Source organism: Mastigoproctus giganteus, chromosome 1 (assembly GCF_048544385.1).
Source record: "Mastigoproctus giganteus isolate SK-2022 chromosome 1, ASM4854438v1, whole genome shotgun sequence".
In the NCBI taxonomy this organism is placed as follows: Eukaryota; Metazoa; Arthropoda; class Arachnida; order Uropygi; family Thelyphonidae; genus Mastigoproctus; species Mastigoproctus giganteus.
This window is the reverse complement of record NC_143575.1, coordinates 195436500-195560245: the sequence shown is the minus strand read 5'-3', so window position 1 is coordinate 195560245 and position 123746 is coordinate 195436500. Positions and strand designations below refer to the sequence as shown.

Sequence of the window (123746 nt, the reverse complement as noted above, 5' to 3'; positions counted from 1 at the left end):
AAAATATGTTACTCATTTAACAATTTTCATTATATTAAAACTAATGAATTTTCAAAATTTAAAAATTATGTCCGATTCAGAACTACAATCTTTGTTGTTATTTTGAGTCGAATTGAATTTCAATTCTTATAACTAATGAGAGAAAGAAAAATTATAAATTTTTTCTTACCATGAGGAAAATAAATAGGAATTCACATAAACAACTATAAATATTAAATAACAAAAAAAATAACCCTTGATAAAGAAAATTGCTTTATGTTTTTACTCCATCAAACAGAAATGTCGAGTAGGGACCTAAAACAATTGTGGACCTATATATATATATATATATATATATATAGAAATATGTGAGTGTATGTGTTTTTTTCTTTTTAATGGCGCTTTGACATATAAGTATTATTGTGCTTCTGAATCTGGTAATCAAGTTTGCCCAACTAGGTTAACTTAATCCAGCATGGCCTATATATATTAATTTTATATATGTATATATATATATTATATGAATCATATGAACATAATATATTCACGAATGAGGAGTTATTCAGGGAGGGGAATGCCAGAGGTGTATTTAACTCTGGCAGTAAGCTAGATAATCTTATAATAACCGAGAGTAAATTGGAGGAGAAATTGTTGAGGATAAACATAAGAAAGGCACCTGGGGTGGATGGAATCTATCCAGTTATATTAAAGGAGGCAGCAAAGGAAGCAAGCAAACCCTTATCTATAATTAGGAGAGCTTCCTTGGACTCAGGGGAGGTACCCATGGACTGGAGATGTGGAATTGTGCCCCCAATCCAGAAAGGAGGATCAGGAGAAGACACAGGTAATTACAGAACTATTAGTTTAACTTCTGTTCCAGGGAAATTAATGGAGGCACTGGTTAAAGAAGCACTGCAGGATCATCTAGACAAGACTTTAGTTATAGCTTGGACACAGCATGAGTTTGTTAAGGGGAAGTCTTGTCTGACTAATTTGATTGGATACTATGATGTAGTCACAAAGGAACTTGATGCAAACAATAACTTTGATATCATATATTTGGATCTTAGAAAAGCTTTTGATACTGTTGCACATGGAAGACTGTTGCACAAATTGGAGAAATGTGGCATTGGCGGCAATTTGCGGCTATGGATAAAGGAATGGTTGAGTGGGAGAAGACAGAGAGTGGTAATCAATGGACTCTTCGTGGACTAATGTTATTAGTGTATTCCCCCAGGGTTCAGTGTTGGGTCCATTGTTGTTTTCTGTATTCATCAATGATATTGATGATGGTATATCAGGCTTAATGTCCAAATTTGCAGATGATACAAAGGTCGGCAGGGTTGTTAATGACAGTATGCTGCTGCAACAGAGTCTAGAAAAGTTGAGCAGATGGGCTTGAGAGGTGGCAACTGAAGTTTAACATTGACAAATGTAAAGTGCTACATATGGAAAGCAGTAACCCCAGAGTAACGTATCAACTCTGTGATGCTACACCGACAGTGGTAGAGAGTAAAAAGGACCTGGGGGTAACTGTGCAGGTAGATATGACGTTTTCTGAGCAGTGCAGACGGTCTGCAAGAGTAGCTCATTGTGTCTTGTCAATGATATACAGGAATTTTTCTAGCAGGGATAAAGAGGTGATTATTCCCTTCTATAAAAAGCAAACTTTGTATATATTATCCCCTTGTATAGAAAGCAAACACCTTCCCTTAACACATATGAAGAAATTCCTACATAAATACACTCCGAGCTTTGCGACCTAGTGGTTATATTTTTAGTAATGACCAATCTTATACCACATGAATATTCATGTAGTATAACAGTGGTCATTACTAAAAGTATGATTCTATGGAATATTATCGCGTAACACCCTTCCCCAACTACATTAGCCCTAGTGGTTCTTTTATCTGCAAATTCTTAATGTATGAAGAATTACTGCTGATAATTAGATCTTGATTATTGCTCTCTTTTGTTGCTTCTTTAACATGCTGGTGTAGACAAGTCATCCGATAAATCCGCAAAAGTCTTGCTCGAGAGCCCTGCGTTTTTCAAAACAAGTTGAAAAGCTCGTCAGTTTTAAATAAATCGATTTGTGTTAATTTTTTTTTTTTTTTATTATATTCTACAGATTCAAGGCGAAGTATTTTGACTTACTAGAAGTGATGGTACTATCACTAATTTTAAAATAAATGTTATATTATTTATAAAATAATAACCAGAAGCAAGAGTAGCTGCAAAAATTATTACAACTCATGGGTTTGAAGAGGAAAAGTTTACCGAACTTTAAATTTTGTAGGTGTGGAATTAATTACCCCTAACGGATAAACTGAGTAACAATATTGCAAATATTGTAGCTGGCAACTTCCTGGTTAGAAGCTCACGTGTTATTGAAATTTTTATTCTTGAGACTTTTAAATATGGTTGGTAATTCGCGTAGCTTGACTAACAAGCAACCAGATGAATTGGCTTTATTAGTTGAAAACCAGAAAGATTATGAAGAGAGTATACGTGTAATAAAGAATAAGGTAGGCTTTTGTTTTTATTGTCCTCAAGTTGTATTAGCGAAGTAGGAGAGTTTTCAGTTTTTTAATCGTAGCGATGTAACTTTTCATAATATACTTGAATCTAATTCATAAGTACATAAGCAGTATTTTAATTGTTTTTATAAAGTGCAACAAATTATATAAACTTCGGAACTTAATATGGAATGTAATTTATAGTCCTTTACTTTAGCTTAGTAAATTACCAGAGTTCAATGCAATTGTGATTGCTTCGGCCACAGAGTATCACATACTGGTATCAATTGTCAGCTAAAACTTTTCACGTGTTGCTACTAGGTTCACGGCAAAAAAAAAAAAAAAAAAAACACTAAGAGGCGCCAATAAAAGTGTAAATGTTTGCAGAAAGATCATTGAAATAACCTTGGAATAATTAAACAGAAAATAATTCAAATGTAATTGAAATAATCTTGGAATAATTAAACAAAGGAAAATACCTAACGGTAATCGTGCAATCAGATATATAGTTTTCTGATCAGTACAGATAGGCTACCAGCACAGCTCTGGGGTGTTGACAATGATATACAGGGATTTTTCTAGCAGGGATAAGGAGGTGATTATCCCATTGTATAAGGTAATGGTTAGACCACACCTTGAGTACTGCATATAGGTGTGGAGACCTCATTTTAGGAAGGATGTAGAGCTGTTGGAATGAGTACAGAGAAAGGGACAAAGGGCACCCTTACCAAGAAAGGCTTCAGTTCTGAAAATTGCAGTGTCTGGAGACTTGGCACCTGTGAGGTGATCTGATTGTAGTGTTTAAGGCTTTGAATGGATCGAGCAAGCTCAATGTCAGTGAGATTCTGTCTCTTGCTCAGGGTACACACGAGGGTATGCATAAATTCAAATTGAGAAAGGTTAGTTGCAGAATAGATGTGTGGAATGGATAGGTGAAATGGTATTTTTTTTGGCTGATGCTGTATAAGCTTTCTTTCTGGGAGACAAACGTTGCTACATGTCCATAGGAATAACCTTAAATTGCCCTACACGTGTCTCCCGGGTGGTGCTAAGTGAGCAACTGTGCTGGCTGCTGGACCTCGAGCTCTGCTTTTGGATATCCCAGCCATTAGAGGATACATTATATTAATACTTAGAACATGGAACATTATCCTAATCTAAATGGCTCCTTTCAGAACCAAACAACAACAAAGAACATAGGACACCCTCTGAATATTCTTCAACTTAATATCGAGGGTATAAGCCGATCAAAAAGTGACTACCTTTTAAAAGTGCTTAACGACTACCATGTAGATGTTGTGCTGCTACAGAAACACATTGTGAAGATCAAAACCAACTTTACTCTAGATGTAAATTACCAGGATACAGCCTTGTCGTGGCTACTTTCCATAAAAGCTATGGTACCACTACGCATATCCGAAATAAAATTGACCAAATAGAAATTTTGGACATAAGCTCTAATGACATTTTCACTACCAGGGTTGGGGTGATGGGCCTGGAAATAATAAATATCTATAAACCACCATCTTGACCTTGGTGTAAAGAAGCTATCCAGAATGTGCATCATCCATCAATTATGGGAGATTTCAACAGTAGGAGCACACTCTTTGGGGCTATGCTGACGCTAACGCAGATGGCCTTGGTGTGATGGTGTGGTCTAAAGTCGAGGATGTTTTCTTAATGTATAATGCAAAAGAGAAAGGTTCCTTTCACTCAGGCAGATGGAACAAAGATACCAACCCAGACCTCTGTTTTGTCTCAAGAGATGAGTGCGGAAGACCTTTGCAGTGTAGCAGGAAAGTTTTGAATAATTTTCCTCGTAGTCAGCATAGACCAATTCTTGTAAAAATTTGTACCAAAGTTCCAATAGTAAGATCAAAGCCTGTACCTTGCTGGAACTTTGGGAAAGCTCACTGGGAAGCCTTCACTAATGAGGTGGATCACAATATTCAATGGATCCCATCAAAAACCGACAATTATAAGCGATTTGTTGGTTTAATATGTTCCATAGCAAAGAAACATGTTCCCAGAGGATATAGGAAAGAATACATTCCTGGCTGGAACAGAAGATGTGATGAGCTATATGAAGAATACCAACTTAGCAATAGAACAGAAATTGCTGATGAACTATTGCAATGCTTAGACTCTTCTAGGAAAGAAAAATGGAACATAATGACAGCAGGTATGAATTTCCAACACTCAAGCAGAAAAGCATGGATACTTCTGAGGAAACTCGGAAGTAGTACACCCAAATATATTAATAAGAGCTCAGAAGTATCCCCAGGAAAAGTAGCCAAGAGAATTGTCAACATTTCCAAGAGACCAACCGATACTAACAAAGATGAAGTCAAAAAACTTAAGGAATTAAGAACTAGACTATCCTTGGCTGAACCAACCTCCCAATTCTCAGGAGAATTCACAATTGCAGAGATTTCAACAGCTCTAAAGGAAATAAAACCAGGCAAAGCAGCCGGAGTGGACGGAATATATCCAGAGTTCCTGAAACAGTGTGGTCCACGAGCTCTGAATTGGCTAGTTAAATTTTTTAATGACATCTTGCAGAATGGTAGGTTCCCGTCTTTGTTTAAGAGAACTAAAATAGTTGCCATCCTAAAGCCTGGGAAAAGTGGATCTTGCCCTGAAGATTAACGCCCAATTGCACTTTTAAATATATGTTATAAATTAATTGAAAGAATGGTTTACAATAGAATTTCAACCACAACCTTCCAACACATACCAATTGAACAAGCCGGATTCCGACCAGGCCGAAGCTGCTGCGATCAGGTACTGGCACTTACCAGCCATATCGAGAACGGATTCCAAGATAAGAAGAAGACCATTGCAGTCTTTGTGGACTTGACATCAGCTTATGACACAGTATGGCGACAAGGAATGATTCTGAAATTTTTGAAGATTGTAAGCCCCTCGCGATCCTACTTAACAATATGTTATGCAACAGAGTTTTTGAAGTACACTTAAATGGCAGAGTGAGCAAGCCCTATATATTAAATGATGGTTTACCACAAGGATCAGTTCTAGCCCCATTATTATTTAATATCTATACTGCAGATCTTCCAGCAACTGCTTCTAGGAAATTCATGTAAGCAGATGACATAGCCCTGACTGCCCAGTCTACTGACTTCAGTGCAGCCGAAATTGTACTTACAAAGGATCTTCATAACCTGAATAAATATTTTCACACATGGCGACTTAAACCTAATTTAAATAAAACCGAAGTTAGCTGTTTTCATCTGGATAATCATAGGGCTAACTATATGCCACAAGTGGAATATAAAGGTCAACAACTGAAACACAACCCTTGCCCAAAATATCTGGGAATTATAATGGACCGAACACTGACGTATAAACAACACCTTTGTAATATTGCATCAAAGATAAAAAACTAGGAATAACATCTTGCATAAACTCAGTGGAACAGGCTGGGGAGCAAATACAACGGTGCTACGAACATCAGCCCTTGCCCTAGTCTACTCAGTTGCAGAATATTGTTGCCCCATATGGCTTAATAGTGCACACTCTGTAAAAGTTGATACCCAACTGAATGACACAATGAGGACAATATCAGGCACCATTAAATCGACACCTTTAAAATGGCTACCAGTGTTATCTAACATCTATCCCCCTCATATAAGAAGAGAAATAGCCTTGCTGAAAGAATGGCAGAAATGTCAAAGAAATCCTCAATTGCCCATACATCAGGATTGCAAACCCAGAAGCCGGAGAGATTGAAGTCTAGGAACCCCTCATGGAAGCTAGGTGAGAAACTTATCAAGTCACATTTTAATGCTGACCAGACCTGGCGCGAAGACTGGACTACTTCAAATCCCGACCACCTGGGCTTAGTCAGTGATCCATGCAGAGCTGTTCCAGGTTTCAACTTACCAAGAAAGGAATGGACATCCCTGAACAGAATCCGAACAAATCACAGAAGATGCAAGTTTTGGCTGCATAAGTGGGGAAAAACTGAAAACCCATTCTGCGACTGTGACAACGTGCCCCAGACCATCCATCATGTTATCTCGGAGTGCCCAAAGAGGAGATTTGAAGGCTCCATCTAAGATCTACATAGTGTTACTGATGATGCTATTAAGTGGCTGAATAAACTGGACATTACATTTTAATTCATCAAATGTTACTTATAATTTTTTTCTGTAAATATTGTTTTTAGGCTTATTGTAATTTATTTATTTATTTTTTTGACATTGTTTGTTACAAATGTATCCTCATTTTTGCCATACGAAATAATAATAATAAAGCTTTCTTTCTTGCATCATTTGCTGCTACTAATATAGCTAAACCACTAATGCTAAATAAACAAAAGAAAGTTATTACATAATGTCATTATAATATAATAAAGTTTTTATCATATTAAAAATTATTTTATTAGAAAAGCATTATTCCAAGTCAAAAACTTCCCTATCCATCATTTTTTTGGCTCTAGACATTTCATCTGCAGAGTCTCTAGATGTTTGGTGAACCAATTTTCCTTAAAATGTCATTTGGTGATTTGAAATTGTGACAGCATTGACTGTTTTGTTTTAGCTCATATTTAATTGTTATAACTGCTCCTAAGCTCTTGATGCTTAAGCAGTCGTGTAGTTGAACTTTATAATATGTCTTTGGCTAAAACTTTCTGTATGTCAGTATTTTAATTGAAGTAAAATTAAAACCATTACTGATAGTTGTTATAGATCTTGGAAAGGATTTGCTCTTGTGGCATCCCTACAAGATGCAATTTCAGTTCAAAGGGAAATTGTGTCTGAAAACTGGGTCCACTATAGAGGGTGTCTCGAAAATACACAGCATAACTTCAGGAACGAGTTCCTCGTATGTAGACAATAAAAATATTTTATATCAACATAGTTCTGGAAATGCTTGGTTTCCGAGTTTTGAAGGTCTGTCTATGACACTTAACTGTTCACATCACCTTATAGTAATTGTTCAAAATGTCCACCTTCTGCCTGAATACAGGCCTCACATCGATGTCTCATGGACTCACGAAGACGATGCCAAATTCCTGGCATGTTTTGTATTGTCTCACAACTTGCCACAATTCGATTGCAGAGAGTTTCCACATCAGCTACCGGAGTCGAATATATCAATGACTATAAATGGCCCCACAAGAAGAAATCTAGTGGGTTTAAATCAATGAGCATGCAGGCCAGGCAGTTGTTCCACTGACCAGGAAACCTTTGATTCAGGTAATTACGCTGAAGATGAGCTCCTCTTCGGGTGAGGCCTCTGGCCAAGGCCAATTTGGCCGTAGCGTTAACGTGGCCCTGCAAGGGAATAATCATGTCTTTATACCTGCTAGCAAAATTCTTGTATATCATTGACTGCTGTGGCACCCCATGAGCTGCTGTGCTGTCAGCACTGCTCAGAAAACTTCAAATTTGACTGCAAAATTACCTCAGGTCTTTTTCATTTTCCACTACCCTGAGTTTAATACTGCACAGTTGGTATGTTACTCTGGGGGTTACTGCTCCCCATGTGCAGTACTTTGCATTTGTCAATGTTAAATTTCAGTTTCCACTCCTCAACCCATCTGCCCAACTTTTCTAGATCCTGTTGCAGTAGTATACTGTCATTAACTACCCTGCCAACCTTTGTATCATCTGCAGACTTCGACATTAAGCCTGATATACCTTCATCAATATCATTGATAAATATACAAAACAACAATGGGCCCACACCAAACTCTGGGGGGAGTCCACTAATAACATTAGTCCACGAAGAGCAGTGTGCTTTAATTACCACTCTCTGTCTTCTCCCACTCAACCATCCCTTTATCCATAGCAGCAACTTGCCCTTAATACCATACTGTTCCAATTTGTACAGTAGTCTTCCATGTGCTACAGTATCAAAAGCTTTCCTGAAATCCAAGGATATGATATCAAAATTATTTTTTGCACCCCATTCCTCTGTGACTACACCATAGTATCCAATCAAATTGGTCAGACAAGATTTCCCCTTAACAAACCCATGCTCCATATTAACTATAACTGCATTCTTGTCTAGATGATCCTGCACTGTTTCTTTAACCAGTGACTCCTTTATTTTCCCCGGAACAGAAGTTAAACTAACAGGTCTGTAATTATTTGTCACCCTTGCACATCTCTAGTCTGTGAGGCCTCCCTAAATCCAAGGATGGTCTTGTAATTATGGGTAAGGGTTTGTTGCCTCATTAAAAAAAAAAAAAAAAACTGAAGTGGTTTCATCCACCCCAGTGCCGTTCTTATGTTTAACTTCAACAATTTATTCTCTGCTTTATAGGCATAACAACAAAATTTATGCAGTGTACTCTGATATCTTTCTCTTCAGGTGCAGAAAAATTGCTTTCTGATATATCTTTTTCCAATTCATAACCAAGATATGGCTTAGGATTTATATACTCTTGAACTGGAATCACTTTCATTAAGATTTTTTCCTAGAATAAAAATAAACTGAGTGAATCAAAACGATGCAGTAGCTCATTCAATAACTTAATAGGGTCTTGCATTTCTGCCTCAAATTTAATATATTCAACTGATAAGACTATAAGATTCCATAAATGATTGTGCAATCCAACCCAGGTATAAGCTTTTTCTAACCCCTTTTAAATTTCCTAACTTATATTTCAGCTATTTTCTAAACTGTTCTCTTTATCAACTGTCACCGACTTTGTTTTCATACTTGCATTTGGTACATTATGCTACATTATTTTGAATGAGCTCATCTTCTCAATCAAAGCCAACATGTGCTTGTCAGTAACAACTGCATAGTAACGGCGCCTCCGTAGCCAGGTGGGCAGGAGCAGCAGTGCGTAGCACACGCTTCTTGATTAGACCGGGGTTCGAGCCTGTGACCACCAAATATGGAGGATGCGGAAAGGTCGGGGAATGACGACCGCATATCCCCGGAGCAATATGGCCTTAGTTGCTAATGCTCCTAAAAAACAAATAACAAATAAACAAACAAACAGCAAAATAACAAAACATGTAGCAATGGCAAATTAAAAAATACAATTAGAGTCCCGTGTACATTTGACTCTACAACTTAATATCTTTATCTCATTCTGTGTAATTCATATGTTGCATCTATTGTTCTCCCAACTCTACTAATCACTTGGAACTTTCTGACTTCCTTGCTTTTAAACTATAATTTCTTAAGTCTTACTTTCTTACCTTTGAGCTAATTTTTCTTGGTGATTTTAACATTCACAACAATAGCTGGCTTCAGTTTCTAGTTACATGTACCAGCTGGTTAAGATGTTGAAGGCTTTTGAGATTGCCAATGACACAGCTTGATCATGTACCAATCAGGCTAGCAAACACTCCTAACTACACACCCAACACTGAACTTTTTCTCACCAACCTGTCACATTCAAAGTGCTTGATCAACGTTAGTGGTCCTGTAGGCACCTAATATCACAACTTGGTATTCTCAACCTCGTATCGTTTTTCATTATGAGAATGCAAAATGGAATGATCTACACAATTTCTATTTTTTTTTTTTCTTGGTTAGGTTACTGTTTTAAGTCTTCTGTTCCCAAAATCTGCTTATATCATGTCAGTGAAATTATTTTTATTGGGATTAAATCCTTTATTCTGCATTCCACCCTAAAATCTAATCCTTTATCTAAACCTTGGTTTTCCAAAACGCATGCTAAGGCTGTTCGAGATAAGAAAGTAGAATATTGCAATTGGCTTTTGTCCTAATTTTCTGGTAAAATAGTTATTAAATATTGGGCCAGTAAATCAGAATGTCTTATAACAGGGGATTTGAACTTTCCAGATTTTGACTGGAATTTGTGAGTTGGTCACTCACACACTAGCAAGATTTCTGTAGATTTATTGGATGAGTGTTTTCTACAGCAGCATATTAGAGAGGCAAGAAGAGGAAGCTATACTCTTGATCTGGTTATCAGCATTAATTCTTCATGCATTTAAAATCTGCAGGTAAAAGACCAGCTGGGTCACAGTTACCATTGATCAGAGTGTACTAATGTGGAATTTAAACACAGAACTACTATCAAGGGTAAAGAGAAAGGAGTTTCCTTAGGGTAACTGCAGTGGGACCAACTGACGATGTTACCAACAGCAAATTCTAAAAGGGAAGCAGTCGGGGTAGTAATTATAGATGCTACTAGGCTTTTCATACTAATGAAGAAATACTGTTTAAAGCTTAGATTTAAATGGATGTCAGATGAATTATTAAGACACATGGCAGAGAAGAAAAATGCACGGGATGCATATAAATTATCAGGTGATACAGAAGCCTATGGAAAAATAAATTAGACTGTAATCAAGTCATCAAGTTTCCTGCTGTTCATTGCAAAGAATGCAACGAACAGCAGGAAAGCTTTCTATGCTTATATTAACAGTAGAAGGAAGAGGTTGAATCATATTAGGCCACTTGATGTCATTGGGTTAACTGTTGATAATCCTGCTCAGTTTGTTGATAATCCTGCTCAGTTTGTTGACAAATTGAATAAGTATTTTGCATCTACATTTATGCATAAGGAATTATTTGGGGGAGGGGATACCAGGAGTTTATCAAACTCTAACGAGGAGCTAAATGACTGTGGTAACTGAAAGAAAAGTGGAAGAGAAATTGTTGAAGATGGACATAAAAAAGGCACCTGGGGTGGATGAAATCTGTCTAGTTATATTGAGGGAGGCAGCAAACTAGGTAAGCAAGTTCTTACAGACCTGTTAGCTGCTTAACTTCTGTTCTAGGGAAAATAATGGAGTCACTGGTTGAAGAAGTAATACAGGTCCATCTAGACAGGAATGCAATTATACTGCAGTCACAGCATAGATTTGTTAAGAGGCAGTCTTGTCTAACCAACCTGATTGGATACTATTATGTAGTGACCAAGGAACTGGATGCAAAAAATAATTTTGGTATCATATACTTTGGATTTCAGGAAGGCTTTTGGTTCTTTTATTCATAAAAGGCTCCTGTACATAACGGAGCAATGTGACATTAAGGGCAATTTACTGCTATGGATAAAGGGATGGTTGAGTGGAAGACGGAGTGGTTATCAGTGGGCACTACTCTTCATGGACTAATGTTATCAGTAGAGTCCAACAGGTTCAGTGCTGGGCTCATTATTGTTTTCAATGTTTATTAATGATATTGGTGAAGGTATATCAGGCTTAATATCTAAGTGTGTAGATTATACAAAGGTTGACAGGGTGATTAATGAGCTACTGTAACAGGATGAAGGAAAATTAAGTCAAAGAGCTGAGAAATAGCAGTTTAACATTGAAAATTGTAAGCTGCTGCATTTGGGTACCAGTAATCCCAGAGTAACTTTTCAACTCAGTGATTCTACACTCCTGGTAGTGAATAATTCAAAAGAACATGGGGATAATTGTGCAGTCAGATATGAAATTCTTTGAGCAGTGGAGACAGGCTGCCAGGACAGCTCAAGGGGTTTTGTCAATGATATACAGAAACAAGGCCATGGTTAGGCCACATCTTGAGTATTGTATACAGGTCTGGAGGGCTCACTGTAGGAAGGATGTAGTTCTGCTGGAATGGGTGAGAGAAAAGCAGCCAGATTGGTGAAGGGAACAAAAGGGTGCTCTTACCAAGAAAGGCTTCAGTTCTGCAGATTGCAGCTTTTGGAGACTAAACTCCTGCAAGGAGATCTGATTTATGTGTTTAAGGCCTTGAATGGATTAAGCTACCTAAATGTTGACAGAATTCTTCCTCTTACTGAGACTACACACACATGAGGGGACATAAATTTAAGGATGGTTGCATGATAGATCTGTGGAAGTTTGCTTTCAGCCAGCAGGTGTTTAATTGTTGGAACAGGCTTCTATCTGTTGTTGTGGAAGTGGGTGGTTTGAATAAATTCAAGGAAGAACTAGACAAATCCTTGGAGGGTATGGATTGATAGGTTTTTAAATTTTTTTTTCTCATGCTATATAAGCTTGCTTTCTTGCATCATTTGCCACTGCTACTACTGCTAACTTTGCCAGCAAGCACAAGGAGCTGTTTGATTATCCCATTGTATAAGACAGTGATTGGTCATGAGTACTGCATATAGAGTCTGAAAGCTTCCTTTTAGGACCTGTGTGGATTTCTTAAAATGGGTGTAGTCAGAAGAGCAAGTAAATCAGTTAAGGATACAAATGTTAATTCTTAACAATTCGTGTTAACAAGAAAGATTGAGTTTTGTAAATTGCACCATCTAGAAACTAAGCATCCGCAAGGAGACCTGATTGACATGTGTGGTGCTTTAAGTGTAAAGTGTGTTAGTTGTCTGACGGCACTAGGGGTTTCCCCCATCTCTGTGTTGTGTAGCACAGAACTCTGTGAAGGCCAGATATTTAAAGTGTGTGGGGAGTGGACGGATGTGTAGTGTTGTGTACCATTGTTCTTCTGACCATTTAGCCATTGGGACCCACACCGTTACCGCACTTGGCCCGGGGAGGCAGGTCAGGTACCTAGTAGATTTTTTGTACTCTAGCAGGCCCTGCCACCTAGTTTCCAAAGATTTCAGTGGCAAGGGTCTACATGAAAAAAAAATAAATAAAATAAAATAAATAAAAAAGAAAAGAGGGTTAATGCTAGAATATAAAAGGCCAAGAGAGGTTTACGTAAGCATGGTTTAAATTTGGACGTTATTAATTGATAAGTTGTGTGGGGTGTACACTGCAAGTTATACAGAGTGGGGGGGAGACTGAAGGCTGGGGGGAAAGACAGGTATGGGGATGAAAGAGAAGGCAACCCCAGAAATTCAATGAGGCAGGCCCGTGCCTCACTAGGCGGAAGAAGGGGGTGGCAGGGGGAGGAGACAGGAACCAATCTCCTCCCCCCTACCGTGGAGGAGAGTTGTTGTTGTTATTTGGTTTTTAGGAGCATTAGCAACTAAGGCCATATTGCTCTGGGGATATGCGGTGGTCATTCCATGACCTTTCCGCATCCTCCGTATTTGGTGGTCACAGGCTCGAACCCCGGTCTAATCAAGAAGCGTGTGCTATGCACTGCCACTCCTGCCCACCTGGCTATGGAGGCACCTAGGGGGGAGGAAAGTAAAACAAAACCAGGCTAGAGTGCTCGGTTTGATTGCCGATGTGGCTTGTGGCAGAAAAGTTGCTGGTGTCTCCAGTGTCTGGGATTGGGGTCTTGAGTGAGATCAGGTACCAGTTGATCTTGCCTGCAGATTCAGTTGCAGATATCAGCCTGATACAACTTGGATGAAGGAAGTGAATTTCAGTTCAGTTGAGCTTCAGTGAGGTTGGCGGTTGATGCTATTGGAGAGAGGTGCCCAGAATCTGTCTCAAGTTATTGGTCTTGGTGGTTTAGGCTCCTTAATGTTCTTCGTCTGTTGAAGACATCCTGTGCAAAAGTGAAGTATTTATAATTGTTATGGGTATGAATTAGTATATGTTCTTGGTCCTTTTGGGGCGCCTCCATAGCCAGATGGGCAGGAGCAGCAGTGCGTAGCACACGTTTCTTGATTAGACCGGGGTTTGAGCCCATGACCACCAAATACGGAGGACGCGGAAGGGTCAAGGAATGACCACTGCTTATCCCCGGAGCAAAATGGCCTTAGTTGCTAATGCTCCTAAAAACCAAATAACAACAAATAGAATATAGCAGTATTTTCCCATGCATGTATACCAGTGAGTAATCCAATTACCTTAAGATCACTATAGACATTCCAAGCAAAGTCATGATACTTTATTGTAGTCAGGACCTTGGATGTGCATTGTTTCTTTCAAGCTAACAGCATGAAGTAGAGGAGCCGATGGGAATGCATTTCCATTGTGCAGTAAAGCTGCTTTTAACCTTAATTTTGAGGCAACAATAAATATGCTCCATTCATTCATCAATAAATATATGTCATCAGTGCTCAGTTTGTTCAGAAGACCACTAATATTTTTACAGAAACACATCAACTTTCATAACGAAATATTTTGAAAACACTTTGTAGAGTTTTCAATATGTTGAAATTTTCCCTGTAAGAGGTAACACGTGACTGGTCGTAGAGAAAAGATCAAATGCCACCCTCTTGCAGCTGCATGAGTTGGCACAAATGCATGTGCTCAAAATATCACTTGACAAAACCAAACAAATACTTCTAAAAGGCAATTTGGACATAAGATGATGATCAACAGAACTAAAATATCTTGGAGTAGTCTTTGTTTCAAAATTTAATTTTTACTACCATTTGACCTACTTGGCGAAAAATGAGAAATTAGGCAGATGTGATTGCCAGGAACAGTCGAGCAGATTGAGGGCTCAAAAGCAAGACCCTGGCAATCATATACCGTGCAATGTTTCCTACCTTTTATCACGTATGGAGCCAGTGCGTGGTTCACCAGTTTGGCCATAGTAAGAAACGGGAATAAATTAGAATCAATGCACAAAGGACAATACTTATCACTATTACCAGAGCATGTTGCACAGTTAGCATTAGCATTAGTACAGGCATTTGATGCAAGAAAGCAAGCTTATGCAGCATCAGCAAAAAAAAAAAAAAACCACTTCCTCTGTTCGTTTGAAATACCTGTCCAGCTGAACCTTAAACTTATTTAGGCTATCAACTTCCACGACAAGGGATAGAAGTCTGTTCCAGCAACCAACCACCCGCTGGCTAAAGGCAAATTTCCGCACGTCTATCCTACATCTGTCTTACCTCAATTTGAATTTATGCCCTCTCAGGTGATTATTCTGAGCAAGAGGAAGAATCCCATCAGCATTGAGCATGCTCAAACCATTCAAGGCTTTATACACCTCTATCAGATCACCTCACTGGTGCCTAGTCTCCAGACACTGTAATTTGCAAAACTTAAGCCTTTTTTCATAAGAGCACCCCTTTGTTCCATTCGCTAATCTTGTTGCCCTTCTCTGTACTCGTTCCAGCAGCTCTACATCCTTCTTGAAATGAGGCCTCCAGACCTGTATACAGTACTCTAGGTGTGGCCTAACCATTGCCTTATACAAGGGAATAATCACCTCCTTATCCCTGCTAGAAAAATTCCTATATATCATTGACAATACACCATGAGCTACTCTTTCAGCCCGTCTGCACTGCTCAGAGAACTTCATATCTGCCTGCACAACCACCCCCAGGTCCCGTTCATTCTCTACCACTGTCAGTGTAGTACCACAGAGTTGATACATTGCTCTGGGGTTGCTTTTTTACATTTGTCAACCTTTCCAGATCCTGTTGCAGCAGCATACTGTCAGCAGTGTCCTTGACAACCCTGCCAGCCTTCGTATCGTCTGCAAACTTGGACTTTAAGCTTGATATACCATCATCAATATCATTTATAAATACAGAAAACAATAATGGACCCAACACTGAACCCTGAGGGACTCCACTAATAACATTAGTCCACGATGAGCAGTGTCCATTGATTACCACTCTCTGCCTTCTCCCCCTCAACCACCCCTTTATCCATAGCAGCAATTTGCTTCCAATGCCACACTGCTCCAATTTGTGCAGCAGTCTTCCATGTGCAACAGTATCAAAAGCCTTTCTAAGATCGAAGTATATCATATCAAAGTTATTCCCTGCATCCAGTTCTTTTGTGACTGCATCATAGTATCCACTCAAGTTGGTCAGGCAAGACTTCCCCTTAACAAAACCATGCTGTGTCTGAGCTATAACTGAAGTCTTGTCTAGATGATCCTGCAGTGCTTCTTTAACCAGTGCCTCCATTAATTTTCCTGGAACAGAAGTTAAACTCACAGGTCTATAATTACTTGTGTCAGCCTTTGATCCTCCTTTGTGAATTGGGGTCACATTTGCACATCTCTAGTCTGTGGGTACCTCCCCTGAGTCCAAGGAAGCTCTGATAATTATGGCTAAGGGTTTGCTTACTTCCTTTGCTGCCTCCTTTAATATAACTGGATAGATCCCATCCACCCCAGGTGCCTTTCTTGTGTTTATCTTCAACAATTTCTCCTCCACTTTACTCTCAGTTATTACAAGATTCTCTAGCTTACTGCCAGAGTTGAATACACCTCTGGCATTCCCCTCGCTGAATAACTCCTCATGTGTGAATGTTGATGCAAAATATTCATTTAGTTTGTTAGCTACCTGAGCAGAATCATCAACAGTTGAGCCATCGATATCAAGTGGACCAATCTGATTCATCCCCTTCCTTCTAGAGTTAACATAAGTAAAGAACTCTTTGCTGTTTTTCTTTGCATCCCGTGCCAAAAGTTTCTCGTAATCTGCCTTCGCCTGCCTAACCTCCTTTGTAACTTGGGTACAGATCAACTTGTATCTATCATAGGCTTCTGTGTCATGTGTTAATTTGTATGTATGCCATGCATTTTTCTTCTCTGCCGTATGTCTCATTAGTTCATCTGACATTCATTTAGGCCTAAACCTTGAACAATATTTCTTAGTTGGTATGTAAAGCCTAGTAGCTTCCAAGATAAGTTCTTTGAATGCTTCCCATTTTGAATTTGCTGTTGGTAACATCATCAGTTGGTCCCACTGTATAGAATTTAAATACTGTCTCAGTTCTTCGTAGTCGCCTTTACGAAAGCAATAACCCTTCCCTTTACCCCTAATGGTAGTTACCTCTTTGAGTAAATCCCACTTCAGCACACTTTGATCACTGCCACCTAGTGGTTCATTTATCTGCAGATTCTTAATGCATGAAGAATCACTACCGATAATCAAATCAAGAGTATTACTCCCTGTAGTTGCCTCCTGAACATGCTGATGTAGAAAACAATCATCCAATAAATCCACAAAAGCCTTGCTAGTGTGTGAGTGACCAGCCCCCAAATTCCAGTCAATCTCTGGGAAATTAAAATCCCCCATTATAAGACTCTCTGATTTACTGGGCCACTCTATTTCCCTGTACAGTTTCTTATTATACTCATCAGAGTCATTAGGCCTATAGCACACTCCTACTCAATTTTGATCTCCCAATGCTTATGTCACACCAAACTGATGTGACACTGCACTGTCCAGCGATGTCGACTGGCTTCACTTCCTTGGATTTTGTGTTTCTTAACTAATAGCATAACCCCTCCTCCCTTCCTATCCTATCTGTAGACATTGTACTCCCCAAATTCCAGTTCTGCATTCCTTATATTTGTGTGACACCATGTCTCTGATATCCCAACAATATTTGCCTTTGATGTTTTGAGCAATACCTAAAATTCATCAAATTTATTTACTAAACTCCTAGCATTGGTGTACACGCACCTGTTTCTATTCTTAGAAAGTACAGTTAGCACACCTGTACTACAGGTGCTGGCTGGAGCTCTCCCACTTTACCTGGAAGTTGCCAAAAGAGGTTTGTATTATAGACTTAAAGAGATTGACATATGTGTTGGAAGGATGTTTGCAAACAGATGTATTAGGTGGCAGGTTAAATGATGGATTAGGATGAGAATCAGGAATATTATTCTCTAGCTATGCAGAGAGTTCAGGAGGTGGAGAATTAGTTGGTAACTTTTCACTAGAGTTGTTGACCGATCCTCCAATAGCTCCATAAAATGGTTACTACATCACTAATTTTAAATCAATAAGTAAATTTACACTTAGTATTAGTGTGTCTGGAAAGAGTGTCAAGTCAGAGCAGCGCCACCAGAAATATTCCCAGTGGTCATGAGTAGTGATGAGATATGACATTCTTGCCAAATTACTGATACAAAGGTTCTATGTATATTAAGTTGTAACTTCCAAAATCTCTAACTGAATGTAAAAATAAACTAACGAATGGTACTAGGATGGATTATAAAGTTATTTATGGAATATGATGTAGTGTATTAATTAGGTCAATAGACAGCAAAATTTTTCAAAAAACATTTGCTCAAATTTCTTTGCAGTTTGCCTTTGTCCATCTATTTGCATTAATGCAGATGGATGAACAAAGAAATAATAATTGTCAGATTTCTATTGATTTGATTTTAATGAAATTTGGGGTGGCCTGAGAAATCTTTCTAAAAGAGCCAAACATAATTTCATGAAAATCCATCTACCAATGAATAGACAGACAGACATGGTGAGGACAATAGATACTTTATGCATATATGCTAATGTATCTAAAACTCTCTGCAAAAGAAGGTGGTGGTAGTGATGATATGGTGACGGTGGCAATTTTCAGTCAAGGTCTAGATCATCATGAGTACCTCTTAAATGTGTATCTATAATTCTGACATTGTATTGAAAAGTTTTGGCACATGTGCATTGTTCTGATTAAAAGAGAAATTTCTCGACAATGGAAAAGTAACATTTAGCTTCTTCACCATTATAATGCACATCCCAATACTGTCTTTTCTATATTTGAATGTCTATGTAACACAGTATTCCCATGGTACTACATTCTCCCTACTCAACAGTTTAATACTTATGATTTCTTCTTTCCTAAACATTAAAACTCAACATAATGCCTTGGTAATTAAAAATGCAAGAGAAAGCAAATTACATTTTGTTTTACTGTATACTAGTCAGGAGAAGGCTGTTTAAGGATCCAGAAATGATTAGTATGAATACCATTATTGTGACTCAAAATGATCCTATGCTATGTCCTGTGGGATATTTTGTGGAGCATAGCCTTGTTGATTTTGATAAAAGCAATCCTTGCAACTTCTTTCAACTGTGTTGTTGTTTGGTATCTTTCCTTGGATACACTGTTGTTAATTATGCCCCACAGTATGTTGTCACAGAAAGAGAGATCAGTACTAGGAGGTTACTGTATAAATTCTTGCAGAAATGTCTATCCTCTTCTAATGCAAGTAGTCCCTGACACTGTTTGCATAGTGTGGGCAGGGGCTCCATACCATTGGAACCAGCAATCCACTAGAACAGCATTTCCCAAACTGGGATCTGTGGACCCCAGGGGGGGGGGTCCATAGACCAGTTCCAGGGGTCTGCAAAATGAACCTTTCAACTGGCCAAATTATTCATTCTATGTTACAGCAAATTGATGATAAATAAAGATATTATTATATATTTATGTAAAAATAACAACAAAGTTGTTGTTTTAAACATAAAGCTTTGAATTTTCTTTTCAGAAAATCCAGTTTACACACACACACACAGAAGGGTCCACAAACTTTTTTTTGATTTTTGAAAGGGCCCTTAGATACTGGTAGTTTGGGAATCACTGCATTAGAAGATTGTTTTTTTTAGCTCTGGAATAAACCAATCCTTTAACATTACTAGTAGGAATGTTAAATGAAAGTATCATCAAAGAAATAGGGACCTATCAAGTGATTACTAGATGTTGTGGCCCAAATCATGACATGTAGTATATTGTGCTCAAAGTCTTTGTAATAATGTGGATTCTCCTTACACCAAAAAATAAACATTCATGTTACAGGAACCTTCAGTAGATTGCACACTCATCAGAGAAAACACTACCATGTGAGTCAGCTGGGACCTAGAAATATATTTTGTTATGGAGGTATTCGTTGTAATAGGAGTTTACATTGTGTGTGTGTGTGTGTGTGTGTGTGTGTGTGTGTGTGTGTGTGTGTGTGTGTGTGTGTGTGTGTGTGTGTGTGTGAAAGAGTTAATTAATGCAGCAGACATATATTGTCGACTGGACACTTTGAGGAATTTCTGACATTTACAGTCCAAGTCCAGTAAATTAACCTAACCAATGTATATTTATGAGGTATGTTACTTATACTTCAACTTACCATGGTAGGAGGATAATTGACAGGTACCAATTATTAATACTTATCCATAAAACCTCAGTTTTGATTTTACTTGATAACATTGTATAAAACTAGAAGAGGCTTTATTTCAGTTATAAGAAATTTAGAAGTTATGTTGATATAAGCTTGTTTGTTTTCATTATGGTATATCGATGGCATTTACCTTTTTTTTTTTTGATATATGCAAACTTTCTACTTGCAAAGTTTCAATAAACATTACTTCTGTGAACGTTTGACAGTCTGCTGTAATGGAATTCTATATTGCTAGTTCTGTAATCTGATTTTTCAAAATTTTTTCCCTCAGTATTATGACATGAATCAGTAGTTTCTTAAACTGCTGTTTTTTTTTCCCATGCATCATCCTTGTTTATGGATATTGTACATATAATTGTTTGTCACTGGTTTGATATTCATATTAAAATTTGCATAAATACTGATATATTCTTCAGGATATCTACAGATATTCAGAAGAATATATCAGTAATTGAAAAATATTTCGTGGACCTGCTGGGATTATGTGGGAGAAACAAAGCGTAGATTGTGCGATCGCCTAGGTGACCATGATAGCGCCATCAAGAAGGCTGATAATGGAAGCTCAGCCATAGCTGAACATGCTTGGGAAACAGGGGCATGGTATTTCAGCCAAAGGAGCGTTGGTTGTCGACAGAGCTAGTGGTTTCTGGAACCGGAAGTGGCTAGAGAGCTTACGGATATGTTCGTCCAGATGCTATGGTATTAATAGGGATAAGGGCTGCCGCATTCATCTGCTTTTTGAGTCCCTCATTTTAGGGAGGAGCGAGTAATTTAGAATGATGCATACCCAAGCTGTTTCCGGTTCCAATGTACGGGAAGTTAGTAGTGCTCATGTGTCATAGTGGATGTCGCGGATCTGCTGGGATATATTTAGGTATATATATATGTGTGTGTGTGTGTGTGTGTGTGTGTGTGTGTGTGTGTGTGTGTGTGTGTGTGTGTGTGTGTGTGTGTGTGTGTGTGTGTGTGTATATATATTTATTGTGGATAACCCGTAACCATCTCAGCTGTTGCTGCTGAAAGCTATTGTATAATGGTGTTAAATGATTTCAACCTTTAAATTTAAAATTTTTAATCACTGATTTTATATTATCGTAATATACACTTTCATTTCATTTTATTTTATTTTGTTTTTTGCTTTAATTATAGTATAGTGCTGTTTTGAAGATTTTATTTTATAGTATGTTTTATTGTAAATAAAGTTATATATGCAGTTTTGAGTCAGTGGTTAGTGACATTAAGAATGAATTATATTTCAAGAGCCTACTAGCTATTTAAACAAATATTTAATGCAACCAAGTCTAGTATTTGGCTATGGTTGAGAATGACACTGAAGCATTAAAGAGATGGTCATTTTGTCTTTCTTAGAGATTATAATAAAAGTGCATATAATAAAAATGAGTTATTTTTTGTGTTATTATAGCAGCTATTATATGCTCTGTAGTTTGAGTATTGTTAAAATAAATGATAAATAAATATATATGTTACTGCGTATTTATAATCATATGTCTTTAAAAGTTTGTTTTATTATTTAAGATTAAAGACCAGAAAGATCTTAATCCTGGTGTGATTTATGTGGGTCACCTTCCACATGGATTGTTTGAAAAGGAACTGCGTGGTTATTTTTCTCAGTTTGGTAAAGTGAGTAGGATGAGACTTTCAAGAAGCAGAAAGGTGGGTCATTGGCCTTTAATACTATTGCTAGTTTAATATTAATATAGAAATTGGGAACTGATATCATTATATTATTTTATAAGTTCTGAAAATTCCAGTGAATTAGGAAATTCTTACTTCTAAAGTGATTATACTGTTCTCTAGCAACACAGTAATTTTATTATCTGCCCTGCATTAAAAAGTCATTGTGCATGTTGGGCATGGTCTCTTTCTGTATATAGCTTGGGCACACTAGGTTTACTACTTAGTGCATTGATATTTTGTGGAGGCACTTTGCCATGAGTTGCCTTGGTAATGTACTATTCTAAATCTAGTTCTTCTCCACTGTTTAAATATACTGATATTTATAACTTTTTTTTTTTTATAATTTATATCTTTGTGTTATAATATAGTTTATGATGCAATATAAATAATAACAATACAGGCACTCCCGGGCTTATGTAATAATACTCGACTTAGAGAAATTCGACTTTATGTAAGTTTTTGCTGGTCAGTGCAGACTTAAAAAAAAAAATTGTTAAAACGTATTTTGCATCCTGTAGGAATGAATGTGAATGGAGGTATTGCAAAAATATTGTAATGTGAACCCATTGTTTTTTTTTTTTTACTAATTTGTTCCAATACCTCAGAAGTTGAAATTTTTCGTATATAACTAAGCTATTTATCTCTCTAAAAGGTCATTTTTATAATGGAAATTGCACTACACTTTCATTGTTATCATATGTTCCGTTATAAGAATCAATTTTGAATGCCTTTGTGATTTTTTTCTAAAACACATTGCTGGAGGTCACTACAATAAAACAAAAACAGTTTGCACTTTCGGGTTTATTGGGCTTCTCTGTTAGTGCAATCTTTTTTTTTTTTTTTTTTTTTTTATGAAAACTCCAAACACGAAAGGTATCAAAACCTATAGTACTTAGTACCGTGCATGGGTTGAAGGAGAAGTATGGGGAGAGGGGGATGCCGGAAACTTTGCTCTAGAGACAAAACATGGGTTTCACCACTTCAAGCCTCCAATAAGCAAAGTGGTGGTATTTCACCGGTTGATGAAAGTCATCTACCACCTGAGACTATTATAAACGAGTAGTCAACCTGATCTTATTGCATTTGCGATAATACCAATAACTGGAATTCTGTGGGTTTTTACGTTACGGTATTGTGGTGAAATGTGTTCCCTTTCACTGAAATCTTCAATCGTATAAAAAACACAAATAAATTTTCAGAATCTTCTCTTCATTCCTATTTACTTATTACTATGGTGAAGGGAAAGCGACCAATGGAAAGTGCAAGTGATGGCAGGGCTAGGAAATGAAACAAAATTGATTTAGAAATGAAGATGATTAAGAAGTATGAAGCAGGACAAAGTTTGTCATCTATTGCACAGGGATTAGGTCTTGCTGCTTCAACAGTGAATACTATTTTAAAGGACAGTGCATGTATAAAAGAACATGTTAAAGGATCAATGCATTTAATGTCATCAGTGTTCAGATGCTATATTGCAGATGGAAAATCTATTAATATTATGGATGGAAAATCAGATTCAGTGCCCCTGAGTCTAATGGCCATTCAAGCAAAAGCAAGAAGTATTTATGAAGACATTACGGATAAGTACGGCAAACCCCAAGCAAGTTCATGGCAAACAACAGGTGGTTTAATAGGTTCAAGCATTGCTCTGGTTTCCAAAACATTAGAGTATGCGGTGAAGTTGCCAGCGTCGATTCTGCAGCTGCAGAGAAATTTTGTGATGTATTGGGAAAAACCCCTTCTAAATCTTTGCACCCTTCAACTTCCACAGCGGCATACTTATTAGCTGGAGAGTTAATTCTGGCAATGATACTTGAAAGGTAAAACTTGCTGGCGTTTACGTCTGTCTCCTCTCTTTGTAATTTTGTACACTTTTGTAATTTTTTTCTACACATGAGATAAAAAAATTTAATAAATAATTCTATTTACATGTTCGTTGAACATTTATTTTTTTGCTTCAATCAAATTCTGTGCATGCATTGTTGCGAGTGCTGCATAAGCATTTAGGGAAATTCCGACTTCAAGTTCCACGGAACGCAACCCTTATGTAAGTCGGCGAGTGGCTGTATACTTTATAATATAGTTTATAATTTCCTATTTAAAACTTATTTAATTAATATTTTTGATTTATTGGTTTATTAAGCTTAATAAATAGCAGTACTTTAATTAATGAATAATGAATGGCAAACATTTAAATGAATAGCAATGTACTTCTCCATTGGAGAAGTGTTTCTTATTTAGAGTAGTGCATTGCCAAGGCAACGTGCTGTGAAGTGCCTCCACATTATAAGATTGATGCACTACGTAGCAAACCTGGTTTGCTCAATGCTATATACAGAAAGAGGCTTTTGTCCTAGACTCATACCTTTCAGCTTATACATTAAAATTGTTCATCTTTGATTTGATTTCAAGAAACAGCTGACTACAATTCTCCGTTATTTTATATATTTTTTCGCTCATATACACTCTCTCTCAGAACAGCTAGCTTGAGTGACAAGTCAGCAATTGTAATTACATACTACCCTGGGAAGCTAGTGAATAAAGAGGACAATTTCAACTGTGTGGAATATTTATTGTAGCAGCAGGGACTGCTGGTAAGGTAGCCACTAATATCCACATGCAGAGGTATCTATGCTAACAAATAAACAGAAAGATGAGCTTCTGGCTTGTTGATGAGATAGGCACTACATACCTCCTAGGTTATGCAAGATTATTTATTCATATAAACTATGAATATATAATTGATACTTGCTTACTTCATAATTAAATTTAGTCCTGTCGACTATAACTCAAACTTTTATTAGTATAATTAATTGAAAATTAACTGATTCTGATAATTCCACTTTTTCGCAGATGTAGAGACATTACAGTTTTATACATACCTGCCAATCATCCAGTTTAGTTAGAAGTTTCTGATATTGAGTGTGTCGGCTGATAAGTTTAGTTTTCTTCTGATTTTTGGCCAAGTTTACATTGTTTTTCAAATACTCAGGTGTATTAATTTTTTCAATTGCAAACCTGCAAAATTTAACACTATACACTTAAAAGTCAACATTAGATGACTCACCGGGTTTACTCTAGTTTATGGATAATGGCAGAACATGATTCTGTATGAGTATTGTGAATAACAAAATTCTTGATTTTAATATATGAAGCTTCTAAAATGTTCCAGTGTTCTTCACAATGTAATGCCTTACCCTTCATTCATTGTCTGTAATTATATGCAAGAATATTTGCTGATGCTATCGAGGCAGTATTAGGTAGGTCGGAAAACTGCTAGCTTGGGGGAATGATACACAGGCTAAAAGGTACAGTGGCCGCAGGCAGAGACAATAGTGATTTTTGCACTGCTTCTATTAGAATGAGCAGCAGCCTGGAAAACAAGGTAATGGAGATTTCCAGGACCACTGGGAGTTAGTGGAACAAGTAAATACATGGGCTGTGTTAGGGTAACTAAGAATAGGAACAGGTGCAGGTACACCAATGCTAGGAGTATAGTTAATAAATTTGATGAGCTTGAAGTGCTAGTCAAGGCATCAAAGGCAGATATCGTTGGAATATCAGAGACGTGATGTCACACAGATATAAGCAGTGCAGAAAATTGGAATTTGGGAATATAATGTGTACAGAAAGGATAGGAAGGGAAGGAAGGGTTATGCTGTTAATTAAGAAATGCAGAAAATCTAAGGAAGTGCATCCAATTGATGTTGGTGGACAATGCAATGTTGGAGCTGTTTGGTGTGATAAGCACTGGGAAAGGAAAAATGTGTGTTATAGGCCTAATGAATCTGATGAGTATAATGAGGAATTGTGCAGAGAAATAGAGTGGGCCAGTAAATCAGAATATCTTATAATGGGGGATTTTAAATTTCCAGATATTGACTGGAACTTGTGGAATGGTCACTCCCACACTAGCAGGACTTTTGTAGATTTATTGAATGACTATTTTCTACAGCAACATGTTCGAGAGACAACCAGAGGGAGTAATCTTGTTCTGATTATCAACAGTGATTAATTGTGCATTAAGAATTTGTGGATAAAGGAACCACTGGGTGGCAGTGATCACAATGTACTGATGTGGGAATTACTTAAAGATGTAACTACCATCAAGGCTAAAGGGAAGGGCTTTTGTTTTCGTAAAGGTGATTACAGGGATCTCAGACAGTTTTTAAATTCTGTACAGTGGGATCAACTGATGATGTTACGAATGTTGAATTCTAAATGGAAAGCCTTCAGGGACTTAATTTTGGAGGCTACTAGGCTTTTCATTCCGATTAAGAAATACTGTTCAAGGTTTAGGCCTAAATTGATGTCAGATGAATAAATCAGGCTCATGGCAGAGAAGAAAAATGTATGGGATGCATATAAAGTATCAAGTGACACAGAAGCCTATGGTAGACATAAACTAGTCTGTAATCAAGTCACAAAGGAGGTTAGGCAGATTATGAGAAATCCTTGGCAAAGGATGTAAAGAAAAACAGCAAAGAGTTCTTTACTTATATAAACTCTAGAAGGAAAGGGATGAATCAGATTGGACCACTTAATATAGATGGGTTGACTATTGATAATCATGCTAAGGTAGCTGATAAACTGAATGAGTATTTTACATCTACATTCAAACATGAGGAGTTATTCAATGAGGGGAGTGCCAGAAGTTTATCAAACTCTAAGAGGGAGCTAAGTGATTTTGTAATAACTGAGAGCAAAGTGGAGGAGAAATTATTGTTGAAGTTAAACATAAAAAAGGGCACCTGGGGTGGACGGGATCTATCCAGTTATATTGAAGGAGGCACCAAAGGAAGTAAGCAAACCTTTAGCCATAATTATGAGAGCTTCCTTGGACTCAGGGGAGTCCCCATGGAGTGGAGGTGTGCAAATGTATCACCAATTCACAAAGGGGATTCAAAAGGTGACACAAGTAAATATAGGCCTATTAGTTTAACTATGTTCCGGGAAAAATAATTGAATCACTGGTTAAAGCAGCATTGCAGGATCATCTACGCAAAACTGCAGTAATAGTTAAGACACAGCATGGGTTTGTTAAAGGGAGGTCTTGTCTGACCAATTTGAATGGATACTATGATGGTCTCACAAAGGAACTGACTGCCAAAAATGATTTTGAATCATATACTTTGATTTCAGGAAAGCTTTTGATACTGTTGCACATGGAAGACTGCTGTACAAATTGGAGAGGGTATGGCATTAAGAGTAAGTTGCTACAATGGATAAAGGGGGATGGTTGAGTTGGAGACAATAGAGTGGTAATCAATGGACACTGCTCTTCATGGACAAATGTAATTAGTGGAGTTTCCCGGGGTTCAGCGATGGGCCCATTGTTGTTTTGTATATTTATCAATGATGTTGATGAAGGTATATCAGGTTTAATGTCCAAGTTTGCAGATGATACAAAGGTTGGCAGGGTTGTTAACAACACTAAAGACAGTATGCTACTCCAACTGGATCTAGATAAGTTGGGCAAATGGGCTGAGAAGTGGAAACTGAAGTTTAACTTTGACAAATGCAAAGTACTGCCTATGGGTAGCAATAACCGAAGAGAAATGTACCAACTGTGTGGTACTACACTCAGGGAAGTGGAAAGTGAAAAAGACCTGGAGGTAATTGTGCAGTCAAATATGAAGTTTGCTGAGCAGTGCAGATGGGCTGCCAGGGCAGGTCATGGAGTCTTGTCAATGATATATATGAATTTTGCTAGCAGGGACAGGGAAGTGATTATCCCATTATACAAGGCAATAGTCAAGCCACACCTAGAGTACTGTGTACAATTCTGGAGGCCTCATTTTAGGAAGGATGTAGAATTGCTAGAACGAGTACAAAGAAGGGCAACAAAATTTGTTAGGGATCAAAGGGGTACTCTTACCAAAAAAGAATTTAAGTTCTGCAAATTGCAGTGCCTGGAGAGTAAGCACCTGCGAGGTGATCTGATTGAGGTGTATAAGGCCTTGAATGGGTTGAGCAAGCTGAATGCTGATGGGATTCTTCCTCTTGCTCAGATTAAGAACCTGAGGGGGCAGAGTTTCGAATTGAGGAGAACGGCAGTTGTAGAATAGATGTGCGGAAATTTGCCTTTAGCCAGCGAGTAGATTGGTGGAATAGACTTCCATCTTTTGTTGTGGAAATTGATAGCCTAAATAAATTTAAGGCTGAGCTGGACAAGCATTTGGAACGAATAGAGGGGTGAAATGGGAGGGCTTTTTTTTTTTCTTTTTTTTTTTTTTTTTTGCTGATGCTGCATAAACTTGCTTTCTTGCATTGCATGCCTCTACTAATGCCAATTATTATTATTTCCTTTATTACTATTTCGTTTTCTATAACACAATTAATAATGTGTGGCAATCCTCGTACAACACGGTACTTATAAAACATGGTTTTGCTCTAACACTGTTAGAGAATTGTGGCAAACCTGATATAACACAGTATTTTTGAGCTTTTGTGTTGGGGAACCCTACTGTTACGTTGGATATAATTTTTCAACATCTCCATTCTCTTTTGTGAGTCACCGTTTTTGGCTTGCTAGTCGTTATGCAAAAAAAGGGGGGGGAAGGGGGTAATTCCCATATCTTATTTTGTCTGGAAATCTCATTGTTGGGTTCTGTGCTATTGAACTTGTCAAAGATATCTAGATTTCAAAGTTTTGTTACTATTGGATAACGCACCAGGCTATCCAAAAAATTAAGTTATCCAAACATTCAAGTGATATTCCTACCACCAAATACAACTTCTTTAATTTACCTTTAAAGCTTATTGCATCAGAAAATTGTTACAATGGATTTTGGAAAAAATTGATTCTGAATCTATTGAAGTGATGGAGGCATCATCATCATCAGCCATTTTCAATCCACTGCAGCATGAAGGCCTCTCTCAAGCAACTTTCCAGTTCCTTCTGTTTTGAGCACTGGCCATCCATTTACTACTCACAAACTCATGAATTTCATCTATTCATCTCCGCCTTTGTCTTCCAGGTTTTCTTCTAGCTCTTCTTGGATACCATTCTGTTATTTTCTTAGTCCATCTGTCATGTCTTCGAGCTATGGGTCCTGCCCAAGACCCTTTTAGTTCTTTAGTTTTGATAAGAATTTCCTTTACTTGAGGTTGCTGCCTAATCCATGTGTTTCTCTTCTTATCTAACAGTCTGATTCTCAATATAATTCGTTCCATTCTTCGCTGTGTAGTTCTCAGCTTCTCTTCCATTCTTTTGGCGAGTGCCCAAATTTCACTTCCATAAGTCATGGTGGGGAGTATACATTGGTTCATTATTTTACGTTTCAGACAAACAGGGGTATTGCTCTTCAGTATGTGACTATATTTCCTGAATGTTATCCATCCAAAATTTATTCTTCTCGACTTCCAGCCATTTATCATTATTACAGCTAATAACTTGTCCGAGATATGACTCCACCTTTTCAGTTACTGGTCCTTCAATCATTATTTCCCTTTCTGTGGCATACTTGTTCATCATTACTTTTGTTTTAGCCATATTCATCTTTAGTCCAAAATCCTTACTAACTGTGCATAACTGATTAAGATTTTCCTCTAATTCTTTGGGATCGTGGCTTATGACCACAATGTCATCTGCAAATCGTAAATGGATTAGGAACTCTCCATTCACATTGACTCCTGTCTGTGACCTGTCTAATCTTCTGAAAGCTTCCTCAAGGCCAGCAGTAAACAGCTTCGGAGATATTGTGTCTCCATGTCAAACTCCTTTCTCGATTTTGAATTTCCTACTGTTTTTGTCTTGTCTAATGAAGGAGGTAGCATTCTCATATATTTTCTTCAAAATCATAATATGTGGGGTAGCTTTGCCTTGTCTTTCCAGTGCCCGAAACATTGCCTTATGCTGTATGGAGTCAAATGCCTTTTCATAATCCACAAATGCCAAGCATAATGGTGTTTTATATTCATTTGCTTTCTCCATTAGCTGTGATATTACGTGAAGGTGATCCATAGTTGAGAATCCTGTCCTAAAGCCAGCTTGCTCTTTCAGTTGATTCTCATCAAGTATTCTTTCTAATCTGTTAGTAATGACCCTTGTGAACAACTTGTAGATGTGGGATAACAAGCTAATTGGTCTGTAATTTCCAATTTATATCCTTTCTTATGCAGCAAAACTGTGATTGCATTATTCCACTCCTTAGGCGTCACACCTTTTCTAATGCACTTTGTGAAGAGCCTTGCCAGTTTTTGTGTTATGTCTCTTCCTCCCAATTTTAACAACTCTACAGTAACTTGATCTTCCCCCGGGGCTTTCTGATTCTTCATTTTCTTCAATGCATGGTCTACCTCATCAGTAAGAATATCAGGTATGTTGTATGTGTTGCTAATTTGCAATCCATCTTCCCCACTGCTGGCATCATTCCCTCGCTCCTTGTATAATTCTCTATAGTAGTCTTCTGCTATTTTAATTATGCCTTCTCTGCTGTTTATAAGTACATCATCGTTATTCTTCAGTTTCAATATCATTTGTCTTTCTGTATTACTGTTCATGGCTGCTGATTTAAATCCTTTGTTTTCCCTTAATGCTTGTTCTACTTTTCTTGTATTCAATCTCCTTATGTCCTCTCTTTGTCTCTTTCTAATGGCTTTGCATAACTCAGTATACTAAATTTTTTCCATGTCAGTGTTTATTTTGCTCTTCATTTTTCTCCTTCGGTTCATCATAACAAGTGTTTCTTGACTAATTTTTTCTTCTTTGGATTTCTTTTTCCCTATAGGTTTCTTGGGCTTTATCACTTTCAGAAAGTAGTAATATTCCTCATTGATATTATCTTGGTCCTGAGCAGTCTGCAGAAGCTGAAACTTGTTTTTAAGTTTCAGTACATACTGCCCTTTCTCCTCTTCTGTTATCTCAAAGACTTTTGTATTATTTACTCGAGTCAGTTTTTTCCTTTCCTTTCCTATGTCTATATCAAGTGTACATATTACCATTCTGTGATCAATTCCAACATTTACCTTATTCAGGACAGTAACATCATTCACAGTATATCTTCTGTTAGTGAGGATGAAGTTGATTTCATTAATTGTTAATCCATTTGGACTCTTCCATGTCCACTTTCTGTTCATCCTTTTCTTGAAAAAAGTGTTTATCACTGACAATCCTTGAGAGTCTGCAAATTCCAGAAGTCTTTCGCCTCTTTCATTTCTTTCACCAATTCCAAAATTTCCTATAGTTCCCCTATCTGCGCTGTTTTGTCTTTTTCCAACCTTAGCATTGAAGTCCCCCGTAATAATAGTGTAGTGGGTTTTCTGCTCATCTAGAAGACTCTCAATTTCGGTGTACATTTCTTCAACCTCTTCATCATCATGGCTCGATGTTGGTGCATAAATCATTATAACCTTTAAGTTGTTCTGCTTAGAAATCTTGAGCATTAGTTTTGACACCCTTTGTGATGTACTTTTGAATTCCAAAATGTTGTTTTTTAAATCTTGATGGACCAAAAACCCAACTCCACCTTTACTCCTTTCACTGTTTCCATTGGTGTACAGCATATTTCCACTTGATAAACTTATAAGTGATTAATTTCTTCTTGTTTCAGCCAAACCGATGATATTCCAATTCACATTTTTTAATTCCTTTTCCAGCTCTAATATCCTGTCTTCACCGATGAGTGATCTTACGTTGTAACAAGTTCAGTTTCCGTGCATGGCAGCCTGGTCGTACCCAGAGATTCTTAGCACCTTCTGCTTCACTCTGATCCTCTCGCTGGTGTAAGAGGGGGAGTGAAAGCTGCTGGGGACTGTGGGCCATTTGTTTTGTTGTGCTGTCATATGCTGGAGGGTTTGGTCTTTTCCTCTTCACGCTGACCAGGTGTTTTGAAGAGAACCACTCTTCACGTTCGCTGCCACCTAAGTGATGTAACAGGGCTTACCATCGAGAAGGTGTGCATGAGTGGATTTTAGGGAGGCAGGCCAACCAGACTTCTCCTAAATCTTCTGTAATAGAAAGATATTGGATCCATCAGTGTTTTAGACTGAGTGTCTGATAACACACAAGATACCTGTTCCCCTCTAAGCTCCGATGGAGGCATGGAAACATTCAATTGTGGGCTCTATCAGAATCATAGCTTTATTGCTCAAAGTAAAACCAACTGCCAAACATTAACTGAGTGTTGGAAAAATATATGGCCAGAATCAGTTTATTCAGGAAATGTGGTTGAACTGGCATAAAATGGCATAAGTGCGATAGTACAACTTGCTAAGTTGATGTGAAGGGAAAATTTGATGATCAACAACTGAACACGTTCAAGAATTACTGGTAGAAAAAGAGGCTGGCAATGCGGATTTTGTGAAAATGGCATCGGAGGTAAACCAAATCAATTCAGAGGATGACAGGGCAGATGAAAATTCTAAACTTCCCAATTTTACACTAAAAAGCATACGGGTAGGCATAAACTTAGCCGAGCAATTAGAATCTTATTTTTTGGATGCAGTTCCTTCGACTGAAAGGAGCACAAAGTTCAAATGGAGTTTTAAAAATGCTTAGCTCCATACCATGAAATTTACAAAGATCTATCAAGTAAAAGCAAACAAACTCAGATTACTGATTTTTTAAAGGAGAGCAGAGGATACACAAAATCTAGATGCTGTAGAAGAAAATTCAGAAGGTGAAGATATTCTGCAACAGAGAAAACGTTCTTATTTGGTTGTGCTTAGCAGCGATGAAAAGGAAGAAAATTAAATTAATGTACAGGTAACCCTCGTATAACACGGTAGTTAGGTTCCTCTAAAATGCTGTGTTATGCGAAACCGTGTTATACAGGATTAAGAAAAAGTACAAAAGGGGGGTTACATCTCAAAAGCTAACAAAAATACACCATTCTAGATTTTGTCTTCTGCTCTCTTTAAAAAATGAGTAATCTGGGTTTGTTGTTAGCTTTTGCTTTCTTAATCTTTGCGAATTTCATCGTATGGAACTAATAATTTTTGAAGCTCCATTTTGAACTTTAGCCTTCTTTCATTCAAGAATCTGCATTTAAAAAATGAGATTCTAATTGCTCAGGTAACTTTATGCCTTCCTGAATGCTTTTTACTGTAAAATTTGGAAAATTAGAATTTATTTGCGCGATCATTCTCTGAATTGATTTTATTTGGCTCTGATGCCATTTTTACCAAATTCACTTCGCCAGCCTCTTTTTCTACCAGTAATTCTTAAACGTCTTCAGTAATCATATATATTTTTTATTATTTTTTTTTTTTTTTAGGAGCATCAGCAACTAAGGCCATGTTGCTCTGTATATATTGTCTACAAATTGTGTCCTGAGGTCAATTTTCTGACTTGCTGGACAAAGAATCAGAGTTTTTGGGAGAAAAACCATGATACCATCGCCTGAGCCTGACTAACTTAGCCACTTTGTGAAAAAAGACCCTTAAAAATTCCTCCTGTCATCGACGGGATTCGAATGCAGGTCTTTTCCACTCGGTGTGGGGAGGAGGGCGATTCTACCAGCTGAGTTGCCCACAAGGGCTTCAATAATCATATCATCAAAACCTTCTCCACCTACTGACATAGCAAATTCTACTATTACACCGATTCCCTGGGATGCTTTGGTCAGTCTGTCAAGACGGTTGGAGTGTTTGCGGTAAAGAACAGATTACAGAAAAATTTTTCCCAGATTGACGAAATGCAACTTCGATAAAATTCAAATGGTTTGCACCAAACTTACAAGCTATGTTCTTATTGACTGGTCATGATTCGATTAATGCAAAGTTGCATGATTTAGGAATCACTGAAAGATCTAGTTGCTATTGTGGTGAAAGAGAATCATGGAAATAATATTATGTACAACTGTGAGGAGTACGGGGATCTACGAATTGAATTGGTAGATCCCTGTATCTCAGGTGAGTAATCTCAATCTTATGGCAGAAGGCTGCAAGACAATTCTAGTTGATAAACAGGAGAACTTGTTGTTTTTCCAAGCCTTTGCAACTGCAATATTTCTTAGGCAGAAGACTCTTCTGCATCTTGGAAGCCTTGGATTTGTAATAAGGTATGGTGTAGTGTTGAATTAACTAAAGTTCTGTAAAATTGTTCTGAAAAGCTTTGCTTTGGTGGAGGCATGAGTCTGCTATATACACTGCAACTCCAGCTCCTTGTGCTATCATTTCTATTTTTGGCAGCTCCTTGCGCTGCTGGCTTTCCAACAGACTGTTAACAGATGTACCTCTTTCCAATGAAGTTTGGACTTTGTCTGAAATTTAATTATATGTATATTTATTTTTTATGTAATTTGATTTTTCTCAGTTTGTTCATATCAATCTTTTTTGGTTGTGGCAGTTTTTCCCTCCTTGTACTTGGGCAAACAGGAGAGGAAATATATCAGAGTGCTGCTAAATTATGTGTAACTGACAGCGGTGTTGCCGTTGGTTGGCTGGGACCGCTTTAATTAATAAATAAATAAATAATCGCACCGATTCTGTTTTTTGCCGGTTCGATCATATTTCCTGAATGAACTGACTCTGGCCATATATTTTTCCACACGTATTTAACATTGACGGTTTTACTTCTTTGAGCAATAAGCTGTGATTCTGATACAGTCCAAAATTGAGAAATGTTTCCATGCCTTCGTTACCTCAATAGATTCAGAATCAATTTTTTCCAAAATCCATTGTAACAATTTTCTGATGTAATGAGTTTTAAAGGTGGATATAATGTTTTGATCTAATGGCTGAATGAAAGAAGTTTGTATTAACCTAGTACAACTGTGGTGGTAGAAACAACTTCAATGTTTGGATGGCCTGGTGTGCTATTCAATAGTAATAAAACTTTGAAATCTAGATTTTTCCACAAATTCAATAGCACAGAATATGACACGGGGATTTCCCAACAAAATAAAATACAGGGATTTCTCAATTTTTTTTTTTTTTTTTTTGACTAGCGGGTCAACAGCAGGAATTCAAAAAGAGTGGAAATGTTATTACATCTAACTTAAGCTCAAAAATGCCCTGTTATGTGAGGTTTGCCGAAATTCTTTAACCATTTAGAACGAAACAGTGTTACATAAGTACTGTGTTGTGCAAGTATTTCTGCAATTTATCAATTGTGTTAGAGCGAAACAGTGTTGTAGAAGTACCGTTTTATGCGGGGGTTGCCCGTACATTATCTGACCTATATGTATCACAGTTTGTAAGGCATTTGTTCAGTTATTGCTATTTTTAATAAAAATTAAGTTTCCGATAGTTATAAAAAAAATGGTGTGGTTTTTATTAGCTTTTGGAATGTAACCCCATTTTTTTGTACTGGTTCTGAGTCCCGTATGATGCAGTTTTGCATTACACGAGATTTTATAGGAACATAACTACCGTATTATGCAAGGGTTACCTGTATTATTTATTTAATTTTATTTTATTGTTATTATTATTTTATTTATTTATTTTTTTAGCTGTTGCAGCATAAGTTGTAGGCTTCCTTGTATCATATGGCCATTACTAACACTAAAGCAAATGTGTTAGGAGATTGTTTCAGATATTGAATACTAATAGTCATTGGTGATGAGAATAAAGAATCATAACTCAGACATTACTGAAATGGAATATCTGGTGTCAGGATCAGACTCAGGATCTCAACAGTTTTGTAAAGGCTTGAAACTTTAGCCATTCTAAAACCATTAAAGAGTATGATGGTGCAACATCAACAAAAGAGAGACTTAAAGGGGACACTTGGTGGAATTGATCCAGATCCCAAACTAAAATGATGCTTTGCACTAAATTCTTGTCTAGGAAAAAATTATATAAAATTTTTTTTGTGTCTTTTTCATACTTTCAACTTGATCGTAATTTAATTCTAATTGATAAAATCCAGATACTTTAGAGCTAAGAAAGATAACCTCTTTTCTCCCATTGTATTTTGAAGATAATTTTTAGATTTAAAGATCATTAAAGATATTGTGTGATGCATGTAATTTAAGTATAAAGAATGTTGAATTATAGATATAAAAGTTAATACTTTTAAAAATGTTGAGTAAATACTTAAATAAGACATACAATATATATATATATATATATATATATATATATATATATATTACAGTATTACTTTTCTAAAATTGGGTCACAATACCAGATTTCTGTGTCAGGGGATGTATAATGTACTTGCTGACCATACCGCAGCCGGACTATGCCTCTGATTAGTGTGAGACTGATTTTCATTTAACAAATGGTATTCTGGAGCCAGTTAATTCATTACAGTGGGAACTGCCTATAGTTCTTAACAGCTCTACATGGAGCTGTTCTCTTCTCGTTATCGGTTTTCATCATTATCAGACAGCCAGTTAAAGAATTGTCATTGAAGTTTTCTTCCCGAAAATTATAAGGAACAATAAGTTTATGGAAAGTCTGCATTTTCCAAACTTCCCATAAATGTATCGTAACAATTTATAACTTTTTATGCAAGATTTTTTCCATTTTAATAGAAATTTCAAATTCTCACATTGTTTCCATAAAGTTTTTAGACATTGTTTCTAAAGCAAAAAAAAAACCACTTTAATCTACTATTTTGAGATAATATTAAATTAATGCATAGCAACTGCTGCAGTGATTTTTCTCAAATTTTCTAGTCACATCTTGTATACCTGGAAGAATCCTCTTGAAATATGCATTTTGGCTTCAACCAGAAAGTAATTTATTGCTGGAATAAAGGCGCCTCCGTAGCCAGGTGGGAAGGAGCGGCAGTGCGTAGAACACGCTTCTTGATTAGACCGGGGTTCGAGCCCGTCACCACCAAATACGGAGGATGCGGAAAGGTCAGGGAATGACCACCGCATATCCCGGAGCAATATGGCCTTAGTTGCTAATGCTCCTAAAAACCAAATAACAAACAACAAGCTGGAATAAACTTCCATGTGACGTGTGTTGTGGAAAAGGATAGTTTGAATAAATTTAAATGAGGATTGGACAAATTATTGGAAGGTATGAGCAAATGAAGTGGTTTTTTTTATAGCTGATGCTGTATAAGCTTGCTTCCTAAAATCACTTTTTCACTACTAATCTCCACATAAAAAAAAAAAACTGTGTGTACCCTGTACTCACGAAAGATGTTTTATGTGAAAACATCTTTGACAAAAATCAGAACCGTTTTAAAAATCGAACAAATCTAGAGCCGAAGTCATGAACAGAGTCAGGAAGTCAGTGTTTGTCCCATTGTCGCTATAGTACATCGGGGTGCTTGTTACCCAACGGCCAAATGATACTTACAACGGTTGTCTATATTTTTCTTAACAGTGATATATAGTATATAATTGACTTCGTTCATTTCATTTTGCTGCCGTACTCAATTCAAGGTGCATCGCTGTTAAAGAAAGATTTACATAAAATACCCATGATCATGAGAGCTAATTTCAATGTTAACTTCGAACCGAAAGAAAGCAAACCGTTAATTACTTTCCTGCAAGAAACACTCAATCTCACAATAAGCACTAATCCCTCAAATTCCACTACAAGATCAGGTACATCAATTGATGGTATTTTTAAGAGGTTTTTAGATACGTTGCAGTCACAAGTATATGTCTCTTACTTCAGTTATCATAAATCCATTGTATCCTGTCTTCCAGCTGAAATTATGGGAATTTGTGAATGATGAATAAAATATTTGATACAAAAGCTCTTATTTCGTAACCAAGATCAAAATACCTATTTTAGGTATTTTTAGGTATATCCAAAATAGATATACAAATCAAAATACTTAAAACCAAGATATACAAATCAAAATACCTGAGACATGGAAATTATGTCATTTCCGCGTCTCAAAATTGTGACAGATTGGTTTTACTACAGTCCAAAATTTAGTAGGTTCCACTAAAGATGTTTTCACATCAAAAATTGAAGAGTGAGAAATCTGGATTTTGGTCATGGCCACTCAACTACAATATTATTGTTTCATTTATAACATATATTTACAAAGGCAGGCTCTCTCCTGAGATCAGCTACTACAGTTTCTTTTGAAGGAAGCTATGCAGAATACCTCCATATTTGATGTTATTTTATTTTTATTTTTTTGTTAGTTGTTGGTGCATCGACTTCTGTGGCCATAATGCACCTCCCAAAGTTTTTGCATTTTACTCTGATCCAAGCCTGAGGCAGGATTCGAACCCGCGACCTTTGGGTTGCCAGGCAGGCACTTTACCCACCTGGCTAGCCCGGTTGGCTTGACGTTATTTGAATCCAATAGTTTGTCGCAAAGGGCATATTCTGACTTGTTCAAAATAGTTTAATCCTCAATATTATTTATCATTCTACAAGAAATATAGTATGATAAATAGGATATGGTATGATGCATACAAGATATGAGGTGATGTTAAGCTTTCAACATCTTTGTCTGTCAAAATAATGAAAGCAAAAAATCTGGCGATTGAGAAGATGGAGATAATGCTGAATGTGCATATAGCATGAAAATGAGAAATGCAGACTTAGCAAAATTGTAATTACAGCTAAGACTCAGAAAATCTGTGAATGCTTGTGTTGAGAGAATGATTCTGCCAACTTAGAAACCTTTATTACTAGTAATGACTGGTATGATAAATTTATTAAACAACAAAACCACAATCTGAAAGTATGTTGGGGGGAAGCAGGAAGTGTGCATCATTTTGTTGCAGAGAAGGGGTACAGCTCTAGGTAGGTTTTTAATGCTGATGAAACAGGATTCCATTTTCTGAAAAAGGAAACCATTGTGGATGTACATTTGTAAAGGTGGGAAGGTTGCTACAGGCTTTAAGGCAACAAAAGAGAGGTTTACACTCCTGTGTGGCAACATAAGGTGAGAATAAGCTCAACCCACTGCTAGTTTACTACTCACTCAACCCTCTTGCACTGAAAGGACCGAGGAAGAACACGGTGCCTGTTTGTTAGGTAGCTAATAAGCCTGATAGGTAAAATGCTTATCTGTCTTATTAGCTGTAAAATACCTCCCAACTCACGTTGCTGTGGTGGCTGAGGGATACTGCCAAGAAGTTAAACTTGCATTCGAGGTGCTGCTCATTCTAGTAATGCTCCTGGATACCCAAAGCAACTTTGCATCCTCAACATCAGTGTAGTGTGCCTGCTCCGTTACAACCTCGTTGTTCCAGCCATTTGATTTGGAGGGGTGGGAGTGGCATTATTGCTACATTCAAGGTGTGCTATCTCAGGAAAGTGGCTGGATCTAAATCCAGTGATTTATAATACTATTACTCCTGTTACCTTGGGCAGACTTTCTCCCAGCTTCTGGATCAAACAGATTGCAAAAATCCTGGCAGTAAACCAACCAAACAACCCCTTGGTGGTGTGGAACAAAATGAAGCCATATACCATGAATTATGCATGCATATTCCCGTGAAAAGCTGTGTTTGTGACTAAGGGATTCTGTATATTTTTAACAGCAGTGTCTCAAATTTTTGAAACAGATTAAGGGCTTCTCTGACCTTAATGATACAGATGTTGTGGAACTAATTAGTCTCATGAAGAGAAATGACATGATTGCTCTAATAGAGGAACTGGGGTTACCTTAAAAATCTAAGTCATTTCAATTAAGAAGATGGCAACTGTTTTTTTCAAACTAAAAAACTTGCACAGAAAGCATGGCATAAACATAAGTTTGAACAGAAGCTTACAGTTTAAGCATGATTTAGATAGTCTTCTTGTAGCTTAATATTGAAAAGCAAAATAGTCTGCTGTGTGCAGTTCCTCAGGCTTTCCTTCTTCACTCCCATTCCACTTGCCTCTCCCAGGCCCTTCACCTTTACCCGTGATCCAGCTTGTACCAGCACAACCACTGCTACTGTCTGAAAAGGTCAGCCCTCATGATGTCATTATGATTTGGGCCCACATCATCATTCTCTCCAATATGGAATCTAACCCTGATGATCTGTAGATGTCACTTCAACACTATCATCTCATCCACCCAAGCTAATGAGCCTACTTTCATTAATTATTTTATAAATAATATTGTTTAATTTGTTTTGAATATGACAAATTTCTGTTAAATGGGTCACTTGTAGATGCATCCTAATTTTCCCCAATTTAACTACGAGGGCTATTCAATAAAGAATGATCATAGTTTCTTTTCACAACATACCTTTGTTAATTTTCCATAATTTTATGGTCCTTTTCAAAAGTACTTCTCCACTTGATGAAATGCACTTACTCCAATATTTCTGCCATTCTTCAAAAACACGAGCCGCCTCCGTAGCCAGGTGGGAAGGAGCAGCAGTGCGTAGCACACGCTTCTTGATTAGACCGGGGTTCGAGCCCGTCACCACCAAATACGGAGGATGCGGAAAGGTCAAGGGAATGACCACCGCATATCCTCCGAGCAATATGGCCTTAGTTGCTAATGCTCCTAAAAACCAAACAACAAAACAACAACAAACTTCAAAAACATGGTGGAAGCCATTTTTTGACATTCAATTCTTGCAGTTTTTCCTTGCAACTCCTTCTTTAACTTGGGAAATAAAAAAAAATTGCAGGGTGCAGGTCAGGGCTGTAGGGCAGATGAGGAACACATTTGACATTAATGCTGACTAAGTACTCGACAGTATGAGCATTGTGAGGCAGCATCCACCCACCTGTGTGTAGTTGTGGTCGTTTGTGATTAATGTGGCCCTCAAAGTGTGCAGTACAGTTCTATAGTAAGGTCTCATAAGAGTTGTATGGCATAACATACTGGTAAACCATTCCTTGAATGTTAAAGGAATGGTTTACCAGCAAAGAGATGACCATAACTTTTCCTGCAGAAGTCACAACTTTTGCCTTTTCCAGTTTTGGTGGTGACGTGACTTTCAAACAGAGCTTTGTTGCTTACTCTCTGGGTCAAAATGGTGACGTCATATGCTGTTATCACCTTGTGCAGAACCTAACCATCTTCAGTACCATCCATTGCAGCTCCTGACAAACTGCCATGCGAACGTGCTGTTGCTCAGGTGTGAGTAGTCTTGGAATGCAACGTGCGTGCACAAAATACATTTTGTGCGCAAATGGTCATGGAGAATATTGAGCGTGCTTCATACTGATATTCTCAACATTTCTGCCAGTTTCCTTACTGTTATATGATAGTTTTCGCCCACAATTACAGAAGCAGTATTTATGGTTTCTGTGGTGACAGCAGTGGTTGGAGCTTCAGGATCGCTAATTTTTGTGATTAAATCATGTCCATCTTTAAATGTTCTAAACAACCTATGCTATATGGAAGCATAGATCCAACATTGATGTTTTGTTTGAGATAGAAACAAAATCTGACAGCAGCATGCTTTCCTCACATGTCACATCCATTGTTATGTAGATGAAACTGAAAGAGCATAAACTTGACTGACTGCCAACATCACACCATGCATACAAGTCAACTGCAGCTTGGACTAAACCAAGCTGTGTGATGCAGCTTGGTTTGGTCTTAAATTCTGCAGCTAAGCTAGAAATAGCAGTATGGTTGTTAATGAAAAATTATGTTCATTCTTTATTGAACAATCCTTGTAATTGTTGCTTATGCAAGGGTTTTTGGGAACTAAAGCAGTTCTCACATATATCAAGACCTACTTCATACCTCTTAAACTAGACATTATACCAGATTTAGTTTAAACAACATTTCCAAATTTTGCTGGAAGTTTATTACAGAAAGGACCAAATGAAAGAATTGATTATTTGGTCCTTTTCTGTTATCATCACCATCATCATCAGCCATTTTCAATCCATTGCAGGATGAAGTCTCCAGCAACTTTCCAGTTCCTTCTGTTTTTTTCTGTTTTTTCTGAAATTCACAAACTGGTGAATTTCATCTGTCTATCTCCATCGTTGTCTGCCAGGTTTTCTTGGGTACCATTCTGTTATTTTCTTAGTCCATCTGTCATGTCTTCAAGCTGTGTCCTGCCCTTGTCCATTTCAGTTCTTTAGTTTTGATAAGAATGTCCTTTATTTGTGTTTGCTGCCTAATCTATGTGTTTCTCTTCTTATCTAACAGTCTTATTCCTATATAATTCGTTCCATTCTTCAATGTGTAGTTTCCAGCTTTTCTTCCATTCTTTAGGTGAGTGCCCAAGTTTCACTTCCATGAGTCATGGCAGGGAGTATACATTGGTTCATTATCTTACATTTCAGACAAATTGGGATATTGCTCTTCAGTATGTGACTATTTCCTGAATGCTATCCATCTGAAATTTATTCTTCTCTTGACTGCCAGCCATTTATCATCATTTTAGCTAATGCTTTGTCCTAGATAAGTATATAAATCCACCTTTTCTACTGCCCATTCAGTGATTATATCCCTTTCCGTGGCATACTTGTTCATCATTACTTTTGTTTTAGCCATATCCATCTTTAGTTCGAAATCCTTACTAATTCTACATAACTGATTAAGATTTTCCTCTTAATTCTTTAGGATTGTGGCTTATGATCACAATGTCATCTGCAAATCGTAAATGGTTTAGGTACTCTCCATTCACATTGACTCCTTTCTGCGACCAGTCTAATCTTCTGAAAGCTTCAAGGGCAGCAGTAAACAACTTCGGAGATATTGTCCCCCCCCTTGTTGAACTCCTTTCTCAATCTTACTGCCGCCTTTGTCTAGCCTAATAAAGGAGATGGCATTCACATATTTTCTTCAAAATCATAATGTATGGGGTGTCTTGTCCTTGTCTTTCCAGTACCCGAAACATTGCCTTATGCTGTATGGAGTCAAATGCCTTTTCATAATCCACAAATGCCAGGCATAAATGGTGTTTTTTATTCATTTGCTTTCCCCATTAGGTGCGATATTACGTGAGGTGATCCATAGTTGAGAATCCTGTCTAAAAGCCAGCGTGCTCTTTCATTTGATTCTCATCAAGTATTCTTTCTAATCTGTTGGTAATGACCCTTGTGAACAACTTGTATATGTGGGACAACAAGCAATTGGTCTATAATTTCCAATTTCTGATTTTTCTCCTCTTATGTAGCAAAATTATGATTACATTATTCCACTCTTTAGGCATCATGCCTTTCTTGATTTATTTTGTAACGAGTCTTGTCAATTTCTGTGTCGTCTCTTCCTCCCAATTTTAACAACTCAGCAATAACTTCATCTTCACCCGGGACTTTCTGATTCTTCATTTTTTTTAAGTGCATGTTTTACCTCATCAGGAAGGTGCAACACATACAACATACACATCGGGTATATTGTATGTGTTACTAATTTGTGATCCATCTTCCCCACCATTAGCATTATTCCCTCGCTCCTTATATAATTCTTTATAGTACTCGTCTACTATTTGAATTATGCCTTGTCTGCTATTTGAATTATGCCTTGTCTGCTATTTATAAGTAAACCATTGCTATTCTTCAGTCTCATTTGTCTTTCTGTATTACTGCTCAGAATAATCGTCTGAGAGGGCATAAATTCAGATTGAGGAAAGACAGTTGTAGGATAGATGTGTGGAAGTTTGTCTTTAGCCAGTGGGTAGTTGACTGCTGGAACAAACTTCCATCTGTTGTTGTAGAAGTTGATAGCTTAAATAGATTTAAGGCAGAACTTGACAAACATTTGGAGCGAGTGGATGGGTGAAATAAGGGTTTTTTTTTTTTTTTTTTTTTTGGCTGATGCTATATAAGTTTGCTTTCTTGCATCATGTGCCTATGCTAATGACTGCTGATTTAAATCTTTTGTTTTCCCTTAATGCTTGTTCTACTTTCCTTGTGTTTAAATCTCCTTATGGTCTCTCTGAGTCTCTTTCTAATGGTTTTGCATAACTCAGTATACTCAATTTTGTCCTTGTCAGTGTTAATCTTGTTCTTCATTTGTCATCTTTGCCTCATCATGACAAGTGTTTCTTGACTAATTTTTTCTTCTTTGGATTTCTTTTTACCTATAGGTTTCTCAAGCTTTATCACTTTCAAAAAGTTATATTCCTTGTTGAAATCTTGGTCCTGAAAGGTCTGCAGAAGCTCAAACTTGTTCTTAAGTTCCAGTACTGCTTTTTCTCCTCTTCTGTTACCTCAAAGACCTTCATATTATTTACTCAAGTCAGTTTTTCCTTTCTGTTCTGGGACTCACATCTGGTGAGTATGGCCTTGGCACACCCAGGGTCCTGAGCTGGATATCATCATTCTTCTCTTTCTTGGTGATTTCTTTCTACTTTTGTTTCTCTCTCTCTCTCTCTCTCTCTCTCTCAGGGTAACTTGGGAATTTTTTTTTCGCTGGTGCAGTATAAGCCTCAGGCTTCCTTGCACCATATGGCTAATAATAATAATAATAAATAATAAAGTGCGCATCTTACCATTCTGTGATCACTTCCAACATTTACCTTGTTCAGGACAATAACATTATTCGCAGTATATCTTCTGTTAATGAGGATGAAGTTGATTTCATTAGTTGTTAATCCATTCAGACTCTTCCATGTCCGCTTTCTGTTCACCGTTTTCTTTAAAAAAGTGTTTGTTACTGACATTCCTCAAGATACTGCAAATTCTGTCAGTCTTTCACCTCAATCATTTCTTTCACTAATTCTAAAATTTCGTATAGTTTCCCTTTCTGCACTGTTTTGCCTCTTTACAATCTTAGCATTGAAATCCCACATAATAATGGTGTAGTGAGTTTTCTGTTCATCTAGAAGTCTCTGAATTGTGACGTACATTTCTTCAACCACTTCATCGTCATTGGCTCGATGTTGGTGCATAAATCTTTATAACTTTTTGTACCTCTTAGAAATTCTGAGTAGTAGTCTTCGACACCCTTGATAATGTACTGTTGAATTCCAAAATGTTGTTTTTTATATCTTTATGGACCAGAAAGTCAACTACACTTTCACTCTTTTCACTGTTTCCATTGGTGTAGAGCAGACTTCCACTTGATAAACTTAAGTGATTTTTTTTCTTCTTGTGTGAGCCAAACCGATGATATTCCAATTCACAATTTTTTAGTTCCTTTTCCAGCTCTAATATCCTATCTTCACGAATGAGTGATCTTACATTGTAACAAGCCAAGTTCAGTTTCTGTGCATGGCAGCCTGTTGTACCCAGAGATTCTTAGCACCTTCTGCTTCCACTGTGATACTTTCACTGCCGTAAGAGGGGAATGAAAGATGCTGGGGAGTGAGGGTTTTATGTAAACCCCAAACACGAGAGATATTAGAACCTATAGTGCTTAGTACTGTGCTTGGGTTGGAGGTTGAGAAGACTAAAGAAGATATTTGTTGACATTGGACTTGAACTTCTGTAGACTGTAATTTTCAGGAAATGCGTATGAAGGAAGGTTGTTCCATAAAACGGCAGTTGAATGAATAAACGAAGAAGATAATTTGGTTCTGTGAGTTTGAAGTTGGACAATAAATGGATGTTGGTTGGTGGCTGCACGTGTTCGGACTGTTTTGAAAGAGAGAGCGGGAATTATAGAAGCCAATTCAGAAGAACAGTGCCCATGGAAGTATCTGTAGAAGAGGCATGCAGCAGAAACAGTACATCTATAAGACAGCGAGTGGAGAGACTCTTTTAGCGATGAATCATTAATTAACTTAACTGCCCTCTTCTGAATGGAATCAAGAAGCCTGAGAGAGGTTTTGGGGGCACCACCCCAGATGTGGGAACAATATTCCATGATAGGGCGGATTTGCGATTTATACAGAGTGAGCAGTTGTTTGGAAGAAAAGTAACACCGAGAGCGAAAGAGAAAACCAAGTTTTTTAGATGCAGAGGAAGCAATATTTGTAATGTGCTTGTGCCAAGAGATATTAGAAGTCAGGGTAATCCCCAAAAGAGATATACCATTTTTGCCTAGAAATCGGAGTGTCACTAAAGATAAGCATAGGAGCAGAAGAATCCTTTTTGCGAGATATAAGACAATACTGAGTTTAAGAAGGGTTGAAATCAACTAAGTTGTCTTTGCCCTAATGGAGAATTACCTGAAGATCGGTATTTAAGGAATTGGTAGTAGATTTTTGAGAAGTTGAAGCTTGATTGAGCAGGGCGAGGTTTTCAAAATGGAAAGTAGAATGCAATATGCTATCATCGGGAAAACTATGGATAGGATTTCCAGTCAATGGAAGAAGGTCATTAATATACAAGAGGAAAATAGTGGGGGGGAAAGAACTGAACCTTGGGGGACACTAGCATTAGTGGAGAAGTTAGAAGACAGAGAGCCATCTACCATCACCCTCAGTGAGCAATCAGAGAGAAAACTTGATAACCAATTACAAAAAACAGTTGGCAAAGCATAAGATGGAAGCTTGTTTAGAAGACCTTTATACCAAACACGATCGAAAGCCTTTGAGATGTCAAGAGCAACTACTTGTGTTTCACCGAACCTTTCCGTTGAATTAGTCCATAAATGGGTAACATAAACCAGAATATCACAAGTGGATCGACACTGATGGAATCCATACTGGCGATCGTTGATCAGATGGAAGGTTTCTAGGTAGTTTAAGAGTTGGCAGTTAATTGATTTTTCCATTACTTTAAAAAGAGTAGAAGTAATTGCAATGGGACGATAATTGAATGGGAGGGATTTGTCATCTTTTTTTGGAACTGGCTGGATATGAGCAAATTTCCAAGCAGAAGGAAAACCACCTTTGGAATAAGAAAGTGAAAAAAGGCAGCAAAGAATAGGAGTGAGTTCAGCAGCACAGGCTTTGAGAACAAGTGGAAAAATACCAATTGGGATCTGGAGCTTTCTTAGCATCAAGATTCATCAAAATCCTTTTGACAGAAGACCACAGGAGGCATTGAGTGGAGTGTGTTGGGAATGGTGGGAGGTGTTTTACCAAGATCAATAATACATGGGTTGGAAGAAAAATGGGATGCTAGTAGGTCAGCTTTATCCTTGGCTGAAGTGACAACAGAACCATCTGGTTTGGACAGAGGTGTGACCAGAGATGGGCAAAAGTTTCAGCCAATAGCTTTGGCAAGAGACCAGTATGATCAGCTACCATTAGGGCAAGAAGCAAGTTTTCTACTCAGCCTGTTCAAACTCTAGTTTGGACTGATTAATAACTGCTTTACAATTGTTGCGAGCTTTGGTGTAGGTAGAAAATGAAACTGAAGAATTACAAACAAGCCAATTACGATATGCAGTGTTCTTCTCTTGAACAGCCTTAGCACATTTATTGGAAAACCAAGGTTTAGATAAAGGACGAGATTTTAAAGTGGAGTGTGGGATAAAGGATTCCATTCCTGCAAGAATAATAATTTCACCGACACGATCTGAGCAAACATTGACATCAAAGTTTTGAAACAGTAATCTGACCAAGGAAAAGAAGAAAAGAAATCTCGCAGGTCATCCCATTTTGCATTCTTGTAATGCCAAACAACATGAGGTTGGGGATAGCCATGAGATAAAGGCTCCATTGGAGAAGAGACAATCACCAAGTTGTGATCTGAGGTGCCTAAAGGACCACACACACATCGACCTTTACTTAGAAGGGTTGTTTGTGAGAAAAAGATCACATGTGTTGGCTGTAGGGCTAAGATTGTCCAGTATTCTGGTAAGTAAATGAACAATCTGTGCAAGGTCATCAGTAATTGCAAAAGCCTCAGCATCTCGACTAGCTGGGTCGGTGTGACTAGAAAACGGGAGCCAGCTGGAGTTGTGAACATTAAAATCACCAAGGAAAATTACCTCACTGTTAGGAAAGTTGGACTGGAGAAAGTCAAGTTGCAAAGAGAGGAAGTCAAAGGGTTCCAAGTGATTAGTGGAGTTGGGAGAAGGATAGAGACAACAGATAAATTTGACACAATGAGGTAGAGAGATTTTAAGCCAGAGAAGATTAAAGAAAGGAGATTCCAAATTGCCAAGTCTCTGACAGGGAATATCAGAATGGACATATGCACAAGTACCACCTTTGAGGTGAAAGGAATCGTACAGCGAATGATTTGGGCATCTGAGATGAGCAGTAGTTGGATCAACCGATAACTGAAATTCAGTCAGAAAAAGTACATGGGGGTTTGGCAGACTGCAAGTGGAAATGGACATCGTTGAGATTAGAATTGAGACCACGTATATTTATGAAATGAATTAGGAAGTGTTTGGGAGGTTTAGATCTTTTTGCAGATAAGTGTGCTCTATTAGTTTGACAATTCATGGTGTATTCAATAGTAAGAAAAAGTGGGTGGGAAGTGCTGTATGAAGTAATGAAAATTTTGGATATGGCGTACACATTGTAAGATATTCCCAGATCCTTGACATAAAGTGGCCTCGACAATGCTCCCCACATACAAACTACTCTGATTCACTATCTGGCAGAGTACACTCAGGTCACTGTCTGACATTTGTTTCATCATGTTGTCATGTGCTGGAGGGTTTGGTTTATTCCTTCTCATGTTGACCAGGCATCTTGAAGGGAATCACTCTACACATTCGTCGTCACCAAAGTGACATAACAGGGCTTGTCATCTAGAAGGTGTGCATGAGTGGATTTTAGGGAGGCAGGCCAACTGGACTTCTTCTAAAATAGAAAGATATTGGATTATTGGATCCATCAATTTTTTAGACCAGTGGTTTTCAACCAGGGTGCCACAACAACATTCCAGGGATGCCATGTAATTTGGTTTTAAGTTACTTACTTATTATTATTTTTTTAATTTTATGGTGACTTATAATTGATGTTTACTTAGTACCTCTATATAAAGAATAAAGTTATATACTGTATATATATAATTTGTATTATGAAATGTAATTTTTATAATTACATTATTATATATATATACACAGAGAGAGAGAGAAAGAATCTAACAGGCAGAAAATTGAGTACGGGTGCCGCAAAACAAAATAAATTACTTAGGGGTGCTGTTATTAAAAAAAGGTTGAAAACCACTGTTTTAGACTTTGTCTGATAACACACAGAATGCCTGTTCCCCTATAAAGTCCCTTTCTGTTATATATATGTAATGTAATTTTTAAAAAGTTACAGTGGATGAAAAAGGTTTTCAGTTGATGAAAAAGTTTCAGTTAATGAAAGATTAATAAGTCGGGTATGACAGATGCACCTAAAAGCCCAAAGCAACATTAAAGGATGCAAAAGTATATATAGGTTTGTATTAATATATTGAATAAAGTATGCATAAATGGATGTGAAAATTACACACAAAGTGCCAGTAACTAGAAGGGTGAGGATAGTAGAAAAGGAAGTATAATAGATATGTGAAAGAATGTTAATATCCTAAAAGTTATGATGAATTAAGAAAATTATGGGCTGAATTACAAAGCCAATAGGTGGGTGAACTGTAAAGTAAAATTAATACAGTAAAATACAAATAAAATAAAAATAAAAATTAGTAGTTGGGATTCACAACCCCAGCTAGTTTAGTGTGATTTAATAACTTCTTTTTTGCTTTTTATCTTTCTGCTATCTATTTCTACCTTTCTTCCCATTCGTAAAACTATTAGTGTATATGAAGGTGACATAAATTTTCCTAATATCCTACTTCTATCACTATTTTTCGTCTTTATTTATTTAAATACTCCTTTTTCCCGTCCCAACCCTCAATGTAATACCTCACCCTATACCATGTGCTTGTTCCAAATTACTGAATTCCAATCTCCACAAACTTACAACTTTTAAATCCTACACAAAACTCTACACATTTATATAAAACACCTTTTCACATTCTGTAAACACATAACCATATTTTATTCTAACTTGATCCTTATTTTTACCTCAATAATTGATACTGTGTTGGGACTACCTTGTCCATACTGTAAAGAAAGTGCTAATTACATTTTTGTTGCTTTTTGGCCTTTCACCTTTCTTCTACTACTATGGACAAGTATAGAAATGCAGTTCCTGATACATGGCCAGGTGTAGTCCCCCGATGAAATATTTTTTTTTTCTTTTTTTTTATGAAAACCCCAAACACGAAAGGTATCAAAACCTATAGTACTTAGTACCATGCATGTGTTAAAGAAGTAAGAAGTATGGGGGGGGGGGTGCCAGAAACTTTGCTCTAGAGACTAAACATGGGTTTCGCCACTTCAAGCCCCCAATAAGCAAAGTTGGTATTGCACCGGTTGATGAGGGTCATCTACCACCTAGTGCAAATAATGGGTCAGCAACAATAAATTTCATAAGTGCAGTGACTGTGGACAGATCCATGAACAAAATCCCTTAAGGTGGAATTCCCACCAACACATTTTCTATACATGTAATCTTCTGTAGGAACCTTTCCCCATATGCAGTCCAGTAGATCCTTTTCTTTCCTGGCAGACTATTTACTCTGCAAGGAGAATTTCATGTCTACCTGCATCACCTTAAGTCCTTGTCAACCAGTATGCCTTAATCTTTGCCAATGGCTGTGGACAGCTGACCAGTAGGACTTCTTGGTATGGTAGTGTATAAGTTGTATAGGTTTTGCTTCTTTTTAGCAATTGCTGACCCTCTGCTGCTCAAAGGCCTCTCCCAGAACCTTCCATCTTTTTCTATCCCACACCGTGGTTGGCCAGTTTCCTCCTGCAGGGTTTTACAGGCACCATTAAATTGTAAAATGTTTTAGCTCTTAATTCATGGAATTAATGCCTTTAGCTATTAAAGCTAAAGGGATTAATTCTTAATCCTTTTAGCTCTTTAATTTGTGCTTTCTACAACGTCAGCTCTATTGCCTAAAGGCCAGAGGTGCAAAAAATACGTACCCAGGTCTCTCGAAATCAGTTTGTTATATGAAAATTTTCTTCATTATACGGAAACTACTTTCAATATAATGACCAGGGGGAAATCAAAAAAGTTCGCTACATAGAAAATTTCGCTATATGGAAGTTCGTTAAAGAGCGGTCCAACTGTATTATGTTGGGGTTGGCTGCTTAAATCAGAACACAGACAACTCAATCCATTAACAGCAGTTTTTGAGTGTAAACTGCATGTGTTCAAATGATTTGCCTTGAGGTGAGGACATTACTATTTCTCTGTTACATACTTGATTTGTTTTCAAAATTCCCTCCATTTTAGACATCCAAATGTTTGTTGATACAATAAGAGTTCAGAAGATGCTGGATCCTTGTGGCTTTCCATGAGGAAACAAACACTAAGGCGCATTTAGGGCTAGAGCCTCAAGCTGCGAACAAATTTAGACTATGTATATAAAGTGCTTAGCATCATAATACACAGCCATTTCTGAATAAACAGAAAAATTTTAAGGTGGCATCGTTTTAAGTTATATCTCATATTGTGAATGCCTTCACAACGAGTTGCCATGATATTGCACTACTTCGAATAAGTAATGCTTCACCTAAGGAGAAGACTAGTGTTACTTATTCTCAGATAGGTACCACCACCCAGACAGCACTGTTTCAGGGCTATTTGGCCCTTCGTCAGTGAGTGGGTAGGTACCCAAGTGATGCAATGATGGCAAAAACAGTTATGAAGTATAACTCCACAATATGAGAGATGCCTGATGGTGTATGATGTATTTAGACTAAGGCGCATTTAGGGCTAGAGCCTCAAGCTGCGAACAAATTTAGACTATGTATATAAAGTGCTTAGCATCATAATACACAGCCATTTCTGAATAAACAGAAAAATTTTAAGGTGGCATCGTTTTAAGTTATATCTCATATTGTGAATGCCTTCACAACGAGTTGCCATGATATTGCACTACTTCGAATAAGTAACGCTTCACCTAAGGAGAAGACTAGTGTTACTTATTCTCAGATAGGTACCACCACCCAGACAGCACTGTTTCAGGGCTATTTGGCCCTTCGTCTTTTTCTGTTTATTCAGAAATGGCTGTGTATTATGATGCTAAGCACTTTATATACATAGTCTAAATTTGTTCGCAGCTTGAGGCTCTAGCCCTAAATGCGCCTTAGTCTAAATACATCATACACCATCAGGCATCTCTCATATTGTGGAGTTATACTTCATAACTGTTTTTGCCATCATTGCATCACTTGGGTACCTACCCACTCACTGACGAAGGGCCAAATAGCCCTGAAACAGTGCTGTCTGGGTGGTGGTACCTATCTGAGAATAAGTAACACTAGTCTTCTCCTTAGGTGAAGCGTTACTTATTCGAAGTAGTGCAATATCATGGCAACTCGTTGTGAAGGCATTCACAATATGAGATATAACTTAAAACGATGCCACCTTAAAATTTTTCTGTTTATTCAGAAATGGCTGTGTATTATGATGCTAAGCACTTTATATACATAGTCTAAATTTGTTCGCAGCTTGAGGCTCTAGCCCTAAATGCGCCTTAGTCTAAATACATCATACACCATCAGGCATCTCTCATATTGTGGAGTTATACTTCATAACTGTTTTTGCCATCATTGCATCACTTGGGTACCTACCCACTCACTGACGAAGGGCCAAATAGCCCTGAAACAGTGCTGTCTGGGTGGTGGTACCTATCTGAGAATAAGTAACACTAGTCTTCTCCTTAGGTGAAGCGTTACTTATTCGAAGTAGTGCAATATCATGGCAACTCGTTGTGAAGGCATTCACAATATGAGATATAACTTAAAACGATGCCACCTTAAAATTTTTCTGTTTATTCAGAAATGGCTGTGTATTAGGAAACAAACACTGAATTTTGTTAATAGTCCCCTTCTCCATTTTGCTTTTAAATCGAGTATCAGATATTCTTTGACAATGAATTACTTGGTAAAGGAATATTTATAGTTCATTCAGGACTTTTACAGCCAAGTATTTCTTCAGTTTCACTTCCCCCTCATAGTTTTAGTTAATAACTGTAATTATTTTATTTCAATCATTCTGGTACCCTTATCTTATATAATCTTTTTTCCAATGTAAGCCTACATAGTAGATGCCCAAAGGTCATAGTATATAGTAACCTCATTCTCAATTTAAAAATTTAGACATGCATATTTATATTACAAGATTTTCTGAATATTGCTTTCATATCAAAAGAATGGTTTGTCTATTTTTCAGGATGATAGAAAATCAGGCTGAATCCTGATTTTTTTTTTCCCATCAGGAGTTTCCCCAACAGAAAACAATTAACTCAAAACACCAGTCAAAAATTCCATGAACATATTTCTGCTGATTCTTAAAAAATAATATCAAAACATAATATATGATTAAATATATGAAGCAACTGTTTCAGACATAACATATGCATATATATATGCTCGATCACCATTTCACAGACCACCCAGAACTGGTCTATGGACCCCAATTTGGGAAATTCTGTATTAGAGGAAAGATTGCTTACTTTGGGTTAAAGATCTAACCACAATTAGGACAGAATAGAAGAACATGATAAACGGAAGGTGGATAAGTCCAGGACTAATTTGTACTAGTGACCTTATACATACTGCAAGATTCTGATAACAATGTTATCAAAATCTTGCATAATTACCAAGGAAATAGTTACCAATTGCCAACAGGAATGACAAATTCTTTACCACTATATGGATTTCCTTTTGGAAGGAGCCATACAGATTAACCCCTTCACACGTACTCAGAATGTGTGTGGATCCCCATAATGAATTTTCCAAATACAGGTAGTTACAGTTACAGGCAGACAGCTACCACAGAAACTTGCAGGTTTCAACCTTATCCTGTGATTATTTTAATTTTATTGTCCAAATGTTAGAGTGAAATTACTGGTCAAAAATCAAATCAGAATTTAAGGGGTAAAAAAAAAAAAAAACTTTTTTCATGTAGTAATATCCACTACATGGGTTCAGTTTCATCAATTTACAACAACAGAATTCAGTCAATCATTTCAACAAAATTCTCAAGAATTTAACCAATTTTGGCTTTTGTATGCTCAAATCTGACAATTGATGCTAGAAAGTCAGTTTTTTATTCCAATTTTTTGAAATATATTTTTCTTATTTCCATCATTATAAAATTTATGTTTACAGCTACTTTTAAACACAAAATAACGTAACACCTATTTGATGATTCACAGACAATTCATACAGGAATAGATCCATTATCTGGAATGACTTTGACACACACAGACACTGGAAAGGGTCAACCAAACGAATGATTCTGGTAAATTAACATTAACTGTTGGCATGAAAAATTTTTGGAAGTAGAGCCAAGAAACAAGTAAAATGAGTCACCTAAGAATTTTAAATGAAGATAAGAGAATTAAGAATTCCATATTTAAAAAAAAAAAAAAACATGGTCGCCTCTTGTACTCAACAGAAAATGCACTTAACTGAATTACTGCAAGCATAATGTTATAATAACAGGACAACTTAGTTTTATAGAAAAACCGAATTTTTTGTAAACAAAGTAAGTTGGCTTCCTTAATGATATAAGAATTGATACATCTATTTCCATAATAATGGCCTTTGTGTAATTAAATTTATAAAATAATAGAATATATAAAAAAAATACAAGTTGAGAAATTTATAGCAACAGGTAGTGAAAATGAATATTCAAGTAAAAAGGACAGCACGAACAATTCTTACCTCATTCTTATTTTTTTGTGCAATTGTTTTCTGTAGTTTATCAGAATTCCTTTAAACCTTTGTGAAAAAAAGTTCTTCTTGGATAAACTCCTTTATATGATTATTCACTAAATATTTTTCTGTCCTGGTATTTTTTTTTACACTAATTTAATTCGTTATATTAAATTATAATAATTTTCCATAAAATTTTACAACTATAATTAACCAATTACAAAATAACTTAATTTTAAATATTTAAGTCTAAAGATATGAGAATGAGAAAGATTTTTTTTTTTCATTAATAATGTCTACAGTATTTACCTTCATTGTATAATGAATATACCCCATTGTATAATTTTCCTACCAATGGTTGTGTGGATATTTTTCCAGAAAGTAATATTTGGATACCTGCCAATTTTTGGTAATAAAAAAAGTTTTAACACAGCTCAGCTTTCAGAAGGAAGAAACTATGCACAGGCAGAGTGCCCTTTAAAGAGAAACGCAGCACTTTAGTGTAAAGCAGGCTTAAATCTGTGCCAGGTTACTGATTAACCTGGCAGGGATCATTTTTGCACTATGCCAGACAGGCATAGTGTGAAGAGAATCTTCCCACAAAAATTAATTCGAGGTTAATTAAACTTTTCTACCTTCCTAAACAGAGAAATTTTTACTAAGGTATTTTCCACTGTAAAATTTTACAATTTTCACAGAATAACTGCATGAAAAAAAAAAACTTTTTTTTTGTTTTTAGATATTATATCAGCAGAATTGTGAAAATGTGTGAATGCACCCCTTTGCTTGTGCCCTTAATATTTTTATAAACTGTAAAATGGGATAATATGTCATATTAATATTTTGTTTAAAATGTGTAAAAAACATTTTTAAATTTAACACTTTATTAACAAAATTAAAAATATTTAATTCAGTCCATTACTAAAATGTCAAACACCATTATATTTCAAATGGAATTCAAAAAAATTTTTTCAGAAATAAAAGTTGGATGCCTGATATATGAAGGGATGGGTTCTTAGAAAGCGTGATATAAATCTAAATTCTAAGGAAGAGTATTCACCTAGCTTACAGTGTAACAGCTGTAGAAATGAAGGATATCGCAATTGCACTAAGTCTACTGGATGTAATACTGAAGTTGTTTTGCATGTAATGTTATGGGGGGGGGAAGAGACAATTATTACCAACTAAATCCCCACCACGTTAACTGTCCAATTGGCACCAGGATGAGCAAGGTTTAATGCCCAGTACAGCAATAGCAAACCAACCTTTTCTAGCCAAAAATATATATATATAAAAAAAAATTTGGAATACCATAGACAAAACACTGATTAAAATTGGTAAACAGTCTTTATGAATATTTTAAAAAAGGTAAAATTTTCTAATGAGAAAATTGTTGCTGCAAAATCTGCACACAATTACAAGTTTTTACTGCTGGATGTGGCTGATCATTTCATTTCATTTTTGTAGTTGTTGGCGCATCGGCTTCTGTGGCCATAATGCACCTCCCAAAGTTTTTGCAGTACTTTGATCCAAGCCCGAGGCAGGATTCGAACCTGCAACCTTTGGGTTGCCAGGCAGGCACTTTACCAACCCGGCTAGCCCGGTCGGCATGTGGCTGATCAGTCACTTTAGAAAAGGATTTTGGGCAATAAAACACATTTGTCTTCAAATAAAAAAATAAAAATAAAAAAAATTAAATTACTTTTGTTATAGTCATACTAATTATAGGTGGCTGCATGCTGGTACATTTCTATGTATGCTACTCATTACACATGCCACTGATTCATTATCAGTGCTCTAACATTTCTTCACAATGTAATCCTTAACAAAAGTGGAGAAAATACTATCTGGAATAAAGTCACCATCTGAGTTCTGATCTTTATTCCACAAGCAAAACAGTACCTTACCCCTTGGTTATAACAATCTGGTGGAACTTGCTGGCACAGCAAGATCACATTCTGTCAGCATCCACATAAATAACACTACCTGAGCATGTATCAATATTTGCTTCAGCTGACATCAGACTCTGCACATTTTCCTTACCTGTATTTGACCTTTATCTAAATATGTTCCCCCCCCCATATTTGATAACAGCTGTGCTACTTTTTATTTTATTTTTATTTTACAGTTCACCTACCTTCTATTGGCTTTGTAATTCAGCCCATAATTTTCTTAATTCATCATAACTTTTAAGATATTAACATTCTTTCACCTTTCGCATATCTACTATACTTCCTTTTCTACTATCCTCGCCCTTCTAGTTACTGGCACTTTGTGTAATTTTCACATCCATTTATGCATACTTTATTCAATATATTAATACAAACTTATATATATACACTGGTGTTCAAAGAAACTGCATCACCCCTTAAAATTGTAATTGTCGTCCAAATAACGTAAGTATATGGCAATATTTCTTACAGATTGCATCAGATAAGATTGACACATGTAGGTGATGATGTAATATTGCATCATCTGTTACTTTCAGCCATATAAGTACACTCTGCTAGAGTTGCAGTCATTCCTTGCTTGTCAGGATGGTGAGTTATGTGCAGTTGACGCCATGGAGAAAGAGTGCTATTGTTGCTTTACGTAAAGATGTTTTTCCTGTCATATTGCTTATAGAGTGTCTTGTAATCAGTCGACAGTGAGAAGATTTCTTTCCAAACTCAAGAATATTGGTTCTGCTGATAGGAAAAAAGGAACCGGGCGCAAACGAGTCTCTACGCCAAAACTGTACTGCATTTTGAAGTGCTTATGCCTTAAAAACTGTTAAGCTTCTCTGTCTGAGCTTGCACTGGCGTTAGTCATCCCCACATCCCCAGATATGCCACATTCCCTAGAGATTTGGGACACCTTTAAATGTCTGTCATTCAGCACAAGGGTTTCCACAGCTTGGCACATTTCTGGAGTAGTCACTGTCACAGACCTTCCTGGACGTGTATCACCTTCGATGAACTCTCTACCCCACTTGAATTGTTTTGACCAGAATTTCACCTGGTACTCTGAAGGTACATTGTTGCCATACACAGCCAACATCCTTTCACAAATGGCCTTTGGCCCATTTCCTTTGGTGAGAAACATGATGACTGAACAATGCTCCAATTTGAGCAAATCCATAATTTGATACAGGTGTCTTCCTTCTTTCTGTTACAGCAGCATAACCCTAAAAACATAGTGGGATTAAAATTAGTATGATTCAAGTTGAGATATGTAGGATCATTATAAATCATAAATCATTGAAATAAAACTATGGAAAGTACCTTAGGTGGATAACTTAAAGTGTATCGCTGTTAAATAAATATTTACATAAAATACCCATGATCATGAACACCACTCGTATATGTTGACAACATATGCAGTTGTGTAGTCTACTGCACCTCTGAGCAGTGAAGTAAATTTTGCTTCTTTTCACAGTGATCTCCTACTTTGCTGCCCCCCCCCCTCCATATTGAGTGATATGTTCTAATTAATAAGCAGTGCCTTTTGGCTGTATGAAGTGTGCCTGGTCATGGACTGACTTGAATGTTATGCTTATATAAAAAGCTGTAACTCAAGGGAAAACACTGCTCCCTCCACTTGAAATCAACTAACTACAACTGCAATTGAAAAGAATGTAAAGAGTTCCTTCCAGTGAGCAATGAAGAAATTTTTACTTCTTTTCGTAGTCCCCCCCCCCACAATGTGTTTTACTGACTAGGCTGCCAAGAAGAGGTGTTATTATTAAGTCATTTGGAATAGTGTTTATAATTCATGATTAGGCTACTAAAACATAAATTTAAATATTGCAATGGGTTTATGGTGTCTAACTTTTTTGGCAATTCTTTTGAGAACATGTGAACCTGAAAAGTCATCTTGGTGTTCTGCGATTAGTTTGTTTGTATGTTGTAGAGAAAACTTAAAAAAATAAAAATATGATGGTTCTGTGGTGTCAGTTTAATTTGTCAGGGTGTGAGACTAAATGTTATAAATATTTTACCAGTTGCCTTTGATGTGTATAATTGATGACAAATACTTCTAAATGATAATAAAAAAACACAGCTGGAAAATTACTTCCCAATAACTTTTGGTATGTTGTTTGCACGGCATCTCCGTAGCCAGGTGGGCAGGAGCAGCAGCAGCAGTGTGTAGCACACGCTTCTTGGTTAGACCGGAGTTCAAGCCCGTGATCACCAAATACGGAGGATGCGGAAAGGTCAGGGAATGACCACTGCATATCCTCAGAGCAATATGGCCTTAGTTGCTAATGCTCCTTAAAAAAAACAAAAAAAAAAACAACCAAAACCAATGTTGTTTGCGCGTGCTAAAGACATTTATGAAATGCTTTAATTGCTTTTGTTTACTCTTCCATTTGAAGTCTTAAGATTTATTCTGTTTATTTTGTTTTCTCTTTAGACTGGGCGTAGTCGTGGATATGCATTTATTGAATTCGAATGTAATGAAGTAGCAAAAATTGTCGCCGAAACAATGAACAATTATCTAATGTTTGAAAAGATTATAAAATGTAAGTGAATTTTTATCGACTCTTGTTTTAATACTTTAGTTATAAATAGGAATAATACATAAGTGAATTACTATTTACATGTTATAACTATTAAGTACTACTTTGAGAGTAATATAGCAGTGAGTTGATACGAGGAACCTTTCTATTATAGAAAGGTTCCTCGATATAATTATTATTCAACCATTTCACAGACCATGAGTAAATTAGACTAGAAACCACTCTGCTGTAGATTTCTGATATTATTCCCTGCTTGTGCTCTCCTTAAATTCATTCAGACTTCTTAATAAGACAAAAACACTTTAGACATTTGGCTTACTTGTGCTTTTTTCTTTAAAAAACATCTTTCTGTATGGAGATTTTCCATAAACCTTTTTTGGTATTCATACTCTGTGATATGTGATGGCTACAGATTTGTCAGTGGTTAAGACTCCGCAGATCGGAGTTATTGTTCCAACACAAACCACAGATGCTCAATGGGATTGATGTCTGGGGAATTTGGAGGCCAGGGCAATACCTGGAAATCCTCCTCATGTTCTATGAACCAGTCTCAAACAATCTGAGTGGTGTTGCGTGGCGCAGCGCGTTATCCTGCTGAAAGACGGCACAGCCAGAGGTGAAGACCGTTGCCACGAAAGGATGTACCTGGTCAGCAATGATGTCTAGGTAGGTGGTAGACATCAGAGTGCCTGGCACATGGATGAATAGACCCAGGGGAATTCCAGCAGAACATCGCCCAAAGCATGGCACCGCTGTAACTGGCTTGTTTTTGTCCCATGGTGCATCCAAGCGCCATCACTTCCCCAGGTAAACGACGTGCACATACCTGGCCGTCCACATGGTGCAACAGGAAATGTGATTCATCAGACCAGACAACCTTCTTCCAATCACTCAAAGTCCAGTTTCTATGCTCATGTGCCCATTGTAGACACTGTTGCCGGTGAACCATGCATGGTTGGCATGGGCACTTGGAGCGGCCTGTGGCTACGCAGCCCCATTTTTAGCAGGATTCGATGTACTGTGTGTTGTGACACATTACTCCCATTACCAGCATTCCAATTACCAAGGAGTCGCCCTTCTGTTACCACATATCATTCGGGAGAGCCATCACTTACCTCGAGCATTGATGAGCCATGGTCGTCCAGCAGTTTGTGGGTTTTCCCTCCATGGACCACTTTCGGTAGGTACTAAGCATGGCTGACCGTGAGCATCCCACCAGCCATGCCGTTTTGGATATGCTCTGACCCAGTTGTCTGGCCATTACAATTTGGCCTTTGCCAAACTCGCTTAAGTCCACTGCCTTTCCCATCTGAAGAACAAGAGTAACACTGATTAACAGAGCTCAGTATCAGGTGTTATTTTTGTACCGTGTCCCAATCCATGCATGCGCTGTAGTTCACCTGCAGTTACTTCAATTTGCATAATGAATCACTGGGTATAATGTTTTGGCTCATCGGTGTGTGTGTGTGTGTGTGTATAATCATATAAATTAGAATAAGGTATAAAATAAAAATAAAATAATGCCAGCAGTATGGCAAGACAAGAGCGACAAGACAAAATTAAACCTAATTTCAAATCAAGCAGGGAGGGAAGAGAGGTGTAAAAAGAGTAAAAATATTGCAGCAGAAACTCTAAATTAATTTAGAAAATCTAAATGTACGAATAATAATTCTTTGAAATTTAAGAGCCAATTAAATAGAAATTTAACGGTGCCCCCTATGACGGGCACCAGGTCCAAATTTATGTGAAATATCACCAAACAGAGATTTAAACCAGTACAATAAAACAAAACAAAAATAGACTGACCATTATGCCCCATCTCGACAGAGGACCACAAGGCCAATAATGGTCAGGGAATCGCTGCATTTCAAATGCTAAACAAATCGCCGCAGAGGAGAATCGATCGTAAGATCAGTCCGCCACACCGATCCCCAGATCGAACTGCCAATGCAGGGAATTGAACAGTGGTGGTCCTGATGCAGCGAAAATCAAAAATAGAACGGACATGAGCACTCCAGTGCAAAGCCACACTGCTGACAAAAGTAAAATTAATCCATTTATATAAACGAATAATAAACTACAGATGGCAGGACAGGCGCAGCATTAGCAATTCGCCCAATACTCTCATGTGACATATATTTAAATAATGTTGAAATAGTTGGAAAAATGGAATATTTCATAATAAAAATAAAAAGGAGGGTACAGCATACATCAGGGGCAGCAAAAAGCATATTCCTCTACATGATGCTTGAAATGCAGCGATTCCCTGACCATTATTGGCCTTGTGGTCCTCTGTCGAGATGGGGCATAATGGTCAGTCTATTTTTGTTTTGTTTTATTGTACTGGTTTAAATCTCTGTTTGGTGATATTTCACATAAATTTGGACCTGGTGCCCGTCATAGGGGGCACCGTTAAATTTCTATTTAATTGGCTCTTAAATTTCAAAGAATTATTATTCGTACATTTAGATTTTCTAAATTAATTTAGAGTTTCTGCTGCAATATTTTTACTCTTTTTACCCCTCTTTTCGCTCTTGTCTTGCCGTACTGCTGGCCTTATTTTATTTTTATTTTATACCTTATTCTAATTTATATGATTATATTTCAAGCATCATGTAGAGGAATATGCTTTTTGCTGCCCCTGATGTATGCTGTACCCTCCTTTTTATTTTTATTATGAAATATTCCGTTTTTCCAACTATTTCAACATTATTTAAATACACACACACACACACATGTATACATATATATGAGATTCTCAGTCTGTGGGCTAGGGGCCCCATGAATTATTCCAAGGGAGAAGGTTATTCATAGAATCATATTTCACTTTCCTGCACACAAATGGGTAAAATGACATTCCTGCTTTAATAGTTTCCAGATTTAGAGAATGTATTGGAAGGCCTTTACTCCCTTCCAGTGCATTGTTTTTCTTTGAAACAACATCATTGGTTTGAGTTGTCCTGTTGCATGTGCATTTCCCTCCTTGATAATTCATTTGAAAATATGCAAATGTGTAAGTTATTCTTTCCCAATTATTTGTTTTTGTGTTTGATCTCAATGTTAATGCTTATCATGAGTGTTTCTCTATAGACAAAGGGAAGAGCTTCAGAAGTTCTTGGTTGTAGATCAATCCTTTTATCCAGTTAGCAGTATTTGGCTAATAGAGCATAATTATTTTATTATGTGGAATTTTATTTTATTTAATTGTCAGTGTAAATAATTAAGCCCTTAAAGAAACTCATAGCACTGCTGTAATGTAATTGCATCCTGTCTTTTTAATGGTTTGGTTCACATTTTATAATTACATATTACCTATTTGTACAGCATAATCTTTTCAATAAATTTGAAATATTTTTATGTTAACTGTAACTTTTATATTAAAATTAGGTGGTAAAAATTTACAAATTTATTACAACAATGGACCTCAACGAAAAATCTTTTGCCTTGGGCTGCCAAACAAACTTTTGCCTATGGCTGCTGAAAATTTAAGATTGGACCATGTAACATTTGCTGCATTAGTGAAGCCAATTGTGTTATCAAATTTTTTTGTAATTACATTATTTTGGAATTTACTGTTGCCCCATCCAAGTTGGACTGGAGAAAGTCAAGTTGCAAAGAGAGGAAATCAAAGAGCTCCGAGTGATTAGTGGAGTTGGGAGAATGGTAGAGACAACAGATGAATTTGACACAATTGGGTAGAGAGATTTTAAGCCAGAGAAGATCGAAGAGAGGAGATTCCAAATTACCAAGTCTCTGACAGGGAATATCGAAATGGACATTGCACAAGTACCACCTTTGAGGCGAAAGGAATCATACAGCGAATAATTTGGGCAACTGAGATGAGCAGTGGTTGAATCAACCGATAACTGAGATTCTGTCAGAAAAAGTACATGGGGCTTGGCAGACTGTAAGTGGAAATGCACATTGTTGGGATTAGAATTGAGACCACATATATTTGTGAAATGAATTAGGAAGTGCTCAACTGAGATGAGCAGTGGTTGAATCAACCGATAACTGAAATTCTGTCAGAAAAAGTACATGGGGCTTGGCAGACTGTAAGTGGAAATGCACATTGTTGGGATTAGAATTGAGACCACATATATTTGTGAAATGAATTAGGAAGTGCTTGGGAGGTTTAGACCTTTTCGCATGTAAGCTTACTCTATTAGTTTGATAATTCATGGTGTATTTGACACAATTCATGTGCTGTATTATAATGACTAAGTATATTAAAGTAGCACTGCTTAATTTTCAGCACTTACCTTTTGACAAATCTGCTTGGATATGATGAGATTATAGAAGACACATAGTTAATAAGAATGAGATGCTTACTTGTACTAAATCATTACTGAAGTTGTGCTTCAATTTAAATTTAAAAAATTAAACATGAAATTAATTGAAACATATTAAAATATGCATGTAAGAAAGGGAATGTACATTCCATTCCACGGTTGTCAATTAAAATCATGAAGGTGGAGATAATCTTGAATAGATTAATTATTAATGAAATGCCAATAGTGCATGAGCAACTTTTGATATTCATTTTCAGTTAGCTTTGTCAGAAGAGGAACACAAACGTTATTAATAAGAAGAGCTATTACCCAAGATGCAATTCAGAGCACATGGGAACTTTATTTGTGCCAAGTCCCAAATATTATTGAATGGTTTCAGCGACACATGTCATTGAACGTGTTAAACACAAAACTCCCACTCAACTTCTCCCTTATTTGGAACTTGGCACAAATGAAGTTCCCACATGCTCTGAATTGCATCCCGGGTAATAGCTCTTCTTATTAATAACGTTAGCATTCCTCTTCTCACAAAACTAACTGAAAACGAATATCGAAAGTTGCTTGTGCACAACTGTTGGCTTTTCATTAATAATTAATCTATTCAAGATTATCCCCACCTTTACGATTTTAATTGACAACTGTGGAATGGAATGTACATTCTTTTTCTTACGTGCATATTTTAATGGGTTTAAATTAATTTCGTGTTTAATTTTTTAAATTTAAATTGAAGCACGACTTCAGTACAAGTAATCATCTCATTCTTATTAACTATGTGTCTTCTATAATCTCATCACATCCAAGCGGATTCTTCAAGAGGTGAGTGCTGAAAATTAAGCGGTACTACTTTAATATACTTAGTCCATTTATTTTCTAATTTTTGGTTTATATGATGAATATTTAACCCCCCCCCCCCCAAGTTGATACAATCCCATTTGGGCATGTCAGCTGAACAATGTGAAAGCTGCTATTAGCATTATTTTAGTTTAAGTTTAATAGTTGAGACTTAATAAAAATTCATCAATCAAATTCAGTTTGCACTCGATATCTTCAAGTGTTATATTCTTTTATAGCATACATTTATATCCATGAAAATAAAGAAACTTCTATGAGATCAGTATGTAATGATATCTGCACTTCTAACCTTTTATTTTTTTATTATTAAGTAGGCATATGGGATGAAATTATACCCCAAATATTTTTGACTTTGCATACCACCATGGCAAAGGGTGGTGCTGTGGTTGATTACGTCCAGACGTAGGGGGGGGGGGGAGACAATCTTGCTAAACTAAATATCTAGCAGATACTAAGGTAGGTGCTGCAGTAGTCTTTCCTAATAACATAATCTCTAAAATGCTCTCGGTTGAATGCAGTTGTTATGCGGCTGAGTTTACAGCTATACTTATTGCACTGAATACATTGAGAAGCTACCACTCCCAGACCGTATCTTATATGTTAACTCGCTAAGTGCAATAAATGCCCTTCAATGTAAACTTTCAGTTGCTTATACAGTAATACTTGGGGTTACGCGGTTCTTGATTTTTTCGTTTGGCAACACTGCCACCCACTAAGTTTTTCGCTCTTAGTGAGAGCGAAATATGAACAAAATTCAACTTTGCTGCCGCATGAGCTGCACACATATACAAGAATTTGCATTCCAACTGTCATATTTGTGTGCGTTCGAATTCATGCTCAACTTTTGTTGGAAATTACATAGTTTTCATGAATAAAAAACTTTCCAGATTTTAAGGTTTCCAAAGACCGATTGACAATGATGGTCGGCGGGAATGCAGCTGGTGACTGCAAGTTAAAACCTCTCTTAATTTATCGCCCCGAAAACCCAAGAGTTTTAAAAAATATATCTAAAATTAGCTTACCAGTGATTTGGAAGTCAAATCATAAAGCTTGGGTGACAGCTTCCGTTTTTGAGGACTGGTTTGGTCACCACTTCATACACGAAGTCGAACGTTATTGCAAGTCTAAACAGATTCCATTTAAATTGATCCTTCTTATTAACAATGCACCCGGTCACCCTCCTGCCACCCTAATTAATTTCGACCGATGTGTGAAAGTTGTGTTTTTGCCTCCAAACACAACCAGCTTGCTTCAACCGATGGACCAGGGATTCATCAAAACATTCAAGGCCTACTACACGAGGCGTTCGTTTGCACGTCTGAATGAAGCTATGAGACAAAATAGTGAGATATCTCTTAAAGACTTTTGGAAACAATTCAATGTTTTAGATGCCGTAAGAATCATTGAAGAATCTTGGGATGAAATTCACAAAAAACATTGAATGGTGTCTGGAAGAAACTGTCCATTTTTTTTCAAAGCAAGACGAAAACAACGCCAGAAACTGATCATATCGCTCATATGATAGAAGTTGTTAATCTTGCCAGGCAATTAGATTTGGAAGTCAATGGTGATGATGTCAACGAGCTGTTGGATTCACATAGTGAGGAGCTGACAATGAATGAGCTCATAGAGATGCGTGAGCAAAACGTCACTGAATTATCCGACACTTCAGACCCAGTTCCACCAGAAAAGCACATGACAATTGCAAGCTTGACAGAAGGTCTCAGCTCAATTGAAAAGGGCTTAAAAATTTTAGAAAACATAGACCCCCAATGAAGAACGCGTTATAGCTACAAAGCAAGGAATAAAAAATTATCAGCTTTGCTACGAAGAAATTCTGCGTGAAAAAAAGGCGCTGTGTTGTCAGACGAATTTGTTAGATTTTTATGAAGCCACTGACATCGAAATAACTTTTTTACGTAACTCATTTATTTTTTTAATACATAATTTGTATTAATATGTATAAATAACTACAATTTTATTAAATATTTTTCTTTTAAACTAGTGTTTTTGTTAGTCCTTGGTCCCAATTAAACAAAATTTATATGTATTTATATGCAAAGTTGTACCCCGACTTACGCGAATTTGACTTAAGCAATTTTCGTCGGACCCACCTATCGCGTAACTTCGGGGTATTACTGTACAACTTACTGAAAGAAAACAGAAAGTTACTTTTTTGCTAGATTCCTGGGGGCATACAGGCATCCCATGTAATGCGTGAGCTGACAGAGCTGCAAAAAACTCAACAAATACAATTTCCTCGTCACATCAGGTTCCATATATTCATAATAAAGCTGTAAGAAAACAAGCTTGTAAAAGTCAGTGTGTATGTTTGGCAGAATCAATCCAGTAATAAATTATTCCATATAAAGTGTGAACTTAAGCTATGGAAATCAAGGTTTTGAGCAAATGGGCATGAAAAAGTTATTCTAGCAAGAATATGTATTGGACCCACCCATTAAACACATACATCTGATCACAAAAGATGATCCTCTAGCATGCTAAAATTGTAACTCTCAGATTACAGCCAAACACTTACTTTTAGAATGTTCCATACGTTACATGACACAATGGGCAGTTTACCTTCCGGCATAGCTACAGGAACCTCTGACATTAACATATATTATGGAAGAAAATTCAAATATAGACAAGCTTGTTACTTTTGCTCAAATTTTCTGGGCTCTATAATTGCACATAATAAACCTAAAACTGAAAAATAAACATTGTCAGCTTTCAAATCATATGTTAGGTGCAGTTGGCTGCAGTAGCTGTTACACTGATAACTTTCAAAAAACAACTGATTCAGCTTTTGGAGAATCTACAGTGTTTCCTTCTACCATCATTTCAGCATCCCTTCCATCTGAATGCAGTAGCTTTTCAGCTGAACTATGCAATTAAATTGATTTAAGAAAACTTTGATCCAGGCTGTTCTTTAAAATATATTGTTTTCATAATATGTTATTAGTTAAGCAATGCTGTGATTTAAATGAGAGAATCAGTGTTATTTTCAGATTCCTTGTTCTCAATTATGGCATTAACTCCTCTAATAAAGTTAACCAAATTTTAAATCAAATCAGGAACCTACCACTACAAATTGAAGAATGCTATCAACTGATCACCTTTTGTTGGATCCCAGCACATTGCAGAATGTTTGAGGAATGAACTGGCTAATAAAGCTGCAAAAAATTCAACCACCTTAGATTTGACCAATATCCCTGTTCCAGCCTCAAACATATACACTTATTATTCATACAGAATGCCTTACACAATGGAAAACATTGTGGCCTCTCAAATAAATAATAAATTCTTCCAGTTTAAACCACGTTTGAAAATTTGGCACTCCAGTGTCTGCACATTATGGCGAGCAGAAGTAATCCTTGCCAGGGCAAGAATAGGACATACCTGTCTGACCCATCTCTATCTACTCATGAGAAATGATGCACCTCAATGTTGCAATGCATCTAGATGCATCATTTCTAATACATATAGCTGTTAAGTACATTCTGATTCTGCCTCTACTACCCACAAAACAGATCTTTGAATCTATCATCCTTGGTTAACCTCCAAGAACTGAATACTCCAGCATCTCATTGGTGATAAGGCAAAGATTACTGAATTTTACAACTTATCTAAAGTGAATCGAAGTATTTCATCATTTCTGATTCAAATGTTACTAAGGTAAAGTGGTATTAAGAGAATCTAATAAATTTCTTTGTATGAATGAACACACACACACACACACACACACACACACACTTTGCATTCCACCCTTTTCAATGAGCAGTAACTTATATTACATTGCTCAAGTTTTTTTCACAAATTTCTAGTAAAAATTACCATGTGTGCCTACTTGAAAAGTTAAAATATTTATTGTATTGCATGTACTGAGTAAAATTTTGCTCTGTATTTTTATAGGTGAGTATATCCCTACAGAGAGACATCACCCTTTGATATTTCATGGTTGGAAAAAATGCCAGCCATTGGCTTCGGCTGTCTCTCGCTATAAAGTGAATAAAGCTAGAGATCAAGAGAAACTTATGAAGCTACAACAAAAAAGATTGAAGAAACTTAATAGGACAAAGTCAACATTGTCTAAATTAGGAATAAAATTCAATTTTGATATTCAGGTATTTTGTAATAATATACTTTTAGTAATAAGTTATTTTGTATATGTACTAATAAGAATTTCTTTTTATAATGCTGGAACATGTTGGGATTGCAGGAGGTAGGGGGTTGTGATTAATGGATATTCTTCAGATTGGGGAAATATCAGAACTGGGTCCTTGGGGTCACTGTTGTTTCTGATTTTCATAAATGACATTGACAAAGGTTTAGGGAGTGCAAATTTGCAGATGATGTAAAGATTGGGACAGCCATTGATTATTGTCTAGTGGTCTCTAAGGATGGTTTTGACATTCTTTAAGATGGTCAGAAACATGGAAGCTATGTTTTAATGCAACACAGTGCAAGGTGAATTACACTTAGGGAATATCAACCCCAAAATCGTTTATACACTTGCTCTGGTTGAATTAAAAAACAGTAGAAGAAAAACATAATCCCACTTTATAAGGCAGTTCTAAGACTGCACTTGGAATACTGTGCCTATGTATGGAGATGTCTCTTCTTAAAGTCAATGAGCTCCTTAAAAGCGACCAAAGGTGGGCAGCCTGCATGGGTGAGATCTGCAAAAGGGTGACTGTATGAAGAGAGCTTCAATTATGTGGGCTACAGAACTTGGCAACTAGGCACCTTAGAGGGACATGATTGGAACCCATAAGGCTCTCAGAAGGGAATAGGAAAGTGAAGACAATTTTCACTATTATAAACTATTAGTATTAGCCAAATAGCGCAAGGAAGCCACAGGCTTTTGATGCACTGCAAAGAGAGAGAGCGAGAGATAAGAAACAACAAATTATGCACTTCCCTTCTCATGAAAATAACTATCCAATTTAACTTTGAATTTCCTCAAACTGTCAGCCTCAACTACCTGCAGAAGCAATTTGTTCCAATGATCAGTGACTCGCTGGCTAAAAGAAAACTTCCTGCAATCTAGTCTAAATCTCTTTCACTGTAAGTTGAATTTATGGTGCCTAGTTCTGGAATTCTTTACAACAGTGAAAATTCCACCTTCATTCATTTTACTAACCCCCTCAGAGTCTTATAAACCTCAATCAGGTCCTCTCTGAGATGCCCAGTTGCCAAGCTCTGTAGCTCACATGGTCAGTCTTTCCTCTTATGGTCACTCTTTTGCTGATTTCACTACATGAGCTGCCCATCTTTGGACCCTTTCAAGAAGCTCCATGTCTTTTTTCAGATGAGGTCTTCATACTTGGATGCAGCCTTACAATTGCCTTATACAGATATGACCTCGTTATCTCTACAGGATAATGCTCGATAAATCATCGATAGGATATTATGCACTTTTCTGACTATCTGTTTACATTGTTTAGAAATCATATCTGCTCACATTGTTTAGAAATCATATCTGCTCATATTATAACTCACAGATTTCTTTCTTCCTCTTGTTGTTAATTCAACTCACTTAGTGTATAATTTATTTTGCTGTTGCTGTTTCCCCAAGTGTAAAACCTTGCATTTTGCTACATTAAAATTTAGCCGCCACTTTTCTGACCATTCCTGAAGCCTGTTCAAATCATCCTGAAGGAGTGCTGCTTGGAACTGATCATCAATCAACAGCTCTACCAATCTTTACGTTGTCTGCAAATTTTGATGTTATGCTTCTATCCCTTCGTCAATATTGTTAAACGAAAATTAGAAACAACAGTGGTCCAAGAACTAATCTTTGAGGAACCCCCTTTTGATGTTACACCAATCTGTATCCAGTAATCACAACCCTCTCCCTTCTGTTCTGCAGTCACTCAGCAATGCACTTTAGAATCTTTTCTTTTAATACAGTAATTGGGCGCCTCCGTAGCCAGGTGGGAAGGAGCAGCAGTGTATAGCACACGCTTCTTGATTAGACCGGGGTTCGAGCCCGTCACCACCAAATACGGAGGATGCAGAAAGGTCAGGGAATGACCACCGCATATTCCCTATTCCCGGAGCAATATGGCCTTAGTTGCTAATGCTCCTAAAAACCAAATAACATAACAATACAGTAATTTCTCATTAGTAACTATGTCAAAATAGCTGACTAGTTAGTTAAACATGATTTCCCTTAAAACCATGTGTGTTCTTCAGAATGCCATTTCTATCTAAATATCCCTGGATTGCACTCTTAATCATTGCCTCTAAGATTTTCCCTAACACTGAAATCAAACTAACTGCTCTGTAGTTACCATCTTCACTCTTACAGCCACCTTGATGTGTTGGCACTCCTCAGTCCAACAGAATCTCTCCCAAATCCAAAGGTGCTCTAATAATTAACCTCAGCAGTTCAGTACACTCTCCATGATTCCAGAAGTAGAAACCATAAATTTAAATTATGGGGAGAACAGGTTTAGACTGGATTGTAGGAAGTTTTCTTTTAGCCAGAAAATTGTCAATTAGTGGAACAAGTAAACCTCTGCAGGTAGTTGAGGCTGACAGTTTGAAGAAATTCAAAGGTCAACTGGATAGTTACCTATGTGAGGAGTGAAGCCCATAATTAGTCTATTTTATTATCTAATTTTTATATATTTCCTTTTAGGTGTTTTTCTTCTTTATATATATTTTGTATAGTTTAAGTACAATTAGTAAAATAGGTAAGATATATTTCATATAGGATAAGCTGGTAGCTACTTAACCCTATAATAGCCATAAATATATCTTATCTATTTTACTAATTGTACTTAAACTATACAAAAAATATAATAAGACTGATGTAATGTTCTATCTAGATATGTGTAGATGGCATTAATTAGTTCTTGTTTTGTTTACTTTACATAAGTTATTTATTAATTTTCTATATTTTATGTATCTACATATATAGATTATTATATTCATTTTTTGGCCAGTGCAATAAAGGCCTGTGGCTGCTGTACACTATATGACTAATACTATACTTTCAGACAGCCAACTATGTGACAAGAGTAGTTTACAATTTTGTTGTTATGGTAGCCAGCACAACAGTGCTTAGATAATAATGGATTGTGTTTTCTGTGAAAGCATATGGATCCAAGTGTGCAATGTGCTTACCTGTGCTCCTCCAGCCCCTTTAGATTACCAGTTTTATATATTCTACAAAGTATTTGTGCAAGGCCACAGGGAAAATATTTGTTCACTTTCATCTGATGTGATTTTGGTTTTTTATTTAGTTTATATAATATGTTAAGCATACTCCCACTATTAAACATCACTTTCTAACCCTTTTTTTAAACAAAAGAAATAGAAATACTTAAAAATCTAAATATCTGTTAGAATTATGTCAGCATGATTTTAGTATTCTTTGTGTACACATTCACTTTTGATCCACTTCATTATTTTTAATTGGCAAAGTGTAGTGTAGAAAATTCTTTATGGCACTTTTCCTGCACTAATATTCTATAGAACTTTGTTGTAGCTTGCTGTGCATCACTGAGAACTGGAAGTGAAATAGCTAGGATTTTTTTTTTTCCCCTGATAAGATTTGCTTGTGAAGACGTTATTTTAAAATATAATATGGTGACATGATTATATTAATTAGCAATATGCTGCATACTGAAAAAAAAAAAAAAAAAAAAACCTTTTGATATTGCCAGTTTCTTATAGTAATACATTTCCAAATGAGGTAGTTACAGAGAAACCAACATACGGTAGTATTATGAACAGGCAAAAATGAATAGCTCAGTTCATGATCGAAACCTCACATAAACAAATATAACATCAATGTAATTTTTGGTTTTCATGAGCTTCTTCATAAAGAAATACTAACTTCATTAACTATTGAAGAGTAAAGATGCGACTCACCACTACAAATATTTATTTAAGATTTGGTGTTGACCAAATGAAAATCTAAAAAATGTGTTTTTTAAAGGATATGTTTGAATGCCATATTTTTGTGGTGTATTCTTATTACAATCTACTCATTTCAAACATTGCATTACAGTGAAATAGAAAGAAATGAATTTTTTAGAGGGGAAGCTGCTTAGGAATTTTCCCTCCTTTTCTTTTTGTCTGTTGGTGCCCTGGGTAAGTACGTTGTGTGAGTGGTTTGCATTACATAGAACCACAGCCTTTCAACCCAGCCCTTAGGGAGATTTAGAGTTTTGTTCCTTGTTGTCCCTGATAAGATGGAGTGGTCCCAGCAGCTGAAATCCTTTTTTATTCCACAAATTTATTTCTTTTTAATTCACTGCAGCTAGAAATATATATATAATATAACCAGTGCTTTTTTTGTAAAAAAAAAAAAATAGATGCCGGTACTCATTTTTTTTCTATCAGGAAAAATTGAAAATTAAAAGGATATGAAAAGTACCCTAAAAGTTTTTTTTTTTTCCCCTGATATTTTTTTACACAGTTTATTAAGCATAAATTTATTATTCAAGTATATTAAAAAAATAAGTAGATAAATCGGTCAACTACTGAGTGCCAGGCACTCAGGATGAAGGGTCCATAGTCACGAATGGTCGTTAGTGTAGTATCTCAAATAGAGTGCTTTATGCTAACTGAAAAAAAAGTTTCTAACACCCCGACTTGGCCTAAAACTGAGGAACTAACGAAAACATTGTCTATTTGAGTCTTTGTAGTTGTTGTGAATGACAAGGGTGGGAGAAGTGACTCAGACTTCTTCCTGGGGAAGCGATTAAAGTCTTGGGGGAGAGTCGACTGGCGGGAGGGCCGTGCAAGACTCTGCACAAGCACGTCCCCATCACTGCCGCCTCAACACTGGCTCTCTGAGTACCTCCTTTCCAGGACAACTCCTGCTTTTAAAATTATTAAAAAATACTTCTCCTCACAAAATTTATAAATGACCTTTATAACTAACTATTTAGCAACCTTTTTCCATCACCAAAAGGAGAGTTGCTTAGTACAAAGAAGCATGTTATCGAAGTGCAATAAAAATTGGTTTTTTAATTTAACACTAAATGATAGATTTCAATCGGAATAGTTTTCCCTTGATAAACATCGAATAATGCATGGCTAATGTGATTTTTAAATTTTTAGCTCCATTAGCAACAGAAATAGAGGGGGGGGGACACGAAAATTACATTTTCTGTCTGGTGCTGCCATTTTTAATTTTAAAATTATATTTTAAACCTATTCATTGAGCTCTTTCCAACAGCGTATAATAAGCTATAGGTTGTCAACAACATTTTTGTCCCCCCATTTCTTAGACAAATTTTTTTCACAACGATCAATATGGCATTATGTTGGCCCATGTGATATACAAATCCATGCAAAATTTCAAGTCTTTTCAATTAGGTATTCCCGAAATCCACGAATTGTATCTCTTTTATTTAACTATAATCTAATTGACAATTTTTATTAGCTATATGGTGCAACATAATTTGGATGGTGCAGTATAGGCCTGAGGCTTATACTGCACCATCCAAAAAAAAAAAAAAAAAATTTCTCAAGTTACCCCGAGAGAGAGAGAGAGAGAGAGAGAGAACTAGAAGGGAATCACCAAGAAAGAGAAGAATGATGATATCCAGCTCAGGACCTTGGGTGTGCTGCCAAGCCCATACTCACCAGATGTGAGCCCCCGGGGTTTTCTAACTTAAGTTTCACAAAGTGGTTCCAGAGATACAATGCTGTGACAGACGGATGGACAGACAACCGAGTGACATTATAAGGGTCCTTCGTTAGACTACGGCCCCTAAAAATAATAAGTAAAAATAAATAACATAAATAAAAATAATTTCATAATAAAGTTTTTGTAGAATATTCCAAATTTTTATTAAGTTCTCATCTGACACCCTCTGCAGACTTCTTTTCTTCTTCTTTGTGTGTCTCTTGCTTAATGACGTTTTCGGAGCAGCCACAAATCGACACATTTTGCTGGATTGAAGTGGGTCAGTGGTGGGCCTATAAACAGTAGTGAAGAAACTGTTTTTGTCATCAACGAAGCTCTGGTTGGGCTGACAATCAGATTCATTTGTGAAAATCCTCGTTCATGTTCACTCAATGAAATTGGTATCCTACTCAGAGCGTCCATCAAATGCTTCAATTCTTCTGAAACCATCTTTTTAATTAGGTATTCCCGAAATCCACGAATTGTATCTCTTTCATTTAACTGTAACCTAATTGACAATTTTCTAACTTAAGTTTCACCAGATGCCATAATTTCATGTTTAGGTTTAATACCTTTGTTTTCTTATTCTCGTCATTAGTATTGTCACTAGTTCTTAAATTTGAATTTTTTTCTTCTTTTTTTTTGAAACTGTCCAAAATGTCTGTGTCATTCAGATATTCAGGTACTGTGAACGTGTAAATAGATATAGGGAAAAATTTACGCAATTTTTTTTTGATAGTTGTTGGTGCATTGGCTTCTGTGGCCATGTTGCACCTCTCAAAGTTTTTGCATTTAACTCTAATCCAAGCCCGAGGCAGGTTTCGAACCCACAACCTTTTGGGTTGCCAGGCAGGCACTTTACCCACCCGGCTAGCCCAGTCGACACGGAAAAATTTGGATAGTGCACTTTCGCGAAACAACAGATGATTATTTGTCGGGGTAAAAGAAAATCACTCCCTCCTAATTCTCGAACGGGACACTTACAGTTGATTCACAGAGGTGTCCAACCTACGGCCCGCCAGGAAAGTGAACTAAAACAGCATTTAAAATTTTGTTAATTATCAAAAAAATTCTCATTAAATGTTTTGTTCAGTAAATGTAATTGTGTATTGTACTTAATAAAATTTTCGAATATTTTCAATTTTACTTTTACATACAAGATATGGGAAAAGGACACACTAAAGAAATCTAACTTCTAATTTTTTTTTAATATGGCCCTGTATGGGAAAAGTTTGGATACCACTGCAGTAGAAGGTGGGCCAGAGCCCATTGGGAATACCTCTTAATCTGGTCATTGTTGACCAGCGCGACTTCTCCGTATGTGGGACAGGTGGTCGGATAGGTTTTACTAGGTACCACTAAGTTGTAGAATGGTTATTTTTGTTGTTGTTATTTGGTTTTTAGGAGCATTAGCAACTAAGGCCATATTGCTCCGGGGATATGCAGTGGTCATTCCCTGACCTTTCCGCATCCTCCGTATTTGGTGGTGGCGGGCTCGAACCCTGGTCTAATCAAGAAGCGTGTGCTACGCACTGCAGCTCCTTCCCACCTGGCTATGGAGGCGCCCTGTAGAATGGTAATCCCTTTAGCCCTCTTAATTCGCACAGCAGCACTAATTGCCTCAAGGCCAAAAATGCGAACAGTGCGTACCGAGTATATTCTCTCCTAATCTGTTCGCTATATGAAAATTTTATCGCTCAACGGAAAGTATTTTAAATGTAACTACCAAGGGAAATTCAAAATAATTTGCTATAAAAGGATTTTGTTAAACAGAGGTCCGACTGAGTAATTTAGAATTATAAAAATGGTTATACAGTTTTATATAGAAAATATCTTAACAATAGACAGTGAAAAATGTAAATTTTGTTAAATAATTTTAAGCTTTTTTGAATGGCAAATTTAAGGAATATTACAAATTTTGAAGTGCATTACATCCAAATGTCACAAGTCACTGTGTTAATAAAGATGCCGATACGCCATACTGTTGCGTACCATCCCAAAAAAAGCACTGAATATAACATATTATAATATATAAACTCTTTAAACAGATTTTCAAGTTCAGTGCATACCGAGTATATTCTCTCCTAATCTGTTTGCTATATGAAAATTTTATCACTCAACGGAAAGTATTTTCGTTTAAAAATGGTTATACAGTTTTATATAGAAAATATCTTAACAATAGACAGTGAAAAATGCAAATTTTGGTAAATAATTTTAAGCATTTTTGAATAGCAAATTTAAGGAATATTTCAAAGTGCATTACATCCAAATGTCACACGTCACTGTTAATAAAGGTGCCGATACGCCATACTGTTGCGTACCATCTCAAAAAAAGCACTGAATATAACATATTATAATATATAAACTCTTTAAACAGATTTTCAAGGGTCTCTTTCTCAGCTTGTGCAAGCAGCTTTATGTCCCGCTGTTTCCTTTTGATCGAAAATTTTCTTTCTTAAAGACAGTAGCAGTTGCTCTCAACTTTTGCCAAAATTGGTAACTTCATTATTTTCCCATTCCAAGAATCTTCATGCCCTTCTTTTCCACTCCAAGAGTTCTGGTTTGTTTACATAATGCACAGCGAAGTCTCTTATTTTGATAATTTAGCTAATTATACTTTGCACAGAAGTCATATTTTTGATCAACAGTCCAGCAACTTGGCCAGTCATTTACCTCAGTCATCCCTTGCTGTTGGATGCAGATACCACCAGGAACAAAAACAGTCTTTGACACAGTCTCTGTAGTTAAGCCTTCACACTCACATTTTCACTTGTTTTTAATTTCTTAACTGTGGAAAGTGAAAAGAAACTAGTAATTCTTTTCATTTTTTACTTTACAGTTCGAGATAGTTTTTTTTAATACTAATTCACTCACAATCTTGTTACCTCGTGGGCAGTTAAATAAAACTGTTGTCTGTCTGAATTGAAAATGCACAAATACAAAGTTATTAGTGTTGAACAAACTTTTATATTGTAACAAAAGTCGCAGAAAAATTAGTAGGGAACCAATAAGAGCCCTTAGGAAATAACATTTCCAACGGAGAGGAGTCAGGAAAAAGGTAAGAGGTTCCCCAAAATGGGTGTTGCGTCTTAGATGAACAAAACACCTGTGAAAGTGAGATAAACCCCTAATAAAATAAATTTACAGTTGGACCTCTATATAACTAAGTTGATTGTTCGCTTGCAAAAATTCATTAAACAAAAATTTTGTTATAAAGAAATATGACATGTTCAATAATGCAAAATACTGTAATTCAACATTCAGAAATAAGTGAGAATAAATAAATTTTCTAACATTTCAAAACAATTTATTAATACATAACATATTAAGATATGATTTTTTTTCATACGTACATGATGCGTACTATATTAGTACACTTAAGAATTATTTTGCAAAATATTTGGTTATTAGTAATGGCCGCCAGCAAAAAAAAAAAAAAAAAATTAATAAAACAATGATAAAAAAAAAAACTAATAATTAATAAAAGAAAAGGAAATTAAACCTATCATCCTATGCGTTTCCCTCATCCAAAGGTACTATCCAGATGACCTTTGAATTTCCCCAAACTGTCAGCCTCTATCACCCATGTAGGCAACTTATTCCATTAATTTATAACTTGCTGGCTAAAATAAAACTTCCTGCAGTCCAATCTAAATATCTCCCCCGTAACTTGAATTTATGTCCCCTAGTTCTAGAATTATTTATAATCTTGAAAATTTCGTCCTCATTCATTTTACTGATACCTCTCAGAGATTTAAACACCTCAATCAAATCTCCTCTAAGGTGTCTAATTTCCAAACTCTGCAACCCACATATTCAACGTCTTTCTTCATAAGGATGCACTTTTGCCAATCTCACCAGGCGAGTTACCCTTCTTTGCACCCTTTCAAGAAGCTCGCTGTCTTTCTTTAGGTGAAGTCTCCATACTTGAACACAGTATTCCAAGTGTGGTCTAACAAAAGCCTTATATAATGGGATTATCACATCCCTATCTCTACTTGCAAAAGTTTGATAGGACATCATGGGCCTTCCTTGCAACCTGTTTACAATGCTCAGAGAATTTCATGTCTGACTGTATCATAACACCCAAGTCCCTTTCCTCCAGTACTGGGTTTAGTGAATAAGTGAATTTGGGATTACTGTTTCCCGGGTGTAATACCTTATCCTTTGTTGGATTAAAGCATAGCTGCCATTTTTCTGACCATTCCTGAAGTCTATCTTGATCTCTCTGATCAGTTAATGATCACTGTCAAGCTGAGCTTGACAGTGATCATTAACATCATCTGCAAATTTAGACATCACAACCTATCCCTTCATCAATGTTGTTTATGAAAATTAAAAACAACAGTGGTCCTAATACTGATCCTTGGGGAACCCCACTTCTTACATCAACCCAATCTGAGGAACAGCCATTTATCAACCCTCTGCCTCCTGCCCTGAAGCCATCCTGATATCCATCTAAGGATTTTCCCAGTGATTCCAACCTGTTCCACCTTATAAAGCAACCGCTCATGTGGGACTAAGTCAAAAGCTTTGCTGAAATCTAAATAAATAATGTTGAAATTATTCCCTAAATCCAGCTCATGGGTGACCCTTTCAAAAAAGCGAACCAGATTTGTTAAACATGATTTTCCCTTTACAAAACCATGCTGAGTATCCTTGAGAATTTCAATTCTATCCAAATGATCCTGAATTCCACCCTTGATCATTGCCTCCATGATTTTCCCTACCACTGAAGTCAGACTGACAGGTCAATAATTTCCCACTTCACTCTTAGAGCCACCCTTATGTATGGGAGATACATTGGCACTTTTCCAATCCAACGGAATCTCCCCAGTCTAGTGATGATCGCATAATTAGCCTCACTGGTTCAATGCACTCACTTACCGCCTTCTTTAAGATTATAGGGTATATTCCATCAACTCCAGGAGCCTTACTGGCCTATAGGCTCAAAAGTTTTTTCATTAAATAATCTTGCGAAATTTCAAAATCATTAATTACATATTTTTCAACTTTGCTCCCACAATTTCCGATTGCCACAAAAGGTTTTTCTTCTGTAAATATCGATGCAAAATAACTGAGTTCATCTGCAACAGCAGCTGGTGTATTTAATACTATCCCCTTTCCCTTACATAAAGGTCCAATCTGGTTTGTCTTGCTCTTCTTAGCATTTAATGTGAAGAATTCCTTATTCCCCCCCCCCCTTTGCTCTGTTTGCTAGCGATTTCTCATAAACTGCCTTTGCCTGTTAAACCTTTTCTGGCCGACCGGGCTAGCCGAGTGGGTAAAGTACCTGCCCGGCAACCCAAAGGTCGCGGGTTCGATTCCCGCCTCGGGCTTTTTTTTTTTTTTTTTTTATGAAAACCCCAAACACGAAAGGTATCAAAACCTATAGTACTTAGTACCATGCATGGGTTGAAGGAGAAGTATGGGGGGAGGGGGATACCGGAAACTTTGCTCTAGACACTAAACATGGGTTTCACCACTTCAAGCCTCCAATAAGCAAAGTGGTGGTATTTCACCGGTTGATGAAAGTCATCTACCACCTATGACTTGGATCAAAGTACTGCAAAAACCTTGGGAGGTGCAATATGGCCACAGAAGCCGATGCGCCAACAACTACCAAATCAAAAAAAAAAATAAAATAAAATAAACCTTTTCTGTGGCACTATTACAGATCATCTTGTAGCTGTTATAGGCTTCAGTATTTTTATTGCTCTGTAACTTTCCCATGCCACCTTTTTCTGCTCAAGTAATGAGCAAATTCACTATTCATCCAACTTGGAACTCTCCTCTTGGAGCATTTTTTTTATGGTAAATACGCACTCAAGTTGTCTGTGATTAATGTTTTAAAAGCATACCACAGTTCAATTGTATTTGTTTTCTGTGCGATATCTACCCAGTTAATAGAGGCCATGTAACACATTAAGGTATCGTAATTTCCTTTTCTGAAATTATAACCCATTCCTTTGCCTTTTACTACTGCTACCTCTCTCTTCATCATCACCGTAGAACTCTGTGATCACTTCCTGCTACTGGTTCCTCTACTGTCAGCCCTGTTATGTTATCTGATTCATTGGTCTAGGATAGGTCTATAGGATATTCTTTTCTCTAGTACTTTCCCTGACTAGTAAATTTAAAATTTTGTTCCCCATGTCGAGTTTCCTTCCCATTTTCTCCAATCAAATTAGAGACAAATTGAAATCACCCATAATAAGACATTGACACTTACTTGCCCATTCCATTTGCATGTAAAGGCTTTCATCATAATCTTCACAATCACCTGGTCTGTAGATTACTCCTACTCGCATTATGCCTTTGTTTCCAACTACCTCACGCCATACAGATTCTACACTAGCACGTGAAACATCTGAATCCAGGGCCGACCGGGCTAGCCGGGTGGGTAAAGCGCTGCCTGGCAACCCAAAGGTCGCGGGTTCGAATCCCGCCTCGGGCTTGGATCAAAGTACTGCAAAAAACCTTGAGAGGTGCACTATGGCCACAGAAGCCGATGCGCCAATAACTACCAAAAAAAAAAAAAAAAAAAAAAAATCTGAATCCAGGAAAGCTATCATTGCACACAGGCTGCTTCTGATAAGAAGCATTACCCCACCACCCCTTCTATCTACCCTATCCTTCCTAAATACATTATACAAGCTGTACCGAAACTCATCATCCCCTATTTCCTGGTGGCACCACATTTCCGTAAGCCCTATTATGTCCACGTTACTTGTTTTAACCAGCAGTTCGAATTCACTCATTTTATTGACAACACTTCTAACATTACTATATAAACAATTAAGACTTGCTGTTCTTGTATATTTAATAACCCTTGAAGTTTTTTAGGCTATCTTCCCTGGCATTAGCTACCCGCTCACTTGAAACGTTTCTGCCCCCAGAACATCTAGATAATATGTCCAGTTGGGGAAACAGATAAGAACTCTTGAGGTATGTGCAAGAGTTACTTTGACCAATATTATCAGATAAGTGCGTGTCAGTATTACCCACATTCCCCCCCTAACTAGCAGTTTCCCTGAACCTTTAAGGTATCCTCAATAATACTGGTAAAAACTTTTGCACCACCTTTGTTTATGTGTATCCCGTCTCTACAAAACAAATTCCTTCTACCTACAAGTGTGGGCCAAGCTGATAGAAATTTCCCCCCAAAAGCCTTGCAGAGTCCTTCAAGTCTTGAGTTAATCCACAAGACTTTTAACATATAATCCCTTCTATCGTGTCTGGGCAGAATTGCAGACACATAGACATTGTGGCCTAGCTCGCAGCATTTCCTCAGCATGGTCCTGTATTTTTCCAACAAATCGTCAGATCATGTACATTTAATGTCATTTGTCCCCACATGAATAATAATATTCTCTTTACCCCCCTTAAAATCTGACAATCTGTTGGTGACATCATTAATAGTTGCTCCCAGCAGACATACCCTTGTTCTACTCCACCTATCCTTATTACAGAAAATATTCCCCGTTTCCCTGACAGTAGTCTCCTAATAAAACAGTCCTTTTGAACCAGAGTAGTTTGCACTTGGTTTTTCTGTTTTGAGGTCCGAATCGGGAGTGCATCACGTGGTAGATTTCTGGAGTCTTGAGTCCCTGACGAGATCCCAGATGCATTATTCTTGAGGGCAAGCACCCGCTTTTTCAGTGACTTAAATTGTTTCATCAGTGCACCAAATTGTAATTTAAGATTGGTGCACTCCTTACATCGATCACAAAGAAAAGAATCCCCAGGTGAACTATGATTAGTCACCAGATCAACCTTGGAAAACATTCGACAGGTTCCGCAATGGATTAAATCATGACTCACACGTAAATCGCCATCGGCTATTTCTGTGTGAGTCACGATACCCTGTGACGTGTTTAAGGCAGATCTCGTAATTACCATTATAAAATTAGCTAAATATCAATGAATATTAACTTAAAAAATGATATCTATAATATTATAAAAATCAAACTGTTACAGGAAAACCTATAACAAAATAATCCATTTTGTTATAGGTTTATTTTTTTGTTATACAGGATTTACTGTACATTGATCATTTAAAAATGTCTGCATTTGTTTTAACATGCCTTATATTTTCAGGAACATTTTTTTCTTCACACTGCAGGCCATGGCGAAGTTTCAAAAGCTGCTGCCAACATTTCATGTTTAGGTTTAATACCTTCATTGTCTTCATTTTTCTTCTCTCGTCATCGATATTGTCATTAGTTCTTTGAACTAGTTTTTAAATTTGAATTTTTTTCTTTTTTTTTTTAAAAACTGTCCAAAATGTGAAGTCATTGAGGTACTGTGACCATTTAAGCAGAGATAGGGAAAATGTGTATAATGCACTTCCACGAAACAGCAGATGATTGTCAGAGTAAAAGAAAACCACTCTCTCCTAATTCTTGAACAGGGCACTTACAGCAGAAGGTTGACCAGAGCCCATTGTCCGCATTGGGAATATCACTTGACCAGCGCGACTTCTTGGTATATGGGACAGGTGGTCGGGTAGGTTTATTATGAGTATCACTAAGTTGTAGAATGGTAATCCCTTTAAATCTCTGAATTCGTGCAGCAGCATCAATTGCCTGAAGGCCCGAAGTGTATACCGAGTTGTCTCTCCTAATCCGTTCATATACGAAAATTTTCTTCGCTGAACCGAAACTATTTTAAATTTAATTTCCAAGGGGAATTCAAAAAAATCACTATAAAGGAGTTTGTTAAACAGGGGTCCAAATGAGTAATTTAAAATTCTAAAAATGGTTATAAAGTTTTATAAAGAAAATATCTTAACAATAGAAAGTTAAAAATGCAAATTTAGTTAAATAACTTTAAGCTTATTTGAGTAATACATAAATTTTAAAACAAATTTACTGAATATTTCAAATTTTGAAATTTACTACATCCACACGTCACTGTTAATAAAGGTGGCAGTACACCGTACCATTGTGTACTGTCCCAGTTAAAGCACTGGTATGTGTGTGTGTGTTTACAGAATGTAAACCTATACAAAGATATATAAAAAAATGTTTTTAATAGAAAATTATATACATTCTTACTTGTTTTATTGTTATTTGCCACTTTTTTTATTTTATATACATTCTCAAATGGTAACATATTGTAGGAGGTCCCAGCATCGTGTCCTAAGTTGCCAATTCTCCGTAAAAAATCAAACTTGAAACCAAATAGATTAATATTAATGATTCCCAGAGTTGGTACAGGTTGAGTGAAATTAGTAGAAATTCATTTTTTCTGTTTATATACAAGTAAGTAACTTGATTTGGAGGTCGAGAACATACAGATTCTCCTTCCTCATAGGCAATCTTATTGCTTTAGTAGGGTAACTTCATATCTAATTATACTCAAGTTGTCTGGCCTACGTTTTACTTTAGTTGGTGTGGGCAGGAGTGTTGAGTTATGCGTTTGTATTGAAATACTGCAGTTAAACTGGGAGCTTTCCTTAATTTTGTTGATTATATGAAATTTTAAGTGAATGGGATTTATCATATCCAGAGAATATAGGAATAAATGTGATTTTTACATATTAATCTTTCCCTTCATTCTGTATTTGCCAGTTCAGTTTTATTTTGGCCTGATTATAGAATTCTAAAAAGGATTCAGAAACACTGTATAACAGGAAATTTATTTGCCAAATTGTATTAGTTGTTTGTTTTGTCCTAGAAAACAATTTACCGTATTTCCCCATGTATAAGATGCACCTTAATTTTGGGGCCCGAAATTTGAAAAAAAAATGTATTACATAAAGTTATTGAACTCAAGTTTTATTCATCATAAAATTCATACAACTCCTCGTCACTGTCAAAACTCCATTCCATTAGCTTGTCCTCATCTGTGTCTGATGACGAATCACTGTCTTCATATATTTCCTCAGTTCCATCTATGGCATTTGAAATGCCACACTTCTTAAATGACTTGACAACAATCTCAATCTTGATATTATCCCAGGATCTTTTCACCCAGGTACAAACTTCTCCTATAGTTGGTTTCTTCACTCTTCCTGCTGGTGTCAAATTGTCCCCAGAAGACTTCATCCATTCGTCTCTCTCATGGCAGCTTTGAATGGTTTGTTAATGCTGACATCAAGTGGTTGAAGCTGGGATTTCAAGCCTCCAGGTATGATGGCAAGTTTTGTTTTTTGCTCTGCAGCAATCTTCTTTGTGTTTTTTGTTATGTGTGCCCTGAACTGATCAAGCACCAATAGTGCAGATTTGCGTAATAGCCTACCTGGTCTCCTGCCCCAAACTTTCTCAAACCAGATCTTCTTCCCGTAGCCAGTCTCGGATTGTTTTCTCAGTTGGAGGACCAAACTTACGTTCAGCAGCACGATTTCCATTCACTTTTGCAAACTGGATCACTTTTAACTTGAATTCAGCACTATACAAAAATCTTTTCTGAGCCATTTCTGGGCAGAACGTGGCAAAACATAACCTAATATACCGGTAACAAGTGCGAAACAATGAGTGCAAAGATAACGAACTCGAAAAAGCGGAAAATGCAAGTAAAAAAAATCTACAACCACTGTATAAGAAGCACTCAGTTTTTAGACCCCAAATTTTTCAATAAAAGCTGCATATTATTTATTTATTTATTTTTTTTTTTTTTTATGTAAACCCAAACACGAGAGGTATTAGAACCTATAGTACTTAGTACCGTGCTTGGGTTGGAGGTTGAGAAGATGAAAGAAGGTATTCGTTGACATTGGACTTGAACTTCTGTAGACTGTAATTTTCAGGAAATACGTATGAAGGAAGGTTATTCCAGAAAATGGCAGTTGAATGAATAAACGAGGAAGATGAAAAGTTGGTTCTGTGATTTTGAAGTTGGACAGTAAATGGATGTTGGCTGGTGGCGGCACGCGTTTGGACTGTTTTGAAAGAGAGAGCGGGAATTATAGAAGCCAATTCAGAAGAACAGTGCATATGGAAGTATCTGTAGAAGAGGCATGCAGCAGAAACAGTACGTCTATGAGACAGCGAGTGGAGAGACTCTCTTAGAGATGAATCATTAATTAACCTAACTGCCCTCTTCTGAATGGAATCAAGAAGCCTGAGAGAGGTTTTGGGGGCACCACCCCAGATGTGGGAACAGTATTCCATGGTAGGGCAGATTTGCGATTTATACAGAGTGAGCAGCTGTTTGGAAGAAAAGTAACGCCGAGAGCGAAAGAGAAAACCAAGTTTTTTAGATGCAGAGGAAGCAATATTTGTAATATGCTTGTGCCAAGAGAGATTAGAAGTCAGGGTAATCCCCAAAAGAGAAATATCATTTTGCCTAGAAATTGGAGTGTCACTAAAGATAAGCATGGGAGCAGAAGAATCCTTTTTGCGAGATATAAGACAAGACTGAGTTTTAGAAGGGTTGAAATTAACTAAGTTGTCTTTGCCCCACTGAAGAATTACCTGAAGATCGGCATTTAAGGAATTGGTAGCAGATTTTCAAGAAGTTGGAGCTGATTGAGCAGGACAAGGTTTCTCAAAATGGAAAGTGGAATGCAATGTGCTATCATCGGCAAAATTATGGATAGGATTTCCAGTCAATGGAAGAAGGTCATTAATATACAAGAGGAAAAGAGTGGGGGAAAAAACTGAACCTTGGGGGACACCGGCATTGGAGAACACAGAGTTAGAACACAGAGAGCCATCTACCATCACTCTCAGTGAGCGATCAGAGAGAAAACTGGATAACCAATTACTAAAAACAGTTGGCAAACCATAAGATGGAAGCTTGTTTAGAAGACCTTTATGCCAAACACGATCAAAAGCCTTTGAGATGTCAAGAGCAACTACTTGTGTTTCACCGAACTTTTCCATTGAATTAGTCCATAAATGGATAACATAAACCAGAATATCACCAGTGGATCGACACTGACGGAATCCATACTGGCGATCGTTGATCAGATGGAAGGTTTCTAGGTAGTTTAAGAGTTGGCGGTTAATTGATTTCTCCATTACTTTAGAAAGAGCAGAAGATAATTGGATGGGAAGGATTTGTCATTCGTTTTAGGAACTGGCTGGATATGAGCAAATTTCCAAGCAGAAGGAAAAACACCCTTGGAATAAGAAATTGAAAAAAGGCGGCAAAGAACAGGGGTGAGTTCAGGAGCAAAGGTTTCGAGAACAAGTTTAAAAATACCGTCAGGACCTGTAGCTTTCTTAGATTCAAGATTCATCAAAATCCTTCTAACATCCTTTTGATGGAAGACCACAGGAGGCATTGGAGTGTGTTGGGAATGGTGGGAGGTGTTTTACCAAGATCATTAATACATGAATTGGAAGAAAAATGGGATGCTAGCAGGTCGGCTTTATCTTTGGCTGAAGTGACAACAGAACCATTTGGTTTGGACAGAGGTGGGAGCAGAGATGGGCAAAAGTTGCATAAAATAGCTTTGGCAAGAGACCAAAATTTGGCTACCATTAGGGCAAGAAGCAAATTTTCTACTCTTAGCCTGTTCAAACTCTAGCTTGGCTGATTAATAACTGCTCTACAATTGTTGCGAGCATTGGTGTAGGCAGAAAATGAAACTGAAGAATTAGAAACAAGTCAATTACGATATGCAACATTCTTCTCTTTAACAGCTTTAGCACATTTATTGGAAAACCAAGGTTTAGATAAAGGACGAGATTTTAAAGTGGAGTGTGGGATAAAGGATTCCATTCCTGCAAGAATAATTTCACTGGCTCTATCTGAGCAAACGTTGACATCAGAAGTTTTGAAACAGTAATCCGACCAAGGAAAAGAAGAAAAGAAATCTCGCAGGTCATCCCATTTTGCATTCTTGTAATGCCAAACAACACGAGGTTGGAAATAGCCGTGAGATAAAGGCTCCATTTGAGAAGAAACAATCACCAAGTTGTGATCTGAAGTGCCTAAAGGACCTCTCACTTCGACTGTGTACTTAGAAGAGTTGTTTGTGAGAAAAAGATCAAGCATATCGGCTGTATGATTAGGATTGTCTGGTATTCTTGTATTCTTGTAGGTAAATGAACAATCTGTGCAAAGTCATTAGTAATTGCAAAAGCCTCAGCATCTTGACCTGCCGAGTCGGAGTGACTAGAAAATGGAAGCCGGCTGGAGTTGTGAATATTAAAATCACCAAGGAAAATTACCTCACTGTGAGGAAAGTTGGACTGGAGAAAGTCAAAGAGCTCCAAGTGATTAGTGGAGTTGGGAGAACGGTAGAGACAACAGATGAATTTGACACAATGAGGTAGAGAGATTTTAAGCCAGAGAAGATCAAAGAGAGGAGATTCCAAATTGCCAAGTCTCTGACAAGGAATATCAGAACGGACAAATGCACAAGTACCACCTTTGAGGTGAAAGGAATCATACAGCGAATAATTTGGGCATTTGAGATGAGCAGTAGTTGAATCAACCGATAGCTGAGATTCTGTCAGAAAAAGTACATGTGGTTTGGCAGACTGCAAGTGGAAATGGACATCATTGAGATTAGAATTGAGACCACGTATATTTGCGAAATGAATTAGGAAGTGCTTGGGAGGTTTAGATCTTTTCACAGATAAGCTTTCTCTATTAGTTTGACAATTCATGGTGTATTCAATAGTAAGAAAAAATGGGTGGGACATGCTGTATGAAGTAATGAAATTTTTGGAAATGGCATGCACATGGTAAGAAAATACCCAGATCCTTGACATGATGTGGCCTCGGCAATGCTCCCCGCATACACACTACTGGGACTCCCTCCAGTCACTATCTGGCAGAGTAGAGGTAGCAAGATTATACACTAGCTGATCCAGAAGCCTCCTAGAGAGTTACCAATAGGTTCGGTCCGGTGTACATGGGGAAATACGGTATATCACAATAAACATGGTGTAAAGTGCTTTATTATTAATATATTTCATTTATGATTTACAATCCATGTTATGCCTTGAAGAGCAAAACACTAACTAGAAAAAATAAATATAATGCTTCACACTTGATCATTCTTGAGTTGGCAGTCACAGAGAGTAGCTCTTCTACCTAGAATCTGTCTATGGGTTGATTAAAGGCTAAAGGCCTAAGGGCAAGTAAGGTTCCTGGAGATGATGGTATATACCCATTAATTTTGGGGTAGGTGGGAAGAAAGTGCATTGAACCACTGAGATTAATTTATTATTTCATCCCTAGACTCAGGAGTTGTTCCTTTGATTAGAGAAGTGCCACACTGGCACTTCTCTAATAACTGTGGCTTTAAGAGCTAACTGAAGTAGGTAGCATTCTGACTTCGGTGGAAGGGAAAGTCAGGGAGGCAATGATAAAGAGTGTTTAACCACCTGGTTGGCTATTTTGACCAAGTCATTCGTGAACTAGATGTAGGATATAATTTCAATGTTATTTACAATTCTGATTACAGTAGTCAAATGCTTTGCTGAATTCAGCAAAGCATTTGACTTCAGTCCCACATGAGAGGTGCCTATATAAGCTGGAACATGATGGAATTACAGCCATTCTGTAATCCATCCTTAGATATTTTGTTGTGATTAACAGTTTTTCTTCAAGTTTACTATTAGTAATGGCCATATAGTGCAAGGAACCTAAGGCTTATGCTGCGCCAGCCAAAAAAAAAAAGGAAAAAAATAATATATAATAAAATTAAATAAAATAATTAATTAATTAATAATAAGAGAAAAGGAAATAGACAACCTGTGCATTTCCCTCCTCCTGTAGATAACTATCCAGCTGGCCTTTGAATTTCCCCATTCTGCCAGCCTCAACCACCCATGTAAGTAACTTAAGGACACCTATCTATATCCAGTCAGAGATATGGATATTTAGAAAATATCCATACCTCTGACTGGATAGAAAATTACATCTCATACCACATACTTACCAACTAAATGGAGGAAGATTTGAATTCACTGTAACCTTGAACATTCTTAAAGTGGAAAGGAGTATGGAAGAATATACATATAACGTAAAACTAAGGCAGATGTACTTCAACTGAAATCATACAGCAGACACATTTAATTCTTTTAGTACAGAAAGTTATTACAAGAACAAAGGTATGTAAGTAAATAAAATTAATTATAGCACTTGCATTTATTCAATTTTGAAAAAATGGTTGTCAAAGTCTTTTGTAAGTTCAATTCTCTTTATATGTTAACAGTTTTCTTACTTAAGAATTTTTTTTTTATAGCTATCTAAAGAAGACAAAATGGAAGCTACAAAAAAGGTGCAGAATGATGGTACAGAAAGGCCTGCCCAAGATGTGCAAGTAACATCTAGTCATATTCACGAATTTAATAATTCACTTAATATCATGGAAATTGACAGTAGTGAAAATGACATAACATTCAAGACTCCTCCAAACACAATTAAAATTCGTAAAAAGAAATCGCAAAAGGTTGTTTAAAACATATCCAGCTACCCGGCTTTAATTGAGGCAGCACAGAAGAAATATCTAAGCGGTGCATGGTTTCATTTGTGTAAAATACAATTTACAGATGCTTTATGCTCGTAATTTGTTAAAAAGAAAAATTCATAAAATCAGTGACCTGGTGCATTGGAAAGGTTGTTCATTATATTTATTGATGTATTTGATTTAACAGATACAAAAATCCACAGTTGAAACAGTGTTTTCCACATGACATTTGGATTTCAAAAGTTTTCTGTAAATTTTTCTATTAATTATGTGTATATGGTATCTTTCACAGTGTGAATTATATTTAAAAAAAAAAAAAACATGCAGTAATAATTTGTTTAATTTGAAAGGTTCAGTTTTTTTTTTTTTTTTTTTGTGATTCTCACATTTCCAGAATATTAAAATGAGCAATTCTCAGACAAGTTGCATCAATCATCAGATGAATGTTCCCACATGGTCCTAGAAAAACTGTGTGTTCAGAGTTAAAAATATCCCAAAGCAGAATAACAAATTCTTAAGACATATATTGATGAAAACAGACAAATTAAATCTTTAATTCTTTCTAATTGAAACAGTGAATGCCTGCATGGTTCAACTGTATGTAGTGATGAAGTGATATTTCATTGGTGCAGATATGTGAATCAGTACAATGTATGCAGGTACCTCCGTGGGCAGGAGCAGCAGTGCGTAGCACATGCTTCTTGATTAGACCCGAGTTTGAGCCCGTGACCACCAAATACGGAGGATGCAGAAAGGTCAGGGAATGACCACTGCATATTCTCAGAGCAATATGGCCTTAGTTGCTAATGCTCCTAAAAACCAAACAACAACAATGTATGCAATGGGATGTACAGAGAATCCTTATATATACATTGAAACTAACTGTTTTCCAAAGGAGGTGTTTTGCATGATGTCATGAGAAAGATGTTACATCTCTCTCATCCCCCCAACTCCTTTTTGGGATAAATGTGGCAGGAAGCACCTGTTTAAAAGGGAAATATCAAGCTTGTCATGTCATAGCCTCATCCAATATTTTCCTTATTTATAGATCATTTCAAATGATCCTTTGCAAAATTTTACTGGCCAATACCAGCTGGAAGTATTCTAAAACAAAAGCATGAGTTTCAGTTGCTGGTGGTGGTGCAGTTTTGAGACCCAAAGGTCTGGGATACTTTTCACTGGAATTCCCTTGTTTAAAAGTTTTTTTTAAATACAGTACAAACCCTCTTAACTAAAATCCTCCCTTAATCTTTAAAACATGCTATCTAGTGCCCATGGGCACTGGTTTGGTAGGCTAGTGTAGTACACCACACCTACCTGCTGAGTTGTATATTTTTTTGTTGTAAACTGTGTTTGACTAGTAATATTCTTTGTTATTTTTTTAACTTGCAGTACATTATTTAATGAAATAGAGATGAGAAAAGAAAGTTGTTGTTTCTATGAAAACCAAGTTAGATACTCTGGAAAGACTTGGTAAAATGAACCTTAAAAAAAAAAAAATCTGCTGCAGAACTCCTTGGTTCTAGACTTAAGTCAAAAAATCTAGCAAGTGAAGTTTTTCTCATGGTACAGACAAAGAGAATGGGAGGTAGTACCCTACTTTTCTAAGAATGATTCTATGGTTTTTTGCAGTAACACTACTCTAAATTTTGAAAAAAAAAATTCAGTGACGTTTACTCAGAAAATGGTGTTTTTGAATCATTTTCTAATGCTGACTTCAAAAATGACTTCTGTTTGTTTCCATCACATCGGGTTTCTTCAAAAATAATGAAAGGAAAATTTTTAAATTTCATTAATTTTTGGCAGAATTTGTGCACTGAAATTATAACAAAATGCTTCTTTTACCAGACTTATTTAAATACATGTTTAAAATACTTAAAAAGGACAGTGTGGTAAAAAGTCCACTAAATACCTCTCATTTTAACAACTGATCTATGATGAGTCTAAATTTAATTTCTTTGATTTTCTTGCAGGTTCTACTTTTTGGTCCCTCTTCAGCATCCAGCAAGTCAGCCATGACGCTGATATTCCACGTCTTTAATGTCTTGGTGAAACTTCTCACCCTGTTCTTCTCTAACGCTTTCTAGATTTTCTGAATAGTCAACGTGGAAGTGTAAAAAAAATGTACCTTAACGCTCATGTTACGGCCCAGCTTCTTGGTGTTTGCCAATGTATTTTCAACTATATTCTTGTAGTCTGGATCCTTGTTCCCTAAGTTCTCAACAATAGATCTGAAGCAGCTAATCCATGCTTATTTTTTTTTTTATTCATAATTCCCTCAAAATCTTGGTCCCTCATTAGTTTGAATTTGAGGTCCAACAAAATTACCTTGTTTTAGCTTTCTTGGGTGACCAATGGGAATTTAGTACAAAAGTAGTTGCAGCAGAGACATCCCTGAGGTAAAGCTTGCATAGTTTCATCAAACCAATTTTGATGTGGAAGGAGGGCAGTTTGGAGTCTACCAGTGGATTATGAACTACACCCCTTAAGAAAATGTGGTGGTGTGACTTGTGCAGCTTGTGATGAAGCAGGACAAAATCTGGTATTGTGGTGTATGATGAAATGAGGAGATAGTGAGAAACTTCATACAGGTATAAGGGACATTTATAGGGTTGTATAAGAATTACCAACAAGGTCATATTACAGAAGTCAATACAAGTTGCTTGGGTTCCGAGTGCCAAGCGATAGTGACAAGTGATTTTCTCAGTGATTTATAGAGTGCTCTTACCAAAGAAAAAGTTTTGTTTTCTAGTGTCTTTTTTATTTACTTCCAGTGGTTCTGTGCTTAAAGTCTTAAATAAGAACACAGAAAGGAAAACAACCTTTCTTTATTTTATATATATATTTATTACTAACAAACAATTAACTTCTGCTCCTGCCTCCACATGGTGGGGCTGGTAACCTGGGAGAAGAAACTCACTCCCCCAGGGGGTTGTTTCTTCTGTTGCTACGATGGATAGCAACAGAAGAGACAATTACGAATCTCACTCCAGCTCCATCAACCAGGGATGATATAACTACATCCAATGCAAAGAGGCAGAAAAAAGAAGGAACTGAAAATCCTGCTCCTCTTTTTCTAATTCTGCACTCTTGACAGACAACCCACTGAGTAAACTTTTCTCATTTTTAATCCAGAAATGCTTTGAAAATGTGGCTGGCCCTCCAAAAATGGTCCAAAGACTCCAAATCTGGAGACCTAGTTGAGATGAGTGAACATAAACACCCAGAAATGCTGCTTAGAATATCTACATTTGGTGGAATTCCCACAAAAGTTACCCCCATATGCCACCTTGAACTCTCCTTAACATTTCAGAGGAAGAGATCATTCAAGAACTAAACGATCTAAATGCCATATGAGAAAGATGAAGTATTTACTCCTACTTGAACAGTAATTCTCACATTCACTACACCAACTCTGCCATTAACCGTATAAGCTGGATATTTGAGATGTAAAATTAGACCATACATTTCTAACCCAGTCCATTGTTTTAAGTGCCAGAAGTTTGGGCATGCTCAAGCAGTCTGCAGAGGTGTACCACCTGTGGTTCATAAGAGCACAGACTACTACTGCAATGCAGTGCTGTCCAAATTGCCAAGAAAATCATTAGGCTTAAAGGAGTGCATCCAATGGCAGATAGAAAAGAAAATCCAAAACTACGGAGTTGAAAACAAAGTGCCATACCATGAGGCAAAGAAACAGTTTTTAGTGTCCACTGAATTGCCTTCTAATGCTTCAGTTGTACAAAAGCCACAATGCTCTGTAACAGTATAGACTGATTTCTTAGTTCCTCCAATCATGTCAATATCTGACTTGGCAAGATCAGTCCTTTCCTCACTGAAAGAAAGAAAATTCTATGCAACAGCAAAAGTCTTTCAGTAAACACACAAAAATTAACAGAAAATGTGGTGTAACTCATGCAGCTTGTAGTGAAGCAGGACAAAATTTGGTATCATAGTGTATCATAGAATAACAATGAAATAAGACAGCAAGAAACTTCAGACTGGTATAAGGGATATTTATAGGGTTGTATAAGAATTAACAAAAAGGCCACATTAAAGAAGTCGATACAAGGTGCTCAAAAATATGGTCACATGACATCGGTACGACTTGCGATCCCCTCAAACAGGTAAAGAGGCCTGGCTGTGGTGAACCATGCTTGATATAAAGGGGTCTATACGATTCTGTGGCAACAAATCTCATTCTTCCACCAGCACAGACCTTAACTCACTAAGTGACTGAGGAGTTGGCTGGCTGTCGGTGTGCAGTGTGATGCCCACACAAGTTCAATCGGATTTATTTAAGTCTGGATATCATGCTGGCAGTGTCAGTCATTCGATATCTTCAGTTTCAAGATATTCCTCTGCCAGTTGAGCTCTATGTGCAGTGCCATCGTTATGCATTAAAAGAAAATCTGGGCCAACTGCACCCCAGAAAAATGTGCGCATAGGGTTCAAGACCTCTGCACAGTTACAGTCACCTATTAAAAACATGAGGGTTGTGGCTATTGACAATTGGCCGACCGGGCTAGCCGAGTGGGTAAAGTACCTGCCCGGCAACCCAAAGGTCGCGGGTTCGATTCCCGCCTCGGGCTTGGATCAAAGTACCGCAAAAACCTTGGGAGGTGCAATATGGCCACAGAAGCCGATGCGCCAACAACTACCAAATCAATCAAGCTATTGACAATTCATATTGCCTCTGCCGTAATTGTCTTTTTTCTCTGATGTTGGAGGGATGGTACCACCTTCGCCTCCAGGTAAATTAACATCTGGAATCTGTGTAGGCTAAAATGGTGCTCATCACAGAACAGAACTGTACCCCATTTAATAGTTCCTATTTGAAACAGCATGGCAGAGCATGCTCGGGAAATCATTGTGTGGTCATTATTTTGAGTACAGTTATATTATGAAGCATTAGCAAATGATTCAAAGAGAGCATCAACCAAAAAAAAATTATTTCCATAATCGAATTATTCATTGTTTAAGTTTATTTGAAAGTTGAATGATGGTTTTTTGTTTGCTAAATTTGTTTAATTTAGCAAACAAAAAATCTTAAAGGATTATATAAATCGTAACAATAAAAATTTGAAGGTACATAGAATTTACACCTCTGTTACAGCATCATTTTATTTCATTTCCTTTGCAAAGGTTTTATTGCAATGCTTCTCTAGAGTTGAGGACTATGGAATTGCAAATAAGCTTCAATGGGCCCAATATGCTGAAATTGAGTCGATCCAATTTTCTCTCTCGTTGCTTCATATCTCAATAAGGGTGGAGAACTGGTAAGAGGTGATAGATTCTAAACCCTTTCCAAAAGAATAGAAAAGCATATTCTCAAAACTTGTCAGTCTGACTTCCTTGTGGAACAGTGCCCCAACATCTGAATACACAAAGGTAACCCAAATTTCAGTATTTGCCAACTGGGAGCAAGTTGCTAGCATGGTGATGAGATGCAGTGTGTTACTATATTGTACTCTGAAGTGTTTGGCAAACCTGAGGTGTGACAATCACATGACGAGTAGCTGTGATGTGTGCTTAGTGTAGCTGTTGGAGGGAAAGGGATTAACTTATTCTCTTGACATTAGCTACAAAGGGCCAGAGAAATATTCTAATGTGCTAAGATTTTTAAAGGAATCAGCTGCTGTTTGGGAACTACTGCAAATTTTCTGTGTGGCAGTAGGTATGAAATCGGCATTGGACCAATAAAATGCAATTAGTGGTGAAACTTTTGCTTTTAATGAAATTTGGGACTGCTCGATCACTAAATACAAACAAAAGTCCATCCAGTGGGAGTCGTACTACAACATGTGAGTGTACATGACAGTGGGCATTTTTACCTTAAAAAAAATATATATGAGCATTAGCATTAGTAGAGGCATATGATGCAAGAAAGCAAGCTTATTCAGCATCAGCCAAAAAAAAAAAAAAAAAAACAACCACTACTCCCATTTCACCCCTCTGTTCGTTCGAAATACCTGTCCAGCTGAGCCTTAAATTTGTTTAGGCTATCAACTTCAACAACAAGCGATGGGAGTCTATTCCACAAACCAACTGCCCGCTGGCTAAAGGCAAATTTCCACACATCTATCCGACATCTGTCCTTCCTCAATTTGAATTTATGCCCTCTCAGTTGATTATTCTGAGCAAGAGGAAGAATCCCATCGGCATTGAGCATGCTCAAGCCATTCAAAGCCTTATACACCTCTATCAGATCACCTCGCCGATGCCTAGTCTCCAGGCTCTAATTTGCAAAACTTAAGCCTTTCTTCGTAAGAGCAACCCTTTGTTCCATTCACTAATCTTGTTGCCCTTCTCTGTACTCGTTCCAGCAGCTCTACATCCTTCTTGAAATGAGGCCTCCAGACCTGTATACAGTACTCTAGGCGTGACCTGACCATTGCCTTATACAAGGGAATAATCACATCCCTGTCCTTTGGCATATATATATATATATGCCAAAGGATTAAAATAGCGAAAGATACTTTTCAGTATCATTATATATATTGATATATCTCATTAAATGAAAACAGTAAATTAAAATCTGACATTTAAAAGCCAGTTTGAATTTCACAACAATCTCCATAGTGGGGAATAATCATGTTACTAATCAAGCTGTTTATGAATTAAATCTAACTACTAACCATGAATCATATTTTTGAATATGAATGATTTGCCATAAGACATGAAGGGATGTCATAGGAAACAATTTCTAGATAGCCTATGGCATCCAGATGTCACTTCACTAGTATAAAGGGGTCCATGGACTCATGTTTATGCCATATTCTGGTGCTCCCAGCAGAATCTAGGATTTGGCACTGCACAACATTTTTCAAATCTGCTACTCTTGGTGTTCCTCAGCCCATATAATTGTACTTTGCAAACAGGAAGGAAATCTGGCTCAATTGTCAGCTGCGATACCCCATGCCGACTTTTGTGCCACATTCAGTTACTTAAATCCGCATCCACCTTGCCCATTGTGGCACTGAATTGCATGACACCTTACATATCTGCCCACTTTATTTTGCCATTACTCCATATCATGAAATGGGTAAGTGTATATTACACAAAAAAATTTTACATTAGAACCTCAAGATATAAAGTAATTATGAATTACTTACCTTAAATATTTGATAAACCTATCAGGAGACAAATATATCGTTATTCAAATCTCAATTTACAGGTAACAGTTATAAGCTTATCTCTACAAGTTGTGATCTATAAATCAAGTGAGTCCTACTGCCGTTCCAGGTGAACGTTCGGCAAGCATTAGGTTTGAAAGCATTCACAATTTGTGAGAACATAGTTTTTTGCAATGTTATTTTATTAAATATTGATACTTAATAGTGGAAATTGTAATGGTTAAACAAAATTGCAACAAAAATATGATCACTTGACTCATGCTTTATATATACAATGATTTGAAAAGTGAGCAGGGTTGATATTAGTGGATAACTGGAGGGAGACAAAGAAATGGAAGACCTGCAGCTAAGAGTCTGACAGTTTTTATGGGTTTTTTCCATCACTGTTCGCCCCAGGAAACACTAATACCCCAAAACCACTAAGGATGCACTTTTTTGTCACCCGTGATTTTTCGTTACCAATCATCATCACCAATTTTCAATCCACTGCAGGATGAAGGCCTCTCCAGCAACTTTCCAGTTCCTTCTGTTTTGTGCAATGGCCATCCATTAACTACCTGAAAACTCATGAATTTCATCTATCCATCTTCGCCATTGTCTTCCAGGTTTTCTTCTAGCTCCTCTTCGGTACCATTCTGTTATTTTCTTAGTCCATCTGTCATGTCTTCGAGCTATGTGTCCTGCCCAACACCATTTTAGTCCTTTTGTTTTGATAAGAATGTCCTTTACTTGAGTTTGTTGTCTAATCCATGTGTTTCTCTTCTTATCTAATGGTCTGATTCCCAATATAATTCGTTCCATTCTTCAGAAGGAGCAGCAGTGCGTAGCACACGCTTCTTGATTAGACCGGGGTTCGAGCCTGTCCCCACCAAATACGGAGGATGCAGAAAGGTCAGGGAATGACCACCGTATATTCACGGAGCAATATGGCCTTAGTTGCTAATGCTCCTAAAAACCAAATAACAAACAAACAGCATTTATAAGTACACCATCGCTATTCTTCAGTTTCAGTACAATTGGTCTTTCTGTACTCATGGCTGCTGATTTAAGTCTTTTGTTTTCCCTTAATGCTTGTTCTACTTTTCTTGTGTTAAATCTTATGTCCTCTCTGAGCCTCTTTCTAATGGCTTTGCATAACTCAGTATATAGGTGACCCCTGCTTAACGCTGATAATTCATTCCGTAAAAACTGCGCTAAGCGAGCGCAGCATTCCCATAAGGTTACATATGTATTTGTGAGTTGCGGTCGGTGCCATAGGATATTTCCTAATCAATAATAAACGGTAGTGAAAAGATGCCAAATGTCGGTCAAAATATTTAATATTCAAATATTTGTACATATAAAATATTCTGTATTACATACTTATATAATTATGTAGTAACTACTTATGTATCAAAATTAAAATCATGAATTTAATTGATCTAAATTGATTTAATTTAATCAAGAAAAATGTGTCGATTTTGGTACTCTTCGAAATAAACTAAAAGGAGTATTAATTTTAAATCCGGCCGACCGGGCTAGCCAGGTAGGTAAAGTGCCTGTCTGGCAACCCAAAGGTCACGGGTTCGATTCCCGCCTTGGGCTTGGATCACAGTAAAATGCAAAAAAACTTTGAGAGGTGCATTATGGCCATAGAAGCTGATGCAGTAACAACTAACAAGGAAAAAAAAAAATTTTTAAATCCCCCGCAGCGTTACCACCCAACGATAGTCAACTGATCCTTTGCCGCTTTGAAACCTGGCATGTTTTTTTCTTCTTTCAATATGAAACTTCTTTTAGACATTCGTTTCCACAAAAGTCCTGCTTCATCTATGTTAAAAACTTGTTGAGATCTTTTTTGAAAGTTTCGGCTCCTTAATCTGCACTTATGGCTTCTCCCTGGATTTTAAATCTATTCAACCAGCCCTTACTAGTTTTAAGTGGTTCCACAGTGGGTTTTCTTACAACTTGTTTTTTTTTAGGTGAGTTTTCTTCAGATATTGGCTAATCAATCTCTCTCTCTCTCTTTTTTTTTTTTTTTTTCTTTTAATAATATTTAACTTAACTGAATTGTGCATTGGATATTATCTTTAATAAAATTAGTCAAGTCTTTCCATTTCAATCTTAATAGCTGGCCTAGCCCTAGTTGCTTGCAGTGGCTATCTTTCCCACTGCTAAAATTAATTCTTTATTTTTTTTTTTTAAATTGTTCTTGCAGTTAAACTTGCAAGTCCTAAATTATGGCACACATCCGCTTGTCTTTGACCGGAATCGATTCGCTTCCAAATGTCTAATTTGGTTTTCAAATTTAGTCTTTTTCTTACATTTATAGTCTTCGTACTGCGCTCAGACGTTGTTTTTTCATTCTTATCGGCCATTATTAACTGTTCGAAAATGTAACTGCCTTGGTTGCATTAATTATGATACAATGTTCAAGTAAACTGCCCGTTTCGCACGATGTCTAATACGGTACTGAGTGATGACTATACTTCGGATAAATGCATATAATGCAAATATTACAAGCAGTATACTTGGTCATTTTTTAAAATGTTGATCTCGGAACTACGTAACAAGTCACTGTACTGCAATTAAGTCAGCATGGGAAACGTTTTAATGCTGTTTTGGTATTCATTTTCAAGATGTCAACTCCAACAAATGAAACGATTTCGTTAAATATGCCAAAGATGTGACAGCGTTACAGTCAGATATGGGTTATAATATAAGAACAGCGTTATAGCAAATCAGTGTAAAGTGAACTGCGTTATAACGGAGGCCTGCTGTACTCAATTTTCTCCTTGTCAGTGTTTATCTTGCTTGAGATGCTGTCATTTGTCGCCTTCGGTTCATCATAGCAAGTATTTCCTGACTAATTTTTTTCTTCTTTGGAATTCTTTTTCTCTATAGGTTTCTTGGCCTTTATCACTTTCAGAAAGTTGCAATATTCTTTGTCGATATCTTGGTCCTGAACAGTCTGCAGAAGCTCAAACTTGTTCTTAAGTTCCAGTACATACTGCTCTTTCTCGTCTTATGTTATCTCAAAGACCTTCATATTATTTACTCGAGTCAGTTTTTTCCTTTCCTACATCCATATCAAGTGTGCATCTTACCATTCTGATCACTTCCAACATTTACCTTATTCAGGACGGTAACATCATTCACTGTATATCTTGTCAGTGAGGATGAAGTTGAGTTCATTAGTTGTTAATCCATTTGGACTCTTCCATGTCCACTTTCTGTTCACCCTTTTCTTGAAAAAAGTGTTCATTACTGACAATTCTTGAGATTCTGCAAATTCCACAAGTCTTTCACCAATTCCAAAATTTTCTATAGTTCCCCTTTCTGCACTTTTTTGTCTTTTTCCAACCTTAGCATTGAAGTCCCCCATAATAATAGTGTAGTGGGTTTTCTGCTCATCTAGAAGACTAAATTTTGGTGTACATTTCTTCAACCTCTTCTTCATCATGGCTCAATTTGACATCATGACACAGTACATCAAGGACCCTGCTGTTGGTGCATAAATCATTATAACCTTTAGTTTGTAGCTCTTAGAAATCTTCAGTTTTAGTCTTGACAATCTTGGTGATGTACTTTTGAATTCCAAAATGTTTTTAATATCTTTATGGATCAGAAACCCAACTCCACCTTCACTCCTTTCACTGTTTCCATTGGTGTACAGCATATTTCCACTTGATAACCTTATAAGTGATTCATTTCTTCTTGTTTCAGCCAAACTGATGATATCCCAATTCACATTTTCTAGTTCCTTTTCCAGCTCTAATATCATCTCTTCACCGATGAGTGATCTACGTTGTAACAGGCCAAGTTCAGTTTCCATGCATGGCAGCCTGGTCGTGCCCAGAGATTCTTAGCACCCTCTGCTTCCAGTCTGATCCTCTTGCTGCCATAAGAGGGGGAGTGTGAAAGCCGCTGGGAACTCAGGGCCATTTGTTTCGTCGTGCTGTCATATGCTGGAAGGTTTGGTCTTTTCCTCTTCGCGCTGACCAGGCATCTTGAAGAGAACCACTCTACGCGTTCGTTGCCACCTAAGCTAAGTAACAGGGCTTAGCATTGAGAAGGTGTGCATGTGGATTTTAGAGAGGAAGGCCAACCGGACTTCTAAATCTTCTGTAACAGAAAGATATTGGATCCATCAGTGTTTTAGACTGAGTGTCTGATAATACACAGAATACCTGTTCCCCTCTAAGTCCCTTTGTTACCAAAGCTAACACTAAATTCATGCCCAAGATAATCCAACTCTTGTAGGTTAGTTTTCCATCTAAACAGAATAGCATTATACTTATCGGAACACTCGTAGCAGCACCTGTATATATAAGGGTTCCTAAAACAAGACATCTGATTTGCCACTCAGCAACCATCCCCTTAGATTTTTATGAAAAGATTTATTCACTGACTAAACCTCACCAGAAGAAACTTAAATATTAATACAGTGCTTTAATAAAGACAACTTTAGAGTGTCCCTTCACTGGTAGTTTTCTTTAAAAAAAAAAATACACCGATGAGCCAAAACATTATCACTAGCGAGTCATTATGCAAATGGAAACAACTACAGGTGACTTACAGCATGAGTTGGGACACTGTATAAAAAACACTTGATCCTGAGCTCCGTTAATTTGTGTTCTTCAGATGGGAAAGGCAGTGGACTTAAGCGAGTTTGGCAAAGGCCAGATGACTGGGTCAGAGCATATCTGAAACAGCACAGCGGGTGGGGTGCTCACGGTCAGCCATGGTTAGTATCTACTGAAAGTGGTCCGAGGAGGGGAAACACGAACCACCAGCGAGGTGTTGGACAACCATGGCTCATCGATGCTCGAGGTAAGCGATGGCTCTCCCTGGTACGTAGCAACAGAAGCAAATGTGCCGCAACTAGCCAGTAATTGGAATGCTGGTGACGGGAATAATGTTTTACAACACAGTACATCAAGAACCCTGCTGAAAATGGGGCTGTGTAGCTGCAGGCCACTCTGAGTGCCCATGCTAACTACGGTTCACTGGTGACAGTGCCTACAATGGGCACGTGGGCATCGAATCTGGACCTCGAGTAATTGGAAGAAGGTCGTCTGGTCCGATGAATTGCATTTCCTGTTGCACCATGTGGACGGCGCCGGGCAACATAGAACAATATGTTTAGTGTGTAGGTAGTGTATACGTGGCGGCGGTGTCATGCTTTAGGCAATGTTCTGTTGGGACACCCTGGGTCCAGTCACCCATGTGCAGGGCACTCTGACGTCTACCAACTACCTAAACATCATTGCTGACCAGGTATACCTTTTCATGGCAACGGTCTCCCCCTCTGGTTGTGCCATCTTTCAGCAAGATAATGTGCCATGCTACACTGACCGGATTGTTCGAGACTGGTTCGCAGAACATGAGGAAGACTTCCAGGGATTCCCCAGATGGCAATCCCATTGAGTATCTGTGGTTGGTGTTGAAACAGCTACAGCGATCTGCAGCACCTCAACCACAGACCTTACAGGAGCTAAAGGATCTGCTGGTTACGTGTTGGTACCAGATACCACCACAAGAGATTTAGAAATCTTGTAGCGTCCAGGCCTCACCGAGTACGAGCTGTTTTGGTTGCACGTGGAGGACCAACATATTAGGTAGGTCATAATGTTTTGGCTCATCAGTGTATATGCCTAGAATTTAAACAATTCACGTTTGCTTTTCACTCATCAAATAAACTGTCAATGGCAAAAATAAATAAAGTTTTCATAACTTTCAAGTATGAACATATTTTTGTTTAGGCAGCTATTTTCAGATTTATAGCTATATTTTAAATTTTCACAGCATGTTTAGAAATCTATCTCCATTGTAACAAAAAACCACATAAAAAATTGAAAGTTCTATAGGTGGAGGAAACAGCTAATTGTAGATGTCTGAGAACAGACTCGAACTCTGGGGGGCTTGGTTTTTTCGGACTACAGCAACATATAACAATATGTTTAGTGTATAGGTAGTGGCAAATGATGCAAGAAAACAAGCCTTTAAAGCATAAATAAAAATCCCACATCACTTGTTCATCTCCAATAGTTTTCAAATTACCAGCTTCACAACAACAGATAGAAGTTTGTTCCAGCAATCAACACCACTACTAGCTCAAGGCATACATCTATTCTTCCTAAAATTTTTTTCTCCCATGTGAGCAGTCTGACCAAGAGGAAGAATGTTATCACTGACCTTGCTCTATCCATTCAAAGTCTTAAACACAATCAAACTTCTTTCTTACAACTTGTTATTAATCCAAATATATATATATATTTTCTTTCCACAGGAATGCAGATGGCACTTTCTTATTGAAAATTGCTCCTTGATCTTTCAAATCCATTAAATTCTTGTAAGAAATACTTGACTTCAGATATCATACAAGGAATGCAAACAGTACCAGCACTCCAAAAGGTCCTTTTGTAGTCTAAAATAGAACTTTACAAATAACAAAAAACTAATTATGAACTGGGCTGGATACCCTTCATTTTACTCATTGCTACAATAATCAATTGAATCTGGTTAGCTGCATTCCAAAATTCTCTGAATAAAAATTGAAGATTACAATGCTTTGGACCAGTCGATTGTCTTGTTCTCGTTATACAACTTCTAATTAAACTCTCGGTTCCAATCTACAATTCACACTTCTTTGATGCACAAAATGCATTTACTACGTAGTAACTGAAGATATTCCTGCATCTGCACAGGGCCATGCCAATATCTGATGGGTGCTGAATTTGGGAGCTGGAAGTACGAACGTCTCCACTGCTGCCCTCAATGCTATAATGACTTTTCTCAAAAGACATTTATCAACTTCTGTTATAGGGAAAATCAACTCAAAACTCAATCTAGACAAGCTCTGATTCAGCAGAGGTATGAGGTATTTATAGTGGCACCTGGGATTTCTCCCATCTCTGCCTAAGTTTGTTGTATTGGACAAGCCAGAGATTTCAAAAGTGAGATTTGTAATGTGTGCCTCTTGTTCTTCCACCCTGTTAGCTGCTCAGTACCTGATGTTACCATACCTCGCAAACAGGGAGGCCGGCTGCGTGTTATCAGTAAAAGTACTCTAGGTGGTCCTGCCACCTACTTTCCTGAGATATCAGTGGCTAGGATCTGGTTTAAAAAAAAAAAAACTAGATCGCTGTTTCTTCAAAATGCGGTTGTTGATTTTGGCAGTGTGTGGGGTTATTTGCTAAAAACTTGTTCTAAAGGCCTAATAAGGTTGGGCAATAATTTTGGTTTATTTAAATTTGGGCCTGTGGAGAAAAATTTACTCTGTGTAAAGAGAATAGGCAGAAGACTGGGGAATTGAAAGCAGAAGGAGGTTGACAGGGAAGATGGCCTCCAGAGGGAAGAGACAGCAGGGATGTCACCCCCTTGCCAGTGAGGGGGAAGAAGGCAGGCTGAGACAAGGGTATCCAGCCCAGTTCGCCATATGGCTATTCAGATCTGACGCATTCCTAAATTGATTTGGTGTCATTGGGGATTCAGCAGTCTTAAATGTAGTGTCCAAATGGCATGGCTTCACATCTGGTTTTTGCCTCTTTAGTGCATTCCTTGATGGATTACTTTCAATGGGGAATCATTAGTCCTGACAGTCTTATTCAGGTCATGTCCTCTCATCTCAGGTTTGTGTAGTGTATTCTTTGTTGGATTGCTATCATTAAGGGATTACCCATCTCAACAGTCCTGTCCAGGTGTTGCAACACTACATCTGATGTTTGTCTCTTAGTGCATTCCTTGATAAACTGCTATCATTGTTTTTCATCTACTGAATAATGCCTGTGCAAATTTGCTGAGGGCAGTATTCTTGGTTTATGGGAGTGTATCTTATTCTCATGATGAGTTCTCTTAGGCCTTCATATAATTTGCACTCATGGATAACGTGCTTCCAGGTTACTTGTTTGTTTGTTTTTGGGATTTTATGGCGCATTAGCATCTAAGGCTATAATGTGCCAAGTCAACTTCCAGGTTACTATCTCACCACAAGGGCAGTGACATTCCTCAATAATACTCATACTGTGGAGCTTATCTTTAAAAGGTTTGTGTACCGTGAGGAGGAAGATAATGTTTAATCCTGGGCAAAGCCTTCTGGAGCCTTTGGATATAGTTTTGTGACATTGTATATGAATTTATGGGTGGTCTCATCTTTTATTTGTCTCGCTCCACCTAGTCTGCCACTGTTGCGTCAGATGATCTGACATTCTTGCTTTTTCTTTTTTATACTCCTTAGTCATATCCATTGTGTAGCCATTCGTTGTTATGGGAATTTTTCGTGAAAGGTGGTACATCAGAGCACCTCAACATCCAGTGGGAGAGCCCCTGTCAAGACTTGAAGAACCGCAGTGCTTGTGCAGCTTGCTCTGGAGATCGTGAAGGGATGTTTCTTTGGGTTGTCTCTAGTAGTCGTCTGTTGACTGTCGTTATGACTGTAAAAACCATTTGTTGGTAGAGAGATAGGGTTTTCCTGTTGAGCCCACAGTCCCTGCGTATCACTCTTGCAAATAGGGTCGTATATCTTCTTATTTTCTGTTTTAAGTTTGTCATATGGGGTGTGAAAGATAAGTTGCTGTCCAGTTTGATTGTGGTTCCCGCAACTCTGATCTGTGGAGGCCTCCTCAAGTCCAGGGTACCCCGAAGTATGATGGAATCCTAAGAGTATGAGTATTTGCCCAATCTTGAAGTGTCTGAAGTGCCTGATAGCTTGGTTCTCCAGGCAGGCTCTAAGTCCACTGCAAAGGTCTGGGCATCGATATCACCCAGATCCTTGGAGAGGAAATCATTGAAAACAATGTTCCACAGGAGTGGCCCCAGAACAGAACCCTGGAGGCAGCCACTGCAGACCGTTATACAGGTGATGGCATAAGGAGCAACAATCTGGACTTCTATTTTGTTGGTATGAAACGATTGAAAACGTTTTGAGGGAGTCGCACTGCTCTGAGCCTTGCCAGGATGCTCTACCACCACAGTGTGTCGAATGCCCCAGCAAAGTCAATTGTGATGGCCAGAAAATATTTTTTGGTGCACTGATTTGCCTTGCAGAGCAGATTTTGGAATTTGAAATTCAGAAACTGCTTCGACCGTCAACATTCTGGGCGTGAAGCCATACTGTTTGGGTGTGTTGAGCTTGACATGGCGGTAATGTTGATTTATTCTTTTGTGTAGCATTTTTTCCACAATCTTACAGAGCACGGATAGCAGTGCTATAGGTCTGTAAGAGTTTGGTAATTCCGTGGGTTTGATTGGGCTTTTGATGATTAGTTTGAGTGTTTCCATTGGGCTGGAAATTGGACCTGTGCCAGGCAGGTATTGAAGAGGCAAAGCAGAAGATCTGGCACGAATTCAATGGCCTTTTTTCCATTTGCGGTTCAATTTGGTCCAGGTCTGGGCATTTCCTGTTCCTGGTTCTTTGCGGTGTCCTGTATTTCATCCACTGTATATGGGGTTCTGGTTGTTGCCATTACTACTTTCCCCTTGGGGAGCTTGTTTGTGGTGATCCTATACACCACTCCCCAGGGGTTTTCATTACCAGTTGTGTGGACCAATTTTTACCCCAATTCTTTTTTGTTTTTCTTGATCTTGTCTGTGTATAGGTTTCAGATTTGTCAGTATTGATTTTTCGGTACCATCACCACCTCCTGCAGCCAGGTCCTGCGGGCTCTCTGGAATTTTCTTTTTTCCTCGACTAATTTCCTCATGCTATGGAGCTCCGGTATCCAGTCGGGTTTTTTCTTTTTATGGAGGTCTCCGCAGCTGTGGTTATTATTTTAGTCACCTTCCTTTGCATTTGGTCAGAGCTTTCCATCCCTCCTTGTTTAGTTGTTTGAGTATCGCTGGTGCTGTTCTTGTATTCATCCCAGTTGGCTTTCTGGACATTAAATCTGTATAGCATGTGTTTTGCAGTTGGTGCCCTTGCAAGATTTCTTCTGATACTGTAAATTATAGTTCTGTGGTCCGAGGTTGTCCATTCATTTTCGTATTACTCTAGGTTTCTTGTTGCTAGTGTAATGTCAATCATTGCTTCCAGGTTAAGTTACTGTATGTTGGTAGGTAAATGGCTGATTCTTTGCTGTGAATATTGAATTGGCTAGAAAGTTCCAATTTCTGGCCATTTCTGCTTCTTCTGTGTTCAGGTGTTGTTCTGTGCAAGACTTGTGATATACAGTTCACATCAGCACCCACTATGATTCTCTGCCTGGACAGTGTTGTCTGGACATTTTCCAGGTAGGCAAGGGCAGTGTATCTCTGCACTTGGCCAGCAGTATAATGTTTTGATATACAGCGATGAGCCAAAACATGACTGGCGAGACGTTATGCAAATGAAAGCAACTGCAGGTGAACTATGGCGCAAGTTGGGACACCGTATAAAAAACACCTGATACAGAGTTCCATTAATCAGTGCTACTCGTTTTTTCAGATGGGAAGGGCAACGGACTTAAGCGAGTTTGACAAAGGCCAAATTGTAATGGCCAGATGACTGGGTCAGAGCATATCTGAAATGGCATGGCTGGTGGATTTCTCAGTCAGCCATAGTTATTACCTACTGGAAGTGGTCCAAGGCGGGAAAGCCCCGAACTGCCAGTGAGGTGTTGGGCAACCAAAGGCTCTCCCAGATGGTACGTGGCAACAGAAGGGCGACTGTGGCGCAACTCGCCAGTAATTGGAATGCTGGTGACATGAATAACGTGTCACAGCACACCGCACCCTGCTGAAAATGGGGCTGCATAGCTGCAGACCACTCTAAATGCCCATGCTAACCACGGTTCACCGGCGACAGTGACTACAATTGGCATGCAGGCATCAAAACTGGACCTTAAGTGATTGGAAGAAAGTCGTCTGGTCTGATGAATCAAATTTCCTGTTGCACCATGTGGACGGCCGAGTACGTATGCATCGTTTACCTGGGGAAGTGATGCTGCCTGGGTGCACTGTTGAATGAAAACAAGTTGGTGGCGGTGGTATCATGCTTTGGGCAATGTTCTGCCAGGAGACCCTGGATCCAATCATCCATGTGCCACCTACCTAAACGTCATTGCTGACCAGGTACCCCCTTTCATGGCAAGTCTTTCCCTCTTGTGGTGCCATCGTTCAGTAAGATAATGTGCCATGCCACACCACCAGCATTGTTCGAGACTGGTTTGCAGAACACGAGGAAGACTTCCAGACATTGAGCATCTGTGGTTTGTGTTGGGACAGCAACTCGGATCTGTGGCGTCTCAACCATGGACTTTATGGTTATGTGTTGGTACCAGATACCACAAGACATAAATCATGTAGCATACATGCCTCGCCAGATAAAAGCTGTTTTGGCTGCACGTGGAGGTTCAACATCATATTAGGTAGGTGGTCAATGTTATGGTTCCCATTGAGGACATGAGTTGGGTGCGTCCTGCCCAAGGAGTGCACAGCTATGGAATTTTGGTGACTGAGTTCTGGGTTCTCACTAAAGTCGATGCCCAGGGTGTATCTTCCTAGCAAAACGGATATCCCCTCACTTGCTGTTGGTGGGTGTATGATTCTATGACCACGATAACATCTGCATTGTCTTCTTCCAGCTTTTGTCTCACCTGCTCACTGCTTGGGCTCTTTGGGCATTGAGTTGGTGTATTCTAAGTACTGCAGAGTTTAAATCTTTTAATTACAGTCCCCACAGTCGATTCTTTCTTGATATAATCCTTTGGTTTTTAGGTAGGTAGGGCATTCTGGATCCTGGATGGAATGCTTATGCTCTTGCAAATAGCACATGGGTTCACTGACTTTGGACAGTTTCTATGTGCATTTCCCTTACCTGTGCAGTGGCCACATGATTCCTTTTGGGTGCAGGTGTGGGTGGTGTGACTATACTTGCAACATCTGAAGCAAACCTGTATGGCCACATGCTCCCGGAACCGTAGGCTGCTCTCACTCCACACAAAGTCTGCTCTGTGACTTAATAACTTGACACATGGATGGTGTTAACTTGACTTGCCAGTTGTCTTTTTCGTTTTTTGATCTTATCTTGTATTTGGGAGTTATTAGTTTGGATGGTTCCTGTTTAGGCAATTTCGTGGATTCTTCACAATTCATCTTAAATAATATGATTGCTGGGCCCTTCCTTCTTGGGGCTTCCCAGCGAGGTCATTTTGCTATACGGGTTTTTCGTATTGACTTTATCCTGGTGTTTTAAACATCACTTTTCATGTTTTCAATGATTCTTTGTTTAATTTCCTCACTAGAGTGATTTTCTTGGTCTGTGGGATGGAGAATTACCAATTTGGGAGGTTTTAATTGTAGTCTTTTTCTTGTTGAAATCGCAGTTTGTTACCCCGTTGTCAGGTCATAGATTCCTCAGCATGCTTGCATGCATCTATGACCTGACATAGGGTGCTGTTGTTTTTTTATAATCGTTTCAAAGGCTGCCCTTATCCTAAGCATTTTCTCCAGGACTGTCCGCTGTAGCAAGGTTGGGTTGACAGGGGCTAGCTTTTCTCCTTGTCTCTGTTCTTCAGTTCCCTTTCCTGTCGGTCCTTAACTTTGCTAGTACTTCGTATTTCTCTATTTCACCTCGGCATTGGGTCTTTTCCGTGTTGGTCCCTGCCTGGATTCTTCCTGTTCCTCAGTCCTATCAGTGTATTCTTCAATGAAAATCTCCAGATAAACGGGATTCCGTACTATCGGGGTTTCAGGTGTGAAGCGCCACAAGTCCGCGGGTGTCAGTAGTGCAGTCCCACTGTTCACTAGAAGTTCTGGTCATGTGGGGAGGGAGAATAGTCAATTCAGAAGTGCCCTAGAAAGGACTAGGTAAAAACGTACATCTGGCCTGCCATCCCTCTCAAACAAAGTTTTACACCTATAGAGTCCATTGTTGTTGATTCTTCTTCTGGTATACAATGATCAAAATTAGCTGGAAGTTAGATACTAACATCAAGCACAAAATCAGGTGCGAAAGACACCGTATCCGTCATGTAGGCAGCCATATTTGCGGGCCGACCAGGTGTAAGGTGTATTTAGTGTCAGATGGCACCAGGGGGTTTCCCCCATCTCCGCGTTGCTTTCATTGTGGGTGTACCAGTTTGCTGGAAATGCCAGAGGTTTAAATGTGGATATTGTGTAGTGTCATGTACCGTTATTCATCTGGTCGTTTAGCCGCTGAGGCCCCACCTTCGAGGCAGACCAGGAACCCAGTAGTTTTAGTTTCACTTTGGCAGGTCCTGCCACCTAATTTCCTGAGATTTCAGTGGTTAGAACCTATAAAAAAAAAAAAAACGCTCGCGCTCTTTTATATGCACGTTCGTACAGACAGATACATATATCCATCATCGTCGGTTTTGATGATCGTTAGGTGAGGGGGCTTGCATAAAAAAGGCCGAAAAAAAAATGGGCGAACGGTAATTTTTTTACACAATTAAGTTTATGTGTGTGTAGCATTTGCTGGCATAAAGATAGTGGGGGGGGGTTTAAGGTAGAACTATGGGGATGATAGTGTAGGCAACCCCAGAAGTCAGTGAGGCAGGCCCATGCCTTACCAGGAGAAAGTAGGGGCACCAGGCAAGGGAGCCCGGTGCGATCGCCAACAAGCGTTTGCAGGAAAACTATAGATTGACCCTGTTGGTGTCGTCTAAGCTGGTGTCATATCCGAGTTGTCATCCTTGGGACCTGTGCCCCATCCATGTTAGTCCTTTACCTTAGTGTGGTTTATTTCCTAAGCCTTCCAGTTCTCAGGAGTGTCTTGTTCACATAGACCCAGCTGGTGGGGTGTCTAAGTTTGGTAGTCATCTCCATTTATCTTTCATGGGACATGGGTCCTGTCCATGTTAGTCTATTTTGGTATAGTTTGTTTCTTGGGGGTGTATTTCTGGTGTCCCAGTCCAAGCGAGCTGCAGAACAGATGTGCTTTGGTGATAATGGTAGTGGATTGTAGGCTGCAGCCATTGGCAACCAGTACAGAGTATTATTTTGGATCTAACGGCACCAGGGATTTACCCCATCTCCCCGTATGTTCTTTGTATCGAGGACAGTACGCTGTCAAGGCCAGAGGTTTAAAAGTGTGTGGGTTATGTGTTGTGTAATATGTTGTGCCCCTTGTTCCTCTGGCTTGTTAGCCGCCAGTCCCCAGATGGGACCTGTCGTTTACGTACTCCGCCACATGGAGGCCAGCCAGGTGTTCCCTTAAAGTTTGCTCTGGGAGGTCCTACCACGTATTTTCCTGATATTTTAGTGGCTAGGACCTTAAAAAAAAAAAAAAAAGTATATAAAATAATTCTTTTCTTTTGGGCACAGATGGTACATTATACGCTACTTAGGGGGGCTATAAGGGATAAGCGCTGGAGGTGATAAGATTTCCTAATAGGTCAGGCATGAATTTTGGTGTTTTAAATTTGTACGTGTGGGGCAGGCACCGTTGTAAGGAGAAAGAGATGGGAGGGGAGGTGGAAGACTGGGGGGGTTAGAATTGGAAGTAAGGGGTCTATAGGGAAGATGACCCATCTTTCATCACGTGACCAAAACAACGGGAATAATGCCTTTTGCTCTTAGTGATTGGGGAAGAAATTATGGCCGCCGCCAATGTACATAATTATTTCAACGAAATCTTCATGAGTACCTATTTCATTAATGACAATTCCAATCATTTAAATAGACAATACAGTTGCAAACTTCGTAATAAAAAAACCTATGTTGAATAACGGCCGGACCTATATGGCGTCGCCATGCTGTGTGGCATTGTACATAGTAATCACACGCTACAAGTCAAAATTTTGAAATGGTCATAACTTCTCATTACCTTTTCCGATCTTGACTTTGAAACCATCTACAGATAGATACAAAATAAATCCACTTTAACTAATCAGCGCTATAATTCGAGGAGCATAAGAACTGTGCATCTGGTCAGATTCTTACAGCGACCGCTCCTCTGCTTCTGCAGATTCAACTTTTAATCCTAGTGGATTAAATGTCCAAAAATAAAGCTACAATTGACTGCAGTCATTATTTGTAATAGTCCACAACATCGGCAGCGAGATATTTCAACGTTTATTTTATAAATGAAATAGACATTTTAATGTTTGTCAAATTCCTTTTGGGTGCTGTGTTACAGGGGTGTAATTTTGTTGTTTATGTTGCGATGCTGAAGTTCTAGATTGACACAAATGTTCACTGAATGATAGCAAAGGCGAATGATCACAGTCCATTCTGAACAGTATTTACACTAGCTGAGTGGCAAAACGCACGGATAAGGTAGTTTACGTGTTTGGTCAATCTATATGGCCGCTAAATTATTCTGTTTATTAGAAGAGTGTACATAAAAGGGTACAACAGATAAGTATTGCTGGTATTGATTTATAAAGTAAAAATTGACTTAAAATTCAAGTAAATAGGGCGCGGCTCTTGTAACCTCCCCTGATGCAACGTTTCTCTCCTGAATTATCAAATTTATTTATATCTTTACATAATCAAAATGCCATAAATATTACCTACCCGCACTGGTATAACAGCGAATTAATACATAAAATTAAATCCAAAGAATTCTACAGAAACAAGTAGAAGCAATCAGCTGACAGTCGATACTACGAATTCAGGATAGTCTACTTACTCAAAGAGATTTCATGAAGAATAAGAATATAACCAGAAGAAAGTTACAACTCCATAACGCAGATGGAATTCTCTTATGAAATTCAGTATTGCTCAAGAGTTTGCCAAACATTTTTCCAGAATCCAAACAAGCGATACATTGAGACCTTCACTTCACACCTGTTAAAGACGATATTCTTATCAACATCTTTATCACAGATGAAGATTTAAAGTCAGCATTAAAATTCACGAGAAATGACTATACCAGAGATCCAGATAACATTCCTAGCTTATTTTGGAAAATGTCTATCGCTACCTTAAAACCTCTCATACTGCGGATGTTCAACTTGTCTCTCAGGCAGGGGAAGTATCCTAAGCACTTTAAGCAGGTCAATGTAGTTCCAATTTTCAAGAAAGGTGATAAAAATGATGTAACTGATTACAGACCCAGATCGTTGCAAAACAGTCTAGCTAAACTCTTCGACATAGCAGTACACATCTCTTCGAATTCAGGCCATTCGTTGATCAGAACCAACATGGTTTCTGCAGTAGCAAGTCTGTAGTCACAAATTTGCTTCCTTTCTGGCAATATACCTCTGAAGTGCTTGATAATCACCTTCAAGTTGACGCAGTCTACACCGATATATCTCGGAGCAATATGGCCTTAGTTGCTAATGCTCCTAAAAACCAAAAATAACAATATATAACCGATATATCGGAGGCATTTGATAAAGTCCCGCACGTGAAACTTCTGGAAAAACTTAAGCAATATGGTACCGTGACCCTCTGCTCTCATGGCTACGCAGATATATTACGCATCGTTCCTTGAGCGTTATCGTCAATTAAGTAAACTCGGACTGTTTTATACCACTAAGGGGAGTACCTCAAGGCTCTCCCCTAGGTCCTCTTCTTTTCATTGTTTTCATAAATGATCTTCCTTCTTTCATATGCACCTCCCTATGCAGATGATCTTAAGATCTACTCAGCAGTGAAGGAGATAACGGATTCTCAACAGCTTCAATGCGCCCTCAAATTCTCTCTGTGGCTATTTCTGAATGGATTGTCTGCTAACCCCCCCCCTCGAAGTACAAAGTAATCTCTTTCTTATCCTGCAGATCTCCACAACTAATAAATACGGAGTACACTTAACTCTGTGATCATCGAAAGGTGTGACCAAGTTAACAACTTTGGGATTCTCTTCTCCAGCAGTGCTAAATTTGATGCCCATGTCCTTAAAATCACCAGCAAAGCATTCAGAACACTGGGATTTATCAAACGGAACACCTGCAAGTTCAAAAACTACAGATATGCTATCATCCTTTATAAAACTATAAGACTTTATAAAACTCACCCATCTAGAATCCTCATGCGAAAACTCTAACAAAATTGAAGCAGTCCAAAAAATTTTTGTCCGTTACCTTACGTTCCATAATCCTGTCAGAGGCATCCACGTTTGCCTCTTCTTAAACTGGAAAGTGACTAGCTCTCATCTAATTATTGTAGTTTTTTATTATTTTTCTATTCTCTGTCTAATTAATTTATTATTTGTTTTACCGGTAACTTAACTTAATGCAATCCTCTTTTGTACATATGATTTTAATTTTAAATCTATATCAATGTTTATCTTCCTGTTAGATTTCATATGTTTGTTATCAATTGTGTTCATTGTTCTGCTCTCATAACACTTAATGGTTACCTGTTGCGTATCTTGTTGTTAATAAAATAAAATTACTCTTCGTATCCGATGAGACTACTTTCGAATTACGTGGTCACACAACACAGAGACAAATACATGGGTTGAATAATTTAGAATGCACGTTCGCTTTTCAGTAACAAAATATTGAAATTTCTATTAAACTTCGAGTTGTTTTTTTTTTTTTTTTTTTTGAATGATGTATTTTCTAAATATAAATTTAAAAATTTTTGACTCAGTAAAAATGATCATGGTCTACAATAAAAATCTCATTGGGAGAGATTTTCAAAAAATAAACTGGCTCGGGGCGTGTATTTGAGATCTGCTCAGTTCTTGTATTTTCATGCGGAACATCCTCTCATACTGACACCAGTTTTTACAATTTCCCTGTATGGAAGATTTAAAAATTGGAACTTACTAATCGTAGACTTTTATAGAGTCCAATTACATACACGGATAGACAGCAAAGTTTAAGGAAAATTGTCATGGGTAAGCAAATCTTTTAGGGGGAATTCGCAACTTCTAGCCTAACTCCGCCTTTGCAAGAAACATATTTTGTTCTTATAAACAAGTTCGACAGCATAACAGTGAACGGCTAAATAGACAGCTTTCTTTCACAGATTCCTGGCTGTAAAAAGTAGCACAATTTTACAATATGTTACCTACTGACAGTAGATATGCTAGGAACACATTCCGCATGCGAGGGGAAAGATGCTTATCTATATACTTTCCCTGTAAGCAAGAGAAAATGACAATAATGAGCAACCTTGTATGACTCCTGAATTTTTCTCAACTAGGTCAAACTGCTTTTCTGGCACATTTGTCGTACACTACTGTTATTGTTGAACTGCCTCAACACCCGGTCGGAATAGTGACAGGTCAGAGATTAGCTAGACAATAAGGGTTAATGTAGCCTAATGTAATCAATCTGAAAACAGGACAACTAAAACAATGTGTTTTGGTTGTCTTCAACGTTCATCAGCATCACGCTTCGGGAAACTAAAGAAACAGTGATTTTTTTTTTTTTTTTTATGTACGATTGTTAGTTTCCCTGAAATCCAGAATACTTCTTTTACGTATCAGACATTAAATGACACTATCCCATTACTCCTTAACCCAATGATCTTGTGTACTCATGGAGGAATGCGAATGCATCTCTATAATTAAGGGTTGTTCAGTAAAGATCCATATTCCCTAAGAAAGAATAACTGTGGGAAATATTTATTTTATAGTTCATATATTTCTTTATAATACACTGGTGGACAAAAGTTAAGCTGCTGTAGCGCTCGTACACTTACCCATTGTAAAAAGAACCTATATGCGCACGCATCAAGTAAATTTCACTGGCAAGCGACTGATAATAGCAGAAGTGCTCAGAAACATGAGTGATTCATTGAGTAGAGCGCAGTCCAGAAGATGGAAACTGACCAATCACAAGCAGAAATTAGGTAAAATTCAAACTTCAAGAAGTTCTTGACATTTTTAAAGCTTTTAATCGTGTTTAGCATAAAGTTCTTCTGAACATGTTTCTGCCAATGGTTTTTTTGAAATTAGGTAGCCAAATTCTCCCCGATGTCTTGTAACTTCCCAATTAATGCTGATGTTCCTCCAAAATTATGCCCCTTCTCCCACTCTTTCCTTCCGGTATATCAATAACATTTTTCCAGTGCTGAAAATCCAGTCCATAGCTTTGTTAATGATAGCACACTACAATTCATCTTCCCGAATCACCGCCGATCTTCAGGTAATTTCCCAATGATGCGAATTAAACTTAGTTGTTGTTATTTGGTTTTTAGGAGCATTAGCAACTAAGGCCATATTGCTCTGACCTTTCCGCATCCTCCGTATTTGGTGGTCACGGGCTCCAACCCCGGTCTAATCAAGAAGCGTGTGCTGCGCACTGTTGCTCCTGCCCACCTGGCTACGGAAGCACCGGAATTAAACTTAGTAACTTCAATCATTCTAAAACTCAATAATGTCTTATTTTTCGCAAAAAAAGTCTTCTGTCATACTCATATCTTTTTTGTGGATTTTCTTGACTTCTAACCTCCCTTGGCATAAACATATCGCAAATATTGCTTCTCTGTATGAAAAAAAAACAAGGCTTTCCTTTTCACTCTTAATGTCACTTTTTTCTTAAAAAAAAAATTACCGATTTTGTAGATATTTCAAATCTACCCTACCAGGAAATACTGTTCCCATTCTGAGTAATGCTTTCAAATCGCTCTTAAGCTCTATTCAAAAGTGAGGAATTAGGTTTAATTAATGATTCTAATAAAAAAAACTCCCTCTTCTTCCAACTGTCTATCACACGGACTCAAATTTCTGCTGCTGCATTCCTTTTCTATAACCTCTCTATAGTTTCCACGTAAGACTGTGTATCGAGATCAGTTAAATAACATCCAGCCGACAATCCTGTGGTCGGAAGCAGCTCATTGATGCTGCTTCCGACCTAACAAATGGCTAACAAGACTTGAACAGGGTAACAGAAAGACTACAGGCAGTCATATAACAACCCAGTACAATAATGGCAATCAAAAAGGCACTTCAGAACACACAACCTCATTCTTTTCACGGATGGGGGTATCGTTGTAGACGAGTAAACGCGGTTCCACTTTCTTGTTTGGAAAACTTTCAAACTCTTGAAAACAAAAAAAAAAAAGTACGGTTACGTGGAACTTGGAAACACCAAGTTCCACATAACCAACACTGGAGGATTTTAAAAATGTTGCTTGGTTGAGAAATCTCATTTCCTATTGTTTCACGCTGATGAGAAGACCAGAATGTGGCGAAAATAGCAGAGTTCATGGATCCATCCTGCCAGGTGTCAACAATGCACGCTGGTGATAGTGGTGGTGTAATAATGTGGCAAGTATTTTTGTGGTGCACATTAGGCCCCTTGATGCCAGTGAAGCAACAGATGCCACAGGTGACTTTGAAATTGTTTCTGACCGAAATTGTATCAATCTGCGAATGGTAAGTTCTAACAGGATAATGTGCCATGTTACAAGATCAGAATTGTGCAGAACTGATTAGGAATATGAGAGCGAATTCAGCCTACTGCGGTGTCCTTCCCAGTCAGCAAATCTAAATCCAATTGAGTACCCGTGGGATGAGGTAAGTCTTTGGAATAGTGGTTTCTGAAGTGACATTTTGAGCTTGGATGCCAAAATCTCTCCCTAGCGATCAAAATATTATCAAATCCATTTTGCAACCGAGTTTCATACAAGTCATCGTATGAATGCAGTCAGGTCCTTTCACAGTTAACTGCCATCTATTTCACTCCTAGAAAACAATGGATGAAGGGGACGCTACTTACTGCGGACCGTCTGAAAGGGTTCTATTCTCCTAAGGTGAAGCAGCTTGGCAGAGTTTAACGTATTACTATCAATTAATTATAGCTTAACAGGAATATCCCGTAATCTAGCTTACGAAGCATAACGGTATTAGAACGACACGTATCATGGCAATATGGGAAACTAAAGTTGTATTAATAGCATTGCATTAAAAAGAACGTTACTAATAAAAATTTACATACATATATGAGAATTGACAAACATTAACTAGGCCACGGCTGGGAAAGGCACAGCTAGAAGGCTAGGTAAAGGCTAGCAAGGCAATTTAATCCAGCCCACGGTGATGCTCATACCTAATATATAATTAGGATAGCTTGTCTGTCCTCGAACCCGATTAGAATCAGCACAACCAAACTTTGCATGGTCGTTTGTTAGGGGGGAAGGTCAAGGAGCTGAAACTTTTAAACTCAAAACGTACACACATTAAATTGCTATACGATTTGATCATCTTGGCTTCCATATATGAACCTAAAAGGTACGGATAAGAGCAATCATCTTTATCGTGTTTTTTTTCTTTTTTAAATCACGTAATCCGAAACCCTGTTAACATCTGTTTGTTTGTTTGTTCAGGGTATTTCATGCTTCATTACGTTGTTTGGAGTTCTTTTCCGCCAGGTTTTTCCTCTAGTATCAATATTTTCGAAGCAACTGAAAGTTTTATTTTTGCGACATTCACTCTTAATACTTGTAATACGCAAGTGCGTACCAATACTATGATATACATAGTACAAGATACATAATTTCTGCAGTTTGCTATATATATATATATATATATATATATATATATATATAACCGATAATAACCGATTATAAATGATAATAAATTAAAATCAAATTAAAACATATGCCAGTAGTATGGCAAAACTGTAGAACGAAATTTTAACATAAAAATCAAATCAACAGGGAGGGGGAAGTAAAGGTGACAAGACAGAAACTGTAGTCGAAAGCCTCCAAATAATTTAGAAATTCAGTTAAATCCAATTAGTAATAAATCCATATTAAAATTTAAAATATTATAAGGCCCATTATATAGAAATTTAGCGGCAGCCCCATTGTAAAGTTTGGCCTTATATTTTAAATTTTAATATGGATTTATTATTAATTGGATTGAACTGAATTTCTAAATTAAATGATAAACTTATTCATTAAGAATTGTGCGCGCAAATCGTAATTTGCCTTTGTCTCAAGTTACACAAATCCCCTGTGAGAGTATTCGGACTAATGTCAGCACTAGTACAATATGAAGGACACTCCATGATATGGGTTACAATGGTCGTGCAGCTGTTCACAAGCCATTGATCATCTCAACAAATGCTAGACGCCGATTAATATGGTGTAAGGAGCGCGAATCCTGGATGTAGAACAGTGGAAAACAGTCCTATGGACAGACGAGTTGAGGTTCGCACTCTACTAGTCTGATGGCCATTCCTGGGTGTGGTGTTGCCAGGGGAACAGTTCCTTCCTGCTTGAATCCTCCCAACAATGAAGTTTGGTGGAGGCAGTGTCATGGTATGGGGCTCCTTTCATGGTTTGGCTTGAGCCCATTAGTCGTTATTGACAAAACCATGAATGCTGTGCAATACCAGGACATCCTGGGTAATTATGCACTTCCAACATTATGGCAATATTTTGGGGAAGGTCCATGTATCAGCAAGACAACGCACCATGCCATACTGCTGGGGTCGTAATAGAGTGGTTTGAGGACATGGGTGTGGAAAATTCGGATTGTCCAGGCCGGGGTCTGATCTGAACCCTATCGAGCATCATTGGGATGTATTGGATCTTCGGGTACGTGCACGTCGAGATCGCCCAAAGACCAAGGCGGAGTGGAAGAACCCCTCCGCCTTGACATTTATAAAAAGCTGGTTGAGAGTATGCCACGAAGATTAAAGGCCGTCATAAAAGCAAAAGGTTTCAGCACAAAATATTAAATGACACAATAAAAGCTTTTTTTTTTCTTTTTTTTTTTGTCTAAAGGCAGGTGTTCGGATATTAATGATAGGGCAGTGTATATATACTAGGATTTCTGTGAATGTTCTTCAGCGGCGAAACTACCATATTGCCAGGCCCAGCACTGTAATGAGGGCGAGGAGTCCACGGCTGATTTGATTTGATTGTTAAAGATCGTGTTGGGGACCGTTTGGCAAACCGGCGGAGTGGCAAACAGAATTTATAGTTTCGGCTTTGTGATTACTTTTGTTTCGTATTTCCTTGCAGTGTTAACTTGCCTTGTGGCAGTGAGGGGCCATACAGCAAATGTTTTGTACTTCTTTATTATTTTTCCACAATAAGGGTTTCTTAATCTATGTCTTTAAGATTATAAAATTAAAGAGAGTGGTAACTGCTCTTCATTGCATTAAAAAAAAAAAGGATCAAATTTTTTTTTGCTAATTGAGGCAATATATTGGACAGAAATTTACTGTAATATTAGTGTGGGAAAAATAATGGAAGAAACCATTGTTTTAGACAATTAGATAAAATTGTTTAATTTGTTTAATACATGATTTCACCTTTGATTATTTTAAAAAAACTACAATGTATCCTCTTGCTTTGTTTTTTTTTTTTTTTTTTTTTTTTTCCTCTCTATATTTTACGTCTAACAGAACAAGCCATCACTATTAAAAACGTAATTTAGATTTACTCAAACACCATGAAATAAACCATCGAGAGACAGAAGAAACAAATGTTTCATGTATATATTAGAAATTTAAAGTCTCTAAGCCCTAGCAAGAATACAGCAATGTTTTGCGTGGTTTACGCTTAGGGGTTTCTATAATGGACAATACAGTTAATTCTTCCTTAAAATAAGTCAAACCACCTTGCAAGGAGTCTGAACAGGCTATGCAGTTATGGTGTTAGCAGTGAGTGCAATACATACTCGTAATTAGACCGATGAAGAAGCTTATTTTACGAAACATCAGCAGGGTATGCGTTAATTTTCTGACCTCTTCTCATGTGCTTTGTATACTTTTTAAAGTGGCTTTCACAATGAATTTTAAGCGGAGGATTCTTAAGTGAAAACAAAGGATGGGAAAAATAATAGTTGAGGTCATCTGAATGTAGGTCGCCACGGTATTTATGAACTAGATAAGCTTTAAGTTGATGGCAATTTGTTCCACTGTATGGACACAATGGCCAGAGATGAGCTTTATGGAAAGTAACAACCATGTCCAGCCACTAACAGTGACCGAGAGGACACAACACAGCTGGACTTTACAAATCCCTCTATTACAAGTTTTCTTTCGGTGTCCGCATTGGTCGCTGATATAACTGCAACTATTATGAATAACTAAGATTTCTATCGGTTATCTCTAGGACAAAAAAAAAAAAAAAAAAAAAAAAAAAGGTCAAGCAAGTCATGGAATCCTTAATCCTCTCATGATTTTTATCAGCAGTTTAAAACTGTTCAACAAGCCAAGACATCATCTATCACCTTGGGTAGGAAGCGATTTTTGTATAAGTTTCATTGTTCTTCCAGACTGCACAATCTCCTAAAAAGTAGCACACACTTCTCTCTCTCCCGTATATTCATCAAAATATTTCCTTCTTCCATTTTGTAGAGAATGAAACCAGTAATTTTTAAATTGTTTGGAATTTAATATGAATTTTGTATCTCCCCTCTTTCCTCGAAGAACGATTCAATGTGTAAGTTAAGTCTCAGAAGAAACTTCTGAATTAAAACATTGAATTATTCTCGTGGGTTTAGTTGGTTTTTTTTCGACAACTCGAATAGCTTTTGTATATTAACTATCGTTACCAAGTTGTCTTTCCATCCGATGGAATTTTGTTTGGCACTGTACTATGTGGCTTGATCACCAATTAACGGCTGATAGCACGGTATGCTGGAGGTGCTTGACATATGTAAATACTACAAAGGTTGCGAGTTGCATCCTGCTAACTACTGTGGGCTGTGCATGTTGATAATTTAGCTCAGCCACCACAAGTGGGATGGCAGAGGGCAGAAAAAGCGCGAAGCTAACCACCTCCCAGGTATGCACCGTAAATATCTGTAAACTGACTACTCGTATAATCTAGTAGTTAAAGTGCGAGACCAGTGCGCACCCATATTTTCCAGCTGGTGTCCAGATCAGTAGTTCCTACTCTCATAGTATGCCAAATTCTGGCATGGTGCAGGATACTTCGTTGCCTTTTAATTTTCTCGCGTTAAACGCAGAAGTTAATTGTTACACCGTCTGGCGAAGATTATGATTGCTAATTCGCCAGACATCGAGCAATTCGTTCCCGCATCTTTACACTTTCGACTGCAGTTGTGTCTGTTCACGGAGCGTTTTTGGAATCGTTAAAGGCGAATGACATTAGTCTTTGAACATCCGACAAGTACAGCTGTATCCTTTGCTAAACGTGCATCGACAATAGTATCTCTTTGAAAGTCCGTGATATCTTATTCAACCCCCCCAACCTGTAAATTGATTTCGGCACACGTTACAAGACATGTAACATGACATCTTCAATTTGCATATTTTTGTATAGTTTTGAAATGGCGCACAACTACAATCTTAATAAAGCGACCAGACAGTGTATAAGAGTCGTGTTCTCTTCGTTTTGATATTGTACGTGTGTTTTACAGAATGAACTCTTATCAAAAAAATTTTGAAAAATAAAGTTTTGAATGACACTGATATAAACGCCTAGTAGCACTCTCGTAGTAAATAACAATGCATCAAATAAATAGTGCCTCTAAGCGAAATGCGAATATAATCTTATTTATTTTTCATACAATAAATACTGCCGTTTCAATGGTTACTAGTACCTCATCGATGCGGAACAAGGCATTAAGGAAATTTGTTTTGATAGTCTCACATGAGATCTACCATTTTTTTTTAGATTTCTCATACCTTTTTGCAGTGAGTTTTGATTGTGAGTTAAACAGTTACTGGATTTTCAACTGCTGTACTGATACAGTACCTGCCTTCCTACTGATATAGCAGTAATTGCTTACCGACCAGCTCTTTCTTTAGCAAATTCCGTCAGCTATTAGCCTATTCTATAAAAAATGTACGCAAGTCCCGTGAATTTAAAAATGATCTATTATTGTATTTTTCCATCCATCACTATTTCTACTCGAAAATATGGTAATGCTGTTCTTAACATGAAACAACAAATAAACAAATTTTTACTACAAAAACGTAAAACGTTCAAAATCATTTCGGCTCTAAATGAGTGCCCATTGTCTGTCGGAGGGTCGAATATTTAACAAAATTTGCTACACAGATTCTCGAACGATTATCCACCTCATTCGACAAATTGTGATGTTGGGATCATCATCTTGTTATTCCTTAAATTAGAAGTCTACTAAAAGGACACATATCGAAATAGATTTTGAGAAGTAAGGGCATTCTACTCTGGGATAATATCAACAGCGATCAAATAAAACAAATAAAAATAATAGAAGTACGGCGAAACGGACCTGTAATCATCCTCTCTCTCTCTCTCTCTCTCTCTCTCACACCATTCATGCCAAAACTGAAAACATCAGAAAAGAGCTGCAAACAATAAAAAACACTTGAGTTTATGGATTGTTCTGGAAAGTTATGACATATCAAATGGAACTTATTTAGAAGGAGATACGAATTACTAATCATCCGTAATCTGTAGTATTTCTTATATGCGTAATATAAAATGCACAGCGGCGAAATGACTACCGCTAAGTTGTTCAAAATTAAAGTCGGGAAAACCTGAATCTTCGTTTAATCTTGCAGTTAGCATTTCGAGAAAGTAAAAAAAAAAACATCGAGCTATTCTACAGACCATTTCATAGTCCAGTTTTTAATAGGTTCCTGGTAAAAAAAAAAAAAATAATAATAATAATAAAAAAATAATAATAATAATAAAAAGAAGAAGAAAAAATACGAAATCATTATCTTAATTTGAAGATACTACCTTAAACTTTTGTTCCCTCATATATTATTTATTGCATCAGATAATGAATAATGGAATACAAGGCAATGTCTTGTGAACTTCAGCTTGAATTTCTTCCATGATTCTAGTTTATCAATACCATACCAAGAAGCTATTAATTTTTAAAAAAATAATAAATAAAAATAAAGGGTGGCATTTATTTTTGCCCATTTGAAAGTTCTCTATCAGAGGAGGGGGGGGGGGAACCATCGTCGTAACTATTGCGAAATCACTCAAATTACCCCAAATTGAATACTCAATCCATCACTTTGAGAAAAACCTAGAAAAGTAATCTGACGGCTTTCCCCGGTTCGTCGAAAGAGTAAAATTTCCTTGTCTTTTGTATGCAGATAGAAAGTATTCAGTACAACAAAGATGAAACCAACGCCCTCTAGTGAGAATGTGACCATAGTGAATGACCTGAAATTATTCGGAAGGGAAGGTTATAATTTTGTTGCGGATTCTTGCCGCTCGTGTAATGAAACTCTGGCCTATATTCTTACGTGATAGTTCGGGTGACGATAAGAGTTGGGGTCAGCAACAAAGTGTGATGGAAATAAAATTCCAAAAACTGGGAGGGCTGGGAAGAAATAGCGCGAACATTATCGAAAGATAACACGATAGCAACACAGATAGCTATCTACAGACGAATGAAACGAATTAGCCTAAGTTTAAGCGAAAGAGAGCTTAGTTTCTGAGCTGGAGACCAGATTTTGCAGAGATATACAGTTTGTAGACAGAGTTTTTTTTTTTTTTTTGTTTAAAATCTGGCATTTGTTTTCAATTAATTTTTCCCTTTACCACAGAAAGAGATAAGTAAATGGGCTTAGGGGGATTTTGTTAAGCAAAGCATTAGGATGTGAAATACATTATTTTATAATCTTTGGTTATATTAGTCAATTTATGAGCTTGGATAAGGAAAACGTTTCTCCAAGATGTCAACAGATAATAGAAAAATAATTGTTCTGTTCTAATGGGTAAAAAAAAGGCCAGAGGAGCGGTAAAGGAAAACAGACATTGACTTTGTTGTATAATAAAGTTTCTAGTTGAGAGAAAGGTGGGGGGAGGCAGTCAATGAAACAGGAGAAATATTTAAAAAAAAACGTGGTGATAGGAAACACATACAGTCATTGAACTGAGACAATATACAAAGGAAATCGAGAGAAGCAGATGTGAAATTTGAGATTCCCAAGTAAATATAGTAGGAGAGAGAGAGAAATTCTTTATTCCC

The 123746-nt window shown here is 37.4% G+C and overlaps 1 protein-coding gene across 1 annotated transcript; it reads left to right on the top strand.

Moving 5' to 3' along the window:
• The first annotated feature begins 2340 nt into the window (after window positions 1–2340).
• Window positions 2341–89088, top strand: LOC150091425 (MKI67 FHA domain-interacting nucleolar phosphoprotein-like). Its single transcript, XM_090383839.1, has 5 exons — window positions 2341–2507; window positions 21729–21866; window positions 58597–58705; window positions 67762–67973; window positions 88656–89088. Exons 1-5 carry the CDS (start codon window positions 2400–2402, stop codon window positions 88869–88871), a joined length of 783 nt encoding a protein of 260 aa, XP_090239965.1. The 5' UTR covers window positions 2341–2399; the 3' UTR covers window positions 88872–89088.
• Window positions 89089–123746: the final 34658 nt, after the last annotated feature.

Bases quoted from the DNA above. Each gene is read 5' to 3' on its own strand.
- LOC150091425 (XM_090383839.1), top strand. From the start codon at position 2,400: ATGGTTGGTAATTCGCGTAGCTTGACTAACAAGCAACCAGATGAATTG. The intron at 2,508-21,728 runs GTAGGCTTTTGT...TTATTATTTAAG, and splicing joins TACGTGTAATAAAGAATAAG to ATTAAAGACCAGAAAGATCT. The intron at 58,706-67,761 runs GTAAGTGAATTT...GTATTTTTATAG, and splicing joins GTTTGAAAAGATTATAAAAT to GTGAGTATATCCCTACAGAG.